The sequence below is a fragment of the Tasmannia lanceolata genome, unplaced genomic scaffold, assembly GCF_043159265.1.
Source record: "Tasmannia lanceolata isolate RefF3 unplaced genomic scaffold, GAP_Taslan_0.1 ptg000025l, whole genome shotgun sequence".
Classification (NCBI taxonomy): domain Eukaryota; kingdom Viridiplantae; phylum Streptophyta; class Magnoliopsida; order Canellales; family Winteraceae; genus Tasmannia; species Tasmannia lanceolata.
This window is the reverse complement of record NW_027518702.1, coordinates 13,714,892-13,830,715: the sequence shown is the minus strand read 5'-3', so window position 1 is coordinate 13,830,715 and position 115,824 is coordinate 13,714,892. Positions and strand designations below refer to the sequence as shown.

Below are 115,824 nucleotides of genomic sequence, written 5' to 3'. Positions count from 1 at the left end.
TCCATGTCAGCATGAACAATGAAACCCCATCCTGCTCTATTATAATTATAGATTATTTCTCACGTCTCTTTTGGCTTAGAACGCCACCGGATTCTAGAGTACGCCGCCGGAATATCAAGTACGCCGCCGGATTCAAGAAACACCCATCGTTCAAAGATATTAAGTACGCCGCCAGATTCTAGAGTACACCGCCAGAATATCAAGTACGTCGCCGGATTCAAGAAACACCCATTGTTCAAAGATATCAAGTACGCCACTGATTCTAGAGTATGCCGCCGGAATATAGAGTACGTTGCCGGATTTTCTGTGTTCAAACATGTGTTTCAAACGTATCGAGTACGCCGCCGGATTCTAGAATACGTCGCCGGAATATTAATGGGTACACCGGCGGAAATAGGGTGGACGCCGGCGGAATTCAGGAGTACGCCGACGGAAATAATGGGTACGCCGGCATAAATAATGGGGTACGCCGGCGGAATCTCATACAAAGAGATGGTATTATTAGAAGAAGCCACCGCTCCATATTGATGTCCACGTGTCGTGGATCCTACCGTCTATGCATATTGGCGACAACCGCCAAGATTTAAACGAATCCAAGGAACTCTGGTTCAAAGAAATATTTCAAATCCAAACCAAACCAGCTGTGTATAGAGTTTCTAGCGTTCCAAAAAGTTTTTCAACACGTGTCAAGTATCCATCCGTCTCTAGTTATTTCCGACGGCCAAGATAGAAACGAACCCAAGGTTCTGTCGGTTCAAATACACATTCAAACGAACCAAAAGACATGTCAAACATCCATCCATCTCTAGTTATTTCCGACGGCCAAGATAGAAACGAACCTAAGGTTCTGTCGGTTTAAATACACATTTAGACGAACCAAAAGAAGCCTTGTGAAGCGTGCCAATTTAATGGGCAGTAATGAAAAAGGAAGCTGAAGGAGATTTTGTTGATGTCAGAAGGGTATTGGGGTCTTTTCCCCACCCTTTTTTGAAGAATCACATGTGTTTCATGCTTGTTTTAAAAAGTAACAGAAATTCGTAATTCATCGAAACTATACTCACTTTCCGTACTTTTATGTCCCTTTTGATCACCTAGGACACCCACACCCAATGTCAATGTATCAATGGCAAAAAGGGGGGCTATTGTACTTTATGTCAGAAGAATCCACTGGCTTTGATTGTAAAGTACACTGGCAAATGGGTGTCCCTGGTGATAAAAGGAGCGTAAATATTTCGGGAAATATATGTAGCACTAATTATGAGAGATGGACCAAAGAAGAAGAAACTTGAGGAGCTCCTAAAAATCAGAAAAACAAAAGACCAATGTTAAAGAGGATTTTTTTTCTCAAATTTTAGTGATTTCCTGCCCCTTTTACGCTATTGGGCTTAGGAAGTTTCCATGAAATAATTGTTTTATGATTGCCAAACAATGCCTTATGCTCTGTTTGGTTACCTTTTTTGAGAAAAATCCCAGGGAATGTAATTCTACTGATTTGCTTAAGGTTGTTTGGTTTGGAATTTAGCTAAAATGGGGAGTTTGACCACTGGAGTTGTCGGGCCCTTGTCTGCTGACGTGGAACCCTCTAAACTCCCTCAATAAATTTCTCCAAAACGAAGAAAAAATGGGAGAAATTCTCGGGCAAATTCTTATGTCTTTTACCAACAACCTCCTTCGCATCTCCCTACGCAACCAAACAACATCTGTTAGATTTGCTTCCAATCTCCCCATTGTCTGATTTGCTTTTAATTTCCCCTTTGACTTTTTCTTCTCTAGATCTCACATCCATCTACAAGCAACCAAACAGAGCATTAGTGTCGGCAGGTGAACTTAAAAGACGGACAAGGGGAGTAAGACTTTGTGGAAGGGAAATGACATATTCGCCCCTTTTTCTTACCCGGGCCACCTGGGGTGTAAAAACTAAAAAGAGAGGTCATAAATACACCACAGAGGGTGGCCCAGGGAAGAAAAGGGGACGAATAGATTACTTCCCTTGTGAATTATCTGTTGTGTTATATGGACGTGGAGCCCACCATGGATATGGGGCAACTCGAAAATCTCACCAACCAATTAGAAATTGACCTAGGAATCCACTAAAAGTCAAGATATCCATTATACCTAGAGTCTTATGGAAAATCATACCCACATTCCCATTTTTCAACAATGGCACTCCTTCCTCTTTCAAATTTCTTATCTTTTATTAATTTATTGTAGTATTTTACAGTTCCCAAAAGCTATAAACACCTAAAAAGTATTCTATAAAGTGAGAAAAGTAGGTATCAAGTCAATGGTGTGGTGATATTAATCCCCTTGAGTAGCTATCTACCATTGTCTTTGCATTTGGAACATTGTATTGTACAATAAAAAAACAATGGTTGCTTTGACCCATTCAATGTGTGAAAATAGGTATTATAGTTATCTTCTATCATGAATTTAGAAAGGCCACTAGTAGGTATGCAGAGTGTGTGTGTTTGTGTGTGTTAGGGCATCTCACAAGTAACAAGCTAAAAAAAGTTTGGCCTGATTTGGCTTAGGTTTTGAGATCAAAGGTAGTTAGGTCATCTCATCATTTTGATTATCTTAATTAAACTTATTCAAATTAAATAAATCACCAAATCGATCATCAACAACACTTCATCAGGCAATCACAGACCAACACTAATTGAATGAGTAAAAACAATCCATTTTTCCGTTTTGTTTTGATCTTAGCCGTCCATTTGCAATCCATTGATCTCACAATGCGGATATTTTTATGTTTTTTATTTATTTTATAAAACGATAAAATCCCAATTTTTCGGAGATTTTGAAAATTATCGATATACTTTATTTTTAACCACGAAAATACCACAATATTATTTGTTATCCTAATTTTTCTTCAATTTCTTCATATTTTTTAAAATGTTTTTTTTAATAGTTTTTTTTTCTGATAAAGGCCCAAAAATAACAAAAAAAAAATTAATATATCCCGAGATAAACCCTTCTTGGGAAATTTTCCAGACAAATATTTGTAACTGTGGACCCATCAGACCAGAGCCGTGCAGTCATGCTGACATCAAGAGAGTGGGTCCAATGAAGGGCTCCAATTGATGCTTTAATGGGGGAATCGATATATTTGCCCCCTTCTCATCCTTGGGACATCCCCGTCTTGTTCATTTATGACTATTCTTTTACACTAGAGGGAGCTGTCCCAAGTAAGAACAAGGGGCGGATATACATCATTTCCCTTATAGGGTTTTAAAAGGGTTACCATAGAGTGATTAAAAACAATAATATGTACAAGATATAGTTTGTAGATAATTTAGTACAAATTTTAAACGGAAAACTGTTCTCGAGTGCGGAAAACAGGGGTGGGCTTACATTTTTTGGGGATCCAAAGCATTCATTTGATGGGCCCTATCATAGATAAGGTGTGCACCAAAAATCAGCTCCATTGGATAATCTTAGGTTCTTCATTTGTAGAGGGAAAAATGGACAGTTACTGTCTGTCCACAAATCTGCCCATTTTCCCCCACAAATGGAAGGGATAGGATGATCCAATGGAGCTGATTATTTGTGGACACCCTATCTATAATAGAGCCCATCAAATGAATGCTTTGGATCCCCAAAAATGTGGGCCCACCCTCTTTCTGCACTCGTGCGCAGTGCTGGAACAGTAAGCCCAATTTTAGAAGAGTTTTCAATTAAAGGATTGAAGATAAGAGTTTGAAGAGAGCGGTAGTTAAAATCTTCTAGTGATATATTCTCTTTCTTTCTTTATATGGTTGGCGGGCTAAATGCGCGAGTAGACTGTGGAGTGACCAGCCCACCAATGGTGTCCGATGGGGTCTACAACTTTTCTATACCAAGTTGAAGAAAAGAGAAGAAAAAACAAGGAATGTTTGGTCATTCTCCAAACACTCATTCAAACATTTCTGCTGCTACCTAGAGAGCCTTTTGACGAATGTTGGAGCCTTCAAATCAGCCTCTTCAACTAACCCCTGATATAAAATTCAATGCCCTTGTTATACAAACCTTCCTTGGTATTCTACTGGTTTTTTTACAGCGATGTTATTGGTTTTAGTTTGTTTCCATGGAAATTTGGACAGGAGTCAGATGATTTTTTTTTAAAGCAATGTAATGGGTTTTGTTTCCAGGGTAGTTGTTAAAGTTTAAAAGATTAAATAAAGCCATCTCCAACGGCTTAAGCTTTTGGAGTAATTGGTTGTTTCACATGGTATCGGAGAAAATTGCATGGGTTCAAAACTCCTCGATATTAAAAATGCACATGTAATGGCCAAACCCAAAAAGAGGGGCCACAAGTGCCACGTGTAGGACAACCCTAAAAAGAGGGGCCACACGTGAGCGAGGGGGAGTGTTAAAGTATAAAAGATTAAATAAGGCCATCTCCAATGGCTTAAGCTTTTGGAGTAATTGGTTGCGCTTCACAGTAACTAGGAGAGAAGTCAGTTAACTGAATTTTTGCACCAGTGTATTTGTTTTGGTTTCAATCGTAGTTTAGACTGAAAAGTAGAGATAATCTCTTGTCAACAAGTAAGAGATTAGATGTGACAGAAATGGAGAGAATAAGTCTCTTGCAAGGAAACTAAAAACTAACATATGGGTCTTTCTCTTTCCTTGATAGAAATATACCCAACATACAAACAGAAGTCAGATAACTGAATTTTACAGCAATGAAATTTGTTTTTTTTTCCCATGGTAATTTGGACTGAAAAGTTCAGATCAACTCTTGTCAACAAGTAAGAGATTAAATGGGATAGAAATGAAGAGAATCGATCTCTATCAAGGAAAAAGTCGCATTCTGGGTTATAAAAAATCAATCTCTAGCAAGAAAAGTAAAAGGTAACACATGGATCTTCTCTTTCCATGATAAAAATATACATAACATAAAAATCAATTTACTTGTGTAACACCCTTTCCTTGGAATTCTACAGAATTTATTATAGCAATAGATTGGATTTTGTCTCCCTGGTAATTTGTACAGCATTCTGATATTCTCTGTCAACTGAGTAAGGACATGTTTGGAATGATGAAAATAAAATTCATGGAACATTTGTTCACCCAAGGAGTAAAAGGAATAAAGAAAGGGCTGGTGAGAGACTTCGAGCATGAGTTGGAGATGGAATATAGATTAAAAAAATTCCTGCTTAATCATGAATTTCTTTTACTCTATTTCCAGCTTCAACTCATGCCCTCATCACCACCTCCTCAAATCCATTCTTTCCCAGCTTCAACTCATGCTCTCATCACTACCTCCTCAAAACTTTTCTTTCCCACCTCTCTATTTCTCTCTTACACTAGGTAAATAAATATTCCATGAAATATTTTTTTCATGGTTACCAAACATGCCCTAAGAGATTAGATGTGGACAGAAATGGTGAAAATAGTTCTATAAAAAGAAAACAAACACATAAATATTCTCTTACCTGATAAAAATATACAGAAAATAAAAATCAACCCTCTTGTGTGGAATACCACTGAGTTTTTCACAGCACTGAGTTTTTCACAGAAATTTTATGGGTTTTGTTTTCATGGTAATTTGGGCAGAATTCAAGTACTCTGGTTATTAGAGTAGATCAGATCTGGACCACTTATTGGGCCTAATAAGTTCCTGCGTTTCATATTAATTTCACAGGTGCCACGAGATAAAGAAAGAAATCCTAATTAGTAAATCTAGCTTAGTTTCTTATTTATCCGAACTACCTATTTTAATCTCTTTAGAGGGCGAGCCTTGGCGCAACTGTAAGGTTGCTCCATTGTGACATGGTGGTTACGGGTTTGAGTCACGGAAACAGCCTCTGCAAAGCAGGGGTAAGGCTGCGTACATCTAGCCCTCCCAGACCCAGCAATGGTGGGAGCCTCGTGCATTGGGCCATGCACTAGGCCGGCCTTTTATCTCTATTTTAATCTCTTTCTATCTTTATCCCTTTGAACGTTCTACATAAACACTCATTAGGACTAATTGTGTGTAACCAAGATTAGTGGATTCTCTTAATTTTATCACTGGTCAACTAGTTATTGATTAGATGTGAAGAAATTAACATTTGGATATTTTTTGCTGATAAAAATATACATAAATGGTGCAAAAGCAATCAAACTTTAAGGTATGGGCTCTTCATGATTAGGCTATGGGAAGGAAATGGTCGACATTGAGCGTTTCTGCTTAACCCACGTGTACTTAGGCCATAATAATGCTACTAATTAACTTGTTAAAGAGAATTCAAACTTAAAAAGTTGGGTTCTTTCCTCAGTCATTGGGATCCATTGAAGAATCAATCCCACTTGTCTATATTGGGAATGGTAATGATTTGCAATTCAGTGACAAAGAAAGAGTGGTCTAGTTTTATAATCAGAACCCAGCAAAGGAATGGTCATGGATTCTCTGATAATAGAGGAGAAGAGAAAAAGAGACTTAAAAGATTGCGTTTTAATTTTAGTAATGGGACAGATTTGAGTAATCTATATAGAGTACGGAGGAACTTATTCTCTATCAGTAAGGATGGACAGAAGGCAACACACGTGAGAAGATAAGGAAAGTGGTTTTGTATCATAGAAGAAAAAAATGCATATTTTAGTCCTCTGCTCTAGCTATATATATTCATTGTAGACTAATGGCAGATTACAACATTAAAGCCCACCCAACATTATCCATTACTCTGCTGCCTCTCTTGTGCATTCATTGAGGGAGAGCTAAAGAAGACAGGAAGAGAGATAGAGAAATAGACAAGAAGAGTATGAAGAAGGTAAGTAAAAAAAATTCACAAAATCTATTCATTTGGTTACCTAACTAGATTTCTCTTTATTTTAATCTATTTGAATTTTTAGTTTCTTAACTACTTTGTTTAGAAAGTGTTTATCTGTAGAGAGAGAGAGAGAGAGAGAGAGAGAGAGAGAGAGAGAGAGAGATTTTAATCTATTTGGATTTTTAGTTTCTTACCTACTTTGTTTAAAAAGTGTTTATCTGTAGAGAGAGAGAGAGAGAGAGAGAGAGAGAGAGAGAGAGAGAGAGAGAGAGAGAGAGAGAGAGAGAGAGAGAGAGTTTCCTTTAGGAAAATGATATAAGCACAGCCATGTTTTCATAGTTGCACAAACCCAGCTTGTCTTTCCTTTTTAATTGGTTGGTGATATCTTTATGATAACTGTAATACTTTTGACAGCTCTTTAAATAATAAAAGACAAAATGAGTTAGTGCGAATATCAAAACATGGTGGTGCTGATATCATTTCCCTTCTTTTAATATCTCCTTCCACACACACACTCTATCTGATCATTGACCTTGGGGTTGATGATGTGAGGAATGAAGAAAGAAAGAGAAGGGGGTGTTTGAAAATGAAGGGAGTTGAGTGGGTCACTGACATGATCTTCATCTAGAGTCTTTATACAACGTGGGTCTCAACTCTTTCCTTCTCAAACCAGTTATTTATACCCCACACCCTCAAACGAAACAATTCATTCATTCATTCCACTGTTTTCACCTTCTATAGCTATTGGTTTTTTTCTCCTCTCTTGAAAGAGTTTCAAATTCAGGGTCTTTTTTCTCTTTCTCTTCTCTGATTTTCTTTGTAGTAGAGGTTGGTTACTTATTTGGAATTACTAACCTCTACCAACCTACTAAAATTCATTGCCTTTGCTCTTACTTCTTGGGTTCTGTGTTAGCCTTGGGAGTTGCATCTTTAGTAGTTAAAAGGTGTCTCCAATACCCCATTCCTTCACTTCATGTTGCAGACATTGTATTTACACAATTACAGTGCACAAACATCAAAAACAGTTAAAACCTTGTATTTTTTTTCTCGTTAGTCCCCTGATTTGCTGATCTTCTTCCTGGCTAAAGATGGGTGAGAATGGTGTTGTCAAGAATTACCAGCATGTCTCCAACCTCCCTTCCTTCGACGTAGAGCAGCAAGGACCTTCTAAATGCTTCGACGATGATGGCCACATCAAGAGAACTGGTAAGAAAAGGGTGTGTCTTTATAAAAATCCATGAAGGTTGTGTTTACTTCCTCTAACAAACTTACCTGGTTGGGGGACTTATTTTTCTCATGTTACTGTGATTTTGTAGGGACTGTTTGGACGGCGAGTGCCCATATCATAACGGCAGTGATCGGCTCCGGTGTTCTATCCTTGGCATGGGCCATTGCTCAGCTTGGATGGGTTGCTGGGCCGGTTGTAATGTTCCTGTTCTCCTTTGTTATCTACTACACTTCCTCTCTTCTCGCCGATTGCTACCGTCATGGAGACCCTGTTTCAGGGAAGAGAAACTACACTTACATGGACGCTGTTCGGGCGAATCTCGGTATTTACACTCTTTCTAATCTTTAAGCAAAATTTGAAGAAGACCCAGAAAGGAAATGAGCTCAAATCCATGACCCATGTTTTTATTTTTTGAATTCTGTTAGGTGGTTTCAAGGTTAAGGTCTGCGGTTTCATCCAGTACCTCAATCTCTTCGGCGTTGCCATTGGCTACACCATTGCAGCTTCAATAAGCATGATGTGAGCTCAATCTCTCTCTCTCTCTCTCTCTCTCTCTCTCTCTCTCTCTCTCTCTCTCTCTAATTGAATTTCTGTCCATTCTGTAATCAATGACATGTGGAGTTCTTTGTTCTCGTTGTTAGAATGTCTCAGATCAGATCTAGAAAGATCTCATTGTTGGATCTTTAGGGTGATAGATTAGGCAACTTAATAGTTATTTTATAGTTATGTTTTGAATTTCAAATATAAGTAGTTTTTTTACCCGGAAATTATCTAGGAACCTTTGCGCACCTTGTGAAACAACCAATTATTCCAAAAGCTTAAGCCATTGAAGATGGCGTTATTTAATCTATTATACTTTCACACTCCCCCTCACGTGTGGCCCCTCTCTTTAGGGTTGGCCTATACATGGCAACATCAAATTAAGAGTTTAATATGGCCAACTCTCACTCTTTGGGGTTGGCCATACATGTGGATTCTTAATATCAAGGAGTTTTGAACCCAGTACCTTTGTTCTGCTACCATGAGCAACATCAAATTAGTCCAAAAGCTTAAGCCGTTGGAGATAGCGTTATTAAAAGGAAAATTAAAAGGAGTACAAAAGGGAGACATACCACCTTACCTCAAAACCAAAATAAAAGGAAAATAACTTGCAAGGAACACTAGGATTCAAATATAGGTAGTTCTAGTAGTTTTGCAGAGGTAGATTTGTACATGTATTTCACGTCTTTCTTGTAAAAGTCTCTAATGCAAAGGCATTCAAAACATTAAAGGGTTTCCTACCTATTTTCCCTACAATTCTGAACTCTCACACTCGTTTCTATCAGGGCGGTGAAGCGATCCAACTGTTTCCACTCTAGTGAAGGGAAGAATCCATGTCACGTGTCAAACACCCCTTACATGATCGCATTCGGAGTTGCAGAGATTCTCTTCTCTCAGATTCCGGACTTCGACCAGATTTGGTGGCTTTCCATTGTCGCTGCCGTCATGTCATTCACCTACTCTTCCATTGGTCTCGCTCTTGGAATTGCCAAAGTCGTAGGTTCGAACATCGCCATTATACTCACTCCATTTCTCCATTTCGCAAAAATCCCTTAACAAATCACTCAATTTCAAATTCTCTTCCATGAACAGCGACCGGAACTTTCAGAGGCAGCATGACCGGAATAAGCATTGGTGCCGTCACTCAAACCCAGAAGATATGGAGGAGCTTCCAAGCCTTTGGAGACATCGCATTTGCCTACTCCTACTCCATCATCCTCATTGAAATTCAGGTACCGTAATTCGAGCAGTAAGTTAAATTTCGATACAAAGATAAAGAAGAAAAATAAAGAAAAACTTTTTCTCGTCTTTCTTACTGAATTATCTTTTGAAGTATAAATGATTAAATAACACAGACTCTAACAGCTTAAGCTTTTGAAGTGATTGGTTGTTTCACATGGCATAAGAGCTATTGCCTACCTCAGGGTTCTGAGCTCAAAACCCAACAACTCCTTGATATTAAAAATCTATATCTACGGCCAACCCAAAAAAATGAGCCACACACGTGAGGGGGAGTGTTGATGGAGGATACTTCTAATAATTACCTAAGATTCTATTTAGAATTGGAAATTCCACTAACTAAGAAATATACAGAAAATCAGAAAGTGTCCAACATCAAGTGGTGGTATTATTATATCATTTATACTTCAACACTCCCTTGGTGCCTCTTTTGGGTTGGCCGCACGCATGGATTTTTATTATCAAAGAGTTGTTAGGTTTTGAACCCAAGACCCGCCATGAGGCAATAGCTCCGATACCATGTGAAACAACCAATCACTCCAAAAGCTTAAGCTGTTAGAGTTGGCGTTATTTAATCATTTATACTTCAATAAAGAGAAACTAATCTAACCTAATCTAGTCTAGCCTTCTTCAACCTTTATTGAATCACCCCATCTTTACTTCCTAATTATCTCTTCAATTACAGGACACCATTAAATCCCCACCATCAGAAGCTAAGACAATGAAGAAAGCCACCCTTTTAAGTGTCATGGTCACAACAGCCTTCTACATGCTCTGTGGATGTATGGGCTACGCCGCATTCGGAGACAACGCACCAGGAAATCTCCTCACCGGATTCGGCTTCTACAACCCCTTCTGGCTACTAGACATCGCGAACGTCGCCATTGTCATCCACCTCGTCGGTGCTTACCAAGTCTACTGTCAGCCATTATTCGCATTCATCGAAAAGTGGGCCATTCAAAAATGGCCCAAAAGCAAATTTATCACAAAGAACATACAGATCCCAATTCCGGGCTTTCTCCCTTACAATCTCAATCTCTCTCGTCTGATTTGGCGATCTGCATTCGTAGTCTTAACCACAGTTATCTCCATGCTACTCCCTTTCTTTAACGATGTGGTGGGACTACTTGGTGCATTAGGATTTTGGCCACTCACTGTTTATTTTCCGGTGGAGATGTATATTGTACAGAAAAAAATACCCAAATGGAGTACTAGATGGGTCTGCCTTCAGATTCTCAGCTTTGCCTGTTTGGTGATCTCAGTTGTGGCCGCGGTTGGATCCATAGCAGGAGTTGTTCTTGATCTCAAGGCCTACAGGCCATTCAAGACAAGTTACTGAAGATGATTGTAATTAGTTAATTATCCTGTTTGGCTTTCTGTTTTTTACTATAATTAATGATAAGGTAAGAGAATTCAGGCTTTTGAATTCCCTTCCGCCGTGTTCATAACAAATGGAGATTACTTTTCTTTTGTTTGATGGGTAAGCTGGGTCAGGCGGACCCCTACCAGAATATTAAATAAAGAAAGATAATACAATAGCAGGAACAAAACCTCCACCTAATATTTAGAACAAAGTCTAAGGAGAAGGGCAGAACAGCAAGGCTCAAGATACCTTTGAAGACAAACTCAAAATAAGTAAGAGAAAAGAAAATACACGAGCTGGACACGTGATTCCTAGAGCCGGACCCATACTTAGGTGAAGCCTTTTTTTTACTGTTGGTGTTGTCACACGTCACTGATAAGTTTAAACAAGGGATAGGGACCATGTATGTGACTATGTGAGAGAAATGGAATCAAATCCTTTTTTGTCTCCTATATATTAGAATTGAGAAAAGATAGGCTGGGATTGATTTGGAACCTTGTACTAATTGTTCTATCTGTTATTGTTTTGCTTCTTTCTTAAGAGCCCAATTATTGTCCTATCTGTTATTGTTTTGCTTTTTTTTACTGTTGGTGTTGCATGAGAGAGCAGCCACCTTAGATGAATTAAATGAATAAGACAAAATCTGCTGAAAAGTGAGCCTGTGTGGCTGCTCTCTCATGCAACAGCCGGTCCACGAAATGCCTTCTGCAATGGTCCCTAGAAAATCCCTTACCTTATAAGTATCCCTTTCTACTCTATGCTTTGTATGGGTGCGTGTGCCCGTGCGAGATCTTCTTTGGGAGATTTTATATGGACGGTTCAGATCATCCTATGGTGCAAGCCTTACGGTACTTTTGAAAAATACTGGACTATATGGTCGGGCATACACCACATAAAAACTCGGATACCACCAAAATGAGGGGTCCTCCTATCGAGGTTTTTATACGATGAGTGGGCGTGCACTGTTAGGGGCAGCTGCCCTTCTATTTAATCTAACAGCAGCCACTTTTTCCACTTTTAAATAGGGTGTTGTTGGATCCAATATTAAGGGCTGCTGCCCCTTACACTTGCATGTCCGCCCACTCATCATATAATTTCTCCCTTCTAAGGCCCTGTTCACTTTAGATTGTGGCAACCGATGGTGAGGCCCCAAACTGATTATTGGACGAATATTAAATGTAATTTTAGTCTAATAATCGGTTTGGAGCCTCACCATCGGTTGTCACAATGTGAAACGAACCGAGCCTAAGTAGGTGGAATATGGAGTGATGATGTGTGACCGTTGAAGTGTCTCATACGGGATACAGACACAACCCTTAATTAATTGAATGGGACTTGGACAGTGGGAAATGTCGGACAGTGTCCCTTAGACACTGTGGAAAAAGTCGGACACTTAAGACATGTTCCATATTGGATTATGTATTTGTATTATTTTCCCTGTGGGCTAAACATTAGGGGTATTCTTTGTATATAACATGGAAAAAAAGAAAAAAAAATTATACGGGATGTGGTTACAGAATAATGGATTCTTACTATATTGGACTCTAGAGATGAGATACTTCTCAGTCGTCGAATTGTAGTGAGATTTAGAAGATTTTTAGTGTTGGACGGTCCTACAAGGTGTTCAAATTTCATTGTGTTTGAGTGAGAACTGGCCATATAGGAGAGAGAGATTTTAGGCAACTTCCCAAACATCTTGAAATTTCACAGGCTTAATTGATTAAATTGTTTTGAATTTGAAAGTGGAGAGGTTGCCATGAGTTATTATAATCGGATTCTATTCTAAGGGAAAATCGTTGCCGGAGAACCCACAAAGGGTATGGATATTCAAACTAGACAGTGTACATGTGCTTATTTTGAATTATTGGCATTGCTTTTAAGGGGGTATTTAGATAGTTCTGAGTCTATTCTCATACTCATTAACATTGAGCAGCACTCAGGATTTATATTTCCATTAAAAATGTCACATCCCATAACTTCAATGATATTTTTTATGAATGAATTTTTTTGTGAAATTATTTTCAGATTAGAATAATGGCCACACTGAATCTACCCCTCAAATTGATTATATCTTTGTTGAAACAAATAGATAAAAAAGAGAGACAGATCGTAAATGCCGCTGCAAATGGAGCAGTATTTACTTCAAGAAGTATCACGCTGGGACATGCCTAGTGAATTTCTCCTCTTTTTTTTTTAATAGATGCTTGGTTTTAGTTTTGAAGACAGATAGAGCTTTTGACATATAATATGAGCATTCTCTTAAAAAATGATACTCAAGCATCATTCTGTTATAAAATTATGCTCAATCAGTGTCACTATTTACTCTACGAGTAAGCCCTTTCTCAGCTCTTTAATTTTCATTTTCTTCTCTTCAACAAAAGCCGCGCAAAGAAATAGAATTGGCGGGGAAAGAGGTTTATGACCCTCCAGTAAATCCAAAGGAAGAGAACATTGGGAGCCAATTAAGAAAGATATCGCTCTAGGTTCCAAGCATTTGGGAGCTCCGATTCCGTTTCTGATAAACTGACAATATACAGACCATGGCTCATCGATCAGAACCTCCTCTACATTGGTAGTGAGATTACGCATGGGCGTCTGTCTGGAAAGTTACGAAGACTCATGTGTGGATGTGAAGATATTCAAACTAGGCAGTGCACCAGAGGAATGTAGGAGGTACAGAGATGTTTTCAAGGGAGATTGCCATATTACCACTAAGACAACATGAGAATGCAATGAATTTTATTGGTGCAAATAACGATCCAAAAATTGTCATAGTTGAACAATATCTCAATTTGTTGTAGAATTCATTGATCTAAATTCACATGTCATGGCCTGCTTGCATGCAAAGGAAATTGTTTGTTGTGAAAAGTGAAAATATGAACATAAAATTCACATGAGAGTTTTCGAAGGAACGAAACTCGAGAGTTTTCGAAGGATCCGCAAAGTCAGCAGATTGGTTATATAATAAAATCATAGCGCTGGTCATTTTTTGGGTAAAAAGCACTCATTTGTTTAAGTTCGTCTCAGCTTTCGATCTTTGGGAGGGTTGGCGATCGGTGTGCTCTGAAGGTATGAGTCGTCCAAAGAGAAATCTGAAATGGGAAGCTCCTCTTGAAGGTTTTACTAAATTAAATTTTGATGGGTCATGTTTTGGAAATCCGGGTCCAGGTGGGATTGGAGGCCTTCTTAGGGACTCCCAAGGGGGCGTTTTGTGGGCTTTCGCAGGTCCCATTGGAAGATCTGATTCGTCTGAAGCGGAAGTAAGGGCGGCATATCAAGGGATTAAGCGTTTAAGTGTTGATTCCTATGATAGGACAATTGTGGAAGGAGACTCTTCTAATGTTATCGGTTGGTTATCGGGCCGAGTGGTTCCTCCGTGGCGTTTTTTAAGCTATTTTGAGGAAATTCATGATCTCATCTCAGAATCCGATATGGTTTGTAAGCATGTTAGGCGTGAAGCAAATGGAGAGACGGATTCCCTCGCTAAATCTGGTGTTGCAAGAGAAGGGCTGGAGTGGTTCGACTTCCTTCCTCCGTGAGAAAAAGGGGCTGTTACTTTGATGTTTCTTTTCCTGTTTTTCTTGTATTAAGATTCTAGTTTTATCTTTGTATCTCTGGTGGTCCATCTCGGATCCCTTTTTCTATATATTATCATTTCAAAAAAAAATAAAAAATTCACATGACCGGACTTCCCATACATAATCGGATAGCTAAAAGATTTCCTCAGCGTTGTTCATACACGACGCATGGAGAAGTACCCCGAATTGAGGATAACAGCCTAGAAGAAGCTCATATACCACAACGTGAATACCCGAGATCAAACATAGCAGCCCAAAAGTAGCTCATGCCCCCACAACATGAATACCCTGTAAGTGTTCGATACAATATGAACACCGGCAACGGATCTTAGCGATTCAACATTGAGAAAATCACATGTAACAATATGGAATAAATTGAACTGAGAAAAAGACATACCGGAAGCCATGAATCTTATTTTTCTTTCTCTTAAGGTTTCTCTTTGCTACACAATAGTCGGTGATGGGGACCGGTTTCCTTTCTCTTCAAGCGTGGATTCTCAAAGTTTGGAAACAAATTCGTTGTGTGCAAATAGGACCCAAGAGTACTTTTTATAAGCGTTTGTGGGAAGAGATGCGACTCCTCATCGCGCCGATCCCTCTCCCCAAACGTCTCTTTACGTTTATACCTTTTCACATAAAGTCTTTTCATTAATGACTTTTCACAAAAGTAATTAACTAACCAAATGATCTTGACCGTCGATCTTGCAAAAGCCACATCCACCGTTAGGATTATTTCCTAACATTCTCCCACTTGGCTAGCAAGATCTTTGAGCCAAACATAAGGATCATAACTTTAAATTAGTTAGATAATAAACCCAACATTCCGTTTAGCAAAAACTACCAACAATAAACCATGTAACCATTGGGTCACCAACTCTACCCAATAGCCTACCCCATGATTATATTATTAGTAATTCTTACTAACATGAATGTAAAAGCATACATGCATAAGATGTAAACATGGTCCAAAATAGTCTACAGACATTCTACCTCTTACTCACAATCCATTTACGTAATGTGCACAAAATGGAGCGGTAATATATATCAGAATCATAAAATAAAATGTGATCACAACAGTGTATCTCAATACCTAATGCAGACTCCCACTGTCATAGGCTATCAAAAGTGTCAACCAACCTTATGCGCGCTACATGCTCTCTGAAGAGCTTTGGTGACAAGCCCTCAGTCAAAGGATCTGCCAACATAAGTGCGGTGCTTATGTAATCTTCAGATACACACTGATTCTGAACTTCCTCACGACAATATGTCAATACATTGACCACATTACTTGATTTGTCGTTCTTGGAATTGTAAAACCGCAGCGGAATTATCACAATACATTCCCAGTAACTTGTAGACTATCAACAAGATAAAACCCTGAGATAAAATTCCGCAACTTCAAGGCATAGTACAAGGCCTTGAAGTACACAATAAACTCCGTACCCAAGGTGGAAGCAACTGAGTGTCAATTTGACATTCTTCCACAATTTAGGACTTTCTGCAAAATATATTAGAGCAGAACTCTAGGTGTTCCGACAACAGTCGGAATTAGATTAACCAATCACACTAGGGTTATCTCATTTACTTTATGTGAGCATTAAACCTTTAGTCCCTTACAGACAATATATAACCTTTTGGCAAATTTCCAATGATCCATACATAAATAACATTGGTACTTTCTAAATTTGCCCACCATATAGGTTATACACAGATAGGTGCAGATTTAAATATTCAATAGACCCCAATTGCGGAACTATTAGGGAACCTCTTTATCTACTCCTATAATGAATCGATCCTGGGACCTTGGAACTGACTGAATATATCACCCTTAACTATAGGAACACTACAAATTGAGTAATTTATCCATATTCAATACTTAGGACTTTACCAAGATAGACTTTCTGCAATCTCAACAATCCTCGAGTCCCAACTAGGTGAATCTAAACTCCTATTATGTAGGATGCTTCACCTGAATTCTTTTGTATGAATATCATTGAACATGGCTAAGTACTACTAGCAAGTAGTATACCATCAACACATAACACGAGAAAAATAATATTACTCCTCCGACCTTAAGATATATCCATTATCCTGTGACAATTCCTTAAAACTTAACATAGAGAATACTTGATGAAACTTTATGTACAATTGTCGAGAAGTCTGCTCTAAACCTTAAGCAGAATCTCTAAGTCTATAGACTATGTGCCTCTTTCCTTAGCCTCAAGGATTGTTCGGTAGTTGTCACCACCAAAACATCTATAATGTGGGTTGTTAACTTATATGTGTCTTTTAATGTTCCAATGAGCATTGGTACCACCTTATCTTGGATTACCAGTACCGGTACTACAATCTGGTTCTCCTTAAAGGTGATTTTACTAAAGACACTACACTCCCACTAAGGTCACCATCCTTTAGAAGTCTTGGCACATTTAATCCCGACAATATACGTACTATGGGTCAATCAACAGAACCTAAAACCTTAAATACTTTAAGATAATCTATGAAATTGCAACTTATGGTCATAGAGCTTAATCACTATATTCGTGGGTTATAAACTTTTGCCTCATGTAAACAACCCAAAGTTGCATGTTTCCCAATTTCAGCTTTCTTATGACCTAAATCTTAAAGGGTCTTAGGCACAGCCTTACTTGGATCACAAAATACATGGGTGTTTTAAGAGTTTTAACCCACAATCTTAGGGCCTCTACTTCTGATTAGAGAGACACATTTAAATATGGCTAGAAAATTTAACCAAAAGGGTAACACCTTCCGCCACCAACTGTCAGAGTCCAAAGATCCAAGATGTCATTGTGAATGACCTTTAGTAGATCAATACTCTTGGTAACACCCTAAACCGATTAATCTTTGTATATTTCTCCTTCAATGTACCCCGTATCATTGTTTAAATCGATAAAATCAAGTGAATTAAGAATTCTTCTTTTACCCAACTATCCTCAGATATGTGGTTAAAAAACTTAACCTACTGATTGGATAAATTCTTGTTCACGCGATTTCATTTATTTCTAACAATACTGATTATTTTATTCTAATGCAAGGTAGGCCAAGTCTGACCTTGAGAGAAGTGCAATCCAAGTCAATAAGGATTGCCTTGAAGAGAACCAAAATCACTAAATGGGAAATGGAAAACTAGAGAGAATCCATTATACTTCCAAACCTTGATTCATAGCCAAAGGAATCAAGTTTTTCTAGAATAAGATTTCTAGTTCATATGAAACCAAAATTTCAGAAAAGAGTGGCGAGTAATAATGGATTCAACAGCCACCTTTATTCTATTTCCCGATATAATGGTATACTCTCCTCTACTAAGCACCTAACTCGCACCAAGACCTCACATAGAATTCTAAATGTACAAATCTTTTTCCGGAGTACTTACGAAATAGAAATCATAATATACAAAGATATGGTATTAATTCCAGGCCATATCAAACTTAAGGGATCCATACTTTAAGTATGTGTCATTTATTATTCAAGATAATGGCACTTGATACAAAGTTCACTCTCTTTAATTGATAATGCTAAGACTAGTCTATATCTTCATGACTCTAATGCTGCCATTTAAAATAACCAAGAGGTGTGTCGAAAGTGAGCACAACCAAGGTTCTGAATCTAAAGCCTTTCAAAGTGTGCTCAAAACTACAACTTTGGTGAATATACTTTAAGGTTATCAAAACACATCATAAGGGTATTTACAAGTGCTTCCAATGATCCTCTAAAATATTCACTAACTACATTCAAGAACTCCTTTGCATTTTCGAGTCTTAAAAATATCTCGAATTGCATAAAAAATGGAGGTCTACCATTACTACTAGAGTGATACTAACATTGAACTCCCACTATTCATAAGCATCTTTTAGATGTGGGTTTAGTGAGCCTGTCATTCAATGATACATAGTCTAGCCTTTTGTAGTCTTGAATTATGCAGATCTATTCCAATACTCGCTAAGGTTTCTGACCCACTAAAGTACTCAACATAATCGGTATCTAGAAAAGACACTAAGATACCAACAACTTCAATGTCACAGACACAGACTTGCATTTCCAAACATGCTCACTTCTTATAACACCTATTCAGTCCAGAAATGGAGTATAATTAACTCAATCCACGATTTTAATCAATCCAACTGAAAAGAATGACTAAAATGTATAAAATCATGATGATACATAAGTGTGCTTCTAATTAGATACCATATGTGCCATCGTGGGTCGTCTATTGGACCGTGCCATGATGCAGAATTGGTTTCTAGTTTAGAAAACACAATACCATGATTATGAAGAGACACCGGTGTATCACCGTGGTCGTCCGTTGGGCCGTGCCACGGCACACAATTGGTTCTCACATACAATACTCAATCAATTTATCTTAAGGGAAAATTAGTTAGATTGCCCAGAATCACAAAAAAACACAAAAAATGTGACCCCGACGAAACATCAGACGTGTCATTGTGGGCCTTCCGTTGGGCCGTGCCACAACACACAAACGATTTTCAATTCAGGAAATCACAATACTGTGATTCTGGCGAGACACCAGGCGTGTCACCGTGGGCCGTCCGTTGGGCCGTGCCACAGCACACAATTGGCTCTCCCATGAGACCAACTAGGGCCTGATAACCCTATACTTGAGGCGCACATCACCGTTGGGCAGAAGTATAACCCCAAACCAGGTTACCCAGGCCTAGCCCTCTCACACCGCCTATTTGTGCAAAACAACAGTCATCCGTTGGGCTAAGTGTTGCTCTTGGACAAATAGTCGCAATTGAAAGTGGTTCATAGTCCATAAATGTGTCATTGTATGCGACACTGTTCTCAAAATTAACCATGTAACCTTCAGCGATTTCGTTTCCCAGTTGGAATCGCAGTTCTTTGTTCATTCATTTAGTGACCAATCATAACAAGATATAGTTCAATTTCAACTAAAAATAATGAACAACGTAATAAACTTGTGTATACAAAACCAACTTTCAAGTTCCATGATCAAACATAATTCAATGTTTTAGGATTTGAAAATACACACTATCAGTTTATTATAACCATAAGCTTGGGTTTTAAGCATATCTGGCATGAACTAATGTGCATTCAAGTTAAAAGTTTAGTCCCATATATGATTTCAACTAATCATTTTAACCCTTAAGTTATATGCAAAACATAAAGCATGTAAACAACATATAGGGGTGCTTAAGTTAAGAATTAGAAACCAAAGGTGTTCATTGACTGAGTTTTAATCAATAAACAACATCAAAACTTTACATAACTGGGTCTCCATAGCATTTAGTTAATTCTTCAAGAGTTTGAAATCAAAATTAAACTCAAGGCCCACTTTAAAAAACCCAAAAGTTATAAAATTACACTAGAATTTTAAAATCCAGACTCCGAACACCAAAACAGACCTTGGAAACAGGTTCATAATGGTCTAAAACCATAGGAATGGTCTAACCCAAGTCCAAAACCCCAAAATATTTGACTTAAAATCAAACTTACAAAATCAAAAGTCTTGATTTTACACTGTAACTATATTATACAGTGCTTAAATACCAAAAATGACCTCAAAAATTGGTCCAGAACGGTCTGTAACCTTAGGAACCAATCTAATCCGAGCCCAAAACTCCAAAACTTTTGACTCAAAACCAAATTTATAAAGTCAAAAGTGTTAAAAATACACTATAAGTGTATTATACAGTACTCAAATGGCAAAATGGATAGTAAAAATGGTTTCAAAGGGTTGCAAAACGTTCGGAACCAGTTTTACTTGGGCTAAAACCCTAAAATATTTGACTCAAAAACCAACTTGAAAAATCAAAAGTTTTTGAATTTACACTATACCTATATAATACAGATGCCAAATGCCAAAACTGACCTAAAAAATGGATTCAAAATGATGTAAAACCTCAAGAACCACTATAATCTGGCTAAAAATCTCACAAAAATGGGCCAAACAGAGTCAAACACAGATTTGGGCTGTTTAGGCCTATGGGCCGGTTCAGGTCGGGTTGGGCCATGCGGTCTGGTGGGCTTAGAGGGTCTACTGGGCCCTTTTTAATTGAAAAGCCCGTCCCGGATCCTTGATGGGCCCGCGCGGCCCGGTTCGGCCCGCCAAGCCCGACACTATTCATCGTCTTCTTCATTAAAATAGTGAAAATTCCAGCAAAATCCGAAAAAACACTCAAAGTTCGATTTATTATTGCGGCTTCGTTTGAAGTCCGATTGAGGCTCACAATACGCCGTTGGACTCGTCTCTCGACGAACTTCGTAACCACGCAGGAAAATCTCCGGTCGGACAAGCCGGTTGCCGGCGGCACACTGTTTTCCGGCAAGGTCCAAAACTTCCCCAAAAGTTAAAATTTTCATCTTTAAATCGCCGCCAAAAGCAATCCAGACATCGGATCGACGAACCGTTTGTTACGTTGGATTCATGGGAACACAAGCAATGTTTCAGTGCCATTTAATCATCGATCCGACTCCAAAATTGATGGCGGCACTCAAAATACAAGTTTTCACAAACCCTATTTCAATTACTTTTAATGCGATTTTCTCGCCGGAACCGTGGCTCTGATACCACATGTAAGTGTTCGATACAATATGAACACCGGCAACGGATCTTAGCGATTTAACATTGAGAAAATCACATGTAACAATATGGAATAAATTGAAATGAGAAAAAGACATACCGGAAGCCATGAATCTTATTTTTCTTTCTCTTAAGGTTTCTCTTTGCTACACAATAGTCGGTGATGGGGACCGGTTTCCTTTCTCTTCAAGCGTGGATTCTCAAAGTTTGGAAACAAATTCGTTGTGTGCAAATAGGACCCAAGAGTACTTTTTATAAGCGTTTGTGGGAAGAGATGCGACTCCTCATCGCGCCGATCCCTCTCCCCAAACGTCTCTTTACGTTTATACCTTTTCACATAAAGTCTTTTCATTAATTACTTTTCACAAAAGTAATTAACTAACCAAATGATCTTGACCGTCGATCTTGCAAAAGCCACATCCACCGTTAGGATTATTTCCTAACATACCCGAGATCGAAGATACCAGCTCATGCCCCCACAATGCCTTGGTTCAAGTGTTTCTCGGAGTTTCAGCTTTTCTTTTGCAGTGTTCTTTGTTTGGGAGTTGAGAGCATCCTTGCTGAAATAGCTGAACTAACACTGCTCTTGCTCGTTGAGAAATAACTTGTTTTCCCTTTTTCAGCAGCATTATTTGTTTGGGAGTTGAGTGTAGATCCTTGCCAAACTAACACTATCAATAAGATCAAAATATCAATGGTTTATCTTTAAAAAAAGACATTTGTATACAGCTACATCCATTTGAAACCTACACTCCTATTGGTAAGTTATAGTGGCATGGCCTATCTACATTATAAACCTTATGTCTAAGATAAAAGGTTTATATATCTTACGTATCCATTTTTCGTTTGCTCCAATGTCCCAAGTTCATCATATAAATTAGCACGATGGCTCATGCTGTTTGTGTTCCTGAAGTTTAAAAATGCACATATTCTGTTATCGTGATAAAATCATTCCATCGCAAATAAAATGTTGTCGCTATATTGGGACAGTATTGGGACTAGGTGTGCAAGTTTGGCCCTGTGAACTCTGACCCGCCCTGAGCCCGAACAGGGTCAGGGTTGGAAAATCTAACCCTGAGGGCGGCTTGGGTTCATTTTGTAGGCCCTGACTCAGGGTCGGGTCGGGCTCAGGGTTGATACCTCGGGCCAGCCCAGCCCGACCCTATTTACAGTTTGGCCCTGACCCGCCTTGACCCGACCCTGTGTGACCGAAAAATCTTCAACTTAAAGTTATAGATAGAATTTTCATTTTCTTTTTATATGGCCAAGTTTTCTTTTTTATGAGATTTGTTGCCATGGGTAGAATATTTGCATGTATTTAAGCTGCACTATAATATAGTATACAATAAGGTATAGATTCCTTTAGTATAGCCGTATAGGTATTTGTATTGCAGATTATTAATAGCTATAAAGAAGTTTTGAAGAGAACTTCCACTGGCTGGAAGGTAAATATTGCATATGATCTTCTTTTTGTAGCATGGTAGATGATGGTGTAAATATTATATATATAAGCTTTTCCTTTTGGCTTAACCTTGGGTTCAAGTGTGCTTACTGTTTGGATGTGATCGCTAAAGCATACATACAAATGTGCCCTTGCTCAACGGAGATCCAATTGATTGGCTCATCATAAATTCCTTTGAATTGCCCCAGTGCATGAAAAAAATTGCCATGTCACACTTATCTTCGTATAGTTTATTTTTTATAGTTTTGAGTTTTCTATTGATAGCTCTCCTTTCTTTTTCTTTTTCACTAGGGTCAAGCAGGCCGACCCAGCCCGGCCCAGCCCAATCAAGCGGGTCAGGGCTAGGCTATACCCTGCAGGCGGGCATTGTGTTGAGGGCGGGTTAGGGCTGAGATAATGGGAAACAGGGCTTGGCTAGGGTTTTGAAAAACCCGGTCCAACCCGACCCTGTTGCAGCCCTAATTGGGACCAATACATTCGTGACTCAATTATTTTAGAACAACTAGCGAAGGGTAAAAAATGCCGCCACTTTATCAATTTGGGGAGTCGATTTATCACTCCCCTATTTATCATCACCAAATATAATTTATTTTGAGAGAGAGAGAGAGAGATTTTCCCCATTTTCTTCACACCTGCCCTACGCCTTTCTTATCACTTGAGAAACTAATTTATCGTGACAAAAAAAAAATCACGGTTGCCAAACATGGCCTAAGATAGATATGGCTTAGTTAAAATGAAATACATAATATCTTAGGGAAATTTCGGAACTGGCTTGTGTAGAATTTAGTAGCAAATTCAGGTATGAAAATGCACTTTACTTTAGCAAATGATACAGGTACTCCCTTTTTTATAATGGCACTACTCCCTTCAATCGATAATTTTTTGAGTAGTTATTGGTTTGATTTTCCGAAAGAAAATGATATCAGCACAACTATATTTTGATATTTTCGCTAACCCGTCTTGTCTTTTTGTGCTTAAAGAGCTGTCAAAAGGTTATTACATATCCCAAAAAGCTCTCACGAGCCAATGAAAGAACGAACCAAGTAAAGAAGAAAAGACAGCTGGGTTTGTGAAAATATCAAAATAAGGTTGTACTGATAACATTTCCCTTAACTTAAGCAAATTAGAAAAAGGTTAAATAAAGAGAGCAGTTCATTATCAAATCAAGGGAGTGTAAATACCAATTCCCTGCCACAAAACTAAAAAATTATATCAATCATGCTGACCTCCAATCAATAAACATATGCTCACAAATGATAGATTTTCTGCTAGTTTGTTTTTCAAAATTAGCGTTTGCATCACACTTTAATTTGTGGCATTATCGAAAAATGATAGTGTGGATATCAGTCCCCTTAAGGTTAGTTTAGTTTGCTAATAAGGCTCTATTCGTTTTGATAATTGATTTTGAGCCCAGAATTGATTATTGAACTCAAAATTGCTCGTCTTGAGTTCAATAATCAGCTTTCGACTCAAAAATCGTCTCAAAATATAAAAACGAATAGGGAGTAATCAAACCATGTGAATGGATTATTGTGGAAATCTTCTTTTGAAATGCCATTCCTTTACCCTTTCCATCTCCATTTTTTATTTAAATGTTTTTCTGTTTCTTAGGAATTTAATAAGGGTGCAACTCAGGTCGGGTTGGATAGGGTTGAGGCCAACCCTAACCCGACCCGAGATAGCATTCCCTTAACCCTAACCTAACCCAATCCAACCCAACCCGAGCCTCAGGTCAAGGTTGGTCAACCCTAACCCAACCCGTCTCTAAATCTCTCAACCCTAACCCAACCCATCAAACCCAAAATCTGGTCGGGTTGAGTCAGGTTTCCCTTGGACCAAACAGAAAAATACAATAATCCAAAGAAAATCAAGATAAAATTAGATGACGTAGGTCGGGTTTGGGTCGAGTTGCTAAGGCCTCAACCCTGACCCAACCTGAAATTAAATTGGGTTGGCTTTTCCCAACCCTGACCCAACCCAACCCGAGCCAAAATCGGGTTGAACCTGTTGGGTTCAGGTTGAGCCCGACCCAAGTTGCACCCCTAGAATTTAGAGTCACATATGACCTTAATGGGTAACATGTACACCACCATACAGATGTGGAACAAGGATTGGAATATCAAGGTACTTGCTAAATAATTTCTTAATTAAAAAGCATATGAAATACATAGAATCTTATTAAATTTATTTATTTCAATATAAAAATCCATTCGATTTTTTACCGAGTGGTTCCTGGCTCAAGTTCACTCTAATGAAAATTAAAGAAATAAACAACTGCTGATAATTACAGATTTTTTTGTCTGGTCTGAAGAGGCCTCCGAGTATTTTGTTATGATTTGTATCAGTTTCGATATCGTGGAATACAAACAACTAGACTCAATTTCAAATATAATGGAATTTTTTGAGTTTTTGAGTTGTGCTATATGATGCCCATAGTGCAAAAAATGGCCTAATAAAATTACCACTCTTGCTTTCTGTCTCAAAGAGTAAACCTTACTGAGTCAACCCGCTAGTCTAAGACTATATTTTGGTTCGCTCTAGTCCTGAAGTTTGCAGGAATGAAGAAATGAATACCTTCTTCAGATAGGCAATCCCTTTGGTGATCATAGCAGCACTGATGAAAGGCTGTGAATGAAGAAATGTAGCCACTAGAACAATCATAAACCTGGTTTTGTTACCATGGGAGAATACAAGAAAATTACTGTTCAATGAATTTGACAAGCATATAAATATACATTCCTAGGCATAAATGTATGTACTGTCTGTTTCATCCCCTGTTATACAATCCAATTCAAATCCTAAATCTGTGGTAGGAACTCTAGGAAATGGTGGGAAGAAATCCAAAAACTGGCTTAAAAAAGAACAGAAATACTGACCCAATGAAATCTAAAATAGACTGGATTCACGTACCTTTGTAACTCAGTCTCACCGGAGAAATGACACGGAGAGATAATAGGTGGCCTTCCCATTTGTTGATTGGAAGACCCAAATATTCCAGTCAAAACAATGGGTTGCAGACATTATAAATCAATCATGTTGTCCACAGAGGCGATGATTTCCACCACAGCCAACTGAGTCTCTTATGTAGATCTGGTTCAGATCTACTTCTAAATGGTAAGATGAGATCAAAACCAGTCCCTATCAATTGAATGAAAATTAAGATCAAATGAGTCCAAAAAAAAAACAGTAACTTGCTGTAATTGACAAGGAAAAAAAAAGGAAATGTGGAAATTATGCTGAAATTGCATGGAAAACACGTAATGATGAGCAAGAATAGTGACGACCTAAATCTTTATTGAATTTTCAATGAAAGGTAACAGTAAAATGAAACTTAGCTCAGTTTAAAGCTCAAAGTTAAGAAGTAGACGAAGTGGAATGCCTTCTTGGGCAAGAATTCCCTTCAAAAGTTTCCCCCGAAATTCAAAAGAACCAATATTTATATGGGGTGACCAACACTAGACTCCTCATATTACAAAACTACCCTCACTAAATCTATAAATCTCTTCACATGCTTAGTACAAAATATGCCCCCTACATGTATACCCTACAAGTACATGTAATTAACATGAATTGCCCTCTTACACATTGGCCAGGACCCAGTCCTCATCAGTCTCCCATGGTTTCATTGTATGCATATCTGCATTCAGATAATACAAAGGTCAAATCCATGTCCTGTAAGAGACTACAACATGACTTGGAAAATAAAATGGGTCAAGTATGCATGCACCTAGAAGCAGATCATGAACAGCAACCAATGATTTCTGTGAAGCAAACTAAAACCAATTTGAAACACTGAAATCACGAAGCTTTCGGAGGTGTGCCTCCATTTCTTTTCTAGTCTTGATCCACTCTTCTTTCTCAATGATGGTGGTGGGATCATCCCTTTCACTCTGAAAATATAATATCACTGCAGGATCAGCAAAAGTGGAACAAAGAGAAGTTAACACAGAGAAATGTATAGAGAATTCAGGTTAGTCACCATAGGAATTATTTTGAAGGAGTTTCCATTGTCGCGTATAATCAGCAGGTCATTCCTCCTATCTCTGTCTCTTCCTCCTGGAACTGTTACCTGCGGTACAAAGCCAGACAGATACTCTTTCAATGGAAATAGATAAGGAATAAAAGATCAAATGATTAGTTAAAGAATGCGCAAGCAAATTTTTTTGTTTTTTTTAAAATGGGGATGCGCAAGCAAATTATGCTTTGTTGACTGATTAATTAATGTAAATTTGCCCAATATGAGGAATTCTGTGGACGAAATTTTTAGGAGACCATAACATTGCTTGATGAAATGTCATTTGAGGCAATCTAACCATGTTATGAAACTAAGAGGTAAAAACTTTGCCTTTGATAAGTAAAACTTGACTTGTTTCTAGTTACCATTTTTTAGTTTATTTTATTAACAAGCCCACTTAGCACGTTTATCCAATCATTTTTCTATTTCTGGCTAGTGGTTAAGCCAATCTTGACCAGATTCCATTGTTAATAGAGCACAACAGGATGTGAGACCTTTTGTGCAGTAAGTTTAATGTTCACATCATTTAACCTTTTTTTGAATGATATTCCCATCTTGTACCCTTTTACTAGCTTTCTTCAATTTTGTATTAAAAGTTTCTAGTGAGCTAAGCTCAACCAGATTCCATTTGAAAGACAGAACAGGAATATGGTCTGCAGCTATCAAATCATATTATGAGATAATGTCTTTCGTTTTTGACGTCATTTAATGTGTTCGATTAGCTTTATCCTCGTGTTATTAGCAAGTCAACTTGGCTAGTTCATCCTAGTCTAACCAGATTCAGTTATGAAGACAATGCACAGGAATCATCAGCGAATCAGACTAACTAGTCCAACCAGGGAGTTTTGTATAGAGATTAGAGAGTTTTTTTTTCCCTTTTTGAATAGCATTGGTATAGAGAGTTTCTCAGATTTTTTGGAGATAGGTTTCTGAAACCTAGTCTGTGGTACTTCTGGCAACAATCAGAAACAGAGGAATGCAATCTGCAGGAGAACCATGTAACTGCTGAGTTTAGTCCTTTTTTCTCTGTAGTCTTTTGATTGGGAGTTAAGCTTAATTACACTAACCCGATTTTAAAGGAGAACCATGTAACTTTGGAGCCCAGAGTTTTAAAACTCCCACGCGTCCATGTCGAGTCCCTTTTACCTTGGCCGCGTTCCGCGTTTTGCCGTACATAGTCAATAAAAACTCCTTTGACTCTCCATCAATTTTCAAAAAAAAAAAAAAACTCCTTTGACTCTCCCGAATTATGACCGCATCAACCGAGTACTTGACCGCATCGTGCCGAGTCGACTAGGATTTTCTTCGGCTGCGCTCCGCGCCGAATCCGCGTTTTTAAACACTGGTGGAGCCCCTACATATAATTGCATTAGTGTCTTTGTGTTTATGAGAGACCAAACAACTGCACACCCACACCCACCTCGCGGCAAGTGCCATTGACTCTGAATCCAATGTAATCCAGCTCAAAAAGTATTCTGTCAAGAATGGACCATTGGACTGAGAACTGTGAGCAACTATTAATCAACTAAAACTAATTCATGTTGAATACTGTTCTCTACAGCATCATTTTGAAGTAACTTCAGATCCCACGACACCAATAACCCTCCTTTCAAGCTGATTTCGTCCAAATGCAACCATTGACACCCTTTCCAGGCCTGGAATTCACTCCCTTGTCCACAGTAGATAATTAAGTTGCAACATGACAATCACCACCAACTTAATAATCATCTCCTTAATCTTTTTTTCTTTTTGATAAATAATAAATCTATTTAAATCGTTTCCTTGATGATCACCCACTTTTCCTGGGTATTATGCCCCTCATATTCAGACTTGGCTTCTCTCCTTCTACTTGCTCTCCTCCCTAGAGGTACATCTGGTCATCCTTCTTCAAGTGGTCTTTAATTTAACAAGTTAAAATAAACTCAGTAGTTACTGGATCATCTCTCTTCTTTTCTCCTACAGTAATGTCCCCATTCTTTTATTCTCTTTACTTCTGTCAGGACAGAAGTGAAATTAACAAAACCTCGAGTTAGCTTTGACTCTAGCTCCCATTTACTTTGGTAAAAGTATTTGAGTTGTAAAGCTTTATTCGGTAAAAAACTTTCAAATAGTAAAGTTTTATTCTAAATCCCATAAATATCATTATTTTTCCAAGTTCAATTCTCACAACACCACACTTGCCTCTCTGTGTAGCCTTGAGCCCATATCTCATATGGAAAATCCTTCATATGACAACCAGCCAACCACAAGGTTGTGAGTTCAAGGCAGGTTAAATAATGTACTTATCTGTCCACACTTGCCTCTCTGTTTGGTTGCCGGGTTTTTTTTGTTCCTGGGAGTTATGTGGGAGAAAAAAATACCCTGGGAGACAGGTGGGGAAAAAAAAGTCCTAGAAGTATCTTGGTAAAATAAAAATCCCATGTTTGGTTGACCGGATTATGGTGGGAAAAAAAAAAACCTTTGTTTGGTTGCTTGAACTGTTGGGTAGAAAAAAATTCTTCTCAAGCTTATTTTTGGTTCCTGAGTTTATTTTTGTTCCTGGGGTTATCTTGGGATGGGATGAAAAGGCAATCATTACAAAAGTGGGATTAAAAAATTCACCCCACAAGCAATCATTACAAGAGTGGGATTAAAAAAAACCTAGTGCTAAAAGGCAACCAAACATGGGATGGGACCAAAATTTAACTTACTCTCCCACATAACTCCCAGGAACAAAAAAATCCTGGCAACCAAACAGAGCATTAGGGACTGTTTAACAAGTTTTTTGGGATCAGCGGCAGCTCAACTTGTCTAGGTTTTGCACCTAAACCATGAGGTCGTAGGTTGAGTCCCAGTTACCTACCAAAACAAATATAAATAGATTTCTGAAACTTGTATGAATGAACTAAATTTTCTGTGATGACATCTTAAAAGTTCAGCTGTAAAAGGGATATACTATCACATGAGCCCTTGAAAAGAGGGTTGGATGAAAAATTCTCACCAAAACTTTTGCTCTGGTGATCGACTTTGTTTTTGAATCAATAACATATATCTCTTCAAAATCTAGAACAAACTCCATGTCATCCTTCCTCCTGTTTTTGTACTGCTTTGTCAAGAAAACCTGTTTCATACAATAATGGACTCAGCATGCAATGAGGGACGAGTCTAAATACAAGCAGCCCTTTCCATTCCTTAAGATTTAAAGTCAGTAAATCCATTGTGTAATGTATAGTCCATGTATCTACTAATTGGATAATCATACATGTGTTTTCATATAGAAGTGTCTTGATGACTTGGCTGTAAATTCCCATTAGAAGCATAAGAATCGGGGCTAAAAGAAGAAAAAGATAATAACTAGTAATTCTATAAACTGATGAACTTTTTAACTTTACAGGCACTTAATAAGATTAATAAACTCAAGGCAATGAGAATAATAAGATAATAATAAACTCAAAGCAATGAGAATAATAAGATAATCATTAGAGGAAAAGATCTCTATCTATTAATACGGATGAATGAAAAAAGGAACACCAGTAGCCTTGGGCTCAACTTGGTTGCCATTAGTACAATTTCTCATGATGAGCCTGTAGAGAAAAGATGGGGTGTTAGGAAGAAGCCACCGCCCGACCATGATTGTTTTCCTTGTATCACAAAAAAAAATGTAATCCTGGTCACTGCTTGATCGAGGCCATAAATGGAGTATTGGCTGGACTGTTTGTGAAGAGGCTCTACAATTACACAATTTCGCGTGATCTACGATCGCACAGTCCTGCCATAACACGAAACAGTGCAATCGCAAGAGGGCATGAGCGACCACGATAGGTCACCGACCTATGTGCCTTAGGAGATGCATCCAGCATGCATTCCTTCACTCTTTTGCTCCACATATGAGTTGGTTGGGAGTTAGGTTTTCTGATGAATTCAAGCTACGCCTCTCTGGAAAACCTGAATCTTGACCCATTCCAATGGGACTAGATAAGGACCTTCTATAGAAACTCCGCCAAAGTCAACAAATCTCCGCTATAGCACAGTAACATGCGGTAGCAGAGGCTTTCACCTCCCGCGATCGTTTACTGATCTTGATCGCAGAGTGATTGAGAACAGTCCAGTCGATTTTTTCTCCATGCAGACACCTTGATACACAATTTAGTTCATGTTGTGTTATTTCCCGTAGTTAAGAATCACTCTAATATATGGATTCGGCCCTCTCCCTGCACATTGGTGCACCCAACAGACCCTATCGTTCACCTCTGCTGTTATAGCAGCTGTTCCACGTCCCCGTGTTTTCCGTTTTCTCATCAGATCTTTTGTCCATCACCCATTTACAGCAGATCCTGCCCTTACCTCTATCCTTAGGTTGATGCTTGGCTTTCTGATTGACCCCTTGCTATTTCATCCCTTTCCCCACATTATCTCTTCATCACCGGTGGCTGATACAGCCCTTGGACGGACCGTGGCTGCTGATATCACTCCATCCCCTCTTGGGCACTTCTCCTCCACGGGATTCGATGCCGAGACACACGGTCAGGTAAGATCATTCCCTTATTGCCTGCTGCCCTATATAGATCCCCATTTGCAGCCTGATTTCATTGACTATCCCTTTCCCTGCCTATATCTTAGACCTTTTGGAGCAGAGTTCTGTCTATTTCTACATCATTTCACATTGTGGACAGATAAGTTCATTATTGCTTCATCCTATAATAGATCTAATTTCTTTGGAATGACCTGTGTTTGCAAATTACACATGGCTGAATTGACCTGTTAATGAATCAACTCAAAGCTTTAAATATTTGCAAACCCTAGTTGCTAATTGAATATCTTTTGGCATGTGTTAATTTGTTCATGGGCTGAATGTGTTGTTTAATTGGAAATCTAGACACTTCTATGTTAACTGGGCAGTACCTATTAATTGATATTGACACCTCAAAACTCAGCCTGCCTTTTCTTGGGTTTTCTACTTGGATTTCATCTAGTTCACATAGGTAAATCCACACCATCCTTTAGATCCTAAATCTCATCCTCCCAAGGTCCTACATCAAAGATGCTTTAGCTACGGAGGGGTATGCAGTTATCTTAAAAATATCAAGACCACTCTTTTAGGACAACCACATCATCAGCTAAGAACCATAAATCAAAGAATCGATAACATCAAAGAAATTTTCTTTAATGAGCTGCCAATGGATGTCTTTTTTAATGAAGGGTGGCTCAGTAACATGACATTATCAAAAGCTTCATGACGAAAAAAATGACATTATTTTGTGTCCAGTGATGCCATAAAGTCAAACTAAATTGCAAAATAGCAAAACCAATCTGAACGTACCTTCATTATCTCCTTGTTACTTTTATATAATGGATCTCGAGGTGCATCAACGGGTGGCTCAGTAACATTATAGCAACCATAATCACTTTTTGAACACCGAATATACTGCAATTATGAAAATGTTAACGAGTTAACGAAATGGTAACAGATTCCTAATACCAAATCTATAGGTATGACTACTCAATTCAATATATTTACAAGAAACTAAGCTTCATGTCCTTTGAAGATAAGTTACCAGCTCAAATTACACTACAACTTCCCAATATTGTGATCACAAGTAATGAGATTATCATTATTGATGCAGTCTGAAAACCCGAAAGGCTCTTCGTTGCGCAGCAACTGAGGCAAAATAGACAAAATAAAGAATAAAATGGCCCTTCGATTCGCAGCGAATGAAATACTTCAATCACCGAGGGGATGATATTTATTTCGATCCCGTCAAAGTCAAGTTTCTTGGAGCGAAAAGAAAAGAACCCTAAAAGCTAACTTAAGACCTGAGCAACTAATCTCAACCATCCATCAAAACTAACTTAAATAAAACCTAAAAACTTACACTAAAACAGCCCTAAAATAGAAATCCCTTCATAGACCTGTACCATGCCGTAAATCGGCCTTAACTTCCTCAAAGCACGCCCAAATCGCTTGATCTTGGGCTCCTTAGATAGGTAATAAAAAAACCTTTCTAATGATACCACAATCAAGCCAAGCGGACAAGATTTGATGGTTAATCTTCAAAATAACAGGACTGTTTACCTTTTGAGGCATGGGCGCCAAGACCTTAGGAATTGCATAAACATCTGTATCTGGTGGAGTAACATACATCTGCACATACAAATCTCGAATCAGAAATCGATAGTGCGAAATCAAGACAGACTATAAATGTCAATTAAACTGACCTCCCTGAAATCAAACACATCATTATCAGGACCAGGCGGTCTCCGTATAAAGAAATCGCAATCAAATAAACTAATCTTATGAAACTCATCCTCATTAATCCTATAATCCACCACCATTTCCGAATCCCATCCCTGCGTATAAACAAAGCTCTTACTCTCCACCATCTCTATATCTTCACCTGAAGCAAATAAACGGTCATATTCTACGTCATAGTCCTTCTTGTTGTCTACTTCTTCTACTTCCTCTTCTTCCATGTCATAGTCGTCTCCGCCACCAGAATCCCCGTCCCCTTCATCTGCTCTAACCCTAAAATCTCTAAAAATATGGGGCTGATTTTTAGGGTTAGGGTTTGTGAGGAGAGACTGGTGGAAAATGGGAGGAGACTTGGTGTGGAAGGTGGGGAATTTTGGGAGGGAGGTTTTTGAGGGTTTGGCGGCAAAGACAGAATGAGGAGGAGAAAAGGGAGGGAGAGATATAAGCAGAGACTTCATTTTTGTTTCTATGTTTTTTTTAGGCTTGCAATTGGTATGTGCTTTTGGACATTTTTACACTGTAAACGGATGGAGAAGAAGATAATTGAGGGAGAATTATTTTATAGGATGTGTGTAGACCTGGCAAACGGGCAGAGTTTTAACTGAAGGGCGTCCTTAGAAAAAAGGGATGAAAGGGTCCTCCCTTGTTTTTGCAAGGGCATCCTTCAGTTTAGAACTCCTATATAAATTGGCCAACTTGGGAGCTGAGACCAAACCCAAATGACCACTACATTCTTGCCTTTTGGCATCAAGGAATTTCTCAACTATTGAAGAATTGCTCTAGAGTCTAACCTAGTGACTCCAACCTAAAGTACCTTATAACCTGACCACTCTGCACTTCCTTTATCTAAAGAAAAAGCTAGTAATTGCTTTCTACCTTCCCCATACACCAACCACTGGTTACATGCTCACACACTAACCTTAATCAATCCTCTTGCCACCATCACTCTTTCCCCACCTTTTATCACCATCTTTTATTTGATCATTTCAAGTGCTCAATAACAATGTATTAAGATTGACCATACAAGAAGGCAAAAAAACCTATTCTTTCACTACTCTAAAGAACCATAGGAATGAAAGAACCAATATCATTACATACATAGGGGAAAAACAAAAAACCATTATTTACCACATGTGAGGAATCAAAACACCATTTCATTACTATTGTTGTTATAACCACAAAATAAGGAGTAGGTCCCAATGCTTGAAAGAACAACCTACTTTCATCCCTCCATTCCAACAAAGGCATTGAGAAGACCAAACAATAGGGTTTTCTTAAGTTGAGAAAGAGATGAGGGAAAAATTCGATCTAGGCTCAAAGGTAACAGTGTCTGTTCCTCTTGTACCCTCCTCCATTCTATTTTACTCTGATTTGGTAAAAAAAAAAACAAAATATGCTTCTGATTGAGCTTTTTCAGGTGTTCTTCCTTGGTTAAAAAAAACCCTTTTCCCAATTCGTGATTTTGGAAGATTAGAAGAGGAAAAAAAAAAAAAAACCCTTTTCCCAATTCGTGATTTTGGTTACTTTGGAAGATTAGAAGAGGAAAAAAAAAAAAACCCTCTTCCCAATTCGTGATTTTGGTTACTATGGAAGATTAGAAGAGGGGGGGGGGGAAAAAAGAAAACCCTTTTCCCAATTCGTGATTTTGGTTACTTTGAAAGATTAGAAGAGAGAAAAAAACCCTTTTCCCAATTAGTGATTTTGGTTACTATGGAAGATTAGAATTTAGAAGAGAACAAAAAAAAAAAAAAAAAAAAAAACCCTTTTCCCAATTCGTGATTTTGGTTGCTATGGACGAAGAAAAAGGGGGTTCGAAGGCTTCTACCTCTTTTGCCCCCACAGAAGCTCCTCCTCCTCCTCCTCCTCCTCATCCTCCTTCGAAGGATATGACTTTGGAAAATCAACGGCAGAGATTCTCTGTGGAGCTGAAACCTGGGGAGACTACAATTGTGTCATGGAAGAGACTAGTAAGGGATATGAACAAGGCTATTCCCTCTCATAATCCTCCTGCTCCAGATCCTCCTTCTAGGGCACATCCAGCCCTCGAGTCGCGAATTGCACCAGTAGGAGTTGTAAGCTTTTGCTTCTTCTTTTTCCTCTTTCTCTCTCATTCATTTAGTTTTTGTGTTCTTATCTCATGGGTTGTTTTTCTTTTCGTACTTTATTATTGATGTGAATTTGGGTTTGTTTAGCATTGGCTTTTTGCTAGGAGCATCTGATTTTAAAAAACCAACCCTTCTCTTCCTCAAAGAGCTTGTAAATTTAAAGCCCCAATGAGAGTTAATGCATTTTGTTGGACTGCGTGCTTAGATTAGATACTCCTTGTAGACCATCTCTAACATAGATGGAGAACCATTCTTAATTATTGTGCATTATGGCTCAATGATGTTGAGTCTGTTGATCATCTATTACTCCTTTGCAGTTTCACATATGATCTTTGATACTTTATCTTTGGTCTCATCGGACTCAGTTGGTTTCACCCTTATCATTTTGAGTCGTGGGGTTTCTCACCCTTATCATTTTGATTCGTGGGCTTTCTCTCCATGGTCTGTCAGAGGTATGACTTTGTGGAGTCTATTCTCTACTACTACTTGTCAACTTTTTTTACCTTTTTTTGGGTAGGTAAGCTGGGATTGAACACGAACTCACGGTTGAAGAATGTAGTCTTTACCAATTGAGCTAGAGGTTCAGCGCCATAATACACCTAAACATCGGTTGAAGATCTTAACTTTTCGGCTTCTTTGGAGGAAAAGGAACAAGAGAATCTTTAAAGGTTTATCAAAACGGGTGCACAATGCTTAGACACAATTTTTCTCTGTGGCTGTTTAGAGGGCATTGATCCTTCCTACTTTTTGTGGAATCCAGTTTATCTCCTTCTACAAGTCTTGGGAGGAGGTTAGACTGAGGAGCACCATCCTTCAAAGAGGGTCTTGGACCTAGATGATACCTGCCTTCTCCCGGGATGTTGAAGACGAACTTCGATGATTCGAGCATTGGCAACCCGGGCATGGCTGGTATTGGGGGCTCATGATGAATGCAAATAGAGAGGTGCTATGAGGTTTTTTTGGGCCCTGACGGGGAGAATGATTCTAAATTTCTAATGAGGCAGAACTTCAGGCTCTTCTTAATGGGATTCGACTTTCTTGTCAGTTGTTGCTAGATCATATTATCATCAAGGTAGATTCCCTCAATGTGGTCATATGTGACTAGCTACCCTTTGAGATTTGCAGATTTTTTTAGAGGAGATTCTTGACACGCAGTTGGGCAACAATCTTTAGGTTTAGCACGTTTGGCTATCGACCAATTCTAATGCACATTTACTTGCTCGTTCGTGGGTAGACAGAGAGACAATTTTGTTACTTGACCACATTCATCTTTAAGGCTGCATTGTCAGTGGGGATGTTTCTCTTTTGATATTCTCCATTTCTTTTTTTCTTTCAGTTCGTTGCTTTATATTTATCTTGTTTGACCATCTCAATCATTGGGCTTCTGCGTCCTTAATAAAATTTTAGTTATTCGAAAAAAGGAAAGTTTCTGGCCATGGTTTACAAGTAGCGACTCTTCATTATTTTTCGACATCTCCACCAAAAGGACTTGCACTAATAACTTAGAAATTGACAAAGCTTTGGCTGCAAGAAATAGAGGTGAGTTGAAATTACAAATCCAGGATGAACTGGTTGGCAAATCCGAGGTTAATTTATCCGTTGAAAAAAAAATGAACAGGACTGCCATTCAGAAAAAAAAAGTCAGAGGTTAATGCATATGTCAGAAGCCCTAGTAATCACCCTCTAGCAACTGTAGGTGGCAGTATTCGTAGCAAAACTTTGTGAAACAATTTTCCAAAGGAAGTTGGCGATGTTCCAAAGTTCTTTGACTTTGGGGAAACATAAATAAGGCTATGATTATCCATGAAGGAGGGATTGAGCTGATGGAGAAGAAGGCAAAGGATATGAAAGAAAGCACACAAAGATTAGGCGCTGTTTCTTTTGACGTAAAAATGGACGCAAAATTTGTCACATAAAACAAATTTTCCGTCCATTTTTACGTCGAAAGAAATGGAGCCTTAGCGAAGGTGTGTATCATCTTCCATATGGCGTAGTGTATAGGAATAGTATGTTCATTGGTAATTAATGGAGGGAATACATAAAATTTGGCTTCATCAGAACCTATCAACAAGTTGCAATATAAGACTAAGCATCATCCTTAGCCATACAAGATTGTGTGTGACGGATGACACCTGTGGCTTATGAAATTCTCAATTGGAGAGAGTACAAGGATTAGGTTTGGTGTGGCATCCCAGTGATTGATATTTACCACATCATTTTGGGAAGGCCATGACGGTTTGATACATAGCTATTCTGCAAAAGAAAATACTTATGCTTTCAAATTAAGAAGCAAGGCATCTCTGCTAAAGCCGATGCAACCACTACTATACAATGAAGCTAAGGACAAGAAGGGTCATTGTATGGCTCGTACTCCAAGTACTAGAAGATGCAAACAAGAAGGTAATTCAAAGCAAGTGGTTGTTATGCGAGAGCAACAAGCTCATTCAACTTTGACAAGGTCAAAATTTTCATCCTAGAAGCAGGAATCTTCCGTCGGGGTGCCACTCCCACCTCGGAACCTCGATTCAACGCTCCTTAGGAAGGAGCTTTTAGGGAGCGCGACCCCAAAGAGACGGGAACCGCTCCAATGACGCTACCAGCTTGCTTCTATTACTCCATAAGTCCCACCATCACCAACTTCCTTGCATCAAACTCCTCCAACTCTTCGAAGCATCTCATTGGAGCAAGCACAAAGACTTTGCTTCTTCAAAAGGCATGAGAATGTGCACTTAAATGAAGATGGTTAGAAATTACTGCTTTTTGATGTACTTAAATTTTGAAAGATACATATGAAAATAGTTAGAAACTATTATTTTTTAATATATTTGAATTTTGAAAGATATATAAAGAAAATATTACATACACGCTCCCATGGCGCTCCCAAACGTCTCTTCTAGAACCCACGCTTCCTCGCCCCTGCCCCCGCTCCCGCACCCGCTTCTTGCTTCTAAGATTTTCACACTCAGGGGGTGAATTGATGTAGGAGGATTTAATCCATCAATGTGCAATTGTAGAAATTTAGAGAAAAAATATAGAAGAAATGTGGCTTTACTCTATTATTGTAAGTCACACTAGTGACTTAATTAAGTTAGCTCGTCTTCTGTTGCTAAATTGTCTTCCATGTAAGTTTTTTTTTTTGAATGGTGAACAATGTTATTGAATAAGAGGGAGACCGAGATGGTCCAATACAAGAAATAGATAGATAAAAATTACAAAGATAAGCGACTGAAAGAAGCAAAAAGGATGCTAAAAAGGGGGAGAATCAATATCACTATCAAGGAGAAAGAAAATCAAACTGCTCCATCGCCTCCATACGAACTCCTTCCCTCGCTAGCCTATCAACAGCCTCATTAGCAGATCTCCTCACATGCTGAAAGGCAATACTTGAAGATCCCACTATATTACCTATCTCGTCAAAAAAATGAGCAAAACTCTAGGGGTAAGGGAAGGATCCACTCTGCCAACGGATGACATTAAGGGAATCCCCTTCTACCACCACTATCCAGATTGGAAATCTCTAGAAGCTTAATACCTTGGAAGGCGGCATGGACCTCTGCCTCGCTAAAGTTTGCCACCTGAAGAGGACCTTAAAAGGCCCACCGAACTGATCCGTCCTCGTCTCTCAAAATGCTAGAGTCTTTCACATGAGTACTAAGCATAGTATTAAAACTCCCCCACATCATTGTGGATTCCCCCGAGTCGACTCTCATTTCCCTTGGCTGCGTTCTGCGTTTTGCCTTACAGTCAACAAAAAATCCTTTTACTCTCCCAAGTTATGACAGCGTCAACTGAATGCTCAACCGCGTCGACCGCGTTCTTGGCCGCGTCCATGCAGAGTCGACAAGGATTTTTCTTGGCCGCATTTTGACGCGCATCCGAGTTTTTAAACACTAGTATTAAGTGAGGGGTTACATAAAGGAAAAAGTATTCTCTCTCGTAACTGAAAGACGTATTGCTCTATACCAATGCTTATCTACTACAATTTTCTCACGTATTTGTTAATTTTTTTTTTCAAGTGCATGTATGTTTATGGTATGTTGTGCACTTGTCTATATGTGATGCATGCCATTATTTTGAAGTATCCAAGTGGTGATCTTGTGCGCGTACAGCTTACTCAAAATCTTTAGGGGTCGTCTGGATACACTGATTTTAGAATCCAGGTTTTAGTTTGAAAACAGTGTAAAAGAGGGTTCATGATCAAGCTGTTGTTGCTGTCCTGACTGCGTTTCTTGGATCTGTTGCTGTCCTGACAACGGTTCTTGGATTTGAAGTAAGAAATCCAGGTTTTTGGAATCTCTCCCCCATCTTGAGATTTCTAAAATCTGGAAACATGGGACGATCTCCTGCTCTCTTGCTGTCAGGAAGAAGGGCGAGAAATCAGAAAACGACGTCTGGTCTCTTTCTTCTCTCGTCTCCCATCCAAAATTTTGAGGAAACCAAGATTCTAAAATTCGCGCATCCAAACGGCCTCTTAGGCTTCTTGTTTGAAGTTATGAAGTCTGCCATCACATACTTTTCTTCATGTGTGCATGTCTCTTTGTAGGTCTGTGTTTGCATGAATGTGATTGCAAGTGCCTTAATATGCATTTTGGTCTGCAGGCCATCCTTACTTGATTCCTATCTACTTCTGTTCCTTTCATCACCGGATTATTGCTTTAGATCACTATCTCATTGATATTTTTACCGCGCTTTACTTGTTTAGGACCAAACCACTGAGGGTGACCTTAAGGATGAGCCTCCTCCTAATCGTTTTAGTGCCGTCATTCAGAAGATTGAACGCCTCTACATGGTATAGTTAAATTATTTCTTTCCCTTTTTTTGTCATCGTTTGAGGCCTTAATAAGTCGTCGTTCGAAGTCGATCTTTATGATATTCATTCTTAATAATTCACAATTATGAGTTTATTTTATTGTTAATTTTAATAATTTGAATATGATCTTATTACTAAAATAGATTTCTGGTAACTTGACAACATATGCATTTCAGGGGAATCAAAGTAGTGACGAGGAGGAACTTGACAATATTCCTGATGATGATGAATATGACACAGAAGATTCTTTTATAGATGATGCTGAGCTGGTTGGTTCATAATTCTCGTTGCCTCTTTGGTTTTGTTATTTTTATTTCTGTTAATAGAAACTTGGTCATAAATTTGTTCAGAAATCTCATCAACCAACAATATAGATGATCATCATGTTTTTTCTTGTTAGCTAGCATCATGACTATTAAACAAGTATGAAAGTCCTCTCATTGTCATATACTGTAATATCACTAGATTTCATTTTTAGATTCAACCATATATTTTTCTAGTTTATTAGTGGTCACAAAGAAGAGAAAAGAACTCTTTCTTACATAATGAACACCAGTATAATCCGTTCCTCGAAGGAGCTGTCTCTACCAATCTACAGTCCTTTTCTTTCTCCTTTTTTTCTTCTCACTAGTATTATATAGAAGAACCTATAAACTGGCAGTTCTTGTCCTACAATAGTTTTGGCAAGGGCAGTAGATATTTCCTTTATTCATGTATTTGGGGAAGCGAATGAGATTAGTGATATCCTTGCCAAAGAATGAGTTGCAATGTGATACTCATTGTTCTTTTGGTAATCTTTTCCCTTTTTAATAAGTTTTTTGTCATTTATAAATAAAACGGTCTTCCATTTGTTTGAATGCCAGAAACTACACCAAAATCCTTGTCTGCTGGCTAAATTTTAATATGAGTCAAGAATAAGGTTTTAAATTTCGGTTTTGGTTTCGGTCACCACGAAAAATGGAAACGTTTTGGTTTCGCTTGGATATTTCGATGGCTTTTTAATTAATTCCTTTGACCAGAACTCAACATAGATTGACAGTTAGAACTCAGATGTAGCAGTTTCTTTAAGGAAGAACAAAATACGTGGTTCTTATTCTTTTTTTCTAGGATAATTAGTTTCAATTGTATTAGTTACTTCCTTGATAATTATGCCACTTGATTTTTTTTTGAGGATAATTATGCCAGTTGATGATCTACTAAATCCTTTTGTGTTCGATTTTTTCTTTCATTAATGCCGTTGGGTCTCGTGCTTGTTTGCAGGATGAGTATTTTCAAGTTGATAAATTGGAAACCAAACACAATGGCTTCTTTGTTAATAGGGGCAAGTTAGAAAAAATGTAAGTTTCTTGTTAACACACTGTCTTTCCTTCAGAATTGATGATCATGTAGCAGTTATTGTTTATTTGTGTTTTGCATAGCATTGCCAATGATGAACTGTGAAGGAGTCTCTTTGGCTACTTTGTTCTAGACATGTTTTATTGGCTAAACCTTGTTTCTTTTCCAATATTTCTTTTTCTTTTTGGATTGTCAATCTCTACTATTCACATTCCTTTGCCGAATCCATGTCGACATGTTTCGACACGCGAATCGGACGTGGATTCGCGTGGGACACATCTGGATTCATGTCATAGCCGCGTCCCACACGAATTCTGTTTTTTTTTTTGGGGTCAAATCCGACATGTGATTGTCTTCTTTAAAATGCGAATCTTTATCTTTTTCCTTTAAACGTGTTTTTTTTTCTAACTTTTTTTAATAAAAGCATAGCCCGTCCGCTCTTATTAATAACCCTAATGCCTAAACCCTCCAGCCTCGAACATTGACCCAACTTCACCCTTCGTAGACTCGACCCCCTTCCCCACGCCTCCTAACTTTGTGCTCGACCCTTGATCCTCAACTACCGACTGCCTTCTTCTGAGATTCCTCGCTAAAAAAAATCCCTATCTTCATTGCCGCGATGGGAAATCCCACCCCTTGTTCTGACAGGAAATCCCACGTTGCTTGACTATTGACCCTTGACCCTCAACCGTCAACTATCAGACACCTTATTCTGACTGAATTTAACACCTTCTCCTGTTGAAACAAATCAAGCCAGATGATGAAATTTTTCTCAGCTGCATCAAATATAAGAGTTCACAGAATAACAAAAAGCTACGAACTGAATTAACATGTTTGTGAAGTTGTTTCCCATTGCTTTGTTGTTCAGCTGAGAAAGTTTCCATCATCTGGCTTTATTTCTTTCAACATTTGTCATACTAGTTAAACGTGATCTTATATTGTTAATGTATGAAAAGAATGACGAGATGGCTTGTTATTGATAATCTAGATTTTAATATTTTTGATTTGTTTGCTAGAAATGAACCTATCTCGTCACCTAATCACGCTCCAAAGAAACGGAGGAGGAAAGATTTGGTTAAAGCTCATGGCGAAATGGATGGTGGGATTATACCAAACAAACATGCAAAAATGGGTAACGTGCGGATGAAAGCTGCCGCTAGGAGTGCACCACTGGTGGGATCCAAATCATCCAGTCCTCAAATTTCTACTCCCTTGAATGAAAATTATCAAGAAGGAAAGCCTTTGCAAAATCAGTCGAATACCCACGTCGGACCTTCAGAAAAAAAGTCTTTTGATGCTACCATGAAATCAGATAATTTATCTCTGAGAATGCCAAATAAGGAAACTTCCACAGTTTCTATGGAAGCAAAGGAGATAAAAAAGCAGAAGACTGGAGTCATCCAATCAAGGGACCTTGCTAATAAATCAAATATTACAAGTGACTCCTCTGATGCTATGTATCAAATGTTCCATGATAAACGTGTTCATATTCAAGTAGAGCCTCAATCCAGAAAATTGTTGAATGGCATAAATGATGTGGAGCTGCCTATGAAAAGTCGATATAAGGAGAAAAATGGAAACAGTGAATTGCTCGACATGATTTCGTCTGGGGGCAAGTATCCTGTACACATAGTAAGTACTTCCCTTATGCAAATGTAATAGTAGTTTTTAGAGCATTCCTTTCGTTTGCTTTTGGCCTTCATTTCTTTAATAGCGGGTAATCATTATATGCAAGCTTCACATTTCATGTAGAGATTAACTGTGATAATTTACATATCTTTCAACCAAATGACTTACATTAAAGTGAGCTGCATATGGAGCTTAGAATATTGGCGTTTTCTTCTGTGTTTGGCTCAACATATTTTCTCTACAAACCATCATGAAATGAAAGTTCTACGCAAACATATAATGTGGTTTTCTAAATTTGTTACTAATCTACTCAGAACACTTTCATTTCTTTTCTTCCATCTACATGCATGTGTGTTTGGATAGCGTCATAGGTCGGGTGATTTTTTTTTTTGGGGGGGGAGGGGGGACTTGGTCTAATCTCTTTTGTATCTTTTTTTTGCATGGACATAAGATAATCCTTTTCTGCTAAAAATGTTAAACCCAATGAAGTGTGCAAGAAGCTGGCAGTTTCTTAATACATTTGTTGCCTCTTATTTAATAGTTCTGGTTGGTTTGATATTTACAGTATTATTTCTAATTTTATGGCATCTTATATTATTTGATCTTTTGTTTTTTTATTCTTTCTGCAGAAATCATCATCCATGCCTGCCAAGGAAGGTTCAAGTGTTAGGCCAAAAGGCACAATGCTTGAAAGGGCTATTCGGGAGTTGGAAAAGATAGTTCAGGAATGTAAGTTTGACTCGAATTCCTATTATTGATTATAAAGAATGGGATGTTTATACCATTAAAAAAAAAAGAAGAAAGAAAAGACACGGAATTGGATGTTTATGAAGTTCTATAGAGATTGATTTATGTTTCACTTATGTTAAATGAATTCCTCTCTTGCAGGTAGACCACCGACTATGGAAGTTCAGGAAACTGATGTGTCATCTCAGGGTCAGGGAGTCAAAAGAAGATTGCCACAAGATGTAAAACAAAAGCTTGCTAAAGTTGCTAGATTAGCGGTACTGGAATGTGACTTTGAAAGTCCATAATATGCTTGCATTAAAGTGCCCCCCCTCTCCTCTAATGAACTCATAAAATTTTTGGCATCGGTGTCGGTTTCGGCATTGGCCGAAACCAAAATTTCAGCCGAAATCCAGTAATGAAAAAACATTGCTCATGGGCCGAAATTTCGGAAAAAATCCAAAAAAATCTGAAAAAATATTAAAAAATTAAAAATGGCTGAAATCCGGGCCGACACTGAATACATGTACTTTCTGTGTCTGCCTTTGCTGAAATTCAAAATTTGGGTATTTTGGCCGAAATTTCAAACCATGATAAAAAAATTGTTTGGGAACAGTCTTGGGAGAATTCTGACCCGTTCTATTTTGGTGGTTGCAGCAATCATGTCAAGGAAAGATATCAGAAGAGTTAATTAATCGTCTTATGAGTATTCTTGGCCACTTAGTGCAGGTCAAAACATTAAAGGTAAGAAAGAAGGGAACCTATAGTTCATCAATATGTCATATTAAGCAGAAATAATTGCATGTTGTCGTTTGAAGTAACTCAGTTGCTCTGTGTGCACTCTTAGGTGCAAAATCTAAGAAACATCTCTACATATGGAAATACACGTGTTTAGTGTATATATTTATGTTAACTATTTAATTAGGAATAGTTATGGAAATACACATACTATTAAAAAGAAAAAGGTTATGGAAATACAAAACTATTTATAGTTATGTTTCACCCTCCATTTCACAGGGAACATTAAGTTAGTTTGGTAAATTTTGAGATTTCTCTACTGGATTTTTGCAGTTGCAATTGCCTGATTGGGCAGTGATAAATTGACCCCCATATATCTTAAATCGACCCCCATATAGGGCAGTGCTGAGAGAGAGAGAGAGAGAGAGAGAGAGAGAGAGAGAGAGAGAGAGAGAGAGAGAGAGAGAGAGAGAGAGAGACATGGGGGTCGATTTATCACTGCCCTTCCAGATTTCACATTTATATTTTGGACAATCTTTCCGTCAAATCATCAATTACACCAATTATTCAAAAATTAATCATATTTTTTCTGTTCAATATTGTTAATAATGTAGCCATTCAAAATAAAAATATTTGTTGATAATGTTCAGATGGTCAGATATTAATATTTGTTATTTTCAGAAGTGTTTTGGGTGATCTTTACTGTCTTCTGCAGCCATTTAACCTTCACATAACATTTTTTTAATGTTTTGGTAGAAAGTCAGTACAGTTTAAACTTTAATGTACTCAATTGTGGGCTTAACTTTTATTTCCATGTTGCAAACCAACTAGGTTATATCATTTGCTTTGCCAGTTTGCAACCCCGTGTTTATCCCTAACATGAAAAAATGTTTTCATAGTTTTGATGGACACCACACATCTGATTTTTTATTACAGTGCTGAAGATCCATAGTAATTATATAAATTCGTTCAATAGTAGCTGATATTTTGCCATGAATGATAATATAACTGGTACCAATCATTTAAAAAGTAGCTTATTTCCAAAGTACCTTAGTCATGTGGAATGTGTAGGTGTAGCATTATTCTCATCAGGATCTTGATTAATTTGCTTTACTCACGAATTGCTGGAATCAGTAAACACTAATACAATTTGTCTGTGACAGAGAAACTTGAAAGAGATGGTTGAATTAGGCTTATCAGCAAAACAAGCTAAAGATGATAGGTTCCAACAAATAAAAAAAGAAGTCATTGAAATGATTAGAACGCGGGTCTCCTCCTTTAAACCCAAGGTACACTGAATATACTTTAAATTCATGGTTCATGATGAATGTCTCTTAAGCATGGTTTTAAATTTTGGCCGACACACCAAACTTTCGGGTGTCAGTCCGGGCCGACACCGAAAGTACCAATTTCGGTGTCGTCCCTATTTTGTCCGAAATTTTGAAATTTCGGAAACTTCGGGAAAAATGTAATTTTTTAATTTTTTTTTTGAAATTTACTGTTACTCTGAAATTTTGGATTTGGCCGATTTTTTTTAATACCGAATTTTGGCCAAAATTTCGGTTTGGGCGAAGGCCGAAACCGAAACCAAAATTTTAAACCTTGCTCTTAAGTTTAGGTGTTCAAGTTATGTGTGAGAGATCAAAGTGCTGCATCTATAGGATTGTTTTAATGTCATTAAATCCAGGTTATTGCACCTCAATCCATATTTAAGTGTTTCGTGTTCTTTCAGGCGGCCGAACAACGAGATGGGTCATCTGATGATTTTCAGGAAGTACATGGTTCCGAGGAAAAAGGAACCCTGAAAGGAAGATATATCATGGATGTTGCAATGGAGGATAAGATTTGTGATCTCTATGATCTGTATGTTGAGGTATCAGATTATTTTTGAGACATGCTTAGTTGTTCGTATAATGACAATAGTTTATCAATTTAATAAATTATGGGGTTGAGCCTCTAGCTCAATTGGTTAAGGCTTAGGTTTTCAACCTTGAGGTCGGTGGTTCAATCCCATCTCACATATCAACAAAAAAATTTAATAAATTATATCAGTGCCTTAATTATTGTTGAATTCCAGGGGATGGATGAAGACAAGGGTCCACAAAGTAGGAAACTGTATGTGGAGGTATACCTACTTTTTCCACATTTATCTTTTTATATGGTTCTAGGGGATTCAACTGTGCAGTTTTATCTCTGTAAACAGTGAAAACAACTGCCATTTATCCAGAAACTTCTAAGATTTCTCTTTTATCAAGTTATTACCCTTTTGTTAGTAAAGCCTTCATTTCTTCGATGTTTAGTAACTTTAGTTGAAGTCAAAATTAGCCAGATTTGTCACCATGTAATTTTTGTTTTCAATTTGCTTGTGTACTTTTCCAGTAATACTCTCTCCTTTTGGCTCTTTTGCCATTTTTACTTTTCCTTAGCTGCTTGAGGTTGAGGGAAGTAGTTTTGACTATTGTGAATTTGTCTGTTGCCTGCCATTCAGCTTGCGGAATTGTGGCCAAATGGATCCATGGACAATAATGGAATCAAGGGAGCTGTTTGTAGGGCAAAGGATCGGAAGAGGCAACACTATATCCGCCACAAGGTATCTGTCTCTTGTTTGTATAGTACTTTATAATCTTGTGTGGAAGTTCTCGAGTGCTATTCCTATTTGCAAGCTTACTTGTGTATCTTTAGGATATGTTTTTGTGTTCCGTTCGCTAAAAATGCTTTAAACGGGCATTTTTTGAGGGTGCACTCTTGAGAGAAAGTTGATAGTTCTGCCCAAAACTATGTCAGAAATATCGTTCTTAGGAATTTCTCGGCAATGCAAAATCTTGGGATATATTTATTTTATTTTATTTTTCGGGTTTATACCGGGAAAAATTTTACCATTAAAAAAAACTGGGAAAATTTTTAAAAATAAAATTATTTAAAAATATATAAATTAAGAAAAAAATAAAAAATATTGTGATATCATTGCAGTAAATGAAAATATCTCAATATTTTTAAAGTCGGGATTATTTCGAGAATTTGTCTTTCTTATCAAAATATCACGATAAAATTGCTATATTTTGAAAATATCGGAGATGTTTGTGACATAGCCCAAAAGTGATGAGAGTGTTGTCTCATGTATTAACATTTGGGTATATGTTTCGTGATCAGGATCAGGAGAAGATAAGGAGGAAAAAAATGTCACCAGTGGTTAGAACAGAAGAGACGGCAAGGGGAGAAGCTAGTTTGAGTGCTCAACCACGAGCTAATTCTAGCGGTCAAGTCTTCACATCACCTGAAAGGCTGAGTTCTAATCCTACAAAAAGCAGTCAACACCATGCCACCTCTGCCAGGTCGTCCAATCCATCTTTCAATACTTCCAACCTCGACCGGCCAAAACAAGATAAGGTAAGACCGAGTGTTAGCTCTTCCACAGATGGGGTAAACAAAGCAACAGACTATACAGTGTTGAAGAAAAAATTGAAAAGAAAACCAGATTTGAACTTGGGTGAAATCTATGTTCATCCCATGAAGGTACCCTCACAACATCATGAAAAGGAAAGACACAAGTCTCACAAGCATCCGTCGATTCACCAACAACCCACATCGAGCCACCACGTTAAACCAAGTCCTCCATCACTGGGTATTTCAGGTTGCGAGCAACCTAGCTGATAGAGTTTTTTTTGTTAATTTTATTAAGGTATGGAATGATGTAGTTCTGAGTTTATACTTGTAGTAACCATGAAAATTTTAGAGCAATAGAAGGAATTTTTTTTGGTTTTCTTGTCATTGAAGTGCAGATGGTTGGTTGAAACCAATTGATGCAGAAGGTCAAGGAATGGTATTCTCTCCATGCCTGTAAATTGTAGTGGATGATGCCGATCTTCGTGCAAATAAGCGATGGAGTTTGCAGAAAAGTCAGGTACTAATTTGAAACAGCCACCTAAGCTTTCAAATTTGAAGATTGAAGGGTTTTTTTTATTGTTTCATTCAATTGGTGGCATCTTAATGAGAAAAATGTGATGCATCCTACTTCCTTTTGGACTCAACTGTTCTGAAATGGCAGTTTCATCTCTGTATTTGGCTCTTTAAATCAGTCTCTGATGCCTGTTTTCTATGGAGTAGATTGGCATATAAAAGTGCTGGAGCAGTGCATCTCTACTATGCACATGGTCATGTGTTCAGGGAGAAAACATCAGTTCAAGGTTGGAGTAATGTGAGATGCCTGATTTGATATTGGGCACCCCTTCTGTTGGACTGAAGTTGGCTTCAGCTGAAAAACCATACAGTTTTTAATCCACATACTGATGCATATTCACCACATCCAATGGAATTGGAGTGGTCTTGAGGGTGCACCAATCAAAGATAGGGTCCACTTTATTAAATGTGGACGGTTAAGATCATTCAATCAAGAAGGATTTTGCCCTATAGACAGTCAGTGGTGCAGCCACCATGATGATGTCAAATCTCTTCAAGGTGGTTCACCCAGCCTGTCAAAAGGTGTTCACCATATCAATGCAAACAGACCCATATTGGATTATTCAACATGTGGGGAAAGAAAGATCAAGTTGTTCCATAGACACGCGCGTACGTTGTCTCGTAGACGAGAATCATTAACATCGGATGATTCAAGCTCTCCGATCTATAGAGAATTGAAGCCCAAGTAGTTTTTAATAGCTTTTCAGCTCACAAATACGAGGATTTGAGCCTGGGAATCGAAGGAAAGAAGGGATGAGATTTTTTTTTACGGTGTAAGACCTTATAGTCCAGTATTTTTCAAAAAGTACTGTACAAACCCATACCATAGGTTAATCCAAACCGTCCATTAGATGAGCCACAATGCAGATCGGCTGTGCTTAAAAAAAAAAAAGTTTCTATAGGATGGTCCCAACCTTCTGATCTATAGAGAATGTTCTCTATAGATGGATGATCCTATGGAAATTATTTTTTGGGCACAACCTAGTTACGTAATACCGGACTATACCGGCTTATGCCATATAAAAACTCAGATTTTATACGGTTTAAACTGTAACCATAGAATGATCCAAACCGTCCATTTATAGAAGTTGTGGCCCAAAAATCATCTCCATACAATGATCTCAATCCTTCGAGTATGCAGCAGTTCGATGGCTAGGATCTTCCTATGGAAATGAGTTTTTGGGCTATAAAAACTCGAGATGAGATTTTATTACACCTTTTTATTTACCGCTCTGTGGGCTTGGTTTGCTTGCCGGTAGGGGTGGCAAAATTGGCCGAACCGAACCGGAACCGAGCCTAAACCGAACCGAAAATTCGGTTTTGGTTTGGTTCGGTTTGGGGATCAAACCGAACCGAAACCGAATATTTCCAATTATTATGAGTAAGGGGTGGCAAAATTGGCGGAACCGAACCGAAACCGAACCGAAAATTCAGTTTTGGTTCGGTTTTGGTTTGGTAAAACCAAACCGATTCAAATTTCGGTTCGGTTCGGTTTGGGGGTCGAACTGAACCGAAACCGAACCATTGCCACCCCTACTTGCCGGGGGTTAATTGGTTAAACAAGTAAAAGGGAGCGAAAATGGAAAAGACAGGGGGCGAATTTATCAATCCCCGCAAAAAATAATTAATATATAAGTAGTTTTTCCCTCCAGATTGATAATATAAGCGTTTTGGTTTTGAAGGGGAGGAGGGATAGAGAGAGATGAAGGGAGGGAGAATGTTAGCGCCTATTTTCAAGGGCGCGAACGTGTTCTTATCTAGAAACCTAGTAGAACCAGAAATGTTCGATGCCCTTCACGATGCCCTAAAACTCAACGGAGCTCAGATTTTCCTCTGTTGCGATCCTTCTCGATCCACCCCTAACGATTACCATGTCATTTCCTCTTTCGATCACGTAATCTCACTACTCAATTCTCAACTGATTACTTTTTTCTTTTCTTTTTCCTGTTTTTTCTTCTTGATTCTGAAAATCTCGTTTTTTTTTTCAGGAGAAATTTGAACATCTTAGGGCCAAGGGTTGCAATTTGCTAGGTAAATACTAATCTAAACTCTCTTTCGAATTGTTTACTGAATTCAACTTGTACACATCTTGTTTTTCCTGCTGTAATTACTCTTCTTCTCTTAACTTGAACCAACCCTAATCAAATTTTACTTACAGGGACTTTCAATTTATGATAATTTCATTCTAAATTAAACATAATCATATCATTTCCCTCTAAATTGTGGAAAGAAAGTTTTTTTCCAAGAAAAGGTTTTCCATAATTGCTCTGCGTTGTAGAGGCCTTTTGCGTTTCTTATCTATATGTGCATGTGGTTTTACTGAGTGAGTGAACTCTATTAGATGGACTGTTTGAGCTGGTTAATGGTGCGATTGAATTGAATTGTGGAACTAACTTGGAAGAAATAGGGGCATATAATAAAGGGAAATGATTTTAGCAATCCACTCTTTTTATATGTGGCGAAAGCTTCTTGGCATTTAGCGATTAAAGGGCTGTCAAAAGGTTATTTACAGTTCCCAAAATGCTCTGACAGCACCAATTAAAAACAAAAGTACAAGAAGCTTTCGCGACATATTATAAGAGTGGAGTGCTAAATGCATTTCCCATAATAAAATGGCAATTATGAGAAAACATGTTAATTTTGTACATGTCTAAGATTTAATAAATGGATGAAATGTTCTTTGAATTTGTAAACTAGAGGTCTAGAACTTGCAATTCGTCGTGCAATGGAAGCTTGATTATGATGTTTTGATTGAATGGTTTCAATAATTTTCCATCAAAATCAGCTATTTCTTTTATGGTTCTAAACTAGCACTTCCTTAGTCCTATCTTTGTTTTATAGTTTTGTTATTGTATGTTTAATTATTATTTTTTTGCATATTGAATTGTTGGCAAGGAAATTTTCTTCTAGGAAAAACATTTTGAGTTTTGCTTTTATTTGTAATGCTTGGCAGGTCCACAATGTATACTTTCTTGTGCAAACGAACATAGAGATTTGCCTAAACAAGGTTACACTTGTTGTCTTGCAATGGATGGGGTTAAAGTACTTGCATCTGGTTTTGAGAAGGATGAGAAGGTATTGTTCCATGCTTATTAGAATGTCTTTTATTCAAGATCTTTTATATATTGTGAAATAAAAGAGTTTTTTATTCCCTCCATTCATGAATTGGAATATTAATAAACAGCGTTTTTTGACTTTTTCATAGATACTCATAGATTGAAGAAAGTAAATAAGGTTAATATACCCTTCACTATCATGACCTACTTATCAACTAACATAAGGAAGTAAAACGACAATAGAATTTTCAGACACCCCACGCACCCCCAAGTGAAGATGAGATGTGTGATAGTGCATTACTACTTTTTTTAAGATAGTACTTTTGTTGCTAGACATTTGCTAAGATCATCAATAATCTGAATATTCAATGGAACACTTAGATACTCTATTCCACTTGCTTTATCCTTTATTCCTTTTCTCTTGCATAGTCAGTCTAGTTGATACACTGGATTGATTTGAACTGACCTTTGGTTATCATCATAGGTACTCAATGAAGAGGAAGAGTGGCGATTATCTTTCAAAATCGGCTTGAGCCAAATAAGCTTGATCATCTAATCTGCCATAGTTCTACAATCAAGTTTCTTTTTGTCTGATATGTGTTAAAAAATTAAATTAAAGAAGAAGGCATTGAAATTTTGAAATTACATTTAAGGAATCGAGAATTGAGATTAAAAAAACAGCCAGTCTTGATGCCCCCTTAATAGCAAAAACGTCAACATATGCAATTGCCTCTCAATGTTCGTGGTGAAATACAACTTGTAGCAACTCACAATTATGAATTATCTAAAATCCCATCAATTGACAACTAACTAAAATCTCCACAATTGTGTTTGCTAACCGCTATGGATATGTCCCACATTTATTCACCCACTCATACCATTAAAGGAATCTTTCTAAATTGCCGTCAGAATCAGTAAAGAGCGGAAATCGCTTACACTCCTTAAAGCAAACACCAAGGATTCAGTCTTGCCTAAATCCTACAATTGGCCACCTGGAAGCCAAGCCAAGCCTCCAATTGCAGTTACACTGGGATTGCTGTGGTAGCTACCATCGAATGTCAATTTGATTTGTCCCTCCGAAAAGAACTCTCATCTCTCAATTACCTGTTAGTTGGGGTTTCAATAGTTGTGTCTTGACTGACCTATTATAAAAACTGAAAGGTCTTATGCCCATAGTTTCATCCTAATAACCTATTGAGTGAACCCATTGATGCCTCTATCTATTTACAGTCTCTACTTTGTAGACTTTCCTTCCAACCAATATTCACACATATAATGTCGTGAAACTCCCAAGAAACCACGATCTTTGAGTGATGACAGTTTACCTATTTCTCAAACCACATTTTCTTGGACCTAGATATTCCTTGGTTGTTCCATCCAGATAGACCAAAACATTGGCGCAAATAAACTTCAAAAAATTTATTGTCTCATTGGGGAAGAGCCGAATGATCTTGCTTGAAATAATGTAACTGAAATCGGCACCACCTAGGTGCCATCAAACCTGACAAGCACAAGCTCCAAACTTTGTTGTGAATGAACAATAAATAAGTGGTCAACTGTTATGTTGACATCTGAGCACCAATATGAGGTGGTAACCATGTCCCCGTGTTTCCATTAATAAGATGGTCCATCGTCAATTTCTTATTAAGATCTGCAGTCTAAAGGAAAGCCAACACCTTGGGACTGTCACTGTTATCTGTCAAAGTGACAAAGATAATTAAATCCTTTCATATTCTGAATGTTTGTTATATGTTGTTGAAGGAACTTAGGCTATATGATGTTTCAGATTGAGTGAGGGACATTCATTCCTGTCCTTATTTATTTGAGATTGTTTATAGTGCAAGGATTCCATAAATCCGGTTTGTTGTATTAATAAACTAAGTGGAAGTCATAATTAGTTTTCAGAATCAGAAATATATGTAAAAATGCATACTGATAAGGCATTATTCTTCATAATCATGGTTCTGACGTGATTTTTTATTGCACAGTGACACTCATGCTGTTCTGTATTTACTGGTAACTAATTCAACTCTGATCTGTCACTGTTTTTTCAGGTTGAGATTGAAAAGAGAGTGACTGCAATGGGAGGAGTGTCGCATACCAAGGCATCCCTTGACGTTAATTTCGTCATTGTGAAGAATGTTTTGGCTGCAAAGTATAAGGTGTAATCTCTTGGAAAATTTATTAGAAAGATCAGATATCCTATACAATTACAACAGATTCTAATTTTAATGAAGATAGTGTCCATTTAGGATTCCTACTTTATTCATTGTTTTGTTTTGTCACTATTAATTTTAATTTAAGTTGCTTAATTTTGTATTTTCCAACAATTAAAAAGGCTCCAAAGTGAACCTATTGTTCTCTTGGACACCTATATATAGAAGCACATATATTTTAGGAATCACTGGAGGAATGAGGTTTTCCTAGAATCCTGCCCCTCAAAAAATTGATTATGACTCTAATTGTCCAAGTTTATTTTTAGAAACTAAGCGTTCTTCTCTTGCTCAAGACATTGTTGTATTATAATGTTTTTTCTAGAGCCTCTTTGACTATTGGGCCTCTTTGACTATTGGCTAATGGGTAGTCTTACCCTGACGCCCTCTCATGTGCTATACAAAACTTAATCTTTCTTGGATTTTGTCCTGTTTCCCACTCTATGTGGGTTTCTCCAAGTACTAGTTACCTAGTTGTAACCATGGTTTTAACCAAAATATTTTGGTTGCTGCCACGAACGAAATGCAATTTACATGAAGTCGTTTCTTTATAAGATTTCAGCGAAATTTCACCGAAATATAACCAAAATTTCGTTTTTAGCCATTTTTACAAAATTTCCACCGAAATTTTAAATAGATCAACCAAAATAAAATTAAAAAAAACCACCGAAATTTATGAAATATTCACCGAAATAGCCAAAATTTTCAATGAAATCGCCGGAATTTACACCAAAATTTTAGACATTTCGGTTGAAATTAAAAAAAAAAAAAAAACGAAATCATAATCATATTTTTACATGATTTCGGCTGAAATTTCGGCCCGAAACCGGTTACCGAAACTGAAATTTAAAACCTTGGTTGTAACTAGGATTGTTATGGATCTAAATCTGCTGATCAAAAGCGAGTTCATTTTCTATCATACTATGAGGCTTTGAAGAACTTGATGTGTAGTAGAATTTAAATCGACGATATGGTAAATGGGCATCGTATTTGCATCAGTTTTTTTACCCTCATGCAGAAATCTGCTGATCAAAATAGAATGGTTGATGCATTGATTATATCAGTTTTGCTCCGTACCATGCAGGTTTAGGTTACTAGTTTTGATACTTCTGGGGAGCTATACCCAGATGATAGGTGGTTATAGTTTGGAAGCTTGCAAAATGCTTATTGCATGCAGAACAATTTCTCTTTGAAGGGACTCGGCTGTGTATACCTATTTGTTCATTGAAGCAGAAGATTATTCGACAGTTACATGGTGAAAGATACCTCGGTAGGGACAAGACCTATGCCTTGGTTAAGTGTTTTGTTGATAGATGTCACACTTGCCACGTCTCAAAGGAGCTACTAATGCTGGGTTGTACACACCTTTACCCAGTCCTATGCGCCCCCCTCCTCCCTCGCCCTCCTCCCCCGCCCCCCCCCCCCCCCCCCCACCACCACCCAAATGACAGATATCTCAGACATTTTGCCTGGATTGCAAGTGAGGCGTGGACTCCATACTTATTGCTACGGGCCATTCCTCCAAAATGACATTTTTTTTTTTTTTTTGAATGGTGCCAAAATGACACATTTTCTATTCTCATATTGCCAGTCTATATTTTAAGGATATTTTGTCATTTCATCGTGTGCCTGAGTCCTCACTTCATATTAGGACAGAAAGTTTGTCAGCCACTTTTGGAGGACTATTTGGAAGAGATTGGGTTCTGATTTGAACTTTAAATGTCTTCATCCCACATCAAGACATTAGATGTTTTCAACCTATGACATCTTGTTCCATATTGATATTATGGTGATTCTTCCAGCGGGGAAGACACAAACTCAAGGTTGAGTTTCTTCTCAATTAGAGGGCTTGATGCAATACACTTGGTGGGGCAGCTGTTTATTGAGTTTGAGCATGCAAAGAATGGTAAAAATCAAACAATAGGGTAGTTAGTTGGATGTGACTTTTTTTAACTTAAGGGGTATATACTCTTGTCTTTCGTTTTGTTTTCAGGTCATGTGACTTTTAAGTGAAGCATGTGACTTCATTAAGGGATTGTTTAGTCAGTTTTACGCTTTTTTTAAGTCTTATTTGCAGCCCTTAGATTAGAAATGAAAATGAGGGAATGAGATCTGTTTTTGGAGGGCAACCCTAAGCTCTCATATTAAAATCGTCCAGCATTGTAATGGAGTAATCTTAAATGAATTTTGAAGCTTTTGCTTGCTCTTGCAGTCTATTTTCTCTCTCGTCTTTTGGGATTGAGATGTGGGTGATTTTTAGGTAATCTAGTTACTTCAATCTGGCTCTCTGATTTTTCTAGCTTAGATTTCTTTTAATCCATCATATCTGATTACATAATTGGGGTTTCATATAACCTGTCATTCTCCACCACTTGTTTTTTTTTTTTTTTTTTTTTTTTGAGCCTTCTCTCTTTGGATTTGGATTGATCAAGTTTATTTTTGTTATTTTATCATTCTCTAGTGATATCTTATATGCTTTTTGAAAATTGTTTGTTGTTCTCTTTATTTGTTTCCTACTTGGTTCTTTCAGTCTTTGGGTAGATCAAACTGTATCAGTTTACTATGTATTAACTTATTTAATATTCAACTTTTCTCTTTTAAAACATGTCAGTTTTTTGTTCTTGTAACTTCAACATTCTTCTTTACTTCTAGGTCTTATGCTGATGCTATTCAATAGTTTTGTTGTTTTAGCCGTAGCGGCCATTCAGTCTGTATTGTGGCTTATTTCTTCTCACTTTGGTCAGATATATTAACACGGGATGCAATAGATTTCATTTAATCATATGCATTCTCATTTGTTGCAGTGGGCCACTAATGTTCTTAAGAAACCAATTGTTACCATTGACTGGTTATATCAATGCTGGAAAGAGCACCGTGTTGCACCTCAAGAGCCATATAGGATTCTTCCTTTCACTGGTTTGACCATTTGCGTTACCCGCATTCCTGCAGGTTTGCAATTTAAAGCAAAATAGATGGTTTTTGACCTGAATAATGTTAACTATCTCCCAATACTTCTTTCTTTTAAATTATCTCTATATGGGGATATTAAGGTGTTATTTGACTCAGATGAGCGGAAGGAAATGGAAAGACTGATCATACAAAATGGCGGCCATTATTCTCCAGATCTTACCAAGAAGTGTACACATTTAGTTTCTGATATATCCTTTTAATAAATTTATCCTTTTTTTTTCTTTTAAATTGGTATGCTGTCCTGTTCTCATAATGGGTTTTTCATATTTTGACCTGGTTCTCATATTGATATCTCATATTTGATTTATAATATTACTGGTGATTGCCTGATATTATATGTCAATTTTATTGTCTTTGTTGAATACGTAATTGTAGTTCAAGTTGTATCCTTGACATTTGATACGCTCCTGAAGGTGATAAATATCAAGTTGCTCGAAGATGGGGTCACATTAATATTGTTATGCCGAGATGGGTTGATCAATCTGTTGCTAGAAGAGGCAAGGACTGTATTTATTTGTATGCAGCCATCCCATTTGTTATCTCCATTGTAGTCTTATTTTTCTTTAAAAGGAAATTGTAGGTATAAATTTGACTCATTTTTCTTGTCAAATAAATAGCTTGTCTAAATGAGGAGCTCTATCCTGTTCGTGGAGCATCTGTGTCATCAAGTAATGCTGTAAAAGTTGGTTTGAAGGGGCAGCATATACAAGATAAGGGAGTCAAAACGTCGGAATGTGTCCCATCACCTGTAACTGCCGACCTAGAAACTACCCTATCCCAGAATACTGGTTCTGCATTTTCTGATGCTACTTTCTTCACGACGAAAGAGACCGATTTAGAACCTAGTTTACAGGTCAGAGATGAAGCAAAGTTTCAAGGTTGTGTTGCGGAGGATTCCCAAAGTGAAGATAATGACTTGTACTTGTCAGATTGCCGTATTTTGTTTGTTGGTTTTGAGGCTACTGAATTGCGTAAACTAGTCAATATGGTTCGTAAAGGCGGGGGCACTCGGCATATGTCATTCAGTGAAAAATTGACTCACATCATTGTAGGGACACTTTCGGAAAAGTAAGTTGGTCCCACCTAGCTTAATATCATATGCAAACCTGCTTGCATTTTGAAGGGATACCTTTGCTGTCTTCTCTGCTCATTAACACAAAGGCCATGTCTGGCAGCCATTTCATGATAAATCAGTGTCTCTAAGTGGTGAGAGAACCGTAGGCAGTGGGAGGACTGGAGAAGGAGAGAGATTTGAGAGGGCACGATTGAGATGAACTTGAGAAGTGGCTAAAAATCTGGAAAAAGTCGATCCTATTTTGAGTAGGGTTTTTTGTTTCCTGATTTTTAGGACATCTCATCCCTTGGAGACACCAGTTTCTTGTTTTTTAGTCACTTCACCCTAATCTCCCCTAGGAGACACTGATTTATCATGAAAAAAAATCATGGTAGCCAAACGTGCCCAAAGGTGATATATTCAATGCATGTGCTTGCAACTCATTGATGATCTGCTCTTTCTTCAGAGAAAGGAAAGAAGTAAGGCACCATGCAACTTGGGGTGTCATTAATGTGGTAACTACTTTTTGGCTGGAAGACTGTGACCGAGAAAAGAAAGAAATTCCTGTGTCTGAAAGGCATATAGCTTCTGATTTACTTTTTCCAAAAGGTGTGTGCGTCTGATCTCCATAATGATTATTCACTGTGTCTTCATTTGCTTGCAAATTCTTATTATCCACTTGTTATGTTGCTATAATAATTTTCACCTGCTTGGCTTTGTAGATTTAGATTGACATGCTTAGGACCTATGTCACAAATATCTCTGATATTTTCAAAATATCGTGTTTTTATCGCGACATTTTGACAAAACGACAAAGTCCCAAAATAATCCCCAGATTTTAACAATATAGCAGTATTTCCATTTTTATCAGAAAATATCGCAATAATATCACGATATTTTCCGATATTTTTTATTTATTTATTTTTCTTTAATTTATATTTTATATAGATTTAAATAATTTTATTTTTAACATTTTTTCCTTTATAAACCCAAAAGAAATAAAAAAAATTAATATATCCCAAGATTTTCCCTTGCTGAGAAATTTCCGAGAATGATATTTGTGACATAGCTTAGGACCGTTTATTTTACGGATAATTTCTTAACAAGTTTTATGCCCTTCTCATTGTTTCGGTATACTCCAATAAAGCTGCAGCAAATTCTATTACTGGTGTAAAACAAGGAAAAAGCTCTGGTGCCCCTTCTGGCATGCCAGCCGATCAGGTATTGATAGATGCAACCTTTGATGGGTTGTTATCGGAGAAAAATAGTGGGAAAGCAAGATCTAAAACGAACTTGAAAGCAAGCGGCTTTCTTGAACAAAGTACGAAATCTAGCCAGCAAATCCAGGCTTCTGCTTTAAATGATGAGTATAAGGCTAAATACAAGATACAAGATGGTTCCTGCATTGTGAATGGTCAAGATGCAAGATCATCAAATATTTTCAAAGGAAGATTATTTCGCTTTTCTAGTTCATTTCCAGAAGATCGTGTGAGTTTGTTTCTTCTTCTTGTTTTGTGATTATCGTTGACCACTTTAACTACCTTTGTCAGGTCTATCTGTAGTGGAATTTGCATCGATTTATTTGTTTAACTGATTAGGAAATACATACTGCATATAAGGAGATTACATAGAAAATAAATTGGGGAAAAATATTACTGGAGCATAATAATTTCTTGTGATAGAACTGAGTCAGGATGCAGATCACTCTTCACTTCAGATGATGGGAGTTATCTGATGAAACTTTAATGTTGTGGATCTGACGTTCCCTTAGGAGAAGCAAAAGAAGAAGTTTGTGTGGGTTAAGGAATCACCCAACAACTTCCCCTCTTTATACATATACATATATTCATATGCATATACATATACATATATTCATATGCATATACATATACATACATACATACATATACACACACACAGATATATATATATATATATATATATATATATATATATATATATATATATATATATAATTCATGTTTTACAAGTTACAAGTATACCACTCGTAAGTGACATATAATGATGGGGTATATCATGATCATGTACTGTGCAATATACCAATGGACTCTCTGTCTCAATGTTAACAACTATATTTCATGTTGATTACTTTCTTCTTCTTTTTTGCATTGTTTTCCTTTTTTTTGCAGTTTATTAACCTTTTAGTTTTCTGGCTATATTTTTCCTTACTTGTCACTGATGTTTAATTCCAACTTTAACTGGTCATATATATAATGGAGTGGTTGATTAACTCATGCTTTCTTTAATAATAATATTATTATTATTATTATCATCATTATTATTTTGCTGTGACCAAATTGTGGACTGTGCCACTGATGTAGCCGTGTAGTTACCTACTTACATTGCTGATTTATTTAGTTTTTCACTTGTTTCTACTCTCTTAGGTCAACTAGAACAGAAAAAAAATTGACTGACAAGCATACAAGACAGCCTCACCACCACACTAGAAACATTATAAATCACATTAAAATTATCAAAACATAGATGTACATTGAACAAACTATGCCTTAAATAATTAGATGTATACATATATGGGAAGTTGTGGTTGATTTACATTGAGCTGGAAAAAAACAAATACTATGCCATCTGTATTGGCCAATATGCTACAGTTTAGCCCGACTAATACACCTGCTAATGTGGATATTTTAATCTTAAATTGAGAGGATTTGAGCCTCTCTCCAGCATTGATGTTGGATTGCTTTGACGAATTGAGTTTTGGAGAGAAACAAAGGGGAAACTCCAACCAAGTTGCCAATAAGAGTACTTACAACTGGTAGCGAGGGTAGTGGAGCATTACATGATACGGATAACAAAGCTGATTTCCCCATAGACTGATCCCCCAAATTCTATTAGATTTTTTTTTAATGGTAAATTCTATAAGATTTTAAGACAGAATAAATAAGAGACCCCCATGGCAATGTCTTTAAGTCATCTTAGCAGCTACCTTCTAGCAATTATTCAGCAATTTTGTATTGACACCATCAACATAACATCATGGAGATCTTCTCTCCAAACAACATGAGAAGCTTACTCTTTCCTCTTAGTTCTCCCCCAGAAAAAAACCTAGTAGCATTGTGTTGTTCAATCCAACTATCTCATTCTTCAACAAAACAGGTAACTGTGCCACCATTTTGAAACCACTGTCATTTGGTCACGGCCACTTGGTTCTTCTCTGTTTGTCTTAGACTAAAGATGGTAAGAAACCGTGGTTTCATTCTGTTCGTCGTGGTTGTAACCTGAGACAGCCTCGAATGCATCCTTTTCTCTAGCAAAATGGTCGAATATCTTTCTCCCTGTATGATTATTGATTAGGAAAGTTTCCCATATGCATGCATGAATCTTATAGCTGGAGTCCACTTCCACGTAAGAATTTTCGATAACTAGGCACTGCTGGTCACAGAATAGCTTATTTAATACTTTTTGTTGTTTTTATCCCTCGACCGTACTTTATGGTAACAGATGAGGCCCATCAATGGCCTTGTATGTTATAATTCAAACTAATTTGGTTCAATGAATCACTAGTTGAGCCATTGCAAGTTCAAGGATGTTGAAAATGCAAAGATAAAATTGTCCTTGGTTGCTTGACTTGGATTCATGTTTTTTTCATTTTGAATTTGTAGCCAGAACTTGCTGAGGTCAAGTCTGGCAGTTGCTCCTCTAATTGAGAGATCTTCCTTTTTTTTCTTCATACTGTAGTTTTTTTTCTTCTCTTAACTCACTAATTTCACCTGGTTCAACTTTTTACTGCTATGCTTCTATTCTTCATTTGTTAAATCTGTCTGGTTTACCTATTTGTGATCAGAGGGCTGAAATTGTTGAATGGGTAATCCAAGGAGGAGGGATGGTAATTGATGATCAAGAACAGCAGAATGTTCATTTCATCATCGAGCTTCATGGTCAGATATCACGGCATGCTAATGTTTCTCAGTCTACTATTGTTTCTAGTCACTGGATTCGCTCCTGTTTGGAGGTAAACATGATGCTGTTTTGTGTTTGCATTGTCTTCTTCATTAATCTGTGGCGCAGGTTTCTTTTTTATTTGTGATCCAAATAACTGTTTATATGGTATTATAACCCAAGCAAACTGTTTAGTATAGTTGATTTGTTTATTGAAAAATCTAAAGGATGCTTTGTGTTTATACATGTTATTAACATTGACTAATGATCAGAAGCCTTTCGGAGAGGCTTACCTGTTGATTATTTACAATAAAATATCCTTAGTTTACTTTATCTCTTGTCCTAGTTTGAATATTTTCTGATCCTAGCAAAGGCGGCAGTTTACAATGGCTGCAGTTTTGTTCCCTAGAGAAGTAAGAAACAAGAGACAGTTGCTCGGTTGAGTACAGACGTGGAGTATTGTGCAATGCATGTACTTTTGGTGGTTTTGATTGGACAAGTTTTTTGCTGCCCTACTAGTTGTTTCTACTTTCTACACCTCTGTTCATTCTCTATTCTGATAACAATAGCAAGATCGTTATATCAATAAATCCTGTCTTTCATGCTCGCACTAAGTACATTAAGTGGATTGCCATGTTGTTCGCAAAAAGATTCCTTTGGACGAAGTCTCTCCTATCTATACATGTTGGCGCTCAACTTGCTTGTGTGTGTGTGGGGGGGGGGGGGGGGGGGGGAAGTGTTTCTGTCGATCAACAGGATAACTTATCTGGTCCGTCGTCCAGAAACAGAGTGGGGCCTACGTTGTTTGGGTGATGCAATAGATAGAGTCTGCCCAAAAAATCACGTCCATAAGGTCCTCATCACATCTTCTCATCCGATCTTCCATTCCTGCTTTGTATTCTTAACTTGTGGAGGGTTAGAATTATGCTTCTAGATACGTTTTTGTACGTTTTTGTAAATATGAGGATATTTTTGTCCTGTAAGTTAGGGGTTTTTATGTCGTTTTGCGCCTCTATTCTTTGTATTTTGATGGTCGATTAACCAAATGAATGATTCGTCAAATTCTCTCAAGCTATCCGTAAATCATTGGGATTTTTCCATTATCATCGCGCGCTGGAGATGTTTATCATTTTATCTACGTTTCGTACATGTCCAGCACCCACTCATCAATAGTGTTAACTAACCAACTTCTCCAGAAGCTTAAGCTGTTGGAGAAAGGCATTATTTATCTTTTATACTTTAACACTCCCCCGCACGTGTGGCCCACTTGGCAAACACGTGGCACATGTGGTCCCACTTTGAGCCGACCATCGCATGTGGATTTTTGCTATCCAGGAGGTTTGAACTTGAGACCATTGGCTCTGATACCATGTTAACTAACCAACTTCTCCAGAAGCTTAAGCTGTTGGAGAAAGGCATTATTTATCTTTTATACTTTAACAAATAGTTTCCCTTGTTGGTAGATGCTACATAGAGAATTCACTGCCTGTTAGGTTTCATTCCCCTGTAAAAGGCATGAAATGGCTTAGGTGCCCCTTCTGTTAGAAAATGACCAACATCCTCTATCATTCATAGATATTTAAATTTCTCCACATATCATGTTTGTACATCAAGCTTCAGAATATGGTTGGCATGGTATGATATTTCCAAGTACCTGATAATTTATTGCTTATATTTAGAAGTAATTTCTCTTTCCAATTTAACAGTTTCTAGTTTTTTGCTACCAAGAAATCTCCTTCTGGGATTTACATCTCATCTTTCATGGCGAAGTTCCGAGAATAACATAAAATTGAAGTACGCATCTGCATAGAATGTTGTTGGGTCTCTGACTATATGATATACTTCTCCTTTTTTATCTCTTAATTCCATGTTTGATTCTTGAGAAGAATAAATTGTTTACTTCTCTCCTTCAACAGTGGGGAAAACGCAATCCGAAACCCAGGATGTAACAGATAAAGAGTACTTTCTTATGCTTTAAATTGACCCCATACAAACATGTATTAGCATTTCTGCCACCACTCTATATATCCTTAATGCACGAAGTCTGAAAGATAGCTAATGAATATAATTTCGTCCTTATATTTCATTCTCTTGTAATGTTGGTTTGATTGGTTTTGTAATTGTTGAAGGAGGGTTGCATGCCAGATGTTGGAAGTCACATTCTCTACTCACCATTACCCTGTCAAATTCCTTTACCCGGGTTTGAAGGATTACGATTCTGCATCTCCCAGTATGAAGAAAAAGATAGGTTGTTATTAAGGAACCTATGCTTTGTTCTTGGAGCAAAATTCACAGAAAAACTTAGTAGAAAAGTATCCCATTTACTCTGTAAGTTCACCAGCGGCCCAAAGTACGAGGCTGCCTGTAAATGGGGGATAGAATCTGTTACTGCTGAGTGGATAACTCAATGTATAAGGAAGGTATATGTCAAGCTTTTTTTTTATAGAAATTTATGTAATATTCTTTTGTGAAACATTTTCTTTATCCTAACTTTCGATATTCCCAGGATAAAATGGTTGCTCTAGATCCATTTCGACCAAAGCCAGTTACTGCTCAAGACAGAGAGTCGGGATTGTGCACACAGAGTCAGTATCCTACACAGGCTGCTCACATCGTATCTGGAGATATTTCATCACATTTGCAGAGTGATTCACATGGCCCTGTAAACATGCCAACACAGACTACTGGTAATATTTTTTTTAAAGTATAAAAGATTAAATAACGCCAGCTCCAACAGCTAAGCTCTTGGAGGAATTGGTTGTTTCACATGGTATCAGGTCAAAGGTCTTGTGTTCAAAACTCCTTGATATTAAAAAAGTCCACATGTAATGGCCAACCCAAAAGAGGGGCCACATGTGCCACTGTAGGCCAACCCTAAAAGGAGGGGTCACACGCGAGGGAGAGTGTTAAAGTATAAAAGATTAAATAACGCCATCTCCAACAGCTTAAGCTCTTGGAGGAATTGGTTGTTTGTTTCACAATTTTATTTGGATCCATAACACTTTATATGGGGGAATGCAAATATCTTAGGCAATAATGTGAATGATATGTACAGGTGCTAGAAGCAATAGTTTCAGTGATGAGGCAAAATATTCAATTGCGTCCATTAAAAGGGCAAAGAATTCAGAACTTGGCCGCCATAGGGATTCATTTTCGGCAGAAATATCTGCTCATCAAGATGTTATTTCTTGCCAGATGAATTCCACCAAAAACTCCATATCAGAAGACTGTGGAGAAGGTTCACATGCTGTACCTGACGTAGCTGATGCTATTGAGGACTTGTTAGCACAGTCGAATAAGGTATTATGTGGAAACCTTTATTTTCTTTATTAATTGTGCATTGTTTTTTCTTGGAAATTATTAATTGTGCATGATTATCCACTAACTCATTGCTGGATCCTAACGTAAGATTCAAGACATGAAGTCACCTGGGAGGAATGGTTGTGATCGAAGTGTATCCTTCTAATTTGTTAAGTATTCCTTTATGATGATATTGTTTGATACATGCATCAGTCTATCTTTAACTTCAGAGCTACAGATTTTCTCTCCCGATCGCTCAATTCTTGGTCAAGATCACACAGATTCTCGCCCTGCCTTCGGAATTTCTAAGCACTGGTTAAACAGGTAATTTTTATTGTGTTTGCCTTTCTGGAAGTTGTGTTCAATTGAATTGCTATGGTATTAGTAACTTAACTGGGAGTACTAAGAAATTACTCCCCTTTTAAGAAATCGAGTGCACGATGAGAAAAATAGCCAATTTTATTTAACATCATATAAATATGGAGCCCAATGTGGATCAAATGTGCATACGTATGAGATCTACAAGCAAGTTACTGAAGCTCCAGTCTCAGAATGCTACTTGTTGTCTTCCTTTCTTCTGCTAAGAAATTTAATTTATCTTTTTACTTGAAGGCTGAAAATTCTTCTTGGAGTGCACTTTTCTTAAAACTGTGGGATGCTTCAGCCAGAGCTTCTTCGATTCCCAAGTGATATGAACTTTATGTATGGTATGGTCCATCACTTAAATGATAGACTTGCACTTGTGCTTATATAGGATGGGGCCCATCATTACTTAGGAGTGGCATAATTGTGTAATATGAAAAAGTTGAGGATGATGAAATTGATCCATGCCATGTTACAGGTCGAGAGCATGTTGAAGATTTTTTTTTTCACCAAGGACTCACAACAGACCACCATCATTATTTAGTGAACTAGCTGAACACGTTTTTAAGAACATATTTTGGTTAGAAATAAGGCTCTATAAAGATGACACTTGTTTCCTATATATAAACAAATAACACCAAGATGAGCTTACCATCTATAATGTTCATGCCTAATGTACAATAAGCAGGAAGTCATCAGGTCCCTGGAAGATACACTTTCAAAGAGCAACAGAGCACTCCTTATCAGTGTAGAATAACCCATTATTTGCTTGTTTTTTGAGAACAAGATTCTCCGGCGCCTTGAGTCATTTTGTTGCTTATTGTTTTGTCTTCTTGGCTTTGCCAGAATACCACCTCTCATTTCATTAGCATGCTTCCAGCATAGTTTGAAATTTCGGCCAGATGTCGGTCGGGACTGACCGACACCGAAAATACATGGACCCAATTTCGTACAAGATTTCGGCACAAATTTTGCTGAAATTTCGGTTAAATTTCACTAAAAGATCAAAGGTCATTCCTTGGAGATTCGCCTCCTTGATTGATGAGATCCAGGACAGAATTGGGATGGCATCTATATCCTTTAATCATGTAAGGCGATCAGCAAATGATGAGGTGGATAAATTGGCTAGAGATGGTGTTTCTAGGGAGAGTATTGAAATCTTTGATTTTCTTTCTACCTAGTTCTTGATTATTCTGCATCTTCTAATTCCCTATCTCTATTGTATTTTTTTAATTTTTTTTGAACGGCCTTTTCTGTTGTACTTTCTAAGATGATCTCTTGTGCTTTCTGAGATGATCTATTGTACTTTCTGAGATCATCTTGATCCTCTGTTATTCAATATCATCATCATCTTTACCATTAAAAAAATCGTTTTTTAGCTTTTCTACAAGATTTACATCGAAATTTTGGAAATCTCCTAAATTTCAGGGCAAATTTTATCAAAACCGAAATTTTATGTTTCTTTTGTTTTTTTTTTTTTTACATAATTTCAGCTGAAACCGAAAAATTCCGGTTTCGGCTGTGGCCGAATCCGACATTTCAATCCTTGGCTTCCAATTGGTACTTTACCTACTTCTAGCAAATGCACATAAGAACCTCCATGTAGCATCATTTCCATTAATTCATGTAGTTCACTGTTTCATTTAGGACATTCGAATTAAAGTAGAAGATCATCAAGTCAGTTTGAACCCTGCAAAAACTATCCAGATATTGAACCATTTAGCAGTGAACTGCATGAATTAATGGTCCAGATTTACAAACTTCTTAGATTACAGATTCTTGAAAAACTTTACAGATCTACGTAGTCCAGATTAAGCTTAGGTTGTTTGAAGATCTTGTACCATTTGTTGGTGTGGATAGTATCAAAATCTGTGGGTTTACGGGACCTATTCTGAACGGAATTCATGTCGTACCCGTACATGTGCTTTCAGTCCTCACCTCGACCTATCCTGAACCATGTTTTTATTACTTATGTGACGCATTTTATAAAATGTAATGCTGCTTCTTAATGAAATATCAATGCTTTTGACTGGTTGACTCGTGAAGGAATTACCATTGTTTTCACGGGTACTTTTGGGAGTAAATTTTTGGCTATTTACTCTAATGACATCCTGTATTTACTGTGCTGGCACTCTCTTCAGGACTGAGAAACAAGATAACCTTTCTAATCCTTCTGGACATGATAGAAACCAGAGCACTTACGATGGCTTCAGTGAGACACAAACAGAATCTCAGGTCATTGATAATACTTGTTTGCAGTTGCTTTATTATTTTTTTAAAGGTAATTTGCACTTGCTTTATTTGCTGTGTTTTTGTGAAAGCAGGTTGTTGGGTATGAAGAAGATTTGTCTGGTAGACAAATGATAATTGAAAGAGTTCGAACACGGAGTATGTCTTGAACTGCAGGCAAAGAAAAACCATGTGTTAAATTGAACAAGGATAACATGTGAAAGAATAATCTCTAAGGTGAAACTTTTATCTGGGCATTTCACCAAAATGGTTTTTGTTTGTTGGTTGTTTAAATTGATCAAGTCGACATTATCTTGGTTCTTTTTTTCTGACACTAATGCAAAGGACACCCTTTCTTGTTTGCAGTTCAGCTTCTTTTGTAATTGAAATCTGAAACATACTTTGAATGGGAGCAACTAAAGGGAAAGGAAGTTAGGTGCTTTCTGTTCCTCTCCGGGCATTCGATGGAGGGGCTTCATATCTCACTCGTATTTTGTATTGTATTAGGCTTTTTGGCTCTTTGGGTCTTTAGTTGGGATATCTCTGTAATCCTGTACATTGGTGTAATCCCCTCATGTATTCTGGTTCTTACAGTGAATAAATCCATTGTCGTCTCTCAAAAAAAAATTCTGTATTTTTTCCTTTTGAAAGGCAAAACTTATGTGGGATCTGTAACCTAAACATACATCTTGTACAAGACAGTCTTAAAAAATATTATCAATTGATTTCTGTTGGTGCAGTCTTTGCATTTAGGCCACATTTGGATACCCACAAGATTTAGATTTGGATTTCTCACATTTGCATTTGAGATTTGGAACTGTATCAGATCCTTAGATTTCCAAATCAGCTACAGCAAGGGAAAAAAAATCTGATTTTCAAATCTGCTCTGCAAGACATTATTTGGAAATAAATATTTGTGGCAATTTCCTTCACCCTTGTTGCTCCTCGACCTTGCTGCTACAGCAGCCAGATGTCCCTCCCTGCCTCCCTACGTCTTCCTCTCTCCCTCTCACTCTCATATAACATGAGCAAGAGGATGATTGATGTATTTTGTATCCAAAACTGAAATCCAAATACAAATACATGCGGTATCCAAACGTGGCTTTAGGGATTTGCTAGGGGATTTTACAGAAAGGCATTTCGCAACTGGCCGTTGCATGAGAGCAGCCGCGCGTTCACTTTTCGGCAGATTTTGTCTTATTCATTTAATTCGTCTGAGGTGGCTGCTCTCTCATGCAACAGCCAGCTGCGAAATGCCTTTCTGTGAAAGTTCCTTGCAAATCACTTGCTATTTATTTTCACTGGAACTCATGATACTACAATCTGGTATTCTTCTATGGTAAATACTGCTGGTTGCCTACTACTGGGAAGCAGGAGTATCTTGGTGAGCCTGTTGAATTCAATTGAAATTGGATTTGATCTAGTTCAGTTGTTGGGGGGGTCCATAACCCACATTTATAAGAGAAACCCTAGCTTTGGTGCCAATTGTTGCAAGTATTCTGTCTCATTATCTTTAGCAAAATTTCGTAGTTCTCATCTTGGAGCCTTATATGTGCTGGTCTCAAGATCTTATGCCCACAAAGAAGCTCCTTTTCTTTTCCTTTGGGGAACAATCCAGTTTGAAACACCCATAATGGGATTCCACTATGTTGAATGTCATCATGTTTGCCTAGACCTGATGATGTAGGGAAGCTGTTCCACCACCATTGACAAGGTCAGAGTGGTTTACACTTCATCAACACCTGGTCCTGATTGAAGAGACATAAGATTCTCCCATCTTGACATGGATGCTCCACACTGGATCATTTCTCTTTTCTCTATTTTCTCCTTACTGCTGATGGGGCAACATGGATTAGCCTCTTGTTATTTGATTTTTGAACAATGTTTCTTTTACAGCTTTTCAAGTGGATAACTTGATGAAGCGCAAGTCTATTGCATTATAAGCTAAATAAGCTTAGACTATTCCTATTTAGCATCTTTTCCCTTCTTTAAAAAATTGAGTTACTCTACAAAAGATAAATAAGCATCCCATTATATCTTTTTAGTGTTTGAGGTCTTTGATATAAATCAAGGTTGAATAGTCAAAGCAAAAGAACCAGAGATTACCAGGAGATGAGAGATAAAAAATGGACAAGGAAGAACAAGAGAAAGGTAGGGAAGTGTTTGTATGGTTGGAGAAAACTCGACCCACAGAACTTTCTTTATTTCTTGTGCAAAAGAGAACCCCCCAAAATGTAATTGGGGCCCAAAAACTTAAGTGACAAACTTTACTTAAGCGACTCAAGTGAATAGGGAAAAGATGAAAGTAGAAAGGTTATATCTTCCACTATAAAAGAAAGAACATGACTTACAAAAGATGCCAAATCTTATATTAAACGCTGGCCTCTCTCTAGTCCTCAAATATTTGTCCTCTTAACTCAAAAGTGAAAAGAAAGAATTAGACTTGAGCAACACATTCATAGTTTAACTAGGATTCACATGCCTTTTTAGGAGTTGGCTTACTTAGTGCGTGTTTGGCGTACCGTTTAAAACACCGTTTGGCGTTTGAAACACCGTTTTGGGGCCAAACGGCCATTTGGGAGTGTTTGGGTGCGCAGCCACCGTTTGAAACGCCGTTTGAAACACCGTTTTGAACCCTCAAAACGGCGTTTTGCAAACGGAGCGGCGGAGGTCCGTTTGCAAAACGCCATTTTGAACGGTGTTTTTGGGCTACGGGTTTTTACATGTTTGCCCTCACCAAAATCCTTTTTTACGTATATGCGTGCGATTTTATGTGTTACGTCAAATATAAAAAAAGTGGGGGTGTTAATATCATTTTTGAGGACACAAATTTATTAAATTGTTAATATTTAATTCAAAACAAGGGGCTGCTGATATCATTATATGATCTCTTAATTTTGATTTTTTAAAGACAAAAGAATTAAAAGAAACCCTAGTTTCTTACTTTCTTCATCTACTTTGCAAAGTTGCAAACCCTCTCACACCCCACTGCCACAGCGCCTCCACTCGTCCGTCAAATCCGGCAAATCCGGCCGTTGAGAAGAAGAAGGAGAAGAACCCCAAAGGTATAGCCATTTTTTTTTGGCAATGATGTTAAATTTTAATAGTGTTTGAATGAGATCTTAATGATCTTTTAATATTGGGCCTAATGAGAGAGTAGTTGAGTTACATTAAAGCCAACCAAACAATGCCCTTTTTGGTCATTTTACCACTAAAACTCCGTTTTAGAGCATTTGCAACCAAACACACAATACCTCCGTTTGCCGTTTAAAACGCCGTTTTGATCTGGCCAACCAAACATGAAAATGCCGTTTGGTAAAACACCGTTTTGAACCAAAACACTGTTTTGCAAAACGGAGTTTTAAACGCTATTTCAAACGGTACGCCAAACACACCCTTACTAATGGAAACCAAATTTTGTTAACTGATAAAACAAGACATAAAATCCAACACTCTCCACTTTGGCTTGTTTCATAGTCATTTGCAAGAGTTTTTGTTTGCACCTTGTCAGTTGTCAGTGTCTCTACCCTAGATCTGCTTGAGATGTAGTTCTACATCTTCTTCACATGATATGCCCCAACCTTGTCACGTGACGTAACCTTCAATATTGTGAAAAATTAATCAAGTCCAAGCAACACTTGAACTTCTATATTGTAATCAACATTATTAACATTAGTGTGGGAAGCGCGCTTCCCCTAAATTTGGGTAGTAAGAAGAATTTAGCTTTCGAAGTGAGTTTTCGGGGAAGTGGCTTCCCATCCAACTAGAAAGTTTCCTGTAACTAAGGAAAAAACACATAAATAAATGCTTAGGATGGGTTTATTAAAGAGCTAGTAAAGCATGACAGGTTTAATGGTTTGTCATATATTCACCTCCCTGATTAATGGGTTTTTGTCCTTTATTTCATGCGGGTCTAGGAAGGCCAAAACAACCTCTTTTTGGCCATTTTCAGGCAGTCTAAAATCACTGATTCATGGCATTTGGAGCAGCCCAATTGTTTAGTCCATGATCATGGGTCTTGGGCTACAAATTGCATAAATGGAATAATTATAATTTTTGCGATTTATAATGAAAATCCAGGCAAGATGTAGTAAATGAGATAATGGAGTACATACATAAGATTCCAAAGATTTATGGGGTGCCAACATGTTAGAAGGTCAGCCAATAGTGAGATTATAGGCTTGCGAGGGAGGGAGTTTCTAAAGCAGCATTGGAAGTGTTTGATTTTCTCCCTCCTTGATAAGCTTGATTTTGTACTTTTTGTACATTAATCCGGGCTAATCCCCGGTTCTTATTTTATTTTATTTTAATCCAATTCCTTACCTTTCAAAAAAAGAAAAAAAGAAAAGAAAAGAAAGAATTCCAATAGATACCCAACCAGAAGGACTAGAATTCCTTCTTTTTTTTTTCTTTTTTTTTTTTTTTTGGATTTTTGTGCAAGAATAAAACATGGAAAAACAGAAAAATAATAATTTAAAAAAAAAAAAATGATACCTGTTTTGAATCACACCTTGGGTGGAAGGAAATGGGTAACCCTTAGAACAAATCTTAGAGCTAAATCATGAAAAATAATGACCAAAAATGGTGGTATAGTGTTTTTGAGTGTATTTGAATCAGTCTAATAGTTGTTAGGTTGTTGAGAGACATAAGGAGTTATAATCGGTTGTGGGTTTTTGTGTTAACCGAGAAATGCTCTCAACGGTTTAAGTGTCTTTGTTTTTATTTTTGCCTTTTGATGACTTTGTCTCCCTTTTGTTATCTTCCGCCCCCTTGTGAGAAGGGTTGGGTGGATGAGACCTTTGGGATCTTCTTTTTTTATTTATTTTCATTTATTTTTCACCTATTTTGTCCTAATCTCACATTATTTTGTTGGGTTTTTTTTCTTTTCAAAAGGGTACCTTGCTTTGAATTTTCTACATGTTTTTCCTTGTTGGGTTGTGATTTTTTCTGCTAGATTTTTATGGGTATTCCAATTTTCATTTTGACAGAAGAACCCCTTTGAACAGGAAAATAAACATATAAAGAAGAGAGATTCATATGAGAATTCCTCTGATTCAGATGAAATTTCCTCCTTTAGAAGAGTATGTTTGTTAGTCGAATTCTCGTCGAGAATGGTTTACTTAGAATCCCTAAAATTTTAGTCCATGCAATCCAACAATCATTCCCTCCCAATTAATAGAAATAGAGAAAAGGGAAAAAAGATAAAGGAGGGGTTTTTGTACAAAAATCCTGGCGATTAGAAGAGGCATTGCATTTTCTAGAGGCAATTACTGTTACAATTACTACTACTACTACTATAGTAAATTATAGAATCTGGTTTCTGGAGAGATGGTGGCTCGATGGAACCGATTCGGATTCCATGAGCATTGGGTCTTATTGGTTTTTTTTATTCTTCACTTGCAAATCCACGGAAGTTGGTCGATTAATGATGAAGGTAATTTTTCGCATCTAGTCCATTTTGATTCACAGAGTTTGTAGCATTTGGATTTGATCACCATTGTACTTGTGAAACAACCAATTGATCCAAAAGCTTAACCTGTTAGAGTTGGTGTTATTTAATCATTTATACTTCCAACAGTATTAGATTCTATATCTGATCAATATTGATGGAAATGCAGATTTAGCTTCATCTGGATTTCAAACCAGAGTTGAGACCGACCCTTATGGCTCCTTATCGAATTGGAATCCTGATGATGGCGATCCATGCATGTCGTCTGATATTAATTGTGTTGATGGTGAAGTAGAAATATTGTAAGTACCTATATCTTTTTCTCTAAATTGTATTCAAATTCTTGGAATTGCCTTACTGAATCCTAAGGCTTTTAATCAGTTTTTAACTGCATGGTTCATGGAATTAAACTTTCTTCAATGAGATTTTTTAATGATCTAACATACTTGTTGACGCTAATCTTACAATTGGTGGGCCCTTTGTTTGTAGTAGGCAAATTGGTTGGTTCTTTATAGTAAACTCAACTTAACTGTTGATCAAAATGTTGTATTGTAAATGTCTGAGAAATTAATGCACTGAAATAAATGTTTCTACTTTGTTCTTTAAGCACGCTATACCTGACCATTTTGTATCTCTAGTGTCTTATGCGGAAAATTTTGAGATACTTGGTTGAACAGGTTGTGTAGACTATTCTGAAGTCATATTTGATTCCACTTGTAGGGACCTAAAAGCACTTTCTTTAGAAGAGACATTGGCGCCTGTTCTTGGGATGCTTCGCAACTTAAAAGCTATGTAAGCATTGATTTACCGATGTTTAGGATCTAAATTTTGCTTAAGTTTCTATTCTTGATCTCTGTTTTCTTGTTTCCAACCATTCCATACTTTGGTTTTTGACCCGGGTGGTAACCTTGCATGGATAAATGGTGTCTATAATCTGCTTCTCTTGATGAATCTTTCTGAATATTTTTTTATGGGAAATGTTATCAGCACAACCATATTTTGATTTGCACAAACCCCGCTGTTTTTCTTATTTAATTGGCTCGTGAGAGCTTTTTGGGAAATATAATGACCTTTTAACAGCTCTTTAAATACTAAAAGATGAGTTGGTTTGTGAAAATATCAAAATACCTTTGTGCTGATAACATTTCCCTTTTTTATTTGCATTCTTATTTCCCTTTGTTTCCATTGGCAGCATCCTCTATAAGAACCACTTCTTTGGCGTCATACCTAATGAGATTGCAGGACTTACTATGTTGGAGCTACTAGACTTGAGGGGTAATAGCTTGAGTGGAACAACTTCAGTGGAAATAGAGGATGTGCTGACACTTAAGCTCATGTGAGTCCATAATGGCAATTGTATATATTTAACCTTAAGTCCTAGGCCCTCATAATGTCAACTTAACTGGTTTCCATTTGTGTGCCAGTCTACTTTGTGACGATAATTTTCATGGCATATCTCCTGAGTTTGGGAAGCTGAATTACAATCAGAAGCTGGCATCGAGCATAGACAGAAAATTGAGACGTGGGTAAGAGGCTATTTATTACTTTTCAAGCACAGAAAATTGGAACATTAGTAAGACGCTATATATTAGTTTTAAAACTCGTAACATTCATGGAATGTTGTATGTCACAAGCCTGCATATGTTTATCGTGTGTGGTCTGAGTGCAAATGGATCTAATACTATTATTTCTTTCTTCATCAAGTAGGAAATTATAGAGCTGATAAGTTATCTATGGGGTTGAGTCTACTGGTTTAGTTGTGTGGGACAAAATGCCGGATGGTGGCCTACTGGATGGATTTTTCTTTTCGTTTCTTTTGTGATTTCTTATTTGTGTCCTTCTAGCTTGTTTAGTTACTGGTCAAAAGTATTGTTTTGTATAATAAACTTAAAATATTTTGGAAAAAAAAATCATTTGAACCAAATGCCAATATAGAAAATGTCGACCTATCAGTGAAGAATTGTGCCATGTATGATAAAATTTTAGTAAGGTGAATGGCTCTGGTTCAAGAAAGATTTGTTATCATTATAATTTGATATGCATTTGGTGGAAAACATTGATTTATATGCTATATTATTATACTAACGATTTTATCATTGAATCACTGTCACCTTGTTATAACCTTTCTTTTTGTTGAACCTTAAGTTGTGCCCACTTTCTTTGCACTTCGAATTGGTAAGTAGTGTTATCAAGTGTAAACATTAACTGATAGACTATGTTTATTGCAGGAAAGAACTGGAGGAAGCCGACTTCACCGTGGTACCGCTGAAAGGGAAACTTCTACATTATCTACATATGCTACCACCGTATAGTCTAATTCTCTAAATCCTATCAATTTCATCTCCTCTCTGGTTATAAATCATAATCTTTCTTCTTTTTTGATTTTGGAAATACATCAACTAAGAGAACTGTTTGCTGTCAAGGTTCAAGTTTGGAAAAGACTCTTCACATGGCCATGGAGAGAAATGCCATGACAATCTATCAAGTGAGTTGTTTATTGATACTTCTATTTGTATAGCTGAATTTGCAAGATTTTTACCCCTGAGGGAAATACATTTTTTCTCGTTGGTAGCAGGATCAACTGAATCATATATAGTACACAATTTACAGCTTTTACAAACTCCTCGACGGCGCCGACTGCTTGAAGAACCTAGTAACCTTGCCGCCGCTCCAGTGAGTGGTACACTACCCAAAGAGATCACTACAATTCCATCATTTGGAACTGGTTCTTATTCTGCTTTTTCAAATGGAAAGAAAAAAGAATCTCCAATACCCACATTGTTATCTTCTGCAAATCCTCCTACCATTTTGAAATCTCATCCACACTCTTCTACAAATCCCAATACTACCCCTTCAAAGCAAAAAAACACATTAAGTAAAGGATCGGGAAAATGGAAGTATCTGTTTTTAATTCCAGCTGGGCTTCTTCTTCTTACTGTCGCTGCCACCATGGTTTTTATGTGTCGGGGTCGAGGAGTGGCAACCATTGGTCCTTGGAAGTCTGAACTAAGCGGTCAGCTCCAGAAAGCATTTGTAACAGGTGATTTTTATTTAGAATCCATTTCCTATGTAACATACAACTATTGCATTCAAAAGCATGTGTGAAAAAACCAATTACCCCAAAAGCTTAAGCTCTCGGAGATGGCATTATTTAATCTTCTATACTTTAATACTCCCCCTCACGTGTGGCCCCTCTTTTTAGGGATGGCCTATGGGTTGGCCATTACATGTTTTCAAACTACCAGTTACTCTAAAAGCTTAAGCTGTTGGAGACGGTGTTATTTAATCTTTTATACTTTAACACCCTCCCCCTTCCCCCCCCCCCCCCCCCCCCCCCCCCCCTCTTTTGGGTTTGGCCATTGCATGTGGATATTTGCTATCCAGGAGGTTTGAACTCAGGACCTTTGCTCTGATACCATGTCAAACTACCAATTACTCCAAAAGCTTAAGCTGTTGGAGATAGCGTTATTTAATCTTTTATACTTCAACACATGTAGACTGTTTTTAATATCAAGGCGGTTTGAACACAGAACCTTTGCTCTGATACCATGTGAAACAACCAATTACTCCAAAATCTTAACCTTTTGGAGATGGCGTTATTTAATCTTTTATACTTTAACACCATGTCTTGAAGTGGTGTACCTTTGGATCCATTCTGCTAGAATTGAAGGACTCAAGGATTAAAAGAAACACTGCTTCCAATTATATGATAAATAGCTGGTCTATATGAACAGAAGTTCTGCCTATACATTTCATATTTAGATTCCAACACACGTAATCTGATTTGAAATTTTCCAGGGGTACCTAAGCTAAACCGAGGAGAGCTAGAAACTGCTTGTGAGGATTTTAGCAATATTATTGGCACGTTTTTGGATTACACGCTATTCAAGGGAACGCTATCAAGTGGAGTTGAAATAGCCGTTGCATCGACCTTAGTTCCATCTGCGAAAGATTGGTCGAGACGTTCAGAAATTCGCTTCAGAAAGAAGGTTTTGTATCCATTTTTTGGGCTCCTTTGGAAAGCATTGTGCTTTAAACAGATACCTTAATTATAATGCATTTTGGATTCTGAATGTTCAGATAGACGCATTGTCAAGGGTGAACCACAAGAACTTTATCAATCTTCTTGGATATTGTGAGGAGGATGAACCTTTTCTTAGGATGATGGTGTTTGAGTATGCACCCAGTGGGCTCCTTTCTGAACATCTTCATGGTAAGAACTTTACCGGAATTCGAACTGTTGAATGTTTTCAGATTTCGAGGTTCAAAAAGTAAAGATGTTCTTGTGGAACTTCTTGTTGTGTTTTGCTAATGTAGTTAAAGAAGTTGAACATCTTGACTGGGCTGCAAGAATGAGGATTGTTATGGGAGTTGCGTACTGTCTCCAATACATGCACCACGAGTTAAACCCTCCATATGTACATTCCAATCTTCAATCAAGTAGCATTTATCTCGCAGATGATTTTGCCGCCAAGGTATACCGATTGTTTCTTCACTAACATTTAATAAAAACTACCGAATCCACGAATCCTACTTTTTGGGGTTTTCCGAATCCGACACCCCGAATCCGTGTTGGATCCTGACATGCGAACCCGAATCCTTGTAACACTTTCTTCCTAATTCTGTTCCTAATTCTGTCTCTAGCACCTGTTCAGGCAAATGACAATGTGGTTCTATACAGATTGTAGAAAATAGCTTCTGGAAAGACTTTGTGACAAAAGCGAAGATGTCCGGGGAGGAAGATATGGATCCCTCCGAATTGCCGTCCACGAATCCTGAAAGCAATGTTTATAGTTTTGGAGTGCTGTTACTAGAAATCATTTCAGGAAAGCTTCCTTATTCAGAAGAACAAGGATTTCTAGTAGATTGGGTAGGACATCTGATTTCTTTAAGTTCTTTTACAGTGAGGAGAAACTTTTTTGTTGTTTCTGATTGCCAAATAATTAATTTTCAGGCTGCTGAATACTTGAACGATAAACATAGTATCAACTATTTGATCGACCCCGCATTGAAGTCCTTCAAGAAAAATGAACTTGATGTCATCTGCGAGATTATTCAAGAATGCATTCTTAAAGATCTGAGGCAGAGACCGACGATGAAGGAAATTACTGCCAAATTGAGGCAAGTCCTAGCCATCTCATCAGATGCGGCAACTCCAATACTTTCTCCGCTTTGGTGGGCAGAACTCGAGATCCTTTCAGTTGAAGCTAGTTAGCTCAAAACCATTGTGGATCTGCCATTGTAAGTCTCTCTGTAGCTCTCTGTGAAATATAACTGTGTAGTCTATGCTTTTCCTTGCTCATATTGATTCGCTATAGTGCCAAGCTCTGTCTCCATCTCTCTCCCCTACCGCTGTTGCCACCATAAAAACTCTTTTCTTATTTATTTTGTCCTATTTTTCACCGATCCATGACAATAAAGTGTGACAGAAGGTCTCACAAATTTGGGGTTCTTGCCCAACTTATACCAGATATGTACTTACAGACTTGCTACAAATGATCATGTCAATCTGTAACTTGGTGCAGTATGATGCACCCTAAAACTGATTTTATTATAGGCTTTTGGAAATTGTAAATTATTTCTGCCAAGTTTTGAATTTTTCACGTGGAGTCTTGGATTGTTTCTGAATTTGTGTCCTACTTGCACCAAAGAAAATGGAAAGAACCAAGAGGGCTGCGGTATTATTTTCGGATGTGATGACCCTTTGAAGTATATAAGTTTCTTTAATTAGATTAGAGATGCGTGTGCATATAACATAATATATATAATATGAATTTTCCATTCTTGTGAGCTTTTGGTAATAAATAGTTAATTATATATTAGGCGGTCAACACTCAACACTAAGAACAAAATGGGAGTCGTGGACGGCATGGTGCAGAAACCATCTGAAAAGGATGCAGATTATCTTCAATGGTTATTGTTGGCCCACATGGCAACCCCCACCCCCCCCCCCACCCCCCCCCCCCCCACCCCCACCCTAAAGAGCAAAGATAATTAAGAACTAGGAAGATGAAAATCAAGATGCAAAAGGAATAGAGAAAGAGGCAAGTGAAGTGCACTAAGACTTTTATAGTAGTTTGGCCCAATCCCAGCCTACGTCTACTCTCACGAGATGTCCCCTCTCGTTGCTTCACTATCCTGGTCTTCTTACGGGTGAAGACCAAACCGTTTACAAGCTCTCCAAGGGTTGATCCGGTGCCCTCCCACCAAGCCAAGGCTTTATCCCCAAGCCTTGAGACCGAAGTTTGATGCGGTAGGACCACCAAATTACAAGAAGAAAGAAATAAAAATAATCACCCTCTCACTAAGGTGGATGTACAATTGAGCTCACACAACTTTCTCAAAGATTTAAAAGAAAATCCTCGCCTAATCACTCCACGATATGCAAGTAAAGACACTATGATGTAAAACACATAGTAGATGATCAAATATGAGCTTAAGCGTCTTAGTTAATGGTTTAGTGACCTTAGAGCCCCTTATATAGAGGTTTGGAACTAAAACTAGCCATTATAGGCCCCACTTTGTGGCGGCTTTCACTCTTTCCTTTTTCCAAGTAGACTTGTCCATAGGTCGCCCCTTCTGCTATGGCTCACTCTGTGATAACTTTACTCCTTACTCCGGTGGATTTTACTTTGATTTTTTTAAGAGGTAGCCCTTTCTATGCAGTCCTCTCCATAGGTCGCCCATTCCATGACTCAAATATGTGACGTAATGGCTACTCTGATATCAAATGTTAGGTACCTAACCAACACGCCAAAAGCTCCAAAGCTGATGGAACGCATTCGGCTAGGAACTTTAAACTTGTCACATACCAGGCCACCTAGTCCTATACCTAAGTAGGCCCCACTCAACACTGTAACAGTAAACATTTTTTAACCAACAGTTCTTTTGATTAACTCTTAAAGCATGGGCCTTCTTTTATTGTATACCTATGAACTACAATCTTTTTTTATATGAGAAAAGTTGAGGGTAGATTTTTCTATGAAAAAATAGATCATGGTTTGGTAAGTGATTAAAGAATATTTACCACAAAATGTGTGGCATATTATTTTGACACTTTTGAATTTTTTTTTAAAGTTAAAATTTTAGCTATTTTTGGTAAGTAAGCTGAGATTTGGCAGATCCCTAGCAGTTATTATAAGAATATTCAACTTTACAATCTTACATAGCTACTCCTAGAGGAGTCTTAAAGTAGAAAGTTTAACAGCTTGGGAGGAAGAATTAAAAGGGGGATGCTATTCCCTTTACATGGACATTCAATCTTGGAGAGATAATCTGTAGCTACGTATGCTTCTCTCCATATGTGAGAGATTTTTAGGAATCAAACAATCTCAAATTCTCTTCTATCTTGGCAAGCATTGATTTCTTCATCCTCGGACACTTGTGACTGTTTTTTATGATGTTTACAGCTATCGGGTATCAAATCTGACTCAATCCAAATGGCTTTGATTTGCAACTCTTTTGTTAGGAGAATTCCTTTGAGGATGGCATTGAGCTCTAGTGTGTAGATCACTTCTATCACGATGTTTCTGGAGAACAAACCTATAAGTAGCTGTTCGAGTCCCTTATCATCCCTCCAACTCATGAACCATTGATTTCAAGAGACGCATTGTTATTTAGCTTGTACCAGTTTTCTTCTGGTTTAATCCATCTACAAATGCTTTACTTCTTCTTGTCCTGTCCACCTCAAATTTGGTTCAATTTCTTGGTTCCTTGTGTCCTAATGGTTCAAGTTGTTTTGGCAAACAAGATGGGTTTTGGCAGGGACCCCTACAGGTTTATTAAATGAAAAGAAAGATGATACATTTAGGGAAATGTTATCAGCACTACTGTATTTTGATGAGGGCAATCCTCACTTTATTAAAAGTACGGTATGGCCCGCACCATAAGATGATCCAAACCGTCCATTAGATGGGCCACAGCCTACCCGACAATTATTTCTATAGGTTGATCCTAAGCCTCCGATCTATAGAGGGTTAGGATCAACCCTCTAACACTCAGATTGAAAGGCTAGGATCAACCTATGGAAATGATTTTTGAGGCACAACCTATTTAAGCTGTGGCCCGTCTAATGGACAGTTTGGATCATCCTATGGTGCGGGCCATACCGTACTTTTAATAAAGTGAAGAGTGCCCTCGTCAAAATACAGTAGTGCTGAAAACATTTCCCTACATTTAAATATGAAAATCACTCTATCTCCATCCTTGAGAGACACTAGATAGAAAAAACAAAGGATTCATTGAAAAGATAGTTCAAAAGAATGAGGAGTGGCATTATCATCAAGGGAGAGCTGATATCATCTTTTTTCCCTTGTCAATGGCGTGTTCGATTGTATTACACTTGTGTTTGTTACTATTACACATTGTGGGTCTCAGATTAAGAAATCTCAGATTAAGAAGAAGACCACGTGATTGGAAGATTGATTTTTTTAAAAAAAATTACTCTTGCTGTTTCAATTCCCGTGATGAGGATAAAATAGAAAGAATGTGAATAGAGAGTCTGTCTGTCTAGAAGTGCTTGAAACCTTTGTGTAGTTAGGCATTTAAAGACTGTTACAGTTGCCAAAATGCTATCAACATGCAATTAAAGGTGTTTAATAACGGGGGAGTGTCATTATCAAAACATGGGGTATGGATATTCTTCCTCAATATTTAATTTGAGCTCTGACCGTGAAAGATTATTCACAATTTTGCTAGGAAAACCATTTCGCGGATCACTTTGGCGGGAGATAACAGCCACAACAGGTTCACTTTTTAGCGGATTTTGTCTTATTCCTTGCCTAGTAAATCCCATTTGAATGTGTGCCCACTGTAAATTAGCTGAATTTTGTGCATTTGCCATGTATCAGTGTGTTTGTCATTTCTTGCACATTTAGGCCATGTTTGGATTGCAAGAATTTTCTAAAATGTTTGGAAAAGGAAGACATTTCCCTTTCTCCCCCTGCATTACGCGCACACTCCCTTATAATGTGATTTGACGTGAAAACGGGTTCAAGTTATCCACTTTTCACGTCAAATCACGTTATAGGAGAGCATGCGCGTAATGCACGGGGTGTGAAAATATCATCGCCTTTCCAAAGGGAAACTCTTCTAAAATGGGATCCCCTATTGGAAATAAAGAAGGGGTAAATAGGGCTGATCGATTTGGCAATTTTAAAAAGTTTTTTTGTTAAATGCGCATGTGTCACGTTAGGGATTCCCGTGCTTTTTCTTTTCTTTTTTTTTCCAGCACGGGACCCCGTTTTCCTAGCAACCCTCTTTCCAAAATTTCTTACTTTTCAATTATTTGATAACAAATGAAAAAATTAGCTCAGCTGCAATCACACTGAACAAGTCAGGAAGGCCAGGAGTTTGGACTCTAAGGACCCTCCGATGCTTCAGTCAGACAAGGCAACAATATACGAACCGAGCTCAAGTAGAAAGAGCAGTGAGAACAAAGTAGTAGTTTTGAGATTTTGAAGTACCTACCTCGAAGAAAGTCCCCTTTTAAAGACGTTGTCATGGGCAGTTTAAGAAACTTGCCTTCTTTGGAGTCTGTTGTGATTGGACGAGCTCGGTTGGTGAGTTAACCTGCCACCCAAGAGATTGGTTTCTAGGGTTTCTAGAAGGCAAGTGAAATGACCTTCTTACCCCTAACCAATCATTAATCCTCTGATGTGATGTCTTCAGCTTCCATTAGTGGTTGGACTTTAACCCTAACAAAGGGTACATCTTAAAATTGTGTCCACCAAAACTACACTTGATGGAGAAGGAAGGAAAGATAGGGAACAATCACTTCAGTGATTACCTTAAACAAGAAAGCACCATGTGAAACATTATTAATGCGAAAAGATAACTTTTTTCTTTTGACTAAACAGTGTGAGAGCTTAAACATACAAGTTATTTAATAGCAACAAAGTAATTTACATCGATAAGGTATTTAATAACTAAAGAAAAATTTACATGTAAAGATATTTACTATCAATAAAACTTACATTTATAAAGTATTTAATAGTTAAACGAAACTTCACATGTGTGGACATTGTTCATGGGAGGATATAATTGTTCTTGTGACTGATTAGAGTGAGAGCTTAAATATATAAAGTTATTTAATGCCAACAGAATAATTTTCATCTATAAGGTATTTTAATAATTCAAGAAAAATTTGCATGATATTTAATAGCTATAAAAAATTACATCTAGGAATTATTTAATAGTTAAAAGAAATTTTACATTTACTAGGTTTTAAACAACCTCAAGGACCACACATGTTTTTCCCATCTCTTATGCAAGGTTTAAAATTTCGATTTCGGTACCGGTTTCGGACTTCCGGAAAACCGAAATTTTGGTCGAAATATGGTACTCTCGTTTGAAATTCCAGACAGAAATTTCAAAATTTCGGACGAAATTTTGTAACGCTTTTTTTAAAAAAAATACATTTTCTCGAAATTTCGGCCAAAATTTGGTAAATGGCGAAATATTTAATTTCGCCAAATACCGGTTTCGGTCCCCACCGAAATCTGAAATTTCGGATTTCGGTCGAAATTTAAAACCATGCTCTTATGGTTGATCACTATCATGGATAGTGCCAGTATGAGTATTGATATTCTAATCGTTATCGGTACAAATTACCACGCGATAATGCCAGTATGAGTATTGATATTCTGATCGTTATCAGTACAAATTACCATGCGTTTGACTTTTCATGAAAGAATCCCTAGATCCTCAATTGATTCTTCCTCATTTTCCTCCTCGAGTTCTTCTTGGCTATAAAATACTTAATTAGTAGGCCTGCTCAAAACCTCTTATTGTTGGTTTCTTTGAGTTGGCACACCATCGAAACACGCCATACCGTGCTCATTCAACATGTCGATGTCGTGAGACACGTGCAAGCAAGCCTCTCCTACCAATTTCAAACCTAAAAATAACATTAATTAATACATTCTCCCCCTTTTCTTCCCTGAGCCACCCCTTGTAGTGGAAAAAGATTACTCATAAATATGGTTTTAAATTTCGGTTTCGGTACAGATTTCGGCCAAAATCGGGTAAAAAGCCAAGAAGTGTCATGTCTTTGGGCTGAAATTCGGTAAAATAATAATAAAAATATTTTATTGAAATTTCTGAAATTAGTTTCGGGCATTTTGGTTTCGGTATAGACCGAAGGTCGAAATTTAAAACCATGGTCATAAATACACTAGGAGAGCGTTTGGATACATGGATTTTGTAATCTATACGTGGATTTTATAACCCGGGATTTTTCAAGCTAAAACCTGAACTTTATAAGCTAAAACTTGGATTCATAAACTAAAGCATGGATTTTATAATCTATATATTATAAGAAGGCAAAGTAAAGAGTAACCATAAGTCGACCCACAAGAGAAAAAATAATAAAAATAGAGGAGAAAGGGAAATGATGCGCTTGAAATTGCTGTAAACGAAACACTAGCATATGGCAGTATCCGAATTGCATTAATTTATACTCATTATATGTTCTCTTTTAATGACCAAAGAAACTATTCAAAGCAAGCAACAGCAGCCGCTAATGAGATCCTTCTAATCCCCATATACATATATGTCTAAAATAATCTCTTTTTGGTAAAGCATGTCTAAAATTATTCACTATAGCTGACAAATGCATGGAAATGATATTGACACTCACCTGTTGTTTTGATAATGACAACCATCTCAAGCAGACCAGCACATAAATGGATTGGATCGTGGGAAAGTGGCATCCACATGCACGCATGTTAATCTGCCCTTATTTTTCTTTGTAAAATAGGGCCCACAATATAATTCTTAAAAAAAAGAGTGGTATTATAAGAGAGAGAGAGAGAGAGAGAGAGAGAGAGAGAGAGAGAGATTAATTCTTCTTTCTTTTGATAATGGGACACTCCTCAGTTTGTTATAGGATGCAACTTGGGTCAGGCTCCACCTAATTTCCGCTCGAGTTGGGTTGGTGTTTAGCCAGGTTGGGTTGAGAACTTGGGGAATCTGACTCGACTTGAACCTGACCTCCATCGTCTAATTTTATCATGATTTTTAAAATCTTAGGATTACATTTTTTATGTTTGCCCTATGCTAATCTGAACCCAACCCGACCCACTTTGAAAAAAAAAATGGTTAGATGGGCCTGGTCAGGGTTGAGAGATTAATAGAGGGGTTGGGTTAAGGTTGATCATCCACAACCCGAGACTCAAATTGGGTCATGTTAGGGTTGGGGAAATTCTATCCAGATTGAGCTACGTCTGGCCTCGACCCGACCTGACCCGAGTTGCACTCCTACTTTGTTAACCGCTTAATAGAATTAGTAACAACTAATTCTCAAATAGTAAAAATTGAAGAGAGAAGTGCCAGGCGTGCGGAAATCATTTTCTAAATGTATATTTATTAAAGGCAAACAATGTTGGTACCACTAAATTTTGATAATTACACGATCTTAGCTTGTCTTTTATTATTTAAACAGCTGTCAAATTGTCAAAGGTTATTACAGTCTTCAAAAAGCTGTCCCAAGCCAACTAAAAAGAAAAGACAAGCTAAGTCTGGCAGTTATTAAAAAAAGGTAGTGCCAATATCAATAGATTCTATATTATTATACAGATAAAGTGGAATATATGGCCAGAGAGAAAGAGGAATAGAGGGCAAGTAAAAAGGTATGTGAGATTTGACAACCCTCCTCCAAATACGGATCTTTTGTTCCTTGATTTTACTCTTTCAACCCACGTTCGTCGTTTCAACTTACACCCTCATGACCATCACAAACCTTTCTTTGTGTTTTTTCTTGCCGTAAAAACAGAGGCAGAGGCAGAGGCAGAGGCAGAGAGAATAAAAAATAAGTAGTATGAGATGTTAGTTGGGGGTGTTGTACGCGCGGGTATGCAAAAATCATGTTAAGAAGATGAGGGTGATGATGGGAGATAAGAAACCAACGTGTGATTTTGAGTGAAAAATCTGAGAGAGAGAGAGAGAGAGAGAGAGGAGATGAAGGTTGAGAGGTTGGGGTTTGAAGAGGAAAGAGGAGGAGGTGGTAATGTAGTAGTGGTGGGGGTGAAATTGGATGGAGGGAGCAGAGAATTGCTGACATGGGTGCTTGTTAAAGTGGCTCAGCCTGGAGATCAGATCATTGCTCTTCATGTGCTAAACTCTACTGGTAAAACTCCTCTCTCTCTCTCTCTCTCTCTCTCTCTCTCTCTCTCTCTCTCTCTCTCTCTCTCTCTCTCTCTCAATTTCCATTAAACACGCAACAAAATCCTCTTAGTTTTTTGCCACCCCCCCCCCCCCCCCTCTCTCTCTCTCTCTCTCCATTCAACAGTCAACAAACACCCAACAAAACCCTCTTAGTTTTTTGCCTCTCTCTCTCTCTCTCTCTCTCTCTCTCTCTCTCTCTCTCCATTCAACAGTAAGCAATCACCCAAGAAACCCCTCTTTGTTTTTTGCCCCCCTCTCCCTCTCTCAATTTCAATTCAACAGTAAGCAAGTAAGCAATCACCCAACAAAACCCTCTCTTTTTTTGCCCTCTCTCTCTCTCTCTCTCTCAACACCCAACAAAACTCCTCTTTCCCTTTTTAGTAGCTTCATGCTTAAACTGAGAAAAAAATCTATTTCTTATGCATTTTAAGAATAAATCTTTTACAGAGGTGCTAGATGGAGATGGGAAATCCTCCCTTCTTTCTCTTGTAAAGGCCTTTGACTCCGTACTCGCCGTTTACGAAGGCTTCTGCAACTTAAAACAGGTTGGTTCCTTCTCCAAGTTTTTCTGATGGGTCCCTTTGTATTCCTCTTTGACATTCTTTAATTGGGTTTGGTTTGATCTTTGGAAGGTTGATCTCAAGCTAAAGATCTGCCGAGGTTCATCAGTCCGAAAGGTTCTTGTTCGTGAGGCAAAATCTTATTCCGCCCGTAAGGTCATTGTTGGGATTGCCAAGAACAATTACACCATTGGGTGAGTGAATTTTGTGAATATATGAAACTTAATTCCTTGCAAATGCTTTGATCTTTGATCCCATTCCATCCCATTGTGTGTTTATAATTGTGAAACAACCAATTACTCCAAAAGCTTAAGCTATTAGTGTTGGTGTTATTTAATTATTTATGCTTCAACACTCCCTCTCACATGTGACCCCTCTTTTTTTGGGTTGGCCGTACCCATGGATTTGTAATATCAATGAGTTGTTGGGTTTTTAACCCTGGACCTGCCGTGAGGCAATAGCTCTAATACCATGTGAAACAACCAATTACTCCAAAAGCTTAAGTTATTATTAGTGTTATTTAATTATTTATACTTAAAACAATAATTGATACAAGAAATGGTTCTATGAATTGTAGGTCTTCTACTTCAGTGGCTAAATATTGTAGCAAGAAACTCCCCCTTGATCGTTGGGTACTTGCTGTGAATAATGGCAAGGTGATTTTCCAGAGAGAAGCTGCCTCATCAGGTTTTTTTTTTTTATTCTCTTATTCAATACTAAAATTCCAAAATTCTATGTTTTCTCTGTGAAACAACCAATTACTCCAAAAGCTTAAGCTGTTAGAGTTGGTGCTATTTATTCATTTATACTTCAACATTCCCATCATTTTTCCTTTCACATTTCACTGAAGCATCAGGAAATGAAACAGTTGATTGCTGTCGGAATACTAGTTTATTTAGTGTGATTCATCGGACTTTGAGTAAGAATTTCAAAGTGCCCAACAGTGGATTTAATGAAGATTCTAAGAATGGGAAGAAAAATGGTCAAGATCAGCATGATCCAGGCGTGGATTCTAGTCATTCTCTTAGTGTTGAAGAGTGGTCTGATTGTGGTGCCGTTGCTGTGGGTAGTAATCCATCTTGTTATTCTCTCAGACAAAATTGTTCGGTCTGTGCATCTAACATGGAAGAGGCCCCATGTTCGGATGCTCGAGATACAGAAGAGGGAAATGGCGATTCCTTGGCTATGGTTCCAGTACAGACTTTAGAGGGTGCCTCGAGCTCCATCTCTCTCTTGATACGAGAATTGCCTGAACTGAGACCCGGATGGCCTCTCATTTGCCGTTCAATCTCACCTGATAGACAAGCGTCCGAAAGATCAACTGTTAGCCAGATATCTGTAGTTCAATGGGCAATGCGGATGCCAGTTCATCTTGATCACAAGCCGATGGAAATGGAGGATGTGGTTACTGATAGACCCAATTTGGATGGAGAGAGTGGTGCGATAGTTGTAGTAGGAGATGCTGACTCGCCTGGCTCCATTCCAATCCATGATGATGAGGTGAAACACATTCCGAAGGAATTAAAGTCTCTTCACGATAAGTATTCATCCACTTGCAGATTGTTCAGTTATCGGGAACTCTTATCGGCAACATCCAACTTCTCATCAGGTTTGTTTTCATGTCCATATCCATTAACATGGGTGATTTTGGCTACTTCAAATGCCACTTTTATCTGTTGTTATTTGACCTCTGTTTTTTACTCCAGAGAGATTGATTGGAAAAGGAGGGAATAGCCAGGTTTACAAGGGATGTCTTCCTGACGGTAAAGAATTGGCGGTGAAAATCTTGAAGCTGTCCGATGATGCATTGAAAGAATTTGTTCTGGAAATCGAGATCATCACCACCTTACACCACAACAACATCATCTCTCTGTTTGGATTTTGCTTCGAGGACAATAAGCTTCTCTTGGTCTATGATTTCCTTTCAAGAGGAAGCTTAGAAGAGAATCTTCATGGTACATTATACTTGTTTAGACATTAAGGCCCGGTTTGTTTTGGATTTTGAAAACCTATTGCGAGTCCGTAACTGATTATTGGACTCCAAATTAAATGTAAATTTGTGTCCAATAATCAGTTTTGGTCTCACAATCGGTTGTCAAAATCCAAACCAAACAGGGCATAAATTTTCAAGTTTGTGGGATTTTGCTTTCTGATTGCTCATCCAATCTTTATTGTTTTCTAGGTAAGAAAGATGATAGTGTGTTTGGTTGGGCCGAGAGATACAAGGTGGCTCTCGGTGTAGCCGAGGCTCTGGATTATCTACATAGCGAACGTGCTCAACCCGTGATCCATAGGGATGTGAAATCTTCAAACGTTCTTCTTGCCGATGATTTTGAGCCCCAGGTGCCGTAATTTTCTCAAAATAAGAAATTATATTTCTACTCCTTGGTTGGGTTAGCATCAATACGCTCATTATATCTGATCTGAATCATCACACCTCGTTTCTGGGTTCAGTTATCTGATTTTGGACTTGCTACATGGGCATCGACATCTTCATCACATATAACGTGCAGCGATGTTGCGGGGACATTTGGGTTCGTAATTTCTGCTGTTAAACTTCCAAAATGAGCTTGATTGAATTTTTTTATTTTATTTTTATTTTTTTTTCTGAATGTTAGCAAAATATTATTAGAACGAAAGAAGGTATAAAGCCCATAATGAGCCTGATTGGATTCTGTCGGGCCAATGTTCTTTCCAACGTGATTGAGAAGAAAACAAGCAGACTAACTTTGTTTGAATCCCACCCTTGCAGATATTTGGCTCCAGAATATTTCATGTACGGAAAGGTTAATGACAAGATCGATGTTTACGCTTTTGGCGTTATACTTCTTGAGCTTCTTTCGGGAAGGAAACCCATTAGCAACGAGAATCCTAAGGGCCAGGAGAGCCTGGTCATGTGGGTAAGTCTTCCATTGAAATATGTTTATTGGTTTCTCATCAAATTTACCTCTTTACCTCAACTGATCATCATACCCAAATTCTCAGGCGATGCCAATTCTTCGTAGTGGGAAAGTAATGCAATTGTTGGATCCGATTTTCCGCCATGAATATGATAATGATCAAATGGAGAAGATGGTTCTAGCTGCTTCCCTTTGTATTAGACGTGCACCTCGATTACGGCCTCGAATGGGCCTTGTAAGTTCCCTCATTCCACATTTAATTCTTATAGTTTTCTTTGGCAAGCAACCATTCTCAGCTGTCAAGCAAACTATGTTACATGGATTCTTCTGAATCAGTGAAGTACCCTTGTTGGACACATGTTGGATTCTAGTACTTTAGGATTGACTGTGACACTTCTAGATATCTGTAATCTTCTTCTTTTTTTTCCGACTAGAATAAATTTACAATTAACACATGTTTTGAGTTTTATCTATCCTAGTAAGTTTTTTAATATGAAAATAAGACATTATATTTACTTAACCTACGAATAAAAAAATTATAAATTTCTAATTAATAGGCATATTATCATGCAAAAGAATTAAAATTAGCCAAATCCGCGAATTCTTTTTTTTTCTTTTTGCCGGGGGTGGGGGTAGCCAAATCTCACACACACTACCTATGTCGGATTCTGACACTCGTATCCGTACTCAATACTCGTGCAACATAGTGAGCGCACCATATTTAATGCTAGAGTCCAGAGATAATTCAATTCATTTTCATTTGTCACATCTCCATCTCTTCTGACTGCAGATCTTGAAGTTACTCAAAGGGGATGATGAAGCAACCAAGTGGGCGAGGTTACAGGTTAGCGCTTTGGAGGAGTTTGATACTCTGGATGATGAAGCATATCCAGTATCTAATATACAGTCCCATCTTAACCTTGCATTGCTTGATGTGGAAGATGATTCGATTTCCATTGACAGCGTCGATTGCTTAACTGCACACAAGTCCTTGGAGGATTATTTACAGGCGAGGTGGAGCCGGTCCTCGAGCTTTGACTTATTGTCTTCGAAGAAATGAAAGTTATAATCTTCATTGCAATTTTTTTATTTTTTGTAGTCATTGTACTTTGATTTTTCTTTGTTAGTTTAGTGATGGGTGGGTCCAGGATGAGAGGTTGTTTGCAGGACCATTGCCCTCCTCCTTGATTAGCCATGTCTCAGTTCAATTTGAGCTGGTTATAGGAACCTTCACTTATCTTGGGTTCCTTGATTAAAAGTTGAGGAAGTTGATTAAAAGTTGGATTTGTAGTTGAAGAAATGCTCTTATATTCAATTCCATTACGTTTGAGCTTCCTCAAGGCTGTGACCATCCATGTAACCATTCCTTAGCATTGTACAAAGGCTCAGAAAGAGCCTACAACTTATTTTTTTAATCTGAGAGTATTGATGTATGATGAGTGGCCATTGAAACATTTTGGTGATTATTTGAAGAGTTCCCAAAAGAAGTTGCTGTGTGAATCTTTAAAATTTTTAAATACTTCATTGCTAATTAGTTTCAAGCTTTTATAAATTCAAGAATATTTTGTTAAGCTAGAGAAACAATTTCAATTCACTCTTGCTCATTATTATAAATTTTTTGTATTTTTTTTTTCCAAATTTCTATCTAACATTTCCCATGCTACTCGCGAATTTTGCGAACATTTGCCTTGAAGATCTAAGCAACAAATCTCATGAAAGGCAAGGTGTGTAGTAATGCCTAAACCCAATGATCCAAAGCAAAGATACAGGATACAGGAACAAGGAAACACCATTTTCAATTGTCTCAACATTCTCTTTTCAATTTCCATTCAAGAGTTGCTATGTGTTTTCGCGCCCTATTGAGAATAGTGACCCCAAGTACCTCAGACCCTTGGCAATTTGCTAATCTTTGCATTTGAATTCATTAAGAAGACATAATTCCAAGATTACAATTCAATCATTTGCATTGAGTCTTCCCCCCCAAATGGTTTATCATCAACATTAGGATTTTAATCAGGTCGCCAAAATATCAATTGGACCATTGGATATCCAACAAATGGTCAATGAGATGAACGGCCGGGATCAAAGATAGGTTGAGGGGGGGCTCATTATATTACAATGAGGGCCACATACAGCTCAACATTATTTTTGTTTTCCTTTCCATGATTTAGAGGGAAATGATAGGGTTTAAAGACACCATCATACATTGAATAAAAGATGAACCACACACTAGGTCAATCAAATTGTTTTCCGAGATTTGCTTGGGACCATCGAAGAAGGCATTTCGCATGCATGTCAGAGCAGCCACACAGGCTCAGATTTTGTCTTATTCATTTAATTCATCTGAGGTGTCTGCTCTCACATGCAATAGCCCAGGCCTGAAATGCCTTCTGCGATGGTCGCTAGCAAATCCCTTATCTTTCATATGTAATCAAACAATGGAAACGGTTTTTGAGGACTTGTTTACCTATGCTGAAAACTTTCTCCTACAAATAATCAAAATTTCCAAGGTTTGCTAACTCATTTGTTTAGGTAGAAATTTTTCATTGAATAAACTAGGAAAAAAAGCAAACAATCATGATATATAGCCATATTTCTTCATGGAAAAAGTAGAATTTTCAGGCCATATCTGGCCGCCAGGAATTTGTTTTCGTGATAAATTGGCAGTCTCAAGTGGAGATGAGGGTAAAGTTGCTAAAAATCAGGAAATAAAATCCAGGAATGGGTGTCTCCTAATGCGGCTAAAATCGGATTTTGAGTAGAGTTTTTTATTTCCTGATTTTTAGCCCACATCACATCTCATTGAGAGACACCCCATTCCTGGATTTTGTTTCCCAATTTTTAGCAACTTCACCCTCATCTCCACTTGGAGACTACCGATTTATCATGAAAACAAATTCCCTGGGGCCAAACGCGCCCTCAGGGTAGAAATTTTTCATAAAAAACCCTAGTAAAACCAATCATGATATCAAAATTCCATAAAAAGAATTTCTGGGTAGAAATTCTTCATCGAAAAGCTGTGGAAAAAAAATCATGATACACCCATTGTTTCCTGTGAAACTTTTTCAAGGGAAAACAATTCCATAAAAAGAATTTCAGAGTAGCCAGGCCACTGTGGGCCATGCCAATTCCTGTTCAAAATGATATACCATTGATCATTTCCATCAAGGTGTAACACTGAATCTCCACTCATGCAGAGGAAATTCTACAAATTAATCAATTGGAAACTGATAGTATAGTTTCCTTATTTGAATATTTGAATAGTGCACAAAGAGAGAGGGCTACTAGTATCAAAATAAGGGAGTGCAGATATCACCATTGAGGAATGATATAGCCAAAGAACAAAATCATGAAATAACCCTGATTGGCATGGAGCCCACCCAAAACAGCAAAAGGAAGGCTACTGCACACCATTCCCCAACTTTTGCCTGCAGTATATCTTAGAGATCAAATTACAAAATGAACATTAGGGTTTTCAACTTCAAATATGAACATGAGGAAACCCCGGATTGTATCAAATAAGAAAGAAATTGAAAATGAGTAGAGTAAATATCATAATTAACACTATGTAAATACCATGTTACGATGGAATCTCCTCAGTCTCAGCTACGAATAATTCGCTCTCAAAATTTTCAGGCATTGCAATTTGGATTGGAGGCATCATCTCATAGGTAGAGGTCGGGATCAGATCGAGACAATTGGGTGGCGTGATCCATGGCTTAAATGCACCATCATGTGACAAATTCTGCATACAAGAATACCACCACCATATCATCAATCAGAATTCCATGGTTCCAAGCATTGTCAAAACAACGAGGTCAGATCCAACTGCCACACAAAGTTGTTAAGTTCCATAGTTTTGCATCGCTAAGATACAAGGTGATCATTTTACCAAATGGAAGCCTCATAGTACCTCTTAAATAATAAATACCCAGTTTTTCTTCTTGAGGCAAGGATAAATAGGAAATAAACAACAGAAATTACAGGGGGCAAACATGCCTGCACAAATGAGAACCTCATTTTTTTTTTCTTTTTTGAAAGTTACAAATGAGAAGCTCTATGAAAATATTTACGCTAACGGAGTTAGCCAAATATATATGAGGAATGATAGATGCAAGGGCCCTCTTTATGCAAGGGCGGGAGAGGGGCCCTTGAATAGATCCACGTCATTTTTAAAATCGGTTGAGCAACTGAATTCGGTTGCAATTAATGATGTGGATCTATTCAAAGGCCCTTCTCCAGCCCTTGCACCTCTCTCTCTCTCTCTCTCTCTCACACACACACACACATCTTTCCTGTTAAAAAGATAATCTTACTTATGAAGGGAGACAACCTCCATGGGTCCATGCTAATCATCTTGGTCACGTAATGACATTCAATGCTCACTCCTCACTCTTCCACACATAACCAACTGCCAATCTCCATCATAAATATTTGAAGAGAAGTAAGAAGATCATGAAACTACAGTTAAATAAAATCCCAAATGCTAATAAGCCTACAGAAAGGTAAAACAACCTCCCCTCTGGTATATCAAGCATGAGGTCATAGGTTCAATCCCAGATTACCTACCGAAATAAAACTCCCCTTTATCATCCAAAAGCACACTGTGAATGCTTGCCGACTCCTAACTCCTCAATGAAGAACCATAAAAAGTCAGTTTAATAATATTAGCAACATCCATTTAACAATTTTCCTCTTCAAACTTTCTAGTACATACTCTTTCAACATCAACCCTAACACCTTGAATACCAGTAAGAAGAGCATTAACCAATGCTTCAATAGAATCTCTAATACCAATAACCCAGAGGAAAGGTAAACAACCTCCCCTTTATCATCCCAAAACACACTGCCCATGCTTGTCAAACGCCAACTCCCAAATGGAGAACCATCAAAAGTTGGCCTAATAATATTAGGATGCGACAGCATTAGTTTAGTGATTCACCTCTTGAGCATTCAAATACTTCCTCTTTCCACATCACCCCTCCACCCTCTCATTGTTTCTTATTCGACTACCCTTACTGATTAAATAGACATACACGCCTACTTTTAGCACTCTCCCTGAAGCTAGAGCATATCATCCATGCTCAGCTTGTTAGAAATCATTTGAAACTGACGTCTACCCAGCCCCTTAGTGAACCCATCAACAAGTTTCTCTTTAGACTTGACAAATGGAGCACCCCGCAACTTTAGAAACACATTCTCTCTTCATACTATCTTTCATTTCATTAGTTATACAAATGTGTGAAAGAGATATGTCCGTGTCACTGCTAACATCCAATACTATATCTATAATGCCTGGTTTTTTCTATATCAGTACTGTTTCTTTCTAGATAAATCCTACCTTCTTAGAAACTGAAAAATGGCTAAAAAGAAAAGGACATCAAAACTGAAGAATATTCACATTCAAATTACATAATAAAAATGTTCAGCCATTTATATGAACATCAAGAAGCAGAATCACCTTCAACCAAAAGAAGAAGCCACGCAACAGGGTCAACGCTTGATGGGGATCAGCCGACTTGAATTGTTTCGCAAGATCTACACAGTGAACAAAATAAATTCTAAGCTTAAAACAAGAACATGGACCAGAAATATAGATCAAAGTTTAGTTGAATAAGGAGATATTCCAAATATAGCAAATGTACAAAGGAGATGAGATCAGCACACCGATCTTTTGATTGTGGCACTCCTCTCTTTTGCACTTTTCTGATTGGCTCTCGATAGCTTTTTCAGGAATACAACCAGCATCAAACAGCCAATTAGAAAGTGTAAATTAAAGAGGATTTCCCTTATAAAAACAAGGAGTTTGAATATCATTTCTCATTACTTTTCCATTACGGTCAAACAGAATGAAAATATCAAGAAAATTTTGGTGATTATCACTGGGAGACTTGCTTTGTAATTGGAAATTCATTGCCATAAATTAATTCCCTTTGGAACATGTGTAGAAACAATTGGGGCCATATGTGATTCTAGGAGTCATTTCAATTCTCTGTGTCATCAAGCTCTTGTAAAATATGGATAGAATAGGAGTTTGATTTATAGCTTTCCTTAGGTTATTTCAAATCCTACAAATTCAACCACAAAGGTACTTAGTATAGACATTTGTCAACTCGAAGAATGGCCAACCTTGTTTTGTGCTCCCTATGTCTGCTTGAGCACAAAAGAGTACACTCACTCCAATTGGCATCATGCGAAAGATTTGTGTTTTTCTTGAGGATTCAAATACCTTAGTGTTTCTTGGTAAGAATAAAGAATAAACTCAAGATGAATATGTAATTATTTACAACTCCTCAAAGCTTATATACCATAGCATAGAAATTTACTATCTGTCAAATAACAATTATGTGCTTCATTTAGCTTTACACCAAAGAAAGTTATTGGATGTACCGCCTGTCTAAGAACCACTTTGACTCCTATATGTGAAGTATTGCAGGCTTGCAGTTAACTTTGAATAACATTCCAAAGTTGGGAAATCCAATAATGAGCACCTTACTCATCTGTTTCTTCACTGGTTGAAAACTCATATCATCTGCCTAAGACGAAATGAAAAGTCTGTTCTTCATGCATCAGTCAGATGAGCAACAATGTTGCAGAAATTTTTTATAAATCGGTGAAAAAATGTTGGCAACTCAATGAAACTATGTGGTTCACGCATTGTAGTAGGCCTTTACCGCTCCACAATTGCTTCATTCATCAGTGATGAGCAGCGATGGTGCAGAAATTTCTTATGAATCGGCGAAAAAAAGTTGCCACCTTGATGAAACTACGCAGTTCACCCATCATAGTAAACCTAGACCATTTCACAATTGCTCTGACACTTTCTTGATTGACCTTCACCACATCAGCACACAACACAGGCAACTTTTGATTGCATGAATGCACACTTTTTCAAGTTGATGTAAAGCTTTTCCTTTTGAAAAATTTCCATTACTTGATGAAGACGGTTAATATGGTTTCCAAACTTACAGTATAAACAATAAACAACAACCAATTCACCAATAAGAGGACAGAGTGTGTGGGTCATCATTCGTAGGAATGTACTTGGGCGTTTGAGAACTAAAATGACATGACAAGCCACAAATACAATCCTTAAATCTTGAATGATGTGTTTCATTTATCTCCCAGGTTTATGCATATGTGACGAACTGATGATACCCATATCTCAAATCGAATTTGGAGCAACAGCCACACAAAAGATCCAGCATCTCATTAAATGAGGAATTGTAGATCCAAATTTGACAGTTATTTGTTTAATAGCATGGATATCCACACATGCATCTTGAACCGTCCTCCTTTAGAATGAGATCAAAACTATGTTGTCTATCTCTCATCGAAAGGAGATTTCCTCTAGAGTAAGATCTTCAAACAGATGTAGCAATATGAAAGATCTCTTGTGAGAGCTCTTATTGCATTTATTCCCCTCAAATTACCACATTTCCAACAACAGCATAGATATGTTCGGTCTCATGGCTTTCATCAATTAGTTGATGAGTAGTTAAGAGGTTAGATGCCCTCTTATGTTAAGTGAAAACTACTTTTTTCAATGGGTTCGAAATAAAGTTTTTTCCATCCTTCTTTGAAGTATAGTTGTATAAGTATTCGGCTTCCCATGGTTGATGATTTCCCGATAAATGGTCTACCCAAAAGCATATGATATGCTTCCATCCGCACATCACATTAAACTGAGTCCTTATAATTTTTTCTAATAGAGAAATTAAGCAACATGGATCAATAAGAAAAATAATTACCTTCCTTGAGAGTTGAGACATGCCACTTTGTACGGTTGAGGGTGTGAGGGCACGTCTCCACCTTCAAGCTAAGCTTACTCACTATCTCTTAGGACACAATGTTCTACTTGAGCTACCATTGTCGATAACGGTACATAATTTTTCATCCACAAAACACTCACAACTGAAATGAGTTCTTTTGTCGCCAAATCCTGGTATAACTCTTGACTAGGCGAGATCAGCACTATTTGGAACACAAGAAACTCTCCATTTTCCAGATCTAAATTAAGATCCTCTTCATCAATAAAAACCTCTTCATGAGCCCTATCCTCATTTTCGAGTAATTCTTGCTCCGCAAGATGCGCCCATAGTGTGGAACAATCGAGAGACAAATGCCCAACTCCTTCACACTTGTAACAATTTGTGTTATAACTTATATAAGTCATCCTCCCATGCATTAACTTTCTCGTATGGAGGAACCTCCCCCTGCTTGAGAGTTTGGTTTGGAAAACTTACGGCTGAAATCATGGTTGAGCGATCACTTTTAATTCTTCAAGAGATAATAAAGTCCTTTCATTAGTGAAAACTGATACGATGTGTCGAATGCCAAGTCATTTCAGTTTTTCTTTGAAATTAATGGATAAATGATAACCTTCATCAATAGTCCAATTTTGTTGGGCCACAAGCTCGTCCTAAATTTGATTTTGAAGACCAAGAATGTAATGGCCAACAAGTTGTTCCATTTCACCTAGGCTATCACTGTGACTATTTACTCGTCTGCGCTTCTTTTGTTGTCGCAGATTATGGTAACGAATGAAGAGAGCTTGGGGAAGGTTGGCCAGCAGAAACATTTCCCTGAGCTTCTTTTTCATTAGTTTTAATTATCGAATAGCCCCATTGACTCTTGTATTTGTTGCCACCAAAATGATGCAGTTTACCTTGAAATACATGACCGTCCAACTACCATATCACGTCAGTCAAAATAAAATCTCCATTGGGCCAATCTAAAAAAGTTTCTTGATGGTTTTCCATAGAAATCAGCCACATCAAGCACCCCTCACCCCCCCAAAAAAAATCGGAAAAATCAATCTTCTAATCAACCATGTCGTCTGAAGAAGTCATATCCAGCAGCATGTTGATTGAATTTAGGAATTTTGATTTTGTCACTTGAATCGCTCAAGTGACTTAAGGTATAAAATAGAGCATGCTTCACTATTCACGACACTGTTCACAACACTATTAACAGGCAAGTACGGGTGTGTTCGGCAACCATTAATAAAATGGTTTCTGCCAGATTTATAGGGGCAGAGAATGGTAAAGGCAATGAAATGACGAAACAATTGTTCAGCAAACACGGACCACCAAGCCCGTTTTCCCAAAATCCTCTTTTGACGTGAGTAAATAATTGGATTTGATGAGATTCTGTTGAGCGGCTCGAAGTCGCTTTTGTAGATTCTCATCAAGCCATTTTTCCATGATTTTACAGAAGAGAATACGAAGCCTTGCCGAACATGCCCTAAGTTTCCCCTATTATTCTAGATCATATCGGTATAAGAGACTAGGTTGAATAGCAACCTGAAGAGATGGGAATTTTAGCAGTAAGTGGCCAGATAAGGCTCAAGACGATCATTTATAATAGGTAGGCTGGGAATGAAATCCTGGCCTCTTGGTTGAAGAACCGAGACTCAATCATTGAGCTAGGGGCTCAATCCCAAGGCTTATAACGATCTTATATGTGAACTAATGGATAGAATTAGATATTTACAGGAACAATTAAACATAAACTCCACTCAAGGTGGAGGATGTGGCCAACATTTGGAATTCCTCTAATCAAGTTGACCAAACAACCCCAAGTGAACAATCAGTTGGAGAGAAAAAACAAGTGATTCCAACACCTAGAGCAGTCCCTAGAGTTAACAGTAAGCGAATTTCTTTCAAGAAGCAACTGAAAGAAATTGATACAAGCATGTCGATCATATAGGTGATATAACTAAAAGGTTGAAGTGGATGCACCTAAGTATTTTGTCATTGGCTAGCTGCAATAATAGAGTAAAGTGGTATGATAGGACATATGATCATAGGATCAGTCTAGTTAAGATGAAGCTAGTTGGCCATGCTAAAATATGCAAGAGACATGTTGAGATGCATAGACAAAGACTTGTGATCCCTTCACTCAACATATGGGAATAGATGAAGACCAAAATGAAACATGAGAACCTTCCTAGACAGTTTTAAAACGGATTCTTTGATCATTTGATCCCATTTACACAAGGGAATCTAAGTATTATGGATTATATGCAGAAATTTGAGGCAATTACAGTGAGTGTATTGCTGAAAGTCCAGCCCCAAACCCCTTAGAAGCATAAAAAATGGATTAAGATCTGTCATTCGCCGTGCCGTAGCTATTATTGAAGGGTACTGACCGTGAGGATGTTAGTTAAACCCGCTCTGATTAAAGGATCAAGGCGCAACGGAATGCCTTGGAACAATATAAAACAAAAACTTTCTCTCCCTTAATCGGATTTACAGGATCCTAGTTACTAGATTGTCAATAGTGATCAAAATAAAATTCAAGAAGATCAAGAATACAATACCAAATTGATTACTCGAAATAGTAATCTCTGCTTAGATCTACTCATCGCTGGCTTCGACGCTTCTCAAACATGAACGCCTTGGAAGTTGGATCGATGGCTCCCTTCAATTACTCGGACTTGCGGAGGAACTATCTTCGAGTGGTGAAAACGTTTTTCACTTAGGGAGGGAAAGAGAGAGACGTCCAAATCGCACGTGAGTGTGCGACCTTTGTGCTTCTCCAAAAACCAGAATATATAGAGATGAGTCGCATGGGTGTCTGCGTTGCCTTCGACGTCCAAGCTCCCTCTCTCCCTCTCTCTATCTCTCTCTCTCTCAATTTCCTTCTTTAAGTGAGATACCAATTTGAAAAAGAATCCCGTATGAATTAAAACTCCTTTTAAATCAATTTTGCTTTTCATAAAACAACTTGCCATTGGTCCAACTTGCCATTGTGCTTTTCCAAATCCCCCTTTTTATAAATGTGATTGGTCCAAAATTTTGTTATCGGTACCCTCCAGATACAGGCTGGTGTAAACTTAATTCTGATGCTTCTTTGGTTGGAGACCTTGCTGCTATTGGAGGGCTTCTGAGAGATAATTATGGAGTAACTTTATCTGCCTTCTCCATAAACTGTGCTGCTGCTGCTACAATCCAAGAGTTAGAAATTGAGGAAATATTCTATGGTATTAAACTGGCAAGGACAAAAAACATAACAAATCTTTGGATCGAATCCAATTCTCTCCTTGCAGTTAACACCATAAGAGGCCTCATCCCCTGCCTTTGGAAGAAAAAGCACATCCTGTACCAGATAATATATGAGCTTAGTTTTTTTTCAGAACTGGAGCATATCCCATATATGGAGGGAAGCGAATAGAGGTGCTGATTTCCTATCCAAACATGACTGCCCGATCAAAGGAAAAGACATCCCCAAGCAAAGCCTTCCAAAGGACCTTTTATCTATCTGCAATGAAGACTTCTCGGGGAAAATATATACTAGATATTGAAGTCGCCAGGGCCTCCCCCTCGACTAGTATCTCTCTTGATCTTGTGCTCCTCTAGTCTTTTATTGTTTCATTTCAATGTATCTTCAAGGGAGTGTGTTCCCTTCCATCAGGCTGCTTTTTGTAGTCCTCCCTCTGTAATCCATTTGTTTTTAATGATATCTGGTCGGGGTCTTGCCTAACCCCAATTTACCTACCAAAAAAAAAAAAAACAACTTGCCAAAAGCAACTCAAATTGAATTAGAAAACCTCCCCAGAGTTGGACGTCCAACTCTGCTTGGGCACCCAGCTCACTTGGGTTGCCTTAATTAATTTCCATCAAATTTGAATTTTAGAAACTCTTTTTAAAATCCAAATGAAAAAGCAAGGAAACTTTTCTTCTCTCTTAAAAATTAGAAACTCTCAACTGATTAATTAATCCAAAATAGAAAGTTCTTCTTCAATTAATTAATATCATTAATTAATTATTCTCCATAAATGCCCACATGGGAAAAAAGCCCAAGTGGGAAAAAACGCCCAAGTGTACCCACCATACTTATGGTGCATCTCCATTCTACATCTTATGTGGATAATCATATCCGTCCATGTAATCAATGAAATCCAAGCCTGGATCCTCCAAGAATCTTAAAGGGTAAAGCAAGTTATGAATGGGATCGTCGCAAGATCCGACAAACTATCCTGCATGACTCAAAGAGCCCCACTGCAACCTTGCTCTGTTGTCATATTACGGTCGCAGGTAAGTGGTCCCCACCTGGGATTACCCTGAAGATGACAGTCAAATCATCCAATTACCTCTAATCACATCATATGTGTACGCCCTACCTCCAATCATCATTTCCAGGACTCTAAGAGGGGGGGGGGGGGGGGGGGGTGCGCAACTATCTACCCCTGGGCCCACCTAAGGTATACCTTCCAATCTAACAACCTGGGCCCACAAATGCATTTGGAAAATCCTTTGAGAAACAAACAATTGTTTTCGAAAACATTTTGATAAATGCTTTATCAGTTACGCTAAAATCACACTGCCACTCATTACAAGTATGAACATAAATGCATATTAAATTGTTACATAGAAATAAGATGCAAATCTCAATAGATATCATGGCATAAATAAGAAGAGCAATCGCTTACAAGTTACAAGAGCTGTAATCACAAACAAAATAAAATAGAAGAAGAAACAAACTCTACAGAATGTGTTTATTACCAGGATGATAATCAAGATATGACATGCCCTTCCCTTTGGTTGCATATGATACGGATCGCAAGCGTAAGTTTCTCTGTCGTTCCATCGGTTTATGAGCATTGACTTGTTCCCACAACTCTTCATACTCATTATGGTCATATGGCTTATTAAGAACAGCCATAAGCTTATCCTTGAAATAAGATGAGTCATAGAGACTGTCTATTGAACTTTCATCATCTTCACACATCTAAATTTACAAAATATTATGAGTTTATATAATAGAACAAGTTATATTTAAATCAATGCCCACACTAAAATGAAACAGAAGTTATGCAAGAAAATACTTACAGAAGAATAACGATGTTGCTCGGATGACTTATATTCTGTCAATTGCTGGTCACCGCAATATGGAGTACTCTCACTCGCCAATCTTTCTGATGCAGTCAAAATTTCAGTGTCTTCTTCATATTTGAGTGAGGTTCCATCTTCCAATTCCAGAATAAATGAGTCACCATGTAGTCTAACATTATTTAAGAATGTCTCGTAACTGTCATCTACCAAAGACAGTTCTTCTTTATACTCACAGTTAGGAGATGCTGGATGATAAATAAATTTACCAGGATTCCGTCTTGAACTTCTATTCTTTCGAGAATCAAGACCTGACATGTGGGGTTTCCTGGTCTTCTCATCTATGCATGTACCTCTTTCTCCACTCAAAATACAGCCCATCATTCTCCAAGTTTTTGAATCAATCTCATCAGCTGACTCATCCACTCCTTCATACTTCACATACAAAGGCATCCCATTCTCTTTATTTATCATTTCTAAAACATATGATTTTCCATCTTCCCTCAGATTTTCCAAAAATGTCTTATAAACAGGATCTACATCATCATCCACACAGTACACATCATTGTCCTCTCTTTGATGTATCAGGAATTTCATGTAACTTTCATCATTCATATGCAAATCATTGTCCTCGACTAAATTTTTTGAATCATTTTGCTCTCTTTTGAAATGCGCAAGTCTCTGGAATGTCCTGTAGTCCTCATCGGCTGAATCAGAACTCACTTTAGTCTTTTTTGATGTTTCCCGTTCGCGAGAAATAGAAGAATTGGGCAATATACTGTGCCTCCAGTTGCGGGTCCCACTCTGTAGACGATGCCCATAACCACATTGTTTTGTCCGTAACATAGGCCGGAATCTTGGATTGCCGCTATTCGCCAATGGGGGTCCCATGTGAGCATATATAACAAGGTAGCACTTGTAAAGAATTTTGAGAAAAATGTAAATTGACCTTATTAATTTAGAATTTATTTAATCCCGTGCTTTGGGTCAAAATGATGGAAAAGAGGAGCCCCCCGTCATGTGAATTGTTCATGAGTTTATAATCAGTTCTGCAGTAAGAAATAGAAAGAGAGATCCAAAGAAATAAATGGCAAATCCAAACAACATTATAAAGAACGCTTCAAGTAGTAACTAAATGTAGGCATGTAGCTCATATTTTTCTAATGTGGTGTATATGGCTTTTAATCCTATTGACAAAAAAACATAATTATCATACCAGTGTTTGCAAATAAAGAGAAACATGTGTCCGTAGAACCTCGGAAAATTAGTATAAAGAAGTTATAAAGAGAAAGTCCCTGGAAAATTTATGCTACAAAAAAGATGCTACATGGAAGTGGCATGACAATAAAAACTCTCACATAACATATGGAAATAGTAACATGTGGCTTTGAAGCTCAGAAATTTGAAAAGGATTGAATTCCATATATGCAGTAAAAGGAGAAAAAAATGAAAGAGAACACAATTTGAAAACGAAATTGCTCATACAAGCTCCTAAGAAGCAAAGCTCGTAGAAAACTCTAATCAAAGAGAAAACATGTATTAGCACCTTCTGCCTCAATGTAGGAACCCCTCCTGCCTCAATTTTAAATGTCTGGTCGACTTTAGACGATAAAAGATTCCTTCAGTGTGATGAACTACAGAGACAGAGAACAGAGACGAGAGAAATAGTCGAGTTTAAAATATATTCCAACTTCATTAATTTGGAGCGGGAGAGATATAATGATATTTATACATAAGAAGGTCAAATTACCGAAGGAAAATAATTTGAGGATGCCTAGGAAGGATGGTGTCCCCAATACTGCCACTTTTTGCATGCTTTGAATTTGGGCTAGACAACTTGCTCAGTCTGGCCCACATTGGTCTGGTAGAAGCCAATGACTTGCCAAAGACTCCTAACCAGAGACGGATTAAAGGGGGGGCGCATGCCCCCGTAAGAAATCTCAAAAAAAAAAAAAAAAACAGGAAAAATAACTTTTATACCCTTTGCGCCCTTTTAAATTTCAAATTTTCTATTTTTTCAAAACAAGATTTACTAAACCCAAATCAATTTCTATTTTTTAGGGAAAGTTGCAAATAATCAATGATTTTGTTTTATAGAAATCGATTTACAATCGTTATTGCCTTGCACATAGCATAGTAAATCGAAATCAATTTCTATTTTGGTTGCTAAAATTTGGTGCCTTTGTTTTCTAGAAATCGATTTACAAAGAAGTTGGCAAAAAAAAAGTAGTCTTGTTCTTGCCTTGCGTAGGGTTTCTTGTTCTTCAAGCCTTCCTCAACCTTCAGTCTTCTGTCTTCACAACTGCAATCTTCACTAGGTTTTTTGTTCTTCAATCTCCACGAGTATGTAACCGGCTATTTCAATAAGGTATGTTTCTTTCATCCTCTTTCACTCTCAATCTCAATCTCTCCCTCTTTCTCTCTCAATCTCTCCTCTCTTTCTCTCTTAATCTTTCCCTGTTTTTCTCTTAATCTGATTGTCTCCGAAAAAAAAGTAAAACCCCTTCACTCATGTTAAAAAAAAAAAAACCCTTAATCTGATTTTGGCCATGTTTGGATTGAGAGAACTTATTGGAAAAGTCTGGAAAAGAAAATTTCTTTTTTTTTTTATGGATTGATGACATAGTCATAGGCTATGGACTATGGAGTTGGTGTTATGTTGAGTTCATGTTCAAGACAAGTGTTTGTGGGTATTGCTCACAGTTGATAGTTTTTTTTCTATGCAAAGGAAAAGTTGGGCATAGTTATTATGTAACAGCCTTTGTTTGCCCCCCCCCCCCCCCCCCCCAAGCCAAATTCCTGGCTCCGTCCCTGCTCCTAACTAAACTTGGAAACTACAATCCTAATAGTCCTAATTAAAACAACTTATTAAAAGCAACAACCCCAGCGTAAAAACTATCAAAGGACTCTTTATTTAAAACAGAAATAAACCCAAAATAGAAACATAGCTAGACTTGACTTCTCTAGACCAAAACCAACTAATTAGAAAATTAGCTATTAAATTAATTACCGAGAGATCCTAACTTGTACTCATTGAAACTAGCCAAAATAAATAACTCTCCCATGTGGGCCCCATGTGTTGTGGCAATTCACTTAAACCCTAAAATTACTTATGACTTGTTTGACCAACTCACATATGTTGCAACTGTTCAAAATTGTTCCTCTCCTTGCAATTCCTTTTCTTGGACTTGTGGGCCCCGCTTCCACACTTGTTGGATCACCATGGCCCATTCCTATCTTTCGTGCCTTTCCCAATTGATGTTCCCCATCAACTAAGAATGCAAATGGTATATCAACTTCAAATTACATTTTTTTTTTCTTTTGGAAATTTCCTTCCTAGTACCCTGCAAAACAGAAAATGGAAAGATCTTCCACAATAAAAGCCCTCTAAAAGTGGGAAAAAAAAAGAAAGAAAAGAACAACTCTTACAAACTCATCCATGCCAATGCTATATCATCTTTGAGTATCCTACCATTTCTTTCCTTCCTACTAACAACCCTACATAGGCCTAGACCCCGACATAGGCCTAGACTATGTCCCTTAAATTTTGATAAAGGAAAAAAAAGAAAAGAAGAAAAACACCCAGCTGTTATTCTCTTCAAACACTTGTGAAATAAAAACACTGACATAAACATGGACCGGCCACAATACATCAAATATGGATTAAATAAAGAAAAAATCAAAACATAAACGAATACAGAAAAGTCAGTTCACATTTGTATGAACCACTCCACCGTCATATCCTATAATTCCTAAATAACCAACATTGGAACCGCTAACCACGCCATCATGTTTCTGATTGTAGTAAGCAGAAAGTTTCATATAATACAACCATCAACCCTATGTCAATGTCCACACCTGGAATTGTCCCAAACCACATCCATACCATATTCCTCACAGAAAATCCTAAGTTATTGCCCCAAATGATAGATTTCCTTATTATGAAAGCCTCCTTAAAAGTCAGTCACTACTAGCACCTATACAAAATATTCTTCCTACCCATATATTTCCTCATTATAAGCTTGAAAATTATAGTTTCTACTGACAGAATTACTTATTTTACAAAACGTGTAGACACCACCACAAGCTAATAAAGATGCAGCTATAGCGAATCTGTGGGAAGGAGAAAGGCTATTCAAGTCCATATGGGGGGGCAAGACTAGACCGAATGGAGACGAATAACAAATAAAGAGGTGAATATGGGTTTAAGCACTAAAATAGAAGCATCTTATGTACAAGAAGAGAATAATCTTGTGTGAAATCAGAGAAGCGGAGTGTGTCTATACAATCGGAGAATCTTGAAGTTTGTTGTGTACACTGTTCACCAAGCCCAATTTCTTTAAAAATATTAAAATGAAAATTAGTCAACAATATTTTAACATATACACCCTACCAATATCATATTTTCTCCTACCAAGTGTCAATGGATAACAATTTCAGCAAAAAAAAAAAAACTGTCATAGAATCAAAACCATCTATACCATCACAAGATTCTAAATATCGCATCTATACTAGAAAAGATGATTTTTTTTTTTTTGAAAGAGTATATAAGACTATGATTTGTGGACACAGACACGAGTATCGCAAGTGTTGGATACTGCAAACTCCCAAATTCAAGAAACGGGGACACGCCTAAAATAGAAAGTACATATAATCATGATTTGTGGACACGGATTCGTGTGCCGAGTTTCAACAAGGATATGAGGTATCTAATATGGCAACCCCTAAAAATCTAAAAATAGTGTCACTCTCAAACACATACATACATATAAAGTTATTGTCACTTCTAGCAGTACCCTTAAAAGTGTTTAAAGGAGTGTCGACACGGGTGTCGTGTCGGACACAACACGACACGTGTGTCGGCAATAAATTCAAAGTGTCAACCAAATCATAGATATAAGATGATTATTAACCAACATATTAGCATCTGATCCCGAAATTCGCCCTAAACATACCATATTTGCTCACATTTTTTTAATATTACCATATTTGCTCACATTAAATCTAGTGTTTCAAAATGTGGATGCGGGTCAAAACGCAGTCGAATAAAATCCTAGTCGACTCGTCGCGACACGGTCGAGTACTCGGTTGAAGCGGTCATAACTCGAGAGAGTCAAAGGAGTTTTATTGACTATGTACGGAAAAATGCAGAACGCGGCCATGGGAAAAGGAATTCGACCACGATGACACAGGGTAGTTTTTAAAACCATGCTCGAATGTATCAACTCGTCGACAAAGATTTCATATCAAATAAAAACTGACCCACAAATACATGTGATAAAACAAAAATCTTATCAATAGTCATTAGATCATATTATTGAGCATCTCAACCCACAGCAGTTCAATTTTGTTTACTTGCCAAAACATGTGCCAAAAATAACCAAACTACAACAACCCAAAACAAGAAAAGGATTGACGAAACCAGGAAAACAAAAAAGATTTATGCTACGTGCCTAGATGGGTCCCACTTAGGGTAGAATAAATTAGTTTATATTTTGTGGAATTCTCTCTTTAGTTGTTTGGTATGTATAGAGTCTCAGATATAAAGGGTCATCTAGATTGGCTTGAGTAGAAGTTTTAGAGGGAGTGGTCAATTGGGTTTCCTATAAATAACATGTAATTAGTCTTTTTCAAGGGAATGGAGAAATTTAAGTGGGTTTTCTATAGATAACATGTAATTAGTCTTTTTCAAGGATTTGTGTTTTTGCACACAAAGGAGGACTGACTGACCCATCCCTCTAAGTGGGTCAAGAGGCTAATCTTCCCTCCAAGAAGATCAATCACTTTGCGAACCGATTTGGGTTCATAACAAATTACTCAATCCATGCAGATGCAGATCAAACCCTAACAAGATTTCAAAAGAATACACCCACTAAACAAAACCACCCTTAACAAAATATTCCATAAGTCCAATCAAACAATAAGAAAAGAAAGAAAGAAAAGGAAATGCTGCAAAGTAAAAAGGTATATCGATTGAAGAGGACCTTTGGAAATTCAATAGAAAGACGAGGCTAGGGTTTATGGGTAGAGGAGGAGTTGCGCGAGAACCCCTCAGCTCTACTAGAGTTCGACTAAAAAGTAAAAACCCCTAAACCTTAAGCCTTATATTTGGATTATAGGAAAAAGCATTTGTTGAGAAAAATATTTTAGGGCCGTGATAAATTCACCCCCTGCTATTACAATATTCACCCCTATTTTTCAAAATGGACACCATAGTCCATAGATGATCCAAACCGCACAATGTAAATAGGCTGTGTCCCAAAAATCATTTCCATAAGATGATCCTATCCGTTCGATCTATAGAGTTTGATTAAATGGAGTTTCTTTATAGATCGGAGAGCTAGGATCATCCTACATAAATGATTTTTGGGCACAACCTATTTACATTTAGGCCCATCAAATGGACGGTTTGGATCATCCTATAGTGTGGGCAGTATAGTCCATTTTTTAAAATAGGGGGTGAGTATTGTATTCTTAGAGTGTTGCTTTCACATTTTATCTCGACATTGCATTGACGTTGCAAAATTTTCCACTTTGTTGCATATCAATTTCTCTCTCTTGCTGATTCTAATAGATTTTCTTCTTCAAGATTAACCAGAGGAGGTTTACAATTCTAATAGATTTTCTTTTCCACAAATCCGCTTATGAAAACCAATTTTAGTTTGAAAATTCCCGAAATTCTCGTATTAAAATGGAAGATTAGAACGATATTCGATAATTCATGACAGTTTCAATTGAATGTTCTAATACCCAAAATAGTTAAATAGAGATTTCAAAACTTCATTGAAAGATTTTGAAAGATAGAGTACTATTGAAACTAATCCCATAATCCACACACCGATATGAAAAAAGGCTATTCAACATCCAAATGAGATATGCTTATAATTGAATAAGCACTTCAGGGTGACTTTTGTAAGAATAAGTTTTAAAACAAAATAGGATTCTAATGCTAAACTCGATCAAGGGGTGCCCTTGCATGAATAAGATGAAAGGGTGCCGCCATTGGTTGAAAAACACCAAAGTGCATTTATAATAGCACCGAAAGATGTTGATGCACTTAGGTGTCTTTCAACCAATGGGGGCGCCCTTTCATCGCATTTACGCAAGCGCGCCCCTGAGTTTAGAAATACTCAACAACAATAACCACTCAAAAAACTAATTAATAACACCAATGTGAATAAGATTGTAGATCTCAACCATTCTATTCTATGTAACGTAACCGAAACGCTCACAGGTTTTCTTTTAGGTTTCTTTTCCATTTTGCCACGCCGGAATATTACTTCCCTTCCTTTGCCTTTACTTTCCTTTCCCAACGAGTGAACAGAGCATAAAAGAAAAGTAGGGTTTTACCTTCACTGCCCGTAAAAGTCATAAAATTCGCCAATATATGTATAGGCAGTCATATAAAACTGCCACTAGAAATCAAATATGTATAGCGGTTTTTTATGACCGCTGGTAAATGTATGTGGGTAGAGACCATCTTTTCTTGTAGTGTATGATTGTGGGTATGGGTGTAACCATGACAGTGCACCCAGGTTATGAACTCGTACCACGTAGACAGTCCAAGAAGTGGGATCCATAATCATTTTCTAATGACCCCTAACTCGTCCCATGTTATGCACCAAATGTATGATAGCGAGAATGGGTACCTTGAAAATGTTATATGTCAAAATATGTAGTATATATGATTTTATTAAAAAATTATAGAACTTTGGCCACATCATGAATTATTTGCCTAATTGCAATGTATTTAATAAGTAAAATTGCCTTATTACATATTTTATATGTAATTCCATTAGGCAGAGGCAAATTCCTTATTACATCTCTCTCTCTCTCTCTCTCTCTCTCTCTCTCTCTCTCTCTCTCTCATATTTTCATACGTGGATTTGTTTTGACATGAACCTTTTTTTGCGTGACTCTTGTTTGAATGTGTCCACCATGTAAAATTCCAAGATTTGCAGCCACGAGCTTGGCTCCGGCAACACAGAAGCCAAATTCCTTCCACCACACACACCCATCTCCTCGCATGGATCTCCCTCTCCCTCTCCCAAACTAGCAACACCCACATTCAAGAAGAAGAAGAAGAGCACATAGAAGAGAGAGAAGAATAAGAAGAGAGAGAGGAATGCTTCGAAAATCCTTGCAAAATCGCCTCAATCCATCGTCGATAAGTAGGGGTCTTTGACCCCTTACAATTCTTATATATCAATGCCGCCGCCATTAGAGGGTAACACTTGCGTATGGATCATTTCATGTCTCTTCTTTCTCGTCATCATTGCCGGCGGAGGTTTCTTCGCAATGTACATCACCCTCCCGGAATCATCCGAGACGTCTTGGTTCCCTCTCGCCGGTATGGCATTGGTGGGGATCCCATGGGTGTTTTGGCTAATGACATTCGTGTACAGATGTTTATTCAAGGGAGGAGTGGTAGGGCCAGAACGGGCCCAGCTACCACCCAACAATGTTTCACCCACCCCGCCTGTGGTCACATTGGGTGCACCAAAGTCGCCGACGGACTCTCCGGTGGATTCTCCTGGTGGCGCACGCCGGGTTCGGTTTGGTGGGGCAGTCGTGATGGGCACGAGAGGTCAATCAGGTGAGGCTCCGGCAGTACAGAGTCATGGTGAGGATGAAGGAGGAGAAGGCGATTCATCATCGCATGTGACCTCAGCATCGGATGCTTCTTCGCTCGCCTCGCGTGAGTGCGAATTTCCATTAGCCTTTGCAATGTCATCTTAAAGGGAGATTAGTCTCGTATATCACCAATTTCTATAATCCTGGTTGCTTTTTCTGAGGTTAGTTCGAAGAATTTGGATAGCCTGAGATCGTTTGTTTCTTTTGTTATGATCTCTAGGGTTAGGGATGGATGCTTGTGCTCTTGATTGTAATATCTTTCTTTTTTATATTAATACACTGGTGGGGTCCTGCCTAACCCCAGCTTACCTATCAAAAAAAAAAAAAAAAAAACTTTCCTTTTCATTCCAATTGCTATCTGATCCTTTTCACCTCAGATACATCTCATCACCATTCAATTCTATGGTTCATATCAGGAAATGGTAATATAGAAAAAAAAGGCATTCAAGGCAGTTGATATGAGGAGAATGGATGATGAGAGCTGGGAAATGGGAATTTTGGGAGGTATTCTTTCATAATAGACATGGATCTTCATTGGGTTTTCTTCATTTTCCATTTTAAGAAGAAGAGTTGGGTCGAACACTCTTGAATCAGAGGAAATGTGAGGAGGTTGGAGTTTTTCCCTTGTAAGAATTTTGTCCATGTGAGAGCTTGCATGTGATGTAATATTAATGAGTGTGGGTTTGAATATGGATATGTGATGCAATATGAATGAAAAACATATATATAGATACATGCCCATAATCTAACTGCCGGTATGTGATTTAATGTGGATGAAATCAAACGAATGACATGGACAGCAATGGATCATCCATTTTTTTCAGCGAGGTCAAAGTTCAAAAATACTTCTTGAGGTAAATTTTCTTTTCCTTTCTGATTTTGAGATTATTTTTTTCCTTTTTTGCATAGGTAAGTTGGGATTGAACCTGCGACATCGAGATTGAAAAACAAAGCCTTAACTAGTTGAGCTAAAGGTTCAACCCCGTTCTCTCTCCGTAGGTAAGCTGAAATTGAACCTCCACCTCTTGGTTGAGGAACAAAGCCTCTTACCAATTGAGCTAACTCTTAATCCTATTAAAAAAAGGGACAGGAGTGCAAACACATGGTCTTCCCCAGAGGTCACTCATCCTACTACTACTCTTGTCGAGTTCTGATGGGATCCAGTGCATCTGTGCCGGTATGATCGCACCCTCTTCTTTTCTTTTCTTTACAAAAAGTTTAGTTTCATATTAGAAATGGAGACCAAAGTGCCTCCATAAGATTGATCCTTTATGAAACTAAGATTATTTTAATTTAATCCTATTCGAAAATCGAAGATTAAGGCCTCTTTGAAATGCATTGACCTTATCATTTCTAAAACTATTATAAATATTATTTGTAAATAATCAATTTAACTTCAAAACTATTCGACTATAAGATTGGATTCGTTACATCTATTATATGTGATCATGGCATTCTTGATTTATGTTTTGTACGACGTTATGAATGCCTTGATACTACTTTTACAGTTGGTATTGGAGTCAATCTTGTAAATATAGGAATGATTAGCAAAATGATAAAAAAAAGGCAACTAATATTAGCACTACCACGTTTTGATAATTTCACTAAATTACCGTATCTTTTCTTTTATAATTGGCATCCAACACATTTTTGGAAATCATAAAAAAAAAAAAAAAACTTTTGACAACTGGTTAAATAATAAAAGACAAGGTGGTTTAGTGCAATGATAAAAACATGGTAGGGCCAATATCAGTAGCCTAAGAAATTGTAAATAATGTTTAGAACAAGAGTTTGATCCAACGCTGTGGAAAGATACAAATAAGAAGGAAACTACCCTAATAATCAATTTACCAACTAGAAAGATTATAAAAAACAAGACAATTACCATTCAAACCTAGAAAGGTAGAAAAATGCCTAAACCTACTTCCTCTACTCATAACATGTAGAGAAAGAGAAAAGAAGAATATACTAATGAAGAAGAAATGAGAATAGACAAAGGGGAAAAAGAAGTGGGAAAGATACTCCTCACTCTTAGATCCACATCCTAGAGCTTCTAATTCAACTCTAACTACGACTAGAATTTTTTCTGCATTACCTGCACACAAGCAATATAGTTTTCCATGCACATTATACATCCATGCAAGGTATATATATATTTTCTGGGCACCTCGTGTGTAATAATCTATAGTGTCTATAGTGCCCCCATCTATACTAGCATAGTCCTTGGATGCCGCTAGTTATGGACCCTTTATCTAAGCCCACACTACTCTGACCATGTTTCTCTATCGTTTTTAAAACATTTCTAATGTGTTTCTTAGTATGTCTCGATGAGTTTCTCATACAATTTTTTATCACTTCCATGTATCTCCTTGCTTCTCTCTTCTTCTTTTTTTCACTTGTTTCCTCTTGTTCATACATACTTTGTTTCCCAATCTAGTAAAATGATAAAAACCAATCTCTAAGGCTCTGTTTGAATTGCAAGAAACATTTCTGACGCAATTTTTTTCTTGGAATTTTTTTCTTTTGACAATTTAAAGGAAAATGATATAATAATGGTTGATTTAGAGAGATATCATCATAACTTGAAGGTCCCTCTTAATAAAAATTGAATAGGGTTGGTTCAAGTTATCTTTTCTCATGTACAGAAAAGTTGCAAATTTTAAAGATATTGTTCCTCTCCCAAATTTTCCAGAAAATTCCTGCAATCCAAACAGGGCCTAAATTAATTTCTCCCACTTACTATGATTAAAACAAGTCTTACATATGCTACATAAGGTTGTGAACTCTTTAACCTCCATGGCACAAGTATATGTTAGGTCTGCTGAGCTACTGGGTCACCAAGTGTAATGGTCATAGTCCATTACAGCATAATCCCACCTCACTAACACCTGCAAAGTCGTTTCAAATTTCGTGCATCCATCCAAAAATGAATATTAAGCAACACCCATGAAATGAAAACCTGATTACTTTATATTGATACTCTTATATCTTGAACTCATTTCATATTTAAAAAGAGAACATCTCTGTAAAAAAACATATTCAAATATCACTGCATTAATCATATTAATTTCTATTACAATAATGTAAGAGACATAAAGTCATACAGCTGGCTGTTAGAGTATGTCAAAAATTTTCAAGCCTGTCTGAAGTCCCACACCACCTTTCCTAAATCCATACAATATTTAGTTATTTCCCCAAATTGAAGTTTTAGATTGACAACAGCTACAGTAGAACCAGTTTCATGTCGCTCAGACGTTGCAAGAACACGATTTTTGTGGCAAAATAAAACCATATAGCTAATTTACCGCGGGTTATACAACTGTTTATTTCAAAGTAACATAAAATTCTGTAATATAAAAACTGTTCTTACTTGGCTGGATTACTTGTGGTGGTAACAATTTCGAACCACTGGGTAGCAGAATCACATACTCGATTTCCACTCTGGCATTTGCATGAATTGGTGATGATGGTATTGGTGGAGTCGACGTCTAAGCATACAGAGTTACCATTGGCCAGTGTTGTCATGAGATGGTTCTTGGAATCGGATATTCGATCCCACTTGGACCCGGGGTCGGTGCAGGTGATTCCAAGCTTCGCGGGTTTGCTAGAGTCCACAGCTTGCAAACAAAAGTATGTACCCTTTATTGTTAAGATTTTCTGTGGTGTATAGCTCCAACGTTCAGATTGGGCACAAGGGCCTAGCTTAAGTGGCTTGTCATAAGTCTCTCTTAAGACACAGAGTCCTGTTGGTGGATGGAAAATTTGTTGGAATGGTCTAGAGTTTTGGGAAAAAGCTGGGCCTGCATCTCACACAAAAAAGAGAGAGAATAAGAAAGAGTCGATCTTCTGTTGAATGGTAACGCCAAATTACCGTGTGTTGCTAATTTTCAATCTGTCTATGACTATCATACGTGAGGGTCTGCAAGTCTCAGCATCTAGGCAAATGTCTCAAATTGGTGTCTGTTAGATAATTCGTCGTAGATAAGAATCAGGAAGAACTATATTTTCAACATTTTGCATAAAAAAATAACAAGAAGGGGTGAATACAACTACACAAAAATAACATGGAATAAATAATAGAATTATAACAATCTCAATCCCGTTTTAATCGTATGTAAACTTCAGTTGTACACAAAATACTTGATGGGTTTCTGCCTATAGGATCGTTAGCGCAACCAACTTTCCCAAAACCAATTGGTAAAAAAAATCAATTGGTGATGTGAGAGGCGCAACTAATTCTTTTAAAGTCTAGGCTGACCACAGTACAGCACCCCATGTTGCTATCAATGGCATTGCAAAGCTCCCTAAATATGCGACGTACAGACATAAGGTGCTGCACCTCATGGGTGCGTCCCAGGCCGGGCTGTCGAGCCCCTTTTTGAGCCCACGAGAGGTTCTCTCTCTCTCTCTCTCTCTCTCTCTCTCTCTCTCTCTCTCTCTCTACAGAATTACCCCTGGGACCTCACTCTGATAACACTTGTAGGATCGTTAGCGCAACCAACTTTTCCAAAAGTAATTGGTAAAAAAATCAATTGGTGATGGGAGCAAGGTTTTAAATTTTGACCGAAACCAAAATTTTGGGTTTCTGTCAAGCCCAAAACCGAAATTGCTTATACTTGAAACATTACAATATTTCGTTCGAAATTTCAACCAAAATTTAAGGAATTTCGGTTGAAATCTAGATTTTTTTAATTATTTATTACTTTCCCGAAATTTCAGCCGAAATTTATACTTTTATCTGATTTCATGGATTTTGCCCGAAATTTCGGTTCCGGTGAGGACCAAAACGCTCTCCGAAACCGAAATTTAAAACCTTGGATGGGAGAGGCACAACTACTTCTCTTAAAATATAGGTTGAGCACAGCACATCACCCTGTACCAAGCGAGGGATGGACATAAGGTGC

At 37.6% G+C, this 115,824-nt stretch overlaps 9 protein-coding genes across 28 annotated transcripts in view; 6 read left to right on the top strand and 3 right to left on the bottom strand.

The window, feature by feature from the left end:
• The first annotated feature begins 6,584 nt into the window (after positions 1-6,584).
• On the top strand, positions 6,585-11,196 carry LOC143858148 (amino acid permease 3-like). The gene is made up of 7 exons (XM_077368784.1): positions 6,585-6,737; positions 7,826-7,943; positions 8,054-8,287; positions 8,391-8,484; positions 9,291-9,505; positions 9,598-9,737; positions 10,430-11,196. Exons 1-7 carry the CDS (start codon positions 6,729-6,731, stop codon positions 11,081-11,083), a joined length of 1,464 nt encoding a protein of 487 aa, XP_077224899.1. The 5' UTR covers positions 6,585-6,728; the 3' UTR covers positions 11,084-11,196.
• Positions 11,197-25,994: 14,798 nt separating this feature from the next.
• Positions 25,995-33,744, bottom strand: PTAC6 (plastid transcriptionally active 6). The gene is made up of 7 exons (XM_077368562.1): positions 32,941-33,744; positions 32,798-32,866; positions 32,045-32,149; positions 29,726-29,845; positions 26,710-26,799; positions 26,458-26,620; positions 25,995-26,367 (listed from the first exon to the last, which is right to left on the bottom strand). Exons 1-6 carry the CDS (start codon positions 33,430-33,432, stop codon positions 26,504-26,506), a joined length of 993 nt encoding a protein of 330 aa, XP_077224677.1. The 5' UTR covers positions 33,433-33,744; the 3' UTR covers positions 25,995-26,367; positions 26,458-26,503.
• A 289-nt stretch (positions 33,745-34,033) lies between these two features.
• Positions 34,034-48,085, top strand: LOC143857986 (ubinuclein-1-like). Of its 3 annotated transcripts, XM_077368560.1 has the most exons (14): positions 34,036-34,294; positions 34,392-35,046; positions 39,782-39,868; positions 40,066-40,158; positions 41,150-41,226; positions 42,241-42,856; positions 43,483-43,582; positions 43,742-43,857; positions 44,237-44,323; positions 45,481-45,606; positions 46,050-46,190; positions 46,395-46,442; positions 46,806-46,907; positions 47,468-48,085. In XM_077368560.1, the coding sequence occupies exons 2-14, from the start codon at positions 34,765-34,767 to the stop codon at positions 47,966-47,968; spliced, it is 2,376 nt and encodes a 791-aa protein (XP_077224675.1). In that variant the 5' UTR covers positions 34,036-34,294; positions 34,392-34,764; the 3' UTR covers positions 47,969-48,085. The 3 variants fall into 3 exon arrangements, with proteins under 3 accessions (XP_077224676.1, XP_077224675.1, XP_077224674.1); XM_077368559.1 differs by having other exon boundaries at positions 34,036-35,046; XM_077368561.1 differs by lacking the exon at positions 39,782-39,868 and having other exon boundaries at positions 34,034-35,046.
• Positions 48,086-49,949: 1,864 nt separating this feature from the next.
• MEI1 (transcription coactivator) lies at positions 49,950-68,116 on the top strand. Of its 4 annotated transcripts, none has more exons than XM_077368251.1 (19): positions 49,950-50,168; positions 50,263-50,305; positions 51,228-51,349; positions 53,385-53,492; positions 56,348-56,492; positions 56,610-56,701; positions 56,917-57,010; positions 57,131-57,581; positions 58,034-58,176; positions 58,721-59,055; positions 61,391-61,558; positions 63,615-63,905; positions 63,992-64,172; positions 64,541-64,785; positions 64,895-64,939; positions 65,024-65,109; positions 67,290-67,383; positions 67,473-67,614; positions 67,744-68,116. In XM_077368251.1, exons 1-18 carry the CDS (start codon positions 49,977-49,979, stop codon positions 67,545-67,547), a joined length of 2,910 nt encoding a protein of 969 aa, XP_077224366.1. In that variant the 5' UTR covers positions 49,950-49,976; the 3' UTR covers positions 67,548-67,614; positions 67,744-68,116. The 4 variants fall into 4 exon arrangements, with proteins under 4 accessions (XP_077224366.1, XP_077224365.1, XP_077224367.1 ...); XM_077368250.1 differs by having other exon boundaries at positions 58,715-59,055; XM_077368252.1 differs by lacking the exons at positions 67,473-67,614; positions 67,744-68,116 and adding an exon at positions 65,398-65,492 and having other exon boundaries at positions 58,715-59,055.
• Positions 68,117-71,869: 3,753 nt separating this feature from the next.
• Positions 71,870-80,503, top strand: LOC143857824 (protein MALE DISCOVERER 2-like). Of its 6 annotated transcripts, none has more exons than XM_077368338.1 (14): positions 71,870-72,811; positions 72,996-73,128; positions 73,547-73,618; positions 74,019-74,162; positions 74,251-74,352; positions 75,055-75,132; positions 75,250-75,311; positions 75,399-75,866; positions 76,625-76,815; positions 76,907-77,039; positions 77,144-77,301; positions 77,508-77,696; positions 77,781-78,067; positions 80,295-80,503. In XM_077368338.1, exons 1-13 carry the CDS (start codon positions 72,706-72,708, stop codon positions 78,039-78,041), a joined length of 2,097 nt encoding a protein of 698 aa, XP_077224453.1. In that variant the 5' UTR covers positions 71,870-72,705; the 3' UTR covers positions 78,042-78,067; positions 80,295-80,503. The 6 variants fall into 6 exon arrangements, with proteins under 6 accessions (XP_077224453.1, XP_077224452.1, XP_077224457.1 ...); XM_077368337.1 differs by having other exon boundaries at positions 80,236-80,503; XM_077368342.1 differs by lacking the exon at positions 80,295-80,503 and having other exon boundaries at positions 75,257-75,311; positions 75,437-75,866; positions 77,781-78,425.
• Positions 80,504-85,437: 4,934 nt separating this feature from the next.
• Positions 85,438-90,937, top strand: LOC143858040 (protein kinase STUNTED-like). 3 transcript variants are annotated; one of them, XM_077368631.1, is made up of 11 exons: positions 85,438-85,952; positions 86,438-86,535; positions 86,623-86,744; positions 87,128-87,237; positions 87,419-88,159; positions 88,257-88,505; positions 88,733-88,893; positions 89,005-89,084; positions 89,303-89,450; positions 89,536-89,685; positions 90,241-90,937. In XM_077368631.1, exons 1-11 carry the CDS (start codon positions 85,784-85,786, stop codon positions 90,508-90,510), a joined length of 2,298 nt encoding a protein of 765 aa, XP_077224746.1. In that variant the 5' UTR covers positions 85,438-85,783; the 3' UTR covers positions 90,511-90,937. The 3 variants fall into 3 exon arrangements, with proteins under 3 accessions (XP_077224746.1, XP_077224745.1, XP_077224744.1); XM_077368630.1 differs by having other exon boundaries at positions 87,407-88,159; XM_077368629.1 differs by having other exon boundaries at positions 87,401-88,159.
• A 1,645-nt stretch (positions 90,938-92,582) lies between these two features.
• LOC143857808 (uncharacterized) lies at positions 92,583-108,399 on the bottom strand. Of its 6 annotated transcripts, XM_077368308.1 has the most exons (7): positions 104,037-104,185; positions 103,833-103,920; positions 103,236-103,335; positions 102,287-103,154; positions 101,960-102,185; positions 94,912-94,988; positions 92,583-93,195 (listed from the first exon to the last, which is right to left on the bottom strand). In XM_077368308.1, the coding sequence occupies exons 4-7, from the start codon at positions 103,130-103,132 to the stop codon at positions 93,031-93,033; spliced, it is 1,314 nt and encodes a 437-aa protein (XP_077224423.1). In that variant the 5' UTR covers positions 103,133-103,154; positions 103,236-103,335; positions 103,833-103,920; positions 104,037-104,185; the 3' UTR covers positions 92,583-93,030. The 6 variants fall into 6 exon arrangements, with proteins under 6 accessions (XP_077224423.1, XP_077224419.1, XP_077224418.1 ...); XM_077368304.1 differs by lacking the exons at positions 103,833-103,920; positions 104,037-104,185 and adding an exon at positions 108,271-108,399 and having other exon boundaries at positions 92,583-92,889; positions 93,027-93,195; positions 102,287-103,335; XM_077368303.1 differs by lacking the exons at positions 103,833-103,920; positions 104,037-104,185 and adding an exon at positions 108,271-108,399 and having other exon boundaries at positions 92,583-92,878; positions 93,027-93,195; positions 102,287-103,335.
• Positions 108,400-110,494: 2,095 nt separating this feature from the next.
• Positions 110,495-111,025, top strand: LOC143857673 (uncharacterized). The gene has a single exon (XM_077368109.1). It carries the CDS (start codon positions 110,495-110,497, stop codon positions 111,023-111,025), a length of 531 nt encoding a protein of 176 aa, XP_077224224.1.
• A 2,931-nt stretch (positions 111,026-113,956) lies between these two features.
• The window catches only part of LOC143858150 (uncharacterized), a 6,870-nt gene continuing 5,002 nt past the window's right edge, over positions 113,957-115,824 (bottom strand). For all 3 annotated transcript variants that reach the window (XR_013238875.1, XR_013238876.1, XM_077368786.1), the window contains exon 4: positions 113,957-114,720. Coding sequence is in view for 1 of the 3 variants with exons in the window: in XM_077368786.1 (XP_077224901.1) it covers positions 114,287-114,720 (434 nt within the window). In the remaining 2 variants the exon portion in view is untranslated. The remainder of the gene's footprint in view (positions 114,721-115,824) is intronic.

Coding starts and splice junctions, on each gene's coding strand:
- LOC143857986 (XM_077368560.1), top strand. CDS start 34,765: ATGGACGAAGAAAAAGGGGGTTCGAAGGCTTCTACCTCTTTTGCCCCC. Junction 42,857..43,482: donor GCAAGTATCCTGTACACATA/GTAAGTACTTCC, acceptor TTCTTTCTGCAG/AAATCATCATCCATGCCTGC. Junction 43,583..43,741: donor GGAAAAGATAGTTCAGGAAT/GTAAGTTTGACT, acceptor CCTCTCTTGCAG/GTAGACCACCGACTATGGAA.
- LOC143857824 (XM_077368338.1), top strand. CDS start 72,706: ATGGTGGCTCGATGGAACCGATTCGGATTCCATGAGCATTGGGTCTTA. Junction 75,312..75,398: donor ATGCCATGACAATCTATCAA/GTGAGTTGTTTA, acceptor TCTCGTTGGTAG/CAGGATCAACTGAATCATAT. Junction 77,697..77,780: donor AAGGATTTCTAGTAGATTGG/GTAGGACATCTG, acceptor ATTAATTTTCAG/GCTGCTGAATACTTGAACGA.
- LOC143857808 (XM_077368302.1), bottom strand. CDS start 103,177: ATGGGACCCCCATTGGCGAATAGCGGCAATCCAAGATTCCGGCCTATG. Junction 102,186..102,286: donor AGCAACATCGTTATTCTTCT/GTAAGTATTTTC, acceptor TTGTAAATTTAG/ATGTGTGAAGATGATGAAAG. Junction 93,196..94,911: donor GCTTCTTCTTTTGGTTGAAG/GTGATTCTGCTT, acceptor TCTTGTATGCAG/AATTTGTCACATGATGGTGC.
- LOC143857673 (XM_077368109.1), top strand. CDS start 110,495: ATGCCGCCGCCATTAGAGGGTAACACTTGCGTATGGATCATTTCATGT.
- MEI1 (XM_077368250.1), top strand. CDS start 49,977: ATGAAGGGAGGGAGAATGTTAGCGCCTATTTTCAAGGGCGCGAACGTG. Junction 53,493..56,347: donor TTTTGGCTGCAAAGTATAAG/GTGTAATCTCTT, acceptor CATTTGTTGCAG/TGGGCCACTAATGTTCTTAA. Junction 59,056..61,390: donor GTTCATTTCCAGAAGATCGT/GTGAGTTTGTTT, acceptor ATTTGTGATCAG/AGGGCTGAAATTGTTGAATG.
- LOC143858148 (XM_077368784.1), top strand. Junction 8,288..8,390: donor CGCTGTTCGGGCGAATCTCG/GTATTTACACTC, acceptor GAATTCTGTTAG/GTGGTTTCAAGGTTAAGGTC. Junction 9,738..10,429: donor TCATCCTCATTGAAATTCAG/GTACCGTAATTC, acceptor CTTCAATTACAG/GACACCATTAAATCCCCACC.
- PTAC6 (XM_077368562.1), bottom strand. CDS start 33,432: ATGAAGTCTCTGCTTATATCTCTCCCTCCCTTTTCTCCTCCTCATTCT. Junction 29,846..32,044: donor GTAACAAGGAGATAATGAAG/GTACGTTCAGAT, acceptor TGTATGAAACAG/GTTTTCTTGACAAAGCAGTA. Junction 26,621..26,709: donor CCTTCAAAATAATTCCTATG/GTGACTAACCTG, acceptor TTATATTTTCAG/AGTGAAAGGGATGATCCCAC.
- LOC143858040 (XM_077368629.1), top strand. CDS start 85,784: ATGAAGGTTGAGAGGTTGGGGTTTGAAGAGGAAAGAGGAGGAGGTGGT. Junction 88,894..89,004: donor CCGATGATTTTGAGCCCCAG/GTGCCGTAATTT, acceptor TTCTGGGTTCAG/TTATCTGATTTTGGACTTGC. Junction 89,085..89,302: donor GATGTTGCGGGGACATTTGG/GTTCGTAATTTC, acceptor CCACCCTTGCAG/ATATTTGGCTCCAGAATATT.